This window comes from Chiloscyllium punctatum, chromosome 48 (assembly GCF_047496795.1).
Source record: "Chiloscyllium punctatum isolate Juve2018m chromosome 48, sChiPun1.3, whole genome shotgun sequence".
Taxonomy (NCBI): domain Eukaryota; kingdom Metazoa; phylum Chordata; class Chondrichthyes; order Orectolobiformes; family Hemiscylliidae; genus Chiloscyllium; species Chiloscyllium punctatum.
The window spans coordinates 55981543-56125721 of NC_092786.1; the positions used below are offsets into that span (position 1 = coordinate 55981543).

General features: G+C 42.5%; 1 protein-coding gene across 8 annotated transcripts; it reads left to right on the forward strand.

The window, feature by feature from the left end:
• The first annotated feature begins 31103 nt into the window (after positions 1-31103).
• Positions 31104-78592, forward strand: kif23 (kinesin family member 23). 8 transcript variants are annotated; one of them, XM_072565286.1, is made up of 24 exons: positions 31104-31241; positions 40215-40278; positions 41530-41658; positions 41752-41857; positions 42291-42427; positions 48626-48741; positions 50654-50824; positions 53607-53642; positions 56454-56566; positions 57577-57698; positions 58287-58389; positions 59475-59554; positions 59765-59884; positions 60306-60465; positions 61663-61824; positions 61943-62109; positions 62592-62765; positions 68501-68701; positions 70557-70868; positions 75163-75396; positions 75702-75790; positions 76735-76813; positions 76974-77044; positions 77748-78592. In XM_072565286.1, the coding sequence occupies exons 1-24, from the start codon at positions 31231-31233 to the stop codon at positions 77761-77763; spliced, it is 2973 nt and encodes a 990-aa protein (XP_072421387.1). In that variant the 5' UTR covers positions 31104-31230; the 3' UTR covers positions 77764-78592. The 8 variants fall into 8 exon arrangements, with proteins under 8 accessions (XP_072421387.1, XP_072421389.1, XP_072421388.1 ...); XM_072565288.1 differs by having other exon boundaries at positions 68501-68692; XM_072565287.1 differs by having other exon boundaries at positions 61666-61824.
• The last annotated feature ends 65587 nt before the right edge of the window (positions 78593-144179 follow it).

Consider the following 144179-nt stretch of genomic DNA (forward strand, 5'->3'; position numbering starts at 1 on the left):
GGAGCTCAATAAAATTCTTGAATTATTAAAAATGTTTGAATTAATTGTTAATAAAATCCAATCTGGTTCTGGAATATCAATTGGAAAATGTGCTGTCCTTACCTCGCCTGGCCTATGGCAATGTGATAGACTCTTAGCTGCTCGGTAAAATTAAGGATGGACAATATCCTGGTCAGCCAACCCACATTCCGTGAACAAATAGTTTCTCTCCTGGAGGAAGAGAATGTTCTTCCTGCATTCCTCTTTGCCCTTGTCTGATCCTCTTAATATCTCAAAGATTACATTCAATCACGTCATCTTATCCTGAAAGAATTTGGAAGATTCAATCTCATTTTGTATAAACTCTCCTCATAAATTAACTCTTGAGTCATGGTTATTATTTTGTTAAACCTACTCTGCACCGCCCAGGGAGATCAGTGTGTCTTCCGTAAGGTATGGTGCCGAGTGCCCGACAAACCAGGGCAAGTTAGTAGCAAACAGGATCATAAGCAGTTGGAGAGGAAGTCTATGTTTAAATTGAAATTACATTCTTTGTAAGTAAATGCTCTGAATGAATAGGGGAGCTGCAAGTTGTTTCAACACAGAATTGTTATGGTGTAAACGGAGACTGTTCAGCCCATTGTCTCTCACTAGCTCTCCCAATGAGCATGACCACTTAGTGCCATTCTCCTGCCCATTTCCCCATAACCCTGTTTCTGTTTATAAAATCATCCAATACCCTCTTGAATTAAGTTGTACCTCCACACACTTCCTGGCAATGCATACCAGACCCTAACCTCTTGTTATGTTCAAAAGCTTACTCTCATATCTTCTTACACTTTAAACCTCAGCCTCTCTCATTCTTGATCCTTTTATGAGTGGGAACAGTTTCTCCATCTCTACTGTATCCAGTCCACTCAGGTTGGATATCCTCCGTCAGATCTCGTATTGGTCTACTTTCCAAGGAGAACAGACCCAACTTCTTCAATCCATTCTTGTAACGCGCTTCTGCACTCTCTCCAGTGTATTCACATCCTTCCTATAATGTGGTGCCCAGAACTATACACACTACTCCATCAGTGATCTAACAGGTGTCTTGTACAAGTTCAACATCACCTCGTTTCTCTTGTACACTGTGCCCCTCTTAATGAAGCCAAAGGAAGGAGTAAAATCAGGAGATCAGAGAGGAAAGGTATATTACTCAACACCTGTATCGTGAGCAGGGTGCTTCAACAGAAGCCTCTTAACAATCATACGATCCAAGGTGGAAGCTAATCAGGTGTGAGATAGGCTATATTGTAAAAATAAACTCTGCAATCATTTGATTGCAATGACTCCTGGCCTCCTACAGCAACCACCCAGTTTCAGCATGATGACCTCCCAGTTTCAGTGTGGTGACCTCCCATTGTTAGTGTGGTGACCTCCTGGTGTTTGTGTGGTAACCTCCCAGCATTAGCGTAGTGACCTCCCATCGTTAGTGTGGTGACTTCCTGTCGTTAGTGTGGTAACCTCCTGGTGTTAGTGTGGTGACCTCCCATCGTTTGTGTGGTGACCTCCCATCGTTAGTGTGGTGACCTCCTGGTGTTAGTGTGGTGACCTCCCATCGTTAGTGTGGTGACCTCCTGTCATTAGTGTGGTAACCTCCCATTGTTAGAGTGGTGATCTGCCATTGTTAGTGTGGTGACCTCCTGTCGTTAGTGTAGTGACCTCCCGTCGGTAGTGTGGTGACCTCCTAGTGTTAGTGTGGTGACCTCCCATCATTAATGTGGTGACATCCTGTCGTTAGTGTGGTGACCTCCCGTTGTTAGCGTAGTGACCTCCCGTTGTTAGTGTGGTGACCTCCCAATGTTAGTGTGGTGACCTCCTATCGTTAGTGTGGTGACCTCCTGGTGTTAGTGTGGTAACTTCCCGTCGTTAGTATGGTGACCTCCCGGCATTAGTGTGGTGACCTCCCAGCATTAGTGTGGTGACCTCCCATCATTAGCGTAGTGACCTCCCATCGTTAGTGTGGTGACCTCCCAGTGTTAATGTGGTGATTTTCTAATGTCAGTGTGGTGACCTCCCGGCATTAGTGTGGTGACCCCTCAGCGTTAGTGTGGTAACCTCCCAATGTTGGCGTGGTGACCTCCCAGTATTAATGTGGTGACTTCCTAGTGTCAGTGTGATGACCTCCTGCCATTAGCATGGTGACCTCCTACCATTAGTGTGATGACCTCCCGGTGCTAGTGCAGTGGCCTGTCGGTGTTATGTGGAGACCTTCTATCGTTAGTGTGATGACGTCCTAGCATTAGCATGATGACCCCCAGTGTTAACATGGTGACCTCCCGTCATTAGTGTGGTGACCTCCCACCATAAGCATGGTGACCTCCCGTCATTAGTGTGGTAATCTCCTGTCAGTAGTGTGGTGACCTCCCGTCATTAGTGTGGTAATCTCCTGTCATTAGTGTGGTGACCTCCCGTCATTAGCGTACTAACCACCTGTCATTAGTGTGGTGGCCTCCCGTCATTAGTGTGGTAACCTCCTGGCGTTAGTGTGATAAACTTTCAGCATTAGTGTGGTGACCTTCCAGTGTCAGTGTGGTGACTTCCCAGTCATTAGTGTGGTGACCTCCCAGTGTTAGCTGGTGACCTCCCAGCATTAGTGTGGTGACCTCCCAGTGCTAGTGTGGTGACCTCCTGTTGTTAGTGTGGTGACCTCCAGGTGTTAGCGTGGTGACCTTCTGGCATTAGTGTGGTGGCCTCCCATTGTTAGTGTGGTGACTTCCTAATGTTAATGCGATGACTCCTGCCATTAGCACAGTGACCTTCCAGTGTTAGTGTGGTGACCTCCCAGTGTCAGTGTGATGACCTCCTGTCGTTAGCATGGTGACCTCCCAGTATTAGTACGGTGACCTCCTGGCATTAATGTGGTGACCTCCCAGCGTTAGTGTAGTGACCTGACGGTGTTAGTGTGGTGACCTCCGGGTGTTAGTGTGGTGACCTCCTAGCGTTAGCATGGTGACCTCCTAGCATTAGCACGGTGACCTCCCAGTGTTAGTGTGGTGACCTCCCAGCGTTAGCATGGTGACCTCCTGGTGTTAGCGTGGTGACCTCCTGGTGTTAGTGTGTTGACCTCCTCGCGTTAGCATGGGGACCTCCCAGTATTAGTGTGGTAGCCTCCTGGTGTCAGTGTGGTGACCTCCCAGCAGTAGTTTGGCGATCTCCTGGCATCAGTGTAATGACCTCCCGGCATCAGCTTGGCGACCTCCCATTGAAAGCATGGTGACCTCCCAGTGTTAGCGCGGTGACCTCCTGGCCTCTTGCAGTGGTCTCCAAGCCTGGCACAAAGACCTCCTCCAATACGGGCCTCCCAGCATTGCCATTGGGATCTTCTGGCTTCCTGCAGTGGCATCCCGGTGCAGTGTGGAGACAGGGTCCGGTGCAGACTGAAGCTAGCTGTACTGAACGTCGATTCAGTAAGGCTGGACATTTTATTTCTGTATTATCTAAAATCTTGTAACTAAAGTAGCCGTGCCTAGGTACTTTTGTACTGGCACTCCAATTGTCAATGTGAAAGTTTTCACTATACTCATTGAGTACCTGGACCAATAAAGGCTATGCTATTTGATTTACTATTGTTACATCTTTGATGATGTTGGCTGCCTTCCCAAGAAGTGTAGAGTCAATGGATGGAAGGTTGGCATGTGTGATGGACTGGCCTGCGTTCACAATCTTCAGGAACTAGCAGCAATTTTAAGGAAGGTTGAGAACTGTTGGCCTATCGCACGAGGAGAGCTTGCTTCAACTGAGTCTGTATTCATGGGGGTTTGGAGGAGTGAGGGGGACCTTGTCAAAATAGATACATTTTTGAGGGGGCTGGTCAGACTGGACACGCGGATGATGTTTGCCCTGAAGTGGATGGGTGCAGGAGGGGCGGGGGAATGTGGGGGGGATTGTCAGAGCAAAGGGGATCATGGACTGAGGATCCATAGGAGGCCATTGCAGACTGAAATGTGGAGAAATGTCTTCATTTGGAGGGTGGTGAATCTGTGGAACTGTCTTCCATGCAAAAGGCTGAGCAGGCTCCATCTGTCAATGTATTAAAGAAAAAAATAGATAGCATTCCAGGGAGTAGAGGTGCCAAGGGGCATGGGGAGGGAGCAGGGATATGGCACTGAGATAAACGATCAGTCTTGATCATGTGGAACGGTGGAGCAGGTTTGATGGGCTGAATGGCCTACTCCTGCTCCTATTTCCTACGTTCCAAATAAATAAATTCAGAAACAATGGCCACTCAAAAGCAACTTAAGATTAGCCCTTCCAACTTAAGGTGTCGTTCAGTCCATTCAGTTAATCTTTTTCTTCCTCAGCTACTTCTAGGAGTATGAACAGCAAATTTAATCCCATAATATCTGTCCCATCCATCTGTCATTAACCTGAAGGCAGTACAGAGTCAGGCACATTGTGTGGAACTGGGGTGACATGTAAACCAGATTGAATAGGTTTAGCTAGCACATTGGCCTTGGCACTGAGGCAGCATTTACCAAGAATAAGCCGAATAAAAATTAGAGGAAGGATGGGATATAAAGCCAGTTGTCTCGTTATTTTCTGAGGCCAGCTGTAAATTTTCCTCGTTATTGATTATAATTTCCAACTAATAAATAACAAAGGAACTGGGTGGGTAATGAGAATCCTTTCATGCAGCAAGCTGTGAAGAGCTAGAGCTCACTGCTGAATGTTGGCAAAAGTAGATATCAGTTCAGCCTGCTTGACACACATGGTGGCCATGTTCCCTAAAACCATCTGATATTGTTCCGGTAGGTTCACTGCTGTCAATCCTTCTGTTGGTATTAGTCTGAGTTACTGCTATAGCTCGGCGAAGGATGACCACTCAAAGTCTTCAGCAGAATGAAGGTTGCGTTTTGTTGAATGGAGTAGGTTTATTACCCAGTACTCAATAGCTAGCTACATTATATATAAGTTACCTGAATGTCTCTAGTAGAACATCAAACTAGACATAACAATAAGTACATATTACTGCAAACAAATTAAAACTAGCAAAACCCTACAATTGAACTTGATAACTCCTACACTGACTGCATGATACAACAGTTAACAGTAACAAGACAACTCAAGGGTTACAGAATTCAGGAAGAAGTTGCCAGACTTGAGTTCTGAAGAAGGGTCACTGGACTCAACATGTTATCATAGTTTTGTTCTCCACAGATGCAACCAGACCTGCTGAGTTTCTCCAGCAATTTCTGTGTTTTTGCTTTGTGTCAGATGTTCAGTGCCCACTGTTCTTTGACTTATTTAAGTTGCCAGACTTAATTGGTTCATGGAACAAATTAATACTGTCAGTTTGATAGGATGTTTGAAATTGGTAGTGATAGTGAGATCAGACGATAGGCCTATACAGTTCATTGGCAAAGAGTTAAGTTGTTGGAAGGATGTGATATGTCTCACAAAAGCACAATAAAGATTATTTTACTAGTGGCAAAATATGGGCGATCAATTATCAATATCCATTATTGGATTTCAATACCTGGGCCTTTCATGAACGGAAATTGTTTTACAGGGGCAGTGATTGGAACCAGGTTGACCTGGTTGATTACACTGATTGAGGTTGTTAGCCTGGGCCAATCAGGAAAGCCCTGGCTAACCAATACAAACAAAGAATTTAGAATCTCTTCAGTTGAGGATTGACTCTGAGTTGCTGGTCCCAGCCAGTGTACTGTGCACAAGGAAATGAAGGGTGACTTGGTGATGGGATACCAACCTCTGTGCAGTTACTTCAACAACGCAATACACCAACTTCAAAATAGCCACAATGACTATAAATTCGCTGAGTTCCAGGAAACCAATGTGGCATAAATAAAATATTCTGAACTGAATTTAATGCTTTATCAAAAGATACTAAAAAAAATTCATATCCTAGATTTATTTACACCTGTGTGATAAGTTTCAGACATTGGAGATAAAAGATTCATCTAAAATTGTCTTACTTTGAAACAACGACCTCAGGCACGGAATACTGTAGTTTAAACAAATTCCCATTGGAGATAAAGTTGTAACAGCTAAATTGGAAGAAGTTTTCTCTCTGTGTTTTTGCTCAGAAAGATCAAAGTAACACCTGGAAACTCAAATTGGAGTGATTTCCAAACAATGGGACCTCAAATATATCTTCAATCCTCCCAGCTGCTGCTGATCCAGGACACTGCTAACTGACCATGGTCTCCGGTTAATATCTTACACCTCCAGACCAACTAAAACTGCATATTGTTCATGAGGAACATGAAGAACATAAGAACTAGGAGCAGACTCTGCCATTCAATAAGATCATGGCTGATCTTTTCATGGACTCGGCTCCACTTACCCACCCTTTGATCGTATCCCTTAATTCTTTTATTTTTTTAAAAATCTACCTGAGCTTTAAAAACATTTACTGAAGTAGCATCAATTACATTACTGGGCAGGGAATTCCACAGATTTACAACCCTCTGGGTGAAGAAGTTCCTTCTCAATTCAGTCCTAAATCTGCTCCCCCAAATTTTAAGGCTATGCCCTCTTGACCTAGTTTCACCTGCCAGTGCAAACATCCTTCCTGCTTCCATCTTATCTATTCCCTTCATAATTTTATATGTATGGATGACATCCCCCCTTTATTGTTCTAAATTCCAATGACTATAATCCCAGTCCACTCAGTCTCTCCTCATAAGCCAACCCCATCAACTCCGGAATAAATCTGGTGAACCTCCTCTTCACCCCCTCCAGGGAAAGTACATCATTTCTCAAGTAAGGAGACCAAAACTGCACGCAGTACTCCAGGTCTGACCCCACCAGCACCCTGTGCAGCTGCAACATAACCTCCCTGCTTTTAAACTCAATCTTTTAAGCAACGAAGGACAAAATTCCATTTGCCTTCCAAATTACCTGTTGTACCTGCAGACCAACCTTCTGTGATTCATGTACAAGGACCCCAGGTTCCTCTGCATTGCACCATGCTGCAACTTTATATAATTCAAGTAATAATCCTTTTTACTGTTACTCCTAGCAAAATGGATTATTTCACATTTATTAATATTGTATTCCATCTGCCAGACCTTTACCCACTCACTTAACGTATCTATGTCCCTCTGCAGAGTTTCACAGTGCTCTACATACTTTGCTCTGCCACTCATCTTAGTGTCATCCGCAAACATTGACACACTACACGTGGTCCCCAACTCCAAATCATCTTCATAAATCGTGAATAATTACGGACCCAATACTGATCCCTGAGGCAAACCACCAGTTGCTGATTGCCAGCCAGAATAGCATTCAGTTCTCCCCACTCTTTGCTTCCTGTTCGTTAACCAAAACTCTATCCATGCTAATACTTTACCCCAATGCCATGCATCTTTATCATATGCAGCAGCCTCTTGTGCAGCACCTTATCAAAGGCCTTTTGGAAATCTAGGTACACCACATCCACTGGGTCTCCATTGTCCAACTTGCTCGTAATGTCTGGGACTTTGACGTTGTGGCCATTTTGGAGACATGGAATGGTTATTGCAGGTTCCGGGGTTTAGATGTTTCCGTAAGAACATGGAAGATGGTAAAAGAGGGGGAGGTGTGGCATAGTTGGTCAGGGACAGTATTACAGTTGCAGAAAGGATGTTTGAGGACTCATCTACTGAGGTAGTATGGGCTGAGGTTAGAAACAGGAAAGGAGAGGTTACCCTGTTGGGAGTTTTGTATAGGCCTCCGAATACTTCCAGAGATGTAGTGAAAAGGATAGCAAAGATGATTCTGGATCGGAGCGAGAGTTACAGGGTAATTGTTATGGGGGACTTTAACTTTCCAAATATTGACTGGAAATAGTGTATTTTGAGTAATTTAGATGAGTCAATTTTTGTCCAATGTGTACAGTGTTCAGACCATTAGTTGAATTAGACCAATTATGATGTGATTAGGCAAGATTTAGGATGCATAGGATGGGGAAGGAAACTGCAGGGGATGGGCACAATTGAAATCTAGAGTTTATTCAAGGAACAGTTTGACTCTCTTGTCAAGAGGAAGAAGAAGGCTTATGTAAGGATGAGATGTGAAGGCTCAGTTAAGGCACATGAGAGTTATAAGTTAGTCAGGAAGACCTAAGAGAGAGCTAAGAAGAGCCAGGAGTGGACATGAGAAATTGTTGCAGGTAGGATCAAGGAAAGCCCTAAAGCTTTCTTTCGGTCTGTCAGGATTAAAAGAATGACTAGAGTAAGACTAGGGCCAATCAAGGACAGTAATGGGAACTTGTGTGTGGAGTCTGAGGAGATGGGGAAGTTCTACATGAATATTTTTCATCAGTATTCACACTGGAAAAAGACAATGTTGATGAGAAGAATACTGAGATACTGGCTACTATACAAGATGGGATTGAGGTATACAAAGAGGAGAAGTTAGCAATTGTGGAAAGTGTGAGAACAGATAAGTCCCCTGGGCTGGATAGAATTTATTCTAGGATTCTCTGGGAAGCCAGGGGAGAGATTGCAGAGCCTTTGACTTTGATCTTTATGTCGTCGTAGTCTACAGCAATAGTGCCAGAAGACCGGAGGACAGCAAATGTTCCCTTGATCAAGGAGGGGAGTAGGGACAACCCTGAGAGGTGGCAAATGGAGTTTAATGCAGAAAAGTGTGAGATGATTCACCTTTGAAGGAGCAACAGGAATGCAGAGTACAGGGTTCTGGGCTAATGGTAAAATCCTTGGTAGTGTAGATGAGCAGAGAGATCTCGGTGTCCAGGTACACAGATCCCTGAAAGTTGCCACCCAGGTTGATAGGGTTGTGAAGAAGGCTTATGGTGTGTTAGCTTTTATTGGTAGAGGGATTCCGTTTCAGAACCATGAGGTCATGTTGGAGTTGTGCGCAAAACTCTGGTGCAGCCACGCTTGGAAGTTTGTATCGAGTTCAGGTGACCATATTATGGGAAGGATGTGGAAACTTTGGAAAGGGTTCAGAATCCCTACAGTGCGGAAACACGCCCCTTCAGCCCAACAAGTCCACACTGTCTCTCCAAAGAGTAACCCACTAAGACCCATTCCCCTACCCTATATTTATCCCTAACCTGTACGCTATGGACAATTTAGTACAGCCAATTCACCTAACCTGCACATGTTTGGATTGTGGGAGGAAACTGGAGCACCCAGAGGAAACTCATACAGACACAGAGAGAATGTGAAAACTCCACACAGACAGTCACCCAAGGCTGAAGTTGAACCCAGGTCCCTGGCGCTATGAGGCAACAGTGCTAACCATTGAGCCACTGAGTTGCCCATGCCACTGTGACTAGAGATTATAACCAAAGATGGCTATCCCAATATGTACCATCACACATTCCAATTCATTTTAATAGAATTAAGTGTGTTTGCAAAACCCACCAAAAGTCAATTGGTGAGTGTGAAGGGCCCACCCAAGGCTGAGATCGAACCCAGGCCCCTGGGATTATGAGGCAGCAGTGCTAACCACTGAGCCACCATGCTAACCCTACTAGGGTACTGCCTGATATGGAGGGAAGGTCTTATGAGGAAAGGCTGAGGGACTTGAGGCTGTTTTCGTTAGAGAGAAGAAAGTTGAGCGGTGACTTAATGGAGACATATAAGATAATCAGAGGGTTAGATAGGGTGGACAGTGAGAGCCTTTTTCCTCAGATAGTGATGGCTAGCATGAGGTGACATAGCTTCAAATTGAGGGGTGATAGATATAGGACAAATGTCAGAGGAAGTTTCTTTACTCAGAGAGTAGTCGGGGCGTGGAATGCACTGTCAGCAACAGTAGTAGACTCGCCAACTTTAAGGTCATTTAAATGGTCATTGGCTAAACATACGGATGATAATGGATCAGTGTGGGTTAGATGGGCTTCAGATTGGTTTCACAGGTCAGTGCAACATTGAGGGCCGAAGGGCCTGTACTGCGTTGTAATGCTCCATGTTCTATGTCTTCATGGTATTCCAAAGATTTGTTAAACATGACCTGCCCTTGATGAACCCATGCTGTATCTGCCCAACGGGACAATTTCTATCTGGATGCCTTGCTATTTCTTCTTTGATAATAGACTCAAGCATCTTCCCCAGTACAGAAGTTAAGCTAACCAGTCTATTGTCCCTTTGTATTTGACATGATGCCTTTTTGAACTTTGTATTTGTGCTTGTTAGTGTGTGTATGTGCATGAGTGATTGATGTCACATTTTTACTAATATTCTTGGGATTAAGAAGTAATAACATTTCTCTCTCTTTTACTCAAGAAAACCTTGTATTATTTCTGTTGACCTGGTTAGCTACATGTTAATTGTACTGAGGTAAAGCTGGGAGCTAAAATGATGGTTAAATCTTTGTTATAGATTGCCAAGGTGGTTGAAAAGTGAGGAACTGACTCATCCCCCTTGACTTGGTCATAACAATAGTGAGAGTGTGAAGGCCTAAAGGAACTTAAAGGTCCAAATGTACAAACATTAACAATTGGTGTGTAACTACATAAAATAATCAAAAAGGTGGCCTTGATCTTATGAGGGTTGGAGTATAGAAGGAGGATATATCGCCTCATTTGTAGAATCTTAGTCAGAACCCATCAGAGTTGAGCACCACACCTTAGGAAGCGTATATAGAGAACTTGGACAAGGCACAGCAAAGATTCACACACTGCCAGCAGGGCTTAAATAATTAAATGATGCGGATGGATTCCATAAATGTTGTGGTCATTGCTTTGAGTTTCAGAAAATGAGGTGTGATCCAACTTTGCAGAATGATGAAATCATTTATTAATAAAGAGAAATAGTTTCTCCTGGCGGAACCTTGCAAGTTAGAGCGAGGCCTTTCGGGATTAAATCAGAAAGCACATTCTTTTACGCAGACCATAGTGGAAAACTGAAATTCTTTCCTACAATCAAGGGCAGCACAGTAGCTCAGTGAGTACCATTGCTGTCTTACAGTACCAAGGACGTGTGTTTAATTCCAGTCTTGGGTTTCATATTCTCCCCATATCTGCATTGGTTTCCTCCCATAGTCTGAACATTATGTGGATTGTCCATTAGCAGTGCAGAGTTACAGGGTGAAATACTCCTCAGAGGGGTGGTGTAGACTTGATGGACCAAATATCTGCTTCTACACTGTAGGGATTCTGATAGATTATATATTTCAATGTCAATTGAAAATTTTAACACTAAAGTCAATAGATTTTTGTTAAAGGTATGGTAGGATATGGAACAAAGGTGGTGAATGGAGTTGAGGTACTGTACACCTATGATTTAACTGAATTATTGAACAGTCTTGATGGGCTGAATGGCCTCTTCCTGACTGTAAAACTTCTCCTGCTTCTAATTTATTTATTTACAGACTACTATGTGGTCAGATGATGCCAGTAGCTTTGGCTGATGATTCCTCTGTGGAAATGTAATTATTTCTTCAACCTTGCATCTGCCAGACCACACATGCCTTGTAATAAAATAAAACAAAGGGGTCTCTAATGCACACACATCAAAGTCTTATTAATTTTTCTAGCTTAGTCTGCTTTGCTCCAAAAGCACCAACTGAAGAACACTTCCTGTTAATGACTAACAGAAGTTGCCCTGTGAATTATTGCAGCTTCCATTATATGTGCGGGGTCAACAACGTAAACTCCTGAGTGATTTTATAACAAGCTAATGTGGGAGGCAGAGGACAATTAACCATGGCATCGGAAACAGATAAAGCGCACACAGTGACACCAATTGGGATTTGAGTACCATTGAGTTTTAATAATTAGCAGGTTTAAAAAGAATCCTTTATTATCATAAAATCATACTGAACACCAATATGCGATGTGACCCATTGTTGCCCTTGTTTGAAAAAGCTCTCTAATTAGTCCTGCTCCTTTCTTCTATCTTCCAGAAAACATCAATTTTACTTTTCACGTGGAAACTTCCACCCACTTCACGCTGAGGGAGCTGAGCCTGGCTGAAAGGCTGCTTTGGATTTCCTCCACTTGCTGATCTGTCTCCACCATGTCTCGAGATCAGAAACCACTCTTGAGTAATTGCAACCAGCTCTGATCACCAAGACACAAGGGAGATATTTAATCACCGGACACAGTGCTGAGAGGGACCATGAAGCTGATCCCTATTGTTGGGGATCCGAGTAGTGAGAGAAGATCTGAGGCTATTTGGGTTCGTTGATCTGAGTAAGGGCACACCTGAGAGATGATGTAACAGAGATACAGCAAACACATAAGGCTTTGGAGAGGTTAGACTTTGCAATATTAGGTGAATGTAGTTGCCTGTACTAATATGTACTTCTCAACACTCATCAGAAAAAACAGGTTGCTCAAGCTTGGCGAGATTACAGTGTAATGGCAGTGATACTGGGCTAGTAATCCATAGGCCCTTCCTAATACTCTGGGGAATCCAATCCATGTTTACCCCTCACTTTTATTCTGGTGTCAGAAATAAGTTGTACATTTATTGTATTACATGTTACTGTTCTCGTAGGTCATAGTCATATAGTCATAGAGGTATACAGCACTGAAGAAGGCCATTTGGCCCATTGCATCTATATCAATCAAACGTAACTATCTGACCATTCTAGTGCATAATGAGATCTTGCTATTTGTTCAAAATCATGCAATCTTGTGGATTTATTCTCTCAGTGAGGCCTCTGGATCTCACCTTTGCCCACTGTAAAAATAAAAGTTACTAACCCAGGCCAAGTCATGACAAAATTTGGTGACTTCTTTCAGAATCATAACAGTAAATTTGATACGTTAGTCTGGGACCATCACAGCTCTCACTCAGAACCTCAGCTTCAGGCCATTGTTGATTCTTGTCTGAAGTATATGAGAAAATGGGATTCGTTAAATGCCCAGCAAAGTGAGATCATCTTCCAACCAGTTCACACAGTGCACTACCTTCCACTGATGATTACGATCAGAGCAAAATCCAGGAAAACTTGGGTCATTTTCCTCATCTTGGGAGTCACCAGTGAATTAAGGCAGGCAGAGATGGTGAAATCCATCATCATCACCCATGTGGGGTTGGTAGTGTGGCTGAATGGTCTAAGGCGCTGGACTCAAGTTCTAGCCTCAGTTGAGGCGTGTGTTCGCCTATCAGTGATCACATCGTTCTGGCAACCCATCCCTTCGCTGCTTTGGATTTTCCTTGCTGCCTGAACCATGCGCTGCTATGCAAAGAAGATGTTTCTAAATTTCTGTTTATGGGCAGCACGGTGGCTCAGTGATTAGCACTGCTACCTCACAGCACCAAGGTCCCAGGTTCAATTCCGGCCTCGGGTGACTGCCTGTGTGGAGTTTGCACGTTCTCCCCGTGTCTGCGTCAGTTTCCTCCCACAGTCCAAAGATGTGCAGGTCAGGTGAAATTGGCCATGCTAAATTGCCCAGAGTGTTAGGTGCATCAGTCAGAGCGAAATGGGTCTGGGTGGGTTACTCTTCGGAGGGTCGGTGAGGACTTGTTGGGCCGAAGGGCCTGTTTCCACACTGTAGGGAATCTAATCTGATGTGCTCCAGTCCACTAAAGATCAGAATCATGAAGCCAAGACTAAGGATGAGGTTTAACAGGCAGTGCTTTGGTAGGCATCGCAGTACACCGAAGTAATACCACTTAGTGCTGCTTTCACAAGATCTTCAAATCTAGTGGAAAGAAAGGACACCCAACAGCAGTGTACACGCACAAACCAGCTCAACATGTACGGTGGCACTAACCAGCTCTACTGGCTGGCAGGTATTGTTCCTGTGCCTGCCACTACATTCCCAAAACAATTGCTCTCATCAGAACTCAATTGTGGTAGGGGGACATGGAAGTGCTTGAGGGGTCTTCACCAAGTATCCCTGAGGAGATCAAATACCCCACCAACTAATGGGAATTCCTGGCTTGTGACCAACCAAGATAGTGAAGGTTTATTGGGAAACGCCAGGAGACTTCACTCAGAGTGTACAAAGGTGAAATTGAGGCATCAGAGTGGGATGCAAGAAACTCCAAACAACTAACCTACCAGTGGGGTTGCATGTTTAGAAAATGCTAACTCAGGAACCTTGGTGAGTTGCTGGAGTACATCTTGTTGATGGTATACACTGCTGCGACTAGACATCAGTGCTGAAGGGAATATGAGTTAAGGTTGGAGGAGACGGGTGTTGAGCATAAACCCTGGCAAATTATTAGTTGTTTGCAGTAGATTACAAGGCTGCAGAGAAGATTTACAAAGATATTGCCAAGGTTGGAGGGTTTGAGCTATAGGGAGAGGCTGAATAGGCTGGGGCTGTTTTCCCTGTAGCGTCGGAGGCTGAGGGGTGACCCTATAGAGGTTTACAAAATCATGAGGGGCATGGACAGGGTAAATAGACAAAGTCTTTTTCCCAGGGTAAGGGAGTCCAAACCTGAAGGGCATAGGTTTAAGATGAGAGGGGAAAGATTTAAACAGGACCTGAGGGGTAACTTTTTCACACACAGGGTGGTTCATGTATGGAATGTGCTGCCAGAGGATGTGGTGGAGGCTGGTACAATTACAACATTTAAAAAGTGTCTTGATGGGTATATGAATAGGAAGGGATATGGGCCAATTGTTGGCAAATGGGACTGGGTCAGATTGGGATGTCTGGTCGGCATGGACTTGTTGGACTGAGGGGATTGTTTCCGTGCTGCATGAGTCTACGAGTACAACTGTGGTAGCAGAGCCCTATGAGTCACTGGAGCAGAGTTTTGAATGGCCAGGCTTTAGATGGTAGAATCTCACAGACCACCAAGGAATGCAGTGGAATGATCAATTACAAATGTAATAAAAGCAAGAAAGAGGGTTTCAGCAGTGGGCGAAATAAGACAGGGGTGAGGTCAGGCAATGTTACTGGAAATTGGCTGTCTTTGTGATGCGATAAATGAGGTTGAACACTCACTTCAGGATGAAATATGACACCAAAGTTTGAACAGGCGGATTCAATCTCAGACTGCTGCCAGGGAGAAGGGTGGACTCAGTAGTTAGGAAATGGCATTTGGAGAGGGGACAGAAAACAGTACCTACATTAAACCAACAAGTTCCTCAGAAATTCCATTTTTTACTCCACTTGGTATTCACAGAGACACTCAGATCTGGTGTAAGGAAAAGAATTGGCATAGTCCAGTTTTCAGTGGCCAATTTTTAAAAAATTTTCAGGTCCTTGAAGGACAGGATGTTGGCCCTATTCGGATCTGTGAAGGGACTCAGACCACCCTTACTCTTCCCCTCTGAGGAATGCCTACGAAATTCCAGTAAATTGTTTAGCCATTTACTTTTCGGATTTGTTTGCTGTTAAATTGTTTTTCCAAAACCTCACAGGGGAAATAAATGCTCATCATAGGAAAATATTTTGCATCTGTGGAGCTTCACTGAGCACAGATTTTGTTTTGGGTTTGCGTTAAGAGTCGAACCTTTCACAAAAGAACCATTGGGGAAGCATGAAAGCAAAGTGATCACAGGAGACTGTAAACCGTCCAGGGCAAAGGTAAAACTTTACTCCCATGACCTACCACCTAATGTTCCCAGCGAGCACAAAGTACTTACCTCTTCATTGAGGTTGAGGGGTCACACCCAGAAAATGAGGATAACCAAGAAGTAGTGCTAAATTATATCAAATTTGGATTTTTAAAATTTACAAATGAAGCATTTCACAGTTTGAAGATTCTAGAATAATTCACCGAGGGTCCTTTGACAGCACCTTCCAAATCCACAACCAATACCATCTAGAAGGACAAGGGTAGCAGATACATGGTAACACCACCCCTTGCAAGTTCACCTCCAAACCACTGACCATCCTGGCTTGGAAAAAAAATTATTTTTTATTCCTATTGTTTACTTACAAGATGTTGGGCCAGCATTTAACAGCAATCTCTAACCACCCTTTGAGAAGGTGGTGGTGAGCTGCCTTCTTGAACTATTGCAGTCCATTTGGTATGTGAACACCCACAGTGTCCTTTCTTTAACTTACTCTTTCATGGGACATGGGTGTCGCTGGCTGGCCAATATTTATTGCCCGTCCCTAGTTGCCCCTTGAGAAGACGGAGGTGGTGAGCTGCCTTCCTGAACCACTGCAGTGCATGTACTGTGAGTTGACCCTTCAAAAGGGAATTCTGGGATTTTGACCCAGTGATACTGGAGGGACTGTGACATATTTCCAAGTCAGGGTGGCGAGTGCCTTGGACGGGTATTCACAGGGCGTGGTGATATCATGTGTGTGCTGCCCTTGTCCTTCTAGATGGAAGTGGTTGTGGGTTTGGAAGGTGCTGTCAAAGGAGCCTCAGTGAATTGTTCCAATACACCCTGTAGATATCACACCCTGCTATAACTGAGCATTGGTGGTGGAGCGAGTGGAAGCTTGCGGATATGGTGCCAATCGATGGCCTGGATGGTGTCAAGCTTTTTGAGTGTTGTTGGAGCTGCACACATCCAGGCATGTGGGGAGTTTTCCGTCACACTCCTGACCTGTGCCCTGTAGATGGTGGACAGGCTTTGGGGAGTCAGGAGGTGAGAGTTATTTATCACAGTCTCTGACCTGCTTTTATAGCCATTGTGTTTATCTAGCAAGTCCAGCTGAGTTTTGGGTCAATGGTAACTCCAAGGACATTGATAGTAGAGGTAGGCTAGTTCATAACATGAAAGTAACAAGAAAGGAAGAAATATGACAGATACAGAGAGATTGAAAATTAGAAGGATGAAAATTTGATGGATGTCAAGCTAATTCTAACATTAGGAATCAGCCAGGTAGTTCAGAAAATACACCCAGATAAGGAAGCAGGAAGCAGCAACGCATTACCATGAACAGAATAGGCTGATACCCCAAAAGGTATCAGGATCAGCTGCTCACCAATCAGAAACATCTCCCACATAGTTCTAGAAACAACTTTGATGCATCATTTCAATGCAGGGTTTCTGTTGATCAAACTGACTGATGTTATTTTCATTTTATTAGCCTCAATTATTGGCATGTTCTGCACAGTTCCGTTCTTCCTGAGACTTAATCCAAATATTTCACTCCTCCATCAAAACTTAACTCATTCAAAATAAGCTCCTCCCCTACTCTTAACACTAGAAATAGAAGCAATGGAAGGCCATTCAGCCCTTCAAGTCAACTCCAGTCTTCAGAAAGATCATGACTGATCTCCACCTTTCACCTAATTTCTATATTGCTCGATTTGGTTGGTGATCAATCAATTAACTTGTCATTGATAATCAATTAATTATTGAATCAAGAGCAGTCTCATATTTTGAGGTTCATAATCAAAGAACTCTTCCCTTCATTCGAGATTATTAAGTGGGCCTCAGGCAATCTTTCGTGGAGGAGGTTTTCTACGTTAGTTGAGATTGTTGACTCATGTTGAGCCAAAATCGAGATTCTTCATCCAAGAACTTTTTACTCTACTTAGAACTCTCCACCTACTGCAAAGCTTATTGGATTAGGATCCTTTGACATGGAATATAAATGCTTCAGATCCTCAGTCCATCTCAGCTGCAGGGTTCAACTAAGACCTTGTAGATATTTTCCTTGATCTCCTCAGATCTTTGAGATCTCTCCTTGGTGCAAACATGGGCAACACAGCTGAATTCCTGCAGATGAGGTGTGTGTATGTGTGTGACTGCTATTGAGAAGAAGGAAACATTTGACTGAGTATGGCACCAAGGAGCCCGGGCAAAACTGGAGCGGGCGGGAATCTTGGAAAATTCTCCACTGGTTGACCATAATAAATACAAAGAGAGATGACTGCTGTTGTTGGAATCCAATCATTGCAGACCCAGGGCATCACTGCAGGAGTTCCTCAGCACACCATCTTACGGTTATCCTGTTGCAATTATAGCCCATTTTTAAGGTGACAGGTGAAAGATTTAAAAAGGACATGTGGGGTAACATTTTTTTTTAAACGGAGTGGCTTGTATGTGGAATGAACTGCCAGAGGAAGTGTAGATGCAGATACAGTTACAACATTTAAAAAATATTTGGACAGGTACCTGAATAGGAAAGATTTGGAGGGATAGGGACCAAACACAGGCAATGGGACTAATTTAGTTTGGGAACATGGTCGGTGTGGTCTAGTTGGACTGAAGGGTCTGTTACTGTGCTGTATGGCTCTTATGACTATAAAGTCAAAAGTTGGGATGTTCACTGATGATTGCAGAGCGTCAAGTTCCATACACAGCTATCCTTAGGTTACAAAGCAATCCATGTCCACGTGGAGCCAGACCAGGACAACATTCAGGCTTGGGTTAATAGATGGTGAGTTATGTTTGTGCCATTTTTTCCAGGATAATTAAAGAAGGGTAATAACTTTTGGTCTTGCCAATGATTTCTACATTCCGTGAATGACTTTTGAAAAAAAAACTCACTTTCTCTGCCATAGTAGCCAGCTGATTAAGTCCTTTTACTTTAATATTTTGATGTGGTACAGGGACTGTAATTGGAGAGCCCATCCATAATAAAAAGGATTTGAATTTTCCTGCTGATAGTTTAAGGGTTAACATTTTTTTACACAAGAGCTCAGCACTTGATCCTATCTTCAAGTCTCTTACCTGTTGTCTGGTTCAAAATATACCTCAAGGTCACCTCTTTGCGGATTTTGTTTTAAAATTTATAATTTACTGTAGCGTCCTGGATAACCATTCTGTGCAGGATGAAGCTTAACATCTGGAAAAAGCAGCCACTGCCCAAGTGATTAATTATACAGAATGGACGGAGCAATTCACCCCTCTGCCTGCCCACACAGTGGGCTCCCACAGGGTCACTCTGACAGGTCACAGAAACAGGCAGACAAGGTTTGGTTTTGTTTCCCTGACCTCCCGCAGCTGCTTCATGGAGTTGAGATGCTCCCTGCAAAATTCAGCCACAGAGCGTTGGTCATTCGATCAGATATGAAACGGTCAACGGAAGGATTGCTCATTGTACTGGGGGAGGGCATTAGGGACACTGACTCGGGCTTCAGTGCTGTGTGGAAGCCTCCAAAGGGTGGGGTCACTCAAGATGAAAATGGTGATGATGCTGATTCCACTGAGATTAATACATGATATCCTGTGACACTAAAACCAAATAGGGTGAGCAGGAGGTTTCCTGAATGACCTGAAGTGATGACCAAGGGCAGTGCTGAACGTAACAGCCCTGAGCTCTGGCTGATGTCCTCTTGCAAGTGTCATCACTGATGTCCCTCTTCCAAATGGCCACCATTGAGCGGCCATCATTGGGTAATTGGATGCCTGCCACGTCTATCCTCGGGGCCCCCTGACTTTTACAATCAATTGGTAATTTAATGGAGCCACCTGATTGGTTCTGGGATTGTCTTTCCTGGCTACCTCCAATACTTCAACAACTAATAAAATAAAGTATCCAAAGAAAGTAAGAAATACAAGTTTTACTAATGCTCCCTGAATATCACTGTAGAATGAGTCATGCTGTCAAAGCTTTTTGTTCTTGCTGACCTCTGATTCGACACAAGAAATGTTCATATTTGTATGTACTGCCTGGGACTGACTCTTACCATATTTTGGCTAAGTATCATTTTCACTGAGTTTCACAGACGTTTCTCTCCATGACGCCCAGTGGGTATTCTGATGTTATTGCCCCAAACTCACCTCATTAATACCTACTGTGCCCCTACAGTGATCCCAGCTCTTGGCTGATTCTAACCCAGTTCTCCCACCTGCTGTCACCAAAAGTACTCACCGCTGCCAGGATGTAGAGTCATTGAGATGTACAGCACAAAAACAGACCCTTTGGTCCAACTCGTCCATGCTGACCAGATATCCTAAATTAATCTAGTCCCATTTGCCAGCACTTGGCCTATATCCCTCTAAACCTTTCCTAGTCATATACCCATCCAGATGCTTTTTAAATGTTGTAATTGTACCAGCCTCCATCACTTCCTCTGATAGCTCATGCCATGCCCACAACACCCTCTGCGTGAAAAAGTTGCCCCCTGGGTCCCATTTAAATCTTTCCCCTCTCACCTTAAAACTATGCCCTCTAGTTTTGGACTCACCTACCCTGGGAAAAAGGCCTTGGCTATTCACACTATCCATGTCCCTCATGATTTTATAAACCTCTATAAGGTCACCCCTCAGCCTCCGAAGCTCCAGGGAAAACAGCCCCAGCCTGTTCAGCCTCTCCCCGTAGCTTAAACCCTCCAAACATGGCAACATCCTTGCTATAGCAGGGAGATCAGCATTGAATGCAGTATTCCAAAATCTTGGAATAGTCAGGTACCGCTGGCTCTGGAACTTGGAATTCTGTGTACTCGATTGAGTGTTGGTGATCTAGAATTGTCCTTCACTGTCATGAGCCAGAGCTTACCAGCACAGAGTTAGCATGGCTAACACAGTCAACTGCACAGTGTTGCTCCTGATTACCAGTCAAGAACCAAACCACACACCTCATGGTCCATAGCTACATCCCATCTCACAATCCACTGCTACTCCATCCACAAAGTTCATTGGAGTCCAGCATCTCATCACTGAGCTCTGTGGGGCTCTCACAGACAGATAAGCCTTCAAATGATATTTATGATTAATTTTTATACAGAAATCAAAATTGCTCAGAAGTTGAACAAAACAGAGGCTGCAATTCCCTACGAGCTAACAAATTGCTGGCATCTTGAGCAACAAGTCTTTTATAGTCAGTGAGTGATCACTATCCCCAGCTCCCTCTGACTGGGCCTGGTATCAATCAGGTTCTGTCCTGCTTGTGAGATCCAAAGTCGCTGGGCTCTGCCTTGCACAAGGTGATGCTCCATAAGAAAAAGAACAGATATAGCTGGAAAAGCTCAGCAGGTCTGGCAGTGGAGAGAAATCAGAGTTAAGGTTTCAGGTCCAGTGATCCTTCCTCAGAACACATGTTCCCCAACAGATGATCCATAAGATGTAGGCCATTCAGCCCCTCTTGTCTGCTCCTCCACTGTTTGAGATCATAGCTAATCTGATAATCCTCAACTCCACTTTCATGCCTTTTCCCCATAACCCTTGATTTCCTCATTGATTCAAAATCTGTCTGTCTCCACCTTGAATATATTGAATGATCGAACCTTGAATGGTTTACTTCGACTCTCCTTCTACCCTGAGCAGTAATTCACCAGCCATTCTCTAGGCCAATAAACGCTGGCCTTCCTACTGATGCCTAGAACCCACAAACCATTTTTTAAAAAAGATGCAACTCCTGAACTCTTTCTCTCTCTCCACTGAATGTCCAAATTTGGATGCTAGTTGGAGACTGCTTCAAGTTGCCTCCAAGTTGGTCCACAGTGGCTTGAACTCTCCCCAGGGTCAGAAGATGATGGCTGTAAATCTCAGGGCAGAAACGCAAGTGAATGTTTCAGGCTGACACTCCCAGTGTAATGCTGAGGGACAGCTGCACTATCAGAGACGCTGACTTTTGGATGAGCCATTGAACCAAAATCTTATCTATGCCTCAGAGGAGATTCAGATAAGGGACCCCGTGGACATGTTTTGAGGAGGAGTAGCGAGTTCTCTTTGGTCTCCTAGTCAATACACATCGCTCAAAACAACATCACCAAAAGAATACTATCACAACATTATCATATTGCTGCCTGAGGATTCTTGCTGTTTGTAAAAGGATGGTTGTGTTTCTTAAGTTTCAACAAAATCCTTCCTTGTCAAGCACTTTTGAATAATAAAGTCATGAAGGATACTGTTTAAATACCAGAATTTAAGAAATTTGATGTTGTAAAGCAATGTAGAGTGTTGGAGGGTAGTTGAATTAAAAATAAGGGGTCAAACATTTAAGGAGAGATATTCTCTCTGAGATGGTAGTAAATCTGTGGAATTGTTTAGCACAGAGGACTGTCAAGACTGGGTTATTAATTATATTCAAGGCTGAGATAGACAGGTTTTTAATCAGCAAAGTAATGGTGAAAAGGTAAGAAAGTGGAGTTGAGAGTGATTATATCAGCCAGGATCTCATTGAATGGCAGGGCAGACCCGACGGGCTGAATGGCCTACTTCTCCTCTGATATCTTATGGTCTCTTTATAAATCAATATCATGGGAATTACGCTGCTATACCAGCAATGTCCATTGGAGGGCAGATGTGAGCAGAGACTACAAGTCCCTGATCACGTCAAAATGCCTGAAATGGTTCATACTAAATACTGGTCTAGTGCAATTGGAACCTTCCCGTGAAGCTAGAAGCCACACAAACCTCATGCAAATTGAAGCATATAGAAACACATAGGCACCTGTGGCTCAACTGATTAGCGAATAGAAATGGTTTATGTTCCTAACCTGCAAGTGCCCAAGTGACAAGTTTCAAATTGAGACAAACTACCTCAAATACAAATTTACCAAGGGTACAGCTATAATGACCCAGCCTCTGGGCTTGAAGATCCAGGTTCAAATCCCACTTGCCCTGGACATTTACAAGAATGATACCTGGTCTTCAGGGGTTAAGCTCTGAAGCGAGATGTTACAAACTAAACAAAATTAGTAATTGCTGGAAAATCTTAGCAGGTCTGGTAGCACTTGTGGAGAGAAATCACAGTTAACGTTTCAGATCCAGCGACCCTTCTTCAGAACTGGGCACTGGACTCAAAACATTAACTCTGATTTCTCTTCAAAGATGCTGCCAGACCTGCTGAGCTTTTCCAGCAATTTTGGTTTTTGTTCCACATTTCCATCATCCACAATTCTTTTGAGTTTTCACACAAATTTAAATCTATTTTCTCTTAAGTTTAGAAGATTAAGGGGTGATTTGATCAAAGATGTTAACATGAAAAGACGAGGTAGATAAAAATGATTCTGGAAGTGGGGGGGGGGGTGGGGGGGGGCATAGTCTGAGAATGAGGGCCAGACTGTTCAGGAGAGATGTTAGGAGGCATTTCGACACACAAAGGGGTAGGAGATGTTTGGAACTTTCTTCCACAAATGGAAATGAATGCTGATCAGTTGTTCATTTTAAGTTAGAGATAGATAAGTTTTTGTTCAGCAAAAATATTTCGGGATATCAGCCAAAGGCAGGAATAAGGGGTGAGGCTACACATCAGCCATGATCTCTTTGAATGATGGAACAGACTTGAGGGGCCAAATGGCCTATTTCTATTTCAACGATCATATGTGTGTCATATCATGTCCAAACAGGTTGATTTTACAAAGTACTTGGTGGCTTTCCTTCGATAGCTCAGCTATAGAGCAGCGTGGATTACAAACCCAACATCCTACAGGGTCTGGTGCTGCCAGAGTAACAGCCTAAGCTGCTCTGGAAGATTGTCATAACAGATTGATTAAAATAACTATAATGCTATTCCCTTCTTATTCCATAGTGAATTCCAGCTCCTGCAGTGTCCAACAATTGAAGAAGCAAGTATTGCAAGCTTTCCATAGTGCCTTGGACAATATTTCACCCTCAGCCAACAACATTGCGAACTACAGTATCTAATCATTACTGCGTTGCAGCCTGAAGGATCTCCCTGTGCATAAACTGGTTGCTCTATTCCCTACTTTACAAGCACTTCAAAAAGCACTTCATTCTTTGAGAATTTGCAGTCATGCAATTCACTCCTATTGATTGCACATCAGCATTTCTTATGAACCTCTGTGATCTCCAATCACACTCTGGTTGGGGAGGGGGGGTTCTAGCTTAGAGCATTGCTGCTTTACTATTAGTCCAGAGACCCACTGAATGATTAGGGTTCAAATCCCACCATGACTAATCCATTGTCGATTGGATAAGCCTATCTTGTTCACTAGGAGAAGGATTTATAATCATCTAGACAGAAATAGAGTTCTTTGAGATGGTGACCGAACAGGTGAATGAGGTTAAAGTGGTTGATGTGGTGTATATGGAATCCAGTACGGCGTTTGATAAGGCTCTCCATGATAGGCTATTGCACAAAGTACAGAGACATGGGATTGAGGGTGATTTAGTGTTTCGATCAGAAATTTGCGAGTTGAAAGAACACAGAGCATGGTGGTCAATGGGAAATGTTCATTCTGGAGTTCAGTTACTAGTGGGGTACCGCAAGGATCTGTTTTGGGGCCACTGTTGTTTGTCATTTTTATAAATGACCTGGATGAGGGTGTAGAAGAATGGTTTAGTAAATTTGCAGATGACACTAAGGTCGGTGGAGTTGTGGATAGTGCTGAAGGATGTTGTGGGTTACAGAGAGACATAAATAAGCTGTAGAGCTGGGCTGAAACGTGGAAATGAAGTTTAATGCAGAAAAGTGTGAGGTGATTCACTTTGGAAGGAGCAACAGGAATACAGAATACTGGGCTAATGGTAAGATTCTTGGTAATGTGGATGAACAGAGAGTTCTTGGTGTCCATCTGCAGAGATCCCTGAAAGTTGCCACCCAGGTTGATAGGGTTGTTAAGAGGGCATACAGTGTGTTAACTTTTATTGGCAGAGGGATTGAGTTTTGGAACCAAGAGGTCATGCTGTAGTTGTACAAAATTCTGGTGCGTCCGCACTTGGAGTATTGCGTACAGTTCTGGTCATCACATTATAGGAAGGATGTGGAAGCTTTGGAAAGAGTTCAGGGATTTACTAGGATGTTGCCTGGTATGGAGGGAAGGTCTAATGAGGAAAAGCTGAGGGACTTGAGGCTGTTTTTTGTTAGACGGAAGAAGGTTGAGAGTTGACTTAATAGAGACATATAAGATAATCAGAGGGTTAAATAAGGTGGACAGTGAGAACCTTTTTCCTCAAATGGTGATGGCTAGCAGGAGGGGGACATAGCTTTAAATTGATGGGTTGTAGACATAGGACAGATGTCAGAGGTAGTTTCTTTACTCAGCTGCAGCCGATGTGGCCTCCTCTACATTGGGGAGACAGGCCGCCTATTTGCGGAACGTTTCAGAGAACACCTCTGGGACACCCGGACTAACCAACCCAACCGCCCCGTAAGCTCAACACTTCAACTCCCCCTCCCACTCCATCAAGAACATGCAGGTCCTTGGACTCCTCCATCGCCAGACCATAGCAACACGACGGTTGGAGGAAGAATTCACAAGGGATGAACTCAGATTTCTCCAGTTTCCTCATTTCCCCTCCCCCCCACCTTGTCTCAGTCAAATCCCTCAAACTCAACACCGCCTTCCTAACCTGCAATCTTCTTCCTGACCTCTCCGCCCCCACCCCACTCCGGCCTATCACCCTCACCTTGACCTCCTTCCACCTATCGCATTTCCACCGCCCCTCCCCCAAGTCCCTCCTCCCTACCTTTTATCTTAGCCTGCTGGACACACTTTCCTCATTCCTGAAGAAGGGCTCATGCCTGAAACGTCGATTCTCCTGCTCCTTGGATGCTGCCTGACCTGCTGCGCTTTTCCAGCAACACATTTTCAGCTGCCATTTATCAACCCAAGTAGAGACATAGCAACTGCGGATGCTGGAATCCAAAGTAGACAGGCAGGAGGCTGGAAGAACTCAGCAAGCCAGGCAGCATCAGGAGGTGGAGAGGTCATTGTTTCTGGTGTAACGCTTCTTCAGGACTGGGGGTGGGTGTAACAGGAGCTACAAATAAAGGGGTTGTAGGGATTGGGGTGGTGAGGTGGGGATGGTTGGAGAATGTGACCTGGTTGGTCGATGGGAGGACTTAACATTGAGTTCTCTAATTTCAAATAATCTCCCTACCCTTCCCCTACTCCCTTCCCAGCCCCTCCCCCTCCCTTCCACTCCTCTCAGCCACCAACTGATTCATTTCTCCCATTGACCAACCAGGTCGTACCCTCAACTTGTCTCCACCTATCCCCATCTGACCACTCTGCTCTCCCACATCTCCTTTATCTGTAGCTCCTCCCACACCTACCCCTAGTCCTGAAGAAGGACTACACCAGAAACAATGACCTCTCCACCTCCTGATGCTGCCTGGCTTGCCGTGTTCTTCCAGCCTCCTGCCTGTCTACTTTCCAGTTTCTGCAGTTATTTTGTCTCTAATGCTAAATGGCAAGTGATATTCATGCAACAAAAGTGCCAGAGACCATGTCTGATAAGGAAGAATCCAACCATTGTCTCTGACTTTCAATGGTATTATCGTGATTGCATTCCCCTCTATCAACATACCTGGGTTTCCATTAACCAAGAACTAAACTGACTCACTATATACAGCTATATACAGTGCGGCTACAAGAGCACATCAGAGGCTGGGAATCCTGCAGCGAGTAACTCACCTCCTGACTCCCCAAACCCTTGTGCCAACTACAAGGCACAAATCAGGAGTGTGATGGAATATACCCCACTTGCCCAGATGAGGGCAATTCCAACAACACTGAAAAAGCTCAACAGTATTGTTACGACATAGGGTAAACCCCCCTGCTTAATTTAAACCAGCAACCCAGAAAAGATTTATCTCTTGCAGTAATTTGTGAAAGATTACTATTTAAAGTAAAAATTAACAACTTTATTTCTTAAAGTATGACAGAGAATAATTAACGAACAACTATTTACAACTCCTTCCTCTAACCTATCTTTTACTTTCCCTTCTATAATACTAGTCTGATAAAACCCCCGATTAAGATTTACCAAAAATTCAAATTTCAAGACCAGCCAGCTCTCAAATCTTCTTTTTGTATTTTCCTTTGTCTTCTCAGGGATTATGTTTGACAGGTTACTGATCAATAAAGGTACCTTTAAGAGAGCTAATTTTTGGGTAGTTTCTACATGCTAGTGGCTTGGCATTCTCCCCCAACTGTTCAATTTTCTCTGGTCTTATACCCCCCAAGCACCGGATTGTGTCATTGGCTTTTAATATTGTCAATATACGCAATTCAAACGTGATTGGAGTTTGTTTTTTTTTGGGGGGGGGGGTATAATTTAAACTGATTGGCCTAATTCAAATTTGTTTTTGTCTCTAGGCAACCAGCTACTCTAGCTGCTGGATCAAAAGGTTACATTGTACCTTGTTCAGAACACTTAGTACTGTCAGGTAGTTCTGCTGGCTTTTAACTTTCTTAAAAGTACAGTACACCCATATCTTTATAACACCTCCCCCCTTAAGAAAAAAATAAACCATCATAATGAAAAGATGGCTTCATTTTTTATTCTATTCTTTAATCATATTACTCTTAGCAAGTTTTGAGAAGATTTGTCGCTCAGGTTGAAGTTCTGGATGTAGGTTCGCTTGCTGAGCTGGAAGGTTCATTTCTAGACGTTTCGTCACCCTACTAGGTAACATCTTCAGTGGACCTCCGGGTGAAGCACTGCTTTCTATTTATATGTTTGGGTTTCTTTGGGTTGGTGATGTCATCTCCTCTTTTTTTCTCAGGGGATGGTAGATGGGGTCTAACTCGATGTGTTTGTTGATAGAATTCCGGTTGGAATGCCATGTTTCTAGGAGTTCTCGTGTGTGTCTCTATTTGGCTTCACCTAGGATGGTTGTGTTGTCCCAGTCGAAGTGGTGTCCTTCCTTATCTGTATGTAAGGATACTAGTGAGAGAGGGTCATGTCATTTTGTGGCTAGTTGATGTTCATGTATCCACTGATACATGTCGAATGCCTACTGGCATTGTTCTGTCCACTGAAACTTTGTGATTTCTTCAGCAAATCAGTTGACAGCGCCACTACACTGCTGAAGTTTAGAACAAACATCCAATAGAATCCGCTGAGTCCTAAGAATCGTAGCATCTCTTTCTTCGGGGTTGCTCGTGGAAATTCCTCGATGGCCTTTGTCTCTGCATTCTGTGGGGTCAACCTTCCACGACTGATGTTATGTCCCAAGAACGTCATCTCTGCTTTCGCGAATTCAGTTTTATTTACATTTATCACCAGTTTTGCTTCTCGTAGTCATTCAAAGAGCTCTGCCAACTGTACCATGTGATCTTTCCAGGACTTACTGAAGATCATTACATCATCCAAATAGACTGCACAGTTTGTTAACCCAGCCACAACTCTGTTCATGAGTCTTTGGAATGCAGCGGGTGTGTTCTTCATTCCAAAGGGTATCACTTGAAACTAATATAGCTCATTTGGGGTTACAAATGCAGAACTTGTTTTCACCGTTTCTGATAAAGGTACCTGCCTGTAACCATGCATTAAGTCCAACTTGGTGATGTAACTGTTTTGTCCAACTTTCTCGAAACAGTCCTCCAATCTAGGAATTGGATATGAGTCCGATTTTGTAACGGCGTTGATCTTCTGATAATCCATGCAAAATCGTTGAGTCCTGTCTGGTTTGGAAACTAAGACATCGGTGAACTCCACTCGCTCTGGCTTGGTTCGATGATGTCCTCGTCGAGCAGGGCTTCCTCCTCCATCTGGACCTGTCTGGCTGTGAAAAGATTAAGCCTATAGGGGTGTTGTTTTAGGAGCAGTATTTCCTACATCTACTTCATGTACAATAGCATTAGTCCTCCCCATCTGATTCTTGCATATGTCCTTATACTGCAGTAACAAATCTTTCAACTGCATTCTATGCTCCTGAGACAGATAGCTTACCAACCTAGCCCACTCCTCAAGGACTTCTTCATTTTTTAATCTATTTTGATGCTCATCAAAATCCACATCATCTGGATTTGATTCCTCACTCTGCAGGGCAGTAACTAACTCCTGTTTCTCTATTTCTTTCTTTCTAGTATAATATGGTTTCAACATGTTCACATGACATACCCGATACCTTTTTATTTCTATCTGACATCTTTACTAGATAGTTCACATGAATCAACATTTTCTTAGTTTGACAGGGACAACTAAACATGGCTTTGAAGGGATCTCCTATCACTGGTAACAGTACTAACACTCAATCCCCTCGGGAAAACATCCGGTCTCAGGGATTTTATCTGCCACCTGCTTCATTCTATGCTGTGTCCTCTTTAAGTGATGTTTAGCTAATTCACCTACTCGATTTCATCTCTCCCTCATCTCAAATATGTAATCTAAATGTGAGATCTCTGACTTTAGTCCTGTCAATTTTTCTTTAATTAATTTCAAAGGACCTTTCACTTCAAGGAAATGAATTGAGTAGATTTGTTTGGGGCACCTCTAATGGCAAACAATACAAATGGGACACCTTTATCCCAATTATTTGGGTAATTTTGACAGCATGGTCTCAACATGGTCTTCAAGGTCTGATGCCATGTTTCTAAAGCTCCCTGGGATTCAGGATGATACGCACTGGATTTAAAGTGCTGTATACCTAAGCTATCCATAACCTCCTTAAACAGCCTAGCTATAAAATTTGACCCTTGGTTCTCCTGAATCTCTTTGGGTAGCCCATATCGTGTGAAGAAAGCTACTAACCCCTCTACTACACTTTTTGCCATGATACTCCGTAATGGAATTGCCTCTGGAAATCTCTGCCTCCTTTTCGAAGTACGCATCCACATATATGTCTTGCATCGTGTTGTCTTGCTGTTGCAAGTCTCTTAGCCTTTCAGGACTAAGTACATTTGTCTGACCGTCTGCCTGTTCAGGCTTTTCCTGCACCATTACATCAAACAGGGTATCTGCTAACTGAACCTCAACTCCTTCATCTTTCTCTTTACTTTTCACTTCCTGCTGTGACTTATGATAGTGGGATCTGGTTACCACACAGTCTGGGAAAATACCAAGACATTTTTATTTTAACTCCTCAGTTTCTTGGTCTTCCTTGAGCTTCTCCACAACAAGGGGTGTCAATCCCACCTTGGATCCTGCCAAATCATTCCTAAGAACAAACTGAATTCCTGGAACTGATACTCGATCAATCCCTCCCACTGTTACTTCCCAAGTCTTAAGTTGGCACCAAGCATCTATTCCTTCCACCATCAACACTCAGTACTAGCAGAATATATGATCTACAGATGCACTGCAGAAATTCAAAGCTCCTGTGGCAGCACCTTCCAAACCCACAAACACTACCATCTTGAAGAACTGGTGCAGCAGGTACATAGGAACAATACATCCTGCAAGTTTCCCTTCAAGCCATACACCATCCTGACTTGGAAATATATCACCATTTCTTCAGTGTCACTTGGTCAAAATCCTGGAATTCAGTCCTTAACAGCATTATGGGTCTACCTCCAGCACATGGACTACAGTAGTTCAAGAAGTTAGTTCACCACCACCTTCTGAAGGGTAACTAGGGACTGGTCAATCACCCAGCTAGTGATGCCATTGTCCTGTGGATGAATACAGTTTTCAGTAAGCAGAAATATTAAGGGATATGGTCTAAAGGCAGATATATGGTGTTAAGGCACAGATCAGTCCACAATCTCATATGGTGGAACAGGTTCAAGCGGCTGAATGGCCTACTCATGTGTCCAACAAAAAATAAGTTTTTGATTTTGCAACATACAGCAGAAGGAGAGGATGACATGTGAGCCATAGAATGTACAGCCCGGAAACAGACCCTTCATTCCAACTCATCCATGCCGACCAGCTTTCCTAAATAAATCTAGTCCAATTTGCCAGCATTTTGTCCATATTCCTTGAAACCCTTCCTATTCATATAACCATCCTGGCATCATTTAAATGTAATTGTACGAGCCTCCATCATGTCATCAGGCAGCTCACTCCATACATGCATCACACTCTGCATGGAAATGCTGCCCCCTAGGTCTCTTTTAAATCTTTCCCCTCTCTGAGGTAACCTTCTTTGCTGTCCACTACACCTCCAATTTTGGTTACATCTGCAAACTTACTAACCATATCCAAATCATTTATATAAATGATGAAAAGTAGTGGACCCTGCACTGATTCTTTTGGCACACCACTGGTCACAGGCCTCCAATCTTACTGCTTATAACTATAGTTTAGTAATGTTAAGAGCAGTAGAGAAATCAAACAAGTTCCAGGTTAATGATAAACCTGGACACCACTGACATTGACCCAGTGACCCAGCTGGAACATCATGAACTCTCATCCTCTATATTATATATAGAGTCTGTACAGCCTGCCTTGCAGCGGCAGTGCGCGTGCGCTAACTTCCCACGCTGCGGCGGTGCGCGTGCGCGAACCTCAAATCGCAGCGAGGGCTCCTGCCCCGACGCTGCGGCGGTGCGCGTGCGCGAACCTCAAATCGCAGCGAGGGCTCCTGCCCCGACGCTGCGGCGGTGGCGCATGCGTCTGGTTTCCCACCCTGCCACGGCGTGAATGGGCGCGCGTGCGCACTGTTCCCAGGTCGCGGGTCCCGGCGCCGCAATGTGACTGACAGGAGGATGGGCCTGTCCAATGGGAGGCGGGCAGGGCCCCAGCCCGGGCCAATGGGGTAGGCGCGAGATTTGAATTGACGGCGGTTGGTGTCGGCGGGGAGGTATTGCGGCCGTTGTAGTGGCCGCGGGTAGGAGCACGGCCTCGTTGTCCGTTATCATTAAAAAAATAACTGCAACCATGAAAACAACGTGAGTATAGTCTGCCAGATTAAACTCCTCTCTGAGATCACGCAATCCAAAGTAGCCCTCGGCTCCTTCTACTTTATTTTTTTTTGTCAGTCTCTCTGACTGGGCTCCTTAAAGTTTGAAATGATTTGTCTTCCCCAGCCCTAGGGCTGCCTCTTCCAAACAAAAAGTCTATTGATTTATGAAAATGTTTTAAGCTTGTGGCTTTCAATTTGGTTTCAAAGAGTACCTTCTTAACCTCGTTATTATTATTGATGTGTAATGTTTGAATGTTGTATTGATTTTTAATTAGTTTTGTCCACCCGGTAAATATTTTTATTTTTTTTTAAAAAAAGGAACTGTTTTCTTCTCTTCTATTGTCACAACTGGCATCTTGGGGAGCTGCAACAACAGCCTGCATTTATATAGCAGCTTCTTCATGTGCTGATCTGTCCCAGGGTGCATCAGGGTGTGTCATCCTGGTGTCCTGTGTCTTGAATCGTAGCTGAGTGTTTCACTTCCACACCCCACTGTAGAGAAAAAAAAAATTCTGCTGGTCCCCTTTGCTTTAAAAGCATGGAAAACCTTGGCTAGTTTCTGGCACAATAGCTTTCATTTGTGTAGTGCCATTCATGTAGTGACATTCCAAGATGATTCACAGAAATGTTATGAAGGGCTTTTGCCCGAAACGTCGATTTCGCTGCTCCTCGGGTGCTGCCTGAACTTCTGTGCTCTTCCAGCACCACTAATCCAGAATCTGGCTTCCAGCATCTGCAGTCATTGTTTCTACACACCTGAAAATAAGGCACTATCGACCTCGAGGCAAATGAGTTTGGGTGACTACTTGATCACAGAAGTAGCTTTAAGCAAAGAATGCTTTAAAAGTGGTGAGAGAGTGAGGTTGAGGGAGGGATTTCCAAACCTTAGATTATAAAATGCAAAGTGTGAACTAACTCATGTAAAAGCAACTGGGATTTTTTTTTTCATTCTGGAAAATCTCAGCAAGTCTGGCATCATCTGTGAAGAGAAATCAGAGTTAATGTTTCTGGTCCGGTGACCCTTCCTCAGAACGGACCTGAAATGTTAACTCTGATTTCTCTGCACAAATGCTACAAGAGCTGCTGAGCTTTTCTGCCAACTGCTGTTTTTATTTCTGATTTACAGTATCTGCAGTTCTTTCGGTTTTTATTTTTCATTCTGGGTGCCTTACTTTAGGTAAGATGTTAGGTTTAGGTGAAAAATACCTGGGAAAGCATGATTTGGGATGTTTTGAAAGATTTAAAGACAGATTTTTTTTAGGACACATCTAAGGTAGCTGGCATAGGAGGTAGAAGTGAAATGAGAGTCTGTATTTTCAATCAGATTTTAAGACAGTAGTTCTGGAGGTTAAATTGAGCTCCACACAATCTAGTGATGATCTGGGTGAAGACAGTTGAATGCTGCCTGCATAACTCTTGAGATTCCTCCGCTACATTGATAACTGCATTGGCGCCACCTCCCATGAGGAGGTTGAGCAATTCATCAACTTCACCAACACATTCCACCCTGACCTGGACCATCTCTGACACCTCCCTCCCCTTCCTGGACCTCTCCATCTCCATTAATAACGACCGACTTGACACCGACATTTTTTACACACCCACTGACTCCCACAGCTACTTGGATTACACCTCTTCCCACCCTACCTCTTGCAAAAATGCCATCCCGTATTCCCAATTCTTTTGCCGTATCTGCTCCCAGGAGGACCAGTCCCACCACAGAACACACCAGATGGCCTCCTCCTTTAGAGACCGCAATTTCCCTTCCTACGTGGTTAAAGATACCCTCCAACGCATCTCGTCCACATCCCGCACCTCCGCCTCAGACCCCACCCCTCCAACCGTAACAAGGACAGAACACCCCTGGTGCTCGCCTTCCACCCTACCAACCTTTGCATAAACCAAATCATCCGCCGACATTTCTGCCACCTCCAAACAGACCCCACCACCAGGGATATATTTCCCTCCCCACCCCTTTCCGCCTTCTGCAAAGACCGTTCCCTCCGTGACTATCTGGTCAGGTCCACATCCCCCTACAACCCATCATTCCATCCTGGCACCTTCCCCTGCCACCGCAGGAATTGCAAAACCTGCACCCACACCTCCTCCCTCACCTCCATCCAAGGCCCTAAAGGAGCCTTCCACATCCATCAAAGTTTTACTTGCACATCCACCAATATCATTTATTGTATCCGTCGCTCCTGATGCGGTCTCCTCTACACTGGGGAGACTGGGCGTCTCCTAGCAGAGTGCTTTAGGGAACATCTCCGGGTCACCTGCACCAATCAGCCACACCGCCCTGTGGCCCAACATTTCAACTCCCCCTCCCACTCTGCCGAGGACATGGATGTCCTGGGCCTCCTTCACCGCCGCTCCCTCACCACCAGACGCCTGGAGGAAGAACGCCTCATCTTCCGCCTCGGAACACTTCAATCCCAGGGCATCAATGTGGACTTCAACAGCTTCCTCATTTCCCCTTCCCCCACCTCACCCCAGTTCCACAGTTCCACACTTCCAGCTCAGCACTGTCCCCATGACTTGTCCTACCTGCCTATCTTCTTTTCCACCTATCCACTCCACCCTCCCCCTCCCCCCCCACTCACCTATTGTACTGTCTTCTACCTTCTCCCCACCCTCCTCTCACTTATCTCTCCACCCTTCAGGCTCTCTGCCTGTATTCCTGATGAAGGGCTTTTGCCCGAAACGTCGATTTTACTGCTCCTCGGATGCTGCCTGAACTGCTGTGCTCTTCCAGCACCACTAATCCAGAATCTGGTTTTCAGCATCTGCAGTCATTGCTTTTACCCAGTAACTATACCTGACTAGTCGGATAAACTGTACATATTGCCATCATGCAATAAACTACTACTAAAGAAAGAAAAGTGCCCCTTCTATTGTCCATCTTCCACTGATAAATAGAGGCCCTGGACTACGTGGCATTTGAAAATACAACATGGTGCTGACCTTCTAAAGGGCAACTAGGCTGAAAAAAAAATCGTGGTCCTGGAAGTGATGCCTGCCTCCAATGAATGAGGGGAAAAAATAAACTTGTCTTGCAAAGAAAGCTAGAGTCCCATGATAGATCAGACTTATTGGCATGTTATTTTATTTCTAGTAACTTGGCTTTTGTTGGCAGCACTCCATACCTAAGGGGAGTTGATCTTATCCAAAAAAAAAGAGTGGCACTTCTGGCAGTGAAAACTGCACTGGAGTGTCAGGCTGGATTTTTGTACTCAAGTCCTGGAAATAGGAACTTGAACCTGGAGCCTTGTGATTCAGAAGTGAATGCTTCTAATTGAGCCAGAAATAACAACAAAAGTTGAAACTGCCTTTCTGGACTGTACCTCTGGTTGTTCTGCAACTTAATGTTGTGTTCCAAATGTCCTTTTTACTCTATGATGCTGTTATTGCATTCCACTGACTTCTGTAGCAGAATTAAAATTTTAAAGCTGGTTCTGAGATTCAGTCAATAGTAAATTTTGTCACTGGAGCCCTGAGTACAATGAATGCTCTCTCTCTTCCCTTCTCTGGAGGAAGTAGCTGTTGGTACTCAGCTATTTCCCATTCCATTGCTCAGTAATGTTCAAATTGCTGGGACCCCAGTCATACCAGCAGTAAATTTGTGAATATGACTTGTTTGACACATTTGTTGCTTTGGAATCCCTATCATGGCAAAAAGTGGTAAATTCAGCTGTGTAAACAACTCAGGGTGTTGATGAATATTGCTAAAAATTGAGCTTTCTTTAGGTTTCACAGAATTTGATTTCTGTGACAAGTTTTTCCTCATTCTCCATTTTGTCGTCTCTTCCAGCCCCCCACAGCTCCCAATATATTTCATTAGGAAAATTAGTGAATGGCTTTCTTTTAAAGAAGCACATTCAACTTGTGCAAATTAGGGGCAGAATTGTCACTTGTAATGAGTGCAAAGTGAGAATTAATGCTTTAACACACGCTCCCATTTTCTACACGAAGACCAGCATAACCCTTATTGTTGAGTTATGCAAGTTCAATAGAATATGGAAGCAGATGTGTTGATGTGTTATTAATAGCCTGAAAACTGCAGTCTGAAATTGAATAGTTATGCTTGTTTGTTGTCTAAAGTCAATTCCAAACTCGTGCTGATTTCCTATAAGCTGCTGAGGGATGTGAAATTTATTTCTATAACTATATGGTGCCTCTACAAGCAAACATCTAGAAACAATATGCTATTGAGACCTGTATGTTATGAATGTTGCTGAATTTGAATTGTTCGTTAGTGCACAATAAGTCATAGGATTTTTGCTAATGTGGGGAGCATGCTAAAAAAGGCTTAGTCTGACAATTCGATATGTCTTCTGAATCTATTTATCTGCCTTGCAATAAATGCTTACTTTTAGAATATTCTTCTAAATCTTCTGCAATGACAAATAATTGAAGTTCTGCAATTCTGTTGCATTTTGTTCAACCTCCAGCTAAATAAATATTTTATTTAGGTAGCTTACTAATTCTTACAATGTATGAACTTAACTGTATTTTCCCTCTTTGTAGTTTGATCCTACTTTTAAATGTTTACTTTCATAAAATGTAATAGATTTTATTCACAAAAAGAAACAAATAAAAGCTCTTGATCGTTACATCCTGTTATTAAGAAAATGGTAGAGCCTGTTATGATGAATGTAATAACAGAGCATTTAGAAATACATAATGTAATTAGAGTCCACATGGATTCATGAAGGGGAAATCATGCCTGATAAATTTGATATATTTATTAGAATTTGGGCCCTCTTGTGGTGCAATGGTACTGTCTCTACCCCAGGTCGAGGACGCCCAGGTTCAAATCCACCTGCTCCAAATGTATACTAACATCTCTGAGCAGGTTGATTAGAAATGTAGACTAAATAATAATTTTTAAAAAGGCTTCATTTGAGGATGTAACGTGCAAGTTAAGTAAAAGCGAAACAGTGGATGTAATACATCTGGATTTTCAGAAGATGTTTGATAAGGTAGCTTAATGTATGGTACTTCAGATAAGACCCCATTGTATTGGAGGTAAAATATTAGCATGAGTAGAGGATTGTCTAACTAATAGAAGACAAAGATATTGGAGGCATTTTCAGGATGCTGGGGCCACAATTATTTACCACGTTATATTAACAACTTTGAGGAAAGAGAGTGTACAGTAACCAAGTATGTGGATGGCACAAAAATAGGTAGGAAGGCAAGCAGTGAGGATGACAGATTGCAGAAGTATATACAAAACCAAGTGGACAAAAACATGGCAGATAGAATGTTATATAGGGAAATGTGAAGTTGTGCACTTTGACAAGAAGAATAGAGGAGCTGAATATCATATTTTTTAAATGGAGAAAGACTGCAGAAAGCCATACACAGGAATTTGGGATTCTTCTTCCATAAATCATAAAGTTCAACAGGTCATGGAGGAAGGCAAATGTAATGCTGGCCTTCCATTCTAAAGGAATGGCATATTAAAATAGGAAAGTTTTGCTGAAACTATACGAGGCACTAGTTAGATTACACCTGTGAACGGTTTGGGCCCCTTATCCAAGGAAAGATATAGAGGAATTGGAGACAGTCCAGATAAGGTTCATGAGGCAGATCCAAGGTATGAAGGAAATGTCTTTTGAGGAGAGGTTGATAAGATGGGTTTGTACTCAGTGGAATTTAGAACAAATAGAAGCTGAAGATATGTCTGCCGGTGGCAGGGTGTTCAAGTTGGGGTGAATGAGAGGCTAGGATTGTTGAGAGGAGAGCTTATGAAAGTACACAAGGTGGTTGCAAGCAAATGATGTTGAGCTTGTATAAGACACTTGTTAAACCTTAGCTGGAGAGTTGTATACATTTCTGGGTGCCATATTTAGAGAGAATGGGAGTGCACTGGAGAGTGCAGAAGGTTTTACAAGAATGGTTCCAGGAATAAGGAACTTTAGTTATGAGGATAGATTTGAAGAAATTGGGACACTTCTCCTTGAAGAAAGGACTAAGAGGAGATCTAATAGATGTGTTCAAAGTCATGAGAGGACACTGAGCAAAATAGATGAGGTGAAACTGTTTCCACTCATAAAAGGAACATTAATGAGAGGGTGTAATTTGAAAGTGATCTGCAAAAGAAGCAAGAGTGAAGTGCGGAAAAATCTTTTCACTCAACAAGTAGTCAGGCTTTGGAAGTGTGGTAGAGCCAGGTTAATTTGCACTCAGGACATCATTGATTGATTATTTAGATAAAATAATGTTCAAGAGTATGGTGAAAAGCAGGGCATTTGCACTCTAATAATGCATACTTAACGAGCCAGTACAGGCACGACGGGCTGAATGGCCTCCTGCATTGTAAAGTTTTCACGATTCTGAGATTTGTTTTAACTTGTGGGAATGTCTAGGATGAGAGGGCATAATCTTAGTTAAGGGGCTGTCCAGTTAGCTGAGGAGGGAATTTTTTTCTGAGAATAGTGAATCTGTGGAATTTTGTTATAACTGAAATCTGTCTAGGCTGTCATTAAGCATATTTAAGGTTGAAGTTTTTAATCAGCAAGGAAATCAAGGGTTAAGAGGAAAAGGTGGGAAAGTGAAATTGAGAATTGTCAGATCAGCTGTGATCCAATTGAATGGTGGAGCAGACATGATGGGCTGAATAGCCTACTTCTATTTTTATGTCCTATGGTAGTGATGTCTAATATTGTGGTTGTAGGTATGTTTACGCAAACCTTGATGTGTAATATCATTGATGGCTGTTTCTTGATTTGAGGATGATGTCCCCCAGGATTGTGAGTTTCTGACATCGGTTTTCATGTGACTGTGCAAACTAATTCTTGACCTGTACGTTATTTTTGGCATATTGAGCAGGACATTCACGAGGTAGTGAGATTTGGAGTGCAGGATTTGCTTTCTTTTCTCTCTTTCTCTACCTCAATATTAAGTCATTTGGAGTGAAAGTGTGTTGCAGCTTAGTGGACAGTTGTTGCAATTTTGAGCTATTGGCAATTCCTCCCAGTCATTAATGTCAATGTTACTACACAGTACTTTCAAAAAAGGATTGTGCGGTGTTGTACTTTTTAGCCATTCAGGTGCACTGCCCAGTCCATTGCAAATGGTTTTGCTGAAGTTTTGTCTGAATGCTTGTTAAACTGGCTTCTCAAAGTACTATACCTTTTATGTGATGATCCTCTTATTGAATGTGCGAATATGGTGGAAGCATTTCAGGCAGAATTTCTTGTCACTGATACAGTTGCTGCAGTACAAGTGTGGTGATATCACCTGCCATGTACATCAGGGCATTTTGTGACTTTGAGATCTTTGTCTCATTCAACTACAATAGTTGAAGAAGATTGAGCTGATCTGGTGCTGAATCTATTTATTAGTGATGGCCTTTTGAGAAAAGTGACTCTCAAAGAATAGGAAGTAATCAATTTGCTCCACAGTCTCCCCTTCAGCAGATGGGATTTTGAATATTTGTTTTGATCAGGTCTAGTTGATATGGAATTTTGCTTTGGCAACATTCAAGGACAAATTGAAAAGATTGTGAGTAGCTTGCACATTGGTTATCAAGTGAGCAAAGGATTTTGATAAAGTTTCTTGGCCATCCAAATCTCTGTAGAACAATCTGCAAGAATTTCAAAACTAACTGAAACAAATACTTTGATCTGCCTAATTAATGAAATGCAAAATTCCTGCATTTTTCTTGAGCTTGCCTGGCTGCAAAGACCTTGTCAACCATTCCTCTGGAAGGTCGACTACTATAGTCACCTGGGAGAATTCTCTCAGCCACAGGAAGCAAGTGATTCAGGAGGATTCTTGTTGGGATCGTCCTTGCTATAGCCAAGAAGGAGATACTTCAATCGTTTTCTTGGCATTAATTATCTCTCTTGTAGTTAGAATTGTCTCATTCTTGAAGTTGTTTTCTTTCCAATTATGAAAGGTCAGTGCATTGAAGTCTTGGCGAGCAAAAGCTCACCAGCTTTGAAGACCTTAGCTATAATACCATCGGGGCTGCAGGCTTTGATTTTCAACTGTTTGATTGCTTTCTGTAGCTCACCCATGAATGGAGATCCACTACGTACACTGCCATAGCCGCCTTGGGGATAGCCTGGAGAATGTCAGCTGTCGCTGGATTCCTGATTGAGGAGTTATCCACTTTGTTGAAGGATGATCTTATCATTTGTTCAAATTGCAATCATTGATTTTGTTAAGGGCATTGTATAACATATCCTTGTCTCAGGTGAAGATGTTAAGGAACAAGGCATAACTTTTGATGTCTCTAGCACATTTATCACAGAGTTGAGTTGTAAGTGTAGGGTCATGAGCCTTTCATTTTTATAATTGGAGAGTTCTGGACCTCTATTAAAGATCCAAAGTGTACAGCAAAAATATATTCCATGGATGTGAGTGTCATTGTTGATTTCTTCTGCCCAGAAGAAAGTGTAACCTGTGTGTTCCTTAAGTTCCTCCCCAGAAAGGTGGATCTGACTGAGAATAACAATGTTAATTTCGTCTAATGCCCTCCAGTTCTTTAACAATTCTGAGAGTCTCGATAGTTGATATCCTGTATTTGCTGTTCTTTTCAGATGATCATTCTCTCTGGATTATTTATGAATGTCTAGCATTTCAAATTGCAAAACCTTAGTATTTTCTCTCTTTGTGAAGGTGTTAACCCTAAAGATGAGGCGACCCAGCCAGAAGAAAGTCGGAACGTTTTTTTTTCAAGAAGATCTTTTCTAGCCTTGTACCCTCTGCTCACTCCAGTGGGGTCTTGAAATAGACTGGTCGGTCACAGATCCAGCTGCCCAAAGGCACTACCATCCCAACACTGCTGTCCAACCACCTACATTAGTTTTCAACCAGGGATTCTTAAGTTCACCACCCTGATGCAATTAACATTTCACCTTAGTTAGTCCTTGATATAAAATAATTTGTAGTCAACTGCTTAATGTGATCCCAATTTTAATTTAGAATTTTCTAATACGTACAGGAGGCTCCAGACTCCCAGAAGACCAGTAAAGAAACCATCAAACAACCTCAAAGACCCAGTTGGTGTAAGTGTCAACAAACCCTTTTTCTGTATTTTCTTTGTTGTAATATTTGATGTGTCTATCGAAGTCATGTTTTATTTAATGTAATTGGAAGTGAATGCCAGCTGCACTGACGAGAGTTTAAGAAATTAACTATTTCACAAGTCTCCTTTGGTTCAATACATTTTTCATTGTGGCATTTCAAGGCCCACTACTTTGCTGTGAATGACAATAATTATGGCGAGTTTTAAGAAGCTTTGTAGCTCAGGTTGAGGTTCTGGATGTAGGTTTGTTTGCTGAGCTGGAAGGTTCATTTTCAGATGTTTCGTCACCATATGAAGTAACATAATCACTGAGCCTCTGGTGAAGAGCTGGTGGTATGGCCCGTTTACCATTATTTAAACCAGCCACCACATACTGCAGCACAGAGGAACTGCGAAGAGCATAGGAAAATCACCTATACAGAGTATTCAATAAGAACAGGAACCCAATGAACATAGTCCACCAATTTCTCAGCAACAAACCCAAACAAGCAGGCAAAGCGTGTCCAGAAACCCCAGCCACTCTCCCCCACATCAAAGACATCTTGGAAATGGCTGCAGACTACGCCGACCTCTTGGCATCATGGTAGGCCATCAACACATTAAAACAGCAGCTAATGAACTTGAAAGACCCTATACAGACAACAAGCAAAACTAATGTCGTTTACAAAATACTGTGCAAGAACTGTAACAAACACTGCATTGGACAAACAGACAGAAAACTAGCCACCAGGATATATGAACATTAACTCGTCACAGAAAGACACAACCCACTCTCTCGATTATCTTTATGTACAGATGAGGAGGGACAACATGTCCATCCAGGACAATCCAAACCGAGACATACGCGAGAATTCCTAGAAGCATGGCATTCCAAAAGGCAATCTATCAACAAACAGATTGACTTGGACTCTACCCCTCCCCCAACAGCAAAAAAGAACCACCAGCCCAAGGCAACCCAAATGCATAAATAAATAAATACTACCGATGCTTCACTAGAGGCTCACTGATAATGTTACCTAGTATGGTGACAAAACATCTGAAAATGAACCTACCAGCTCAACGAGCAAACAATAATTAATATTTGGAATTCTGAATTACTACAGCTGTTTGGGAGGTGGGGTCACATTTCATTTTTTAATCCCCTTGATTCTGTGGCAGCAACTTCAATTTTGAGTCTATTTTGACAATTTTGTTTAAAAGGACTGATCCTAAGCATTGATGATTTTATCAGGTTTATTGCCGGATCAGACCACTGACCTCTGAAGATACTGAATGTTGTGTTGAACTTATCAGTAATACTACAATACAGCTTCATCCTCCTGATGGGATTAAAGTCAACAGGAATGGTGAATTCAAAGAGGTAACTTGAAATATGAGACCCTTTTGATAATAGCCTTTTTCTCATTGGTAAAATTACTGTGTGATGTTGAATGCACTAATTTTGGATTTTTAGATGCAGTATTCTTTTAAAGAAGTGTTTGGAACCTTTACAACCCAGAAGGAGCTATTTGATGTTGTCGCACGACCCCTTGTGGAAGATCTGATTCATGGCAAAAATGGTATGCTAAAACTTAATTAGGCGAATGAAAAATAATTAGGACTGCTTTCCAACTCTAGGATAAAAAATTCTTGGTCATTTGTATTAAGAATTACTCCACTGTTATATATCTGATTCAGCATTTCTGAACCTCTAAGTGATTTAACTCAGCACCCAACATGATCTATCTGATGCTAATGAATCAGAGTTCAAGTTATTAGGTTCCAATGGAAAAGGGTACATGAGGGCATGACTGTTGTGACTTAATTTGGTTCTATCCTTATCTGGCTTTATAACATAATACAGCAGGGCTGTAAACTAGCAACAAATAGCTGGCACAGCAAGTTCTATTACTAGTACCATAATGTGAGGTAATTACCTTTCCAATGTAATTGTATTTGGGCAAGGAGGCAAGAATGTTACTGCACCTGAAATGCATGTCTGCTGTCTGTCAGGTTTGCTGTTTACTTATGGTGTTACTGGAAGTGGGAAAACGCACACAATGACTGGATCTCCTGGAGACGGAGGCCTTCTGCCTCGTTGTTTGGACATGATCTTTTGTAGTATTGGACCATTTCAAGCAAAGCGATTTGTAAGTATTATGAAGGTAATTCACAATGTTAGAACATAGAACACTGAAAAGTGCAGCACAGAACAGGCCCTTCGGCCCACGACATTGTGCCAAGGATTAATCCAAATGTAAAATAAAATAACCTAACCTACGCACCCCTCAATTCACTGCTGTCCACGTGCATGTCCAGCAGTCGCTTAAATGTCCCTAATGACTGCTTCCACCACGACCGTTGGCAACGCATTCCATGCATTCACAAACTCTCTAAGTTTCTTACCAAACTTCTAAGTTGCTCATTAACTCAAGAGTTAAATCGAAGACTGTCTTAAAAGTGAAGTCCCTAGTTATTTTAATTATCTGTTTTGCTTTTGATAGATTTTTGATTTTTTTTTGAGTGGTTCCCTTCTAATTGAAAATGTCTAACTTTTGGGATTAAAATTCTGGTCATTTGGTATCAGTTGGAAGCCATCTTTACTTTCTTACAAGATGCTAATTTGTAGCATGAACTTTCCACTTCTATTCCAATAGTTTGCCTTAATTGTGAACAAATGACTACCAGATTGTTCTTGCAGTTTTCAGCCTTTCTTACAGTTTGAGTGATATTTGATGATTTTCACTAACACCTGCTAGGAATTTAAAGAGTTTGCAAAAGCTCGTTTCAGACTTGGATTAATAAAATGTATAAAAGGGGAGAAAGTTCTTAAGTGAATTGTATATGAAACAAATAAGTGGCCATTGATTTATAATTAAGCATTCGAAGAATATTTTTGTCAGGTGGGGATTGAACATGAAAGTGAGATTAGAACAGATATATCTGATGTAGAGCTAGACATGAATATTGACTGAAAACTCTGTCCTGAAATTTAACATTGATAAATCAGTGCTAAATCTAAGCACAACCAACTATGTAAATATAGTGACAACAAGATTATATCAGAGATTTGGAACTATGAGGTCTGTAATTTGTCTCCTACCACTCTGAAGGGAAATCTAGAGGGCGTACTCTAAACCACCTTTACGGGTACGCATGAGAGCATATGTCTTACCCTGAAGATCTGCAAGGTGAAGGTCCACTGTCAACTTGGGGTCTGACATTATGAGGCAAATCCCAGATGATCGAGCTCCATGGGGAAACCTTGGAGAACGTTGACCGCTTCCAATACCTCTGAAGTGTCCTGTCGGCCAAAGCAGCTATTGAGGAAGAGATCCAGCATTGCCTTTAGTGTGCTAGCGCAGCCTTCAAGTGCCGGAGGAAAAGGGTCTTCGAGAACCACAACATTAGATCTGACACCAAGATTATGGTTCATACCTGTGGTGGTTCATGCCCTCCTATATTTGGTGAGACGTGGACTGTCTACGGCAGACACCTCAAGGCACTAGAGCAGTAACACCAGCACTGTCTCTGCAAGATGCTGTGAATTTGTTGGGAAGAAAGGTGCATCTGCACCAGTGTCCTCGACTAGGCCAGTATCCCTAACACGAGGCACTGACCACCCTTGATTAGATGTGACGCTCTGGCCATATCGTCCACATGTCTGATACGAGATTCCCCAAGCAGGTACTGAACTTTTAAGCTTTGAAATGGCACGTGAGATACAGTTGGATAGAGGAAGCTCTTCAGACCATCAAGGCATCTCTTTGGAAGTGCAGCAATCCCACAGACACCTGGGGAATCACTAGTCCAAGACCATCCAAAGTGAAGGAGCAGCATCCGGGATGGCGTTGAGCACCTTGAGACTTTTTTGAAGGGAAAAAAATGGAAACCAGGAGAAAACAGTGAAAGGAATGCACCGCTGTATTAATATCCCAACCACCCTTCCTGTGACTACTACCTGCTCAAGTGTAACAGAGCTTGCAGTAATCACATTGGTCTGTACAGCCACCTACAGACTCATCCTGAGTGGAACAGTCATCTTCGATTGCAAGGCACTGCTGATAATGATCCCCCCAAAGTCTGTCCATGATCTACAAGGCAGAACTCGGGAATTTGATTGAATATACTCCACTTTCCTGAATGAATGCAGTTCCGATCACACTCAATATGACACCATCCAGGGCAAAACTGCTTGTTTGATGTGTTGTATAATGCCTTCAATCTTTGCTCCCTTCACAAGTGACACATTGACAACAGTGTGCATCATCCACAAGGTGCTCTGCATCATGCACGCACGATGGCACTTTTCAAATCCATAACCTCTATTAGATAGAAGGGCTAGGGCAACAGGTACTGGGAGCACTGCCACTTGCAAGTTCCTTTCCAAGGTGTACACTATTCTGAATATTAACACTCAGTTCCTTCTGTGACTGATTCAAAACCCTGACACTTTCTTCCTCACAATATTGAGTGTCCATACAGCTCCAGGACAGTAGTGGTTCAACAAGACAAATACCACTACCTTCTCCAGAATGACTGGCAATTGTCAGTTCCCAGTAGTGAGGAGTTTGGTGTAGTCTGAGGAGGTAGGAGATGTGCTAAATATGTATTTTGTCTTTTTTTCCAGCGTGAATACTGACAGTGTTAATGAGAACACTGAGGTACACGCTATTAGACTAGACAGGATTGAGGTTCATAAGGAGGTGGTGTCAGCAATTCTGGAAAGTCTGAAAATAGTTAAATGGGATTTATCCGAGGATTCTTTGGGAAGCTAGGATGGAGATTGCAGAATCTTTGGCTTTTATCTTTGCTGTCATTGTCTATAGCAATAGTGCCAGAAGACTGTAGGATAGCACATGTTGTCCTCTTGTTCAAGAAGGGGAGTAGGTACAATGCTGGTAATCATCGACCAGTGAACCTTACTTTGGTTGTGGGTAAAGTGTGGGAAAGAATTATAAGAGAGGATTTATAATCATCTAGAAAGGAATAAGTTGATTAGGTTTTGTGAAGGACAGTTCATGCTTCACAAACCTTATTGAGTTCTTTGAGATGGTGACCAAACAGGTGGATGAGGGTAAAGCAGTTGATGTAAATGGATTTCAGTAAAGCATTTGATAAGGTTCTCCACAATAAGCTACTGCAGAAAATATGGAGGCATGGGATTGAGGGTGATTTAGCTGTTTGGATCAGAAATTGGCTAGCTGAAAGGTGGTTGTTGATGGGAAATGTTCATCCTGAAGTTCAGTTGCTAGTGGTGTACTGCAAGGATCTGTTTTGGGGCCACTGCTGTTTGTCATTTTTCTAAATGACCTGGATGAGGGTGTAGAAGGGTTAGTAAATTTGTGAATACAACTCAGGTCAGTGGAGTTGTGGACAGTGCAGAGGTACATAGAAAAGCTGAGAGGTGGCAAATGGAGTTTAATGTGGAAAAGTGTGAGGTGATTCACTTTGGAAGGAGTAACAGGAATACAGAATCTGGGCTGATGGTAAGATTCTTGGTGGTGTGGGTGAGCAGAGAGATCTGTGTCCATGTAAGGAGGAACCCCAGCATTCAATTATCTGAGTAGTGGATTATCTGGCAAGATCACAAGGTCCCAATGCTTGGCTAAACTATGTTATCTGGTATTTGATTATCCGGAATTCGATTAACTGAATGAAATATCCCCCGCCCGTGTCCTTCGGATAATCAAGATTCCTCTGTATGTAGTTCCCTGAAAGTTGCCACCCAGGTTGATAAGGTTGTTAAGAAGGCATATCGTGTGTTAGGTTTATTAGTAGAGGGATTGAGTTTCGGAGCCACGAGGTCAATGTTGCAACTGTACCAAACTCTGGTGTGGCTGCACTTGGAGTATTGCCCACAGTTCTGGTCGCCACATTACAGGAAGGATGTGGAAGCACCAGAAAGGGTGCAGAGGAGATTTACCAGGCTGTCAAGCAACAATTTGATTTCAGATAGTCAACATGGTTTCGTCAAGGGCAGGTCGTGTCTCACAAACCTCATTGAGTTTTTTGAGAAGGTGACCAAGCATGTAGATGAGGTAGGGCAGTTGTCGTGATATACTTGGACTTCAGTAAAGCTTTTGATAAGGTAGGCTGATGGAGAAAATGCAGAGGTATGGAATTGAGGGTGATTTAGCAGTTTGGATTAGAAACTGGCTTTCTGGAAGAAGGCTGTGAGTGGTGCTTGATGGAAAATATTCAGTCTGGAGTCCAGTTACTAGTGGTGTTCCACAGGGATCTGTTTTGGGACCCCTGCTGTTTGTCATTTTTATAAATGACTTAGACCCAGGCATAGGTGGATGGATTAATAAATTTGCAGATGACGCTAAAGTTGATGGAGTAGTCGATAATCTGGAAGAATGTTACAGGTTGCAGGGGGATTTGGATAAACTGCAGAATTGAGCTGAGGGGTGGCAAATGGAGTTCAATGTAGCTAAATGTAAGGTGATGCACTTTGGGAAGAATAACAGGATGGCAGAGTACTTGGTCAATGGAAAGATTCTTGTAGTGTGGATGTGCAGAGGGATCTTGGAGTCCATGTGCATAAGAAGGCATACGGTATGTCAGGTTTTAGTGGTAGAGGGATTGAGTTCCAGAACCGCAATATCATGCTGCAACTGCACAAAACACCGGTGCGGCCACACTTGAAATATTGTGTACAGTTCTGGTCACCCCATTACAAAAAGGATGTGGAAGCATTGGAAAAGGTGCAGAGGAGATTTACCAGGATGTTGCCTGGTCTGGAGGGAAGATCTTATGAGGAAAGGCTGAGAGACTTGCGTCTTTTCTTGTTGGAAAGAAGGCGGCTAAGGGGGAATTTGATAGAGACATATGAGATGATCAGAGGACCAGATAGGGTAGACAGAGAAAGACTTTTTCCTAAGATGATGATATCAGCTTGTATGAAAGAGCATAACTACAAATTGAGGGGTGATAGATTTAAGACAGATGTCAGAGGCAAGTTCTTTATGCAGAGAGTGGTAAGGGCTTGGAATGCCCTACCTGTTAAGGTAGTCAACTCAGCCACACTAGGGAGACTTAAACAATCCTTAGATGAGCACATGGATGATGATGATGATGGGATAGTGTAGGGGGACGAGCTGAGAAAAGTCCACAGGTCGGCGCAACATCGAGGGCCGAAGGGCCTGTTCTGCCCTGTATTGTTCTATGTTGTATGTTGCCTCATATGGAGGGAAGGTGTTATGAGGAAAGGCAGAGGGACTTGAGGCTGTTTTCTTTAGAAAGCAGAAGGTTGAGAGGTGACTTAATAGAAACCTACAAGATGATCAGAGGGTTAGATAAAGTGGACAGTGAGAGCCTTTTTCCTCGGATGGTGATGGCTAGCACGAGGGGACTTAGACTTAAATTGAGGAGTGATAGATCTAGGACAGGTGTCAGAGGTAGTTTTCTTTACTCAGAGTTGTAAGGGTGTGGAATGTCCTGCATGCAACAGTAGTAGACTCACCAACTTTAAGGGCATTTAAAAGGTAATTGGATAAATATATGAATGATGATGGAATAGTGGAGGTTAAATGGGCTTCATATGGGTTTCATAGGTCAGCGCAACATCGAGAGCCAAAGGGCCTATACTGTAGTGTAATGTTCTCTGTTCTGTTCCTTTGAACAAATTTAATTCCTGTAGCCAATGGGCTCTGTACTAGTTCACCGGTCTGAAGTTCCTTTCTTCTGAAAGAATTGCTGTACTGTGAGCATGGGTTTGTGTTGGAATTCAGTTCCTCCCTGTCAGTTCTAAGAAGCAAATAGATGTGTGTGTAATATCCCTGTTTTAGGTCAGAAGTCACAGACCACCAAGTTATAGTACAACAAGTTTATTTGAAATTACAAGCTTTCGGAGCACTACTCCTTTGTCAGGTGAAGTGCTCTGCGTGCTCAGGTAAAGGAGCAGTGTTCCGAAAGCTTGTGATTTTAAATAGATCCTTTGGACTATAACCTGGTGTCGTGTGACTTCTGACTTTGCCCGCCGCAATCCAATACCAGCATCTCCACATCATCCCTGTTTCATTTTCACACCATCACAGTTTGCTCTGGAGATCATCTGTTCTGTGATGGCAGTGAGGTCAGATGTCAGTTATCAACCTAGAACTCTGTTCTGCACAAGGTCTGTCTGTTGATATTGTTAAATAGAGCTACAACCTGCCGGATCTTGGTAATTCTGGTGCCACTTAAATTTTGCAACCCATATTCTGATGATAAATACAGCTTGTTGGATGCTCATACTTGAGTAACTCACTTCAAGTATGCTACCATGCACAATCTTGGCTCTGTCAAAGGTTTAGAAAGCTGTGCAACTTTTAATGATTTTGAATTGTTTGTGTCATCCACAGGTTTTCAAGCCAGATGATAAGAATACAATGGAGGTGCAGGGTGATGTTGATGCTCTGTTGGAACGTCAGAAAAGGGATGCCCAGTCTTCCACAATCCCAAAGAGCCTTTCCTCCAAGTGGGTACATAACAAAGAGGCAATGTGATGAACTCTGGGTGTGATTTTTGTTTTTCAGTCTAGGAATAGAGTTTTCAATTTATCATCTTGAAGTTTAGATTTTATTGAGCGCAGTTTTTTGCACTTAAAACCCTTTTGCAAAATTTTAAGTCTGTTAAACTCATTTACAGAGGAACCTCGATTATCCGAATATCAATTATTCAAATATTAGATTATCCGAAGGGGACCTCTAGGTCTCGATGGAAACAGCTCTTTGAAGTAATGTTTCTAACAGTCATCGCGTCTTTTGTTTACAGTGATTAAAAGTGAATTCAACTTACTGAAATGCTGCTGAGAACAGTCCTGGACTGATGGGAGCCCAGGCATCATCTCCAAATGATTGAATTCCTGCTCCCTCTCTCTCCCCACACACTTTCCCTGGAGGTCTACACAGGCATGTACCCTAAACCCCACTTCCCCCAGATAATCTCTCCAACATTGTCCAGTACAGGACAAAGGTGGAATACGTCAAAAAGTTGCAATAAAAACGTGTCTGTGTGTGTATGCGCGCATGCTATTTGGAGACTCACTGGTGTTGGGTGGAGTTGAGGGGCGGGTGGGGGCTCTCGTGTGGTGTGCTGCTACCTAATCTCCTGAACATGGAGTGGAATTAGCAGAAAACCCCGAGCCCCAGCGGAAAGGCATCGAATCAATTAACCGAAAAATCAATTATCTGATCGATATAGTGCCTGCCCATCTCGTTTGGATAATCAAGGTTCCTCTATATGTTTGTGTGAAGTAGTGCTTTGAATGAAATCTTAATTTTATTAGACTGGGGAATGATCTTGATTATTTCATCATGTTAACCTCCAGACTCAGGGAAAGGTTCTTAAAGATCAAGGGTTACAGTGGGAAAGTGGGAGAATCAGGTTGAAAAACTTATCAGCCATGATTGAATGCCTAATTTCTGGTTGAATGACCTAATTTCTTCTCCTACATCTTAAACCTTTAAAGTGACTTTCTCTTATTTCTTCCTCGCTTCTGAAATCATGATCACCTCCAGACGTCCCTGTCCCAATCACCCTGACGTGCCTGGAGAGCATTCTCTGTGGTGTCCTCTTGCTGCCAGAAATTGTACTCTTATATAATGGGCATACACAAATCCCTACTGGGTTCAGACTGAAACTTGCTTTGGATCACAACTGAGAATGCATGTTAACTTCAGTTACACACTGTGGTTGTTTGTTGCTTGCCTTGTCCGAATGCCAAATTTGTGCCTTTAGTAATGCAGGCTTTACTGCAAGTGCTTACTGTTAACACTTTCTTTTTTTTTAACAAATTGAGAGTTACTATTTCTACTGTAGCGGATATGATGCAAGTGGGAAGGAGTTCATCTGATGCCTTCACCTTTATAGTGTTGTGAGCTTAATTTTGCTTACCTTCTATTGTGCACTCCATTTGTATTCCAATAATTAACCATAAACACTTGTTACTTTACCTCAACCATTCCTACGTGTTTGTCGAACTGAAAACAGCTTCCTGATGTAATAGAAATGTCCATAATATTTATTGAGTTAGCTGATCTCTGTTGGAATAGCATTATGGTTTTCGTAGTGTCACTGCCTCTCAAACTCTTGCTGCATTTGATTAAGATAAAATTAGGTTTATGTGTAAATGTCAAACAGCAATTTTTATGGACTTGTGAAGAATGTTTGCTGTTTTGCTTTGAGATACAGGAATGCAGTTGAATGGAATCCACATCTCTAGAAATATAGTCACATTTATTAAAGGCTCTCTCTAGTTTTGAAAGAACATGTAAATCTTGCTGAATGAATGCTAAAACCAAGGATTATTTTTAAGGTGATGTCTCTTTCTGATCACAGTAGCAGTACTAAATATGTGGTACATTTGTTGGAAAATTTTCTTTTCACAGGCATAAAATGGATCCAGAGTTTGCAGATATGATTACTGTGCCTGAGCACTGCAAAGCTGAGAGAGTTGATGAGGACAGTGTTTATAGTCTATTTGTTTCTTACATTGAAATCTACAATAACTATCTTTATGATCTTCTTGAAGAGATACCACAAGATCCAATCAAACCAAAGTAAGTTGCATTAAAACTTTTACAGTTGCTATTGTGATGGTGTGCCACTTCAGTGTCTGCCTGCCTGCTCACTAAATCCATGATGGATTTGATAAAATCAAGTAATATGCTACCAGATCAATATAGCACTGGAGGAATGACTAAACGCTAGCTATTTCTCCAAAGAAAGAGAAGGAAAGGTGTTTCACCCGAGGTTGTTAGATCTGCAACAGATTTCTGTAATGTTCCCAGAAGGAATGAGCTGCAATCTGCTTGCTCTGCAGGATGCAAACATTGCCGAGAGATTCAAAAAATTGTAGAAGATGTTTTGTTTTCAATTCAATATTGAAATATAAGCATTAAAATCAGTAACCTAAGTAGAATTGTTGTCTCAAATTTGAAATGGTCCACATATTAATCCATTTAATTTCAAAGTGTGTGCAACTGGACAGACTTGCAACTGTGACCTTGTGGAGAAGTGTCAGTGTCTTGAGACTTAAATCATATGCTATCAAATCAACTGTTAGCTCAATTTTAAAATGTTTTGTCAGCACTTTTGTTCTGTAATTTGAAACTTGACATCCAGAACATCTGAGTCTGGTCCCTCCTTACATCAATGCCTTAGTCACTCCATGATTATTAACCAAACTACTGATTTAGTTTTCAGAGTGCCAGTTAAGGGCAGAGTACAGAGGCAGGAGGCCAACCATCACTGAAAAGTTCATTCTGGGGGCTTATGTATGTTACAGGGTGTTATGTTCTATCTGGTGCTAAGAGGCTGCCTTGAGTTAAAGGCCAGGATTTGGCCTCAGCAAAGATGCTGACAACCATATAGTGCCGATACTAAGTGGAGTACTCTCTGTAAATTATATGTCCTAGGCGTTTTAACTGACTCTGCACTGCTTGCAAGCAGATAGCCGCCAACTATGCCACCTCCAACCCCAGCTGCGACTATCCACTACTAAAATAGCCCATAGATACTTTCACACAGGTTTGTGACAAGAAATTGTGCCAAATATGCCTCTAATTGTGCCACTGCAGTAATTGTCTTTTTTTAAAAAAAAACTTGGTTCAATATATTGCTTTCAAACAATTTGAAGATCATAGTGTGATTTTGATTCCATTTTAACATAGTGTAAGACCTCCTTAAACGATTAAATTGCTCATAATGTCAAGTATTTTTACAGAACTTTTTGTTTGTTTAAAGCAAAGTAAACTGTGCAATTTCTTGTTGGTACTTATGCTGTGATTGAATACAAGAAATTCAGCTAGGGTTTAAATATTTAGCAATGGCTTCTAAACTTACTGCATAGGAGAATTGCATTAATGTGTTGTCACAAATTTCATATGTGCTTTCGCTTGAATGTCAACTTGTCCTAAAATGGGTTTTATATTTAAGTTTTGCTTAGACAAAGTTGGGATGAGCATGTTTGTACAGGGACAGTGGTTCGGTGGTGTATGGTACAGCCTGTTAGTTTGCCTTATTTTGCAATTCCTATCACCAGATACAAATCCAGCCCGCCTTGGAATTGTTCTGTAAGTTTTGGAGGTTTTCCTATAAGACTTTCTTTAAACCTCATTGGGATATGGACTCAGAATCATAGAATCCCTATCGTGCAGAAAGAGGCTATTTGGCCCATCAAGTCCACACCGACCCTCCAAAGAGCATCTGGCCCTGTAACTTCTTATTTGCCATGGCTAAATCCACCTAACCTGTACATCTTTGGACTGGGAAGAAACCAGAACACCTGGAGGGAACCCATGCAGACATGAGGAGAATGTGCAAATTCCAAACTTGATATTTGTTAATTCCCTAACTCATCACAACTTCAAGGATGCTGCATTTAACATTTTTCTCAGGCGCCATGGACCAGAAGAAGCTTTCTGTTTGTGCAGTTAACTGATTGGAGGTTGGGGGAAGTGGGGGGGGGGGGGGGGGTGGAGGTGAAATTAGGGAATGGGGTAATGTTCAGGCTAATAAATTGGTGCCACAATTTGCGCACACAAATATGTAAATTCACTCACGGTTCCTGTTCCTGATTGACATTCAAACTTACATCTTGGGGCAGACGTTGATAGTGCATTTCCCATCAGCAGTATCAAAGTGACTATTGATGGGTGCTAATTTATATATTGAATAAACCAGAGTCTGCTTCAAAAAATTAATGCTCCTATTGAAGTTTTAAAGTAATTAAGTGTGCCCGTCAGTTTAGATCTTAGTGGTGTGCGAAAACATTGAATTGCTTTGAATTAACTTGCTGTGTGTGTTCTGTGACTTTTCTTTTCAGGTTCCTTTTGGAAATAGCTAAATATTTCCCACTCCTTAACCTCACCCACCCAAAAAGAAAAAATCTTACATCATTGTGCTTGCAAGACCAGGAAGAGAGAAGAAGGGGTGATAGTTTGTATATATTGCAAGCAGTTCCGGGTCACTTCTTTCACCCGCTACCCCTACAGCCAAATTGGCTCCTTGTAAATTTGTGTTATCTGAATGTACACAGATCCCAATCAATATTGTTGCTATTGATTTGGACACTGCAGATGTCAGTACACTATAAAAAAAAATTTTGAACATCCCGTCTACAATCTATTAAACTACCATTTAATTTCAAGCCCCAACTTTTTCAAGGTGAATTGAAATCTCCCTTTTTTTCCTTATAATGTAACAAATTTTAAGATTTGAAAATTGAGCACATTTCAGTATGTGTTCACTCATCTTTGTCAGGGTCCACATAACTGAACAGCTTTTTTTGACATGACTTAATGGTTTTCTTTGTAACAATTTGCCATGTTTCTTTATTAGGTGGAACAGCACTCCTGTGCGGAACGCTGAGTTCATGTACGTCTCTAATGTACAAGCTGCCAGTGGTAATCTGAGTAATTGGTAGACTAGTTGGCTAAAATCTACCGGGTCAATGTTTTATCCTAGCTAATATTGCCCTTTCCTAGCTAACAGATCAGTACCATCAATCTATCCCATTGCTTATTAGTTCTGGTGACCAGTAGTGGCCCGAAGCATGTATAAAGCCTCTCACTGCTTGTGCTTAGCCTGTAGCAGGGAACCACACAATGCTATCCCAATAAATGCCTAATTTTTTAACTTGCTTGGTTGCAAAAGTGTGCATTCCAGAGGATTAGTATTTGGTTTTGATTCATTGTTTAGTAAATACACCTGATGGCAAATATAGGTGTATTTTGTGAGGTCTCTTTCCCTCCTTTCTTGGTAATGCATTTCGCTTAAACAATGCAAATATCTATTTAGTTAGGGTGGAATTTTGTGGTTGACAGATACTCAGCTTGCATTCATCCTCAGGGGTAGAAGAGCTGTTCTCTAACATTTGTATGTCAAGGGTATTTCTATCAACTTTACAGGTGTTCTTGGAGGTTTGAAGGCTGGGTAGAGCAATTATTTTAAATAGTACATTGCACAACCAAGCATAACCTGAAATGCTGAGCTGGGGCAGAACTTGGGCAGTTTAGTCATTTTTATTAATGTTGTTAATATAAAGCTTGTGCTTACAGTACAACTTTCATGGCTTCAGGATGTCTTAGAAGCATCTACAGCTTCTTCAGTGAAAGTAATTGCTTGTAACGTAGGGAAGTCCAGTAGTTCATTTACATATGCTAAGATCTCTCTAGTAGTAATGCAGATAAGCTGGTTATGGGATCAATATTAGCCAAGATACAAGGGGAGGAACATTTAAAATTACCTTAATGAAACATAGAACAGTACAGCACAGGAACAGGCACCTTGGCCCACCATGTCTGTACTGACAATATGCTAATTTGATCTGCCTGCATGTGTTCCATGTCCCTCTATTCCCTGCCTGTTCATGTCTGTCTAAATGCCTCTTAAATGTTGTTATTGTATTGGCTTTCACCATCTCCCCTGGCAGTGCATTCCAAACTCTGTTTTAAAAAAAACTGCACACATCTCCTTTTAAACAACCTCTTCTCACGTTAAACCTATTTCCCTAATATTTGATATTTTCACCCTGGGAAAACAATTCTATCCACTGTATCATAGAGTCATAGAGATGCACAGCAGAAACAGACCCTTCGGTCCAATTCGTCCATGCCAACCAGATATCCTAAAGTAATCTCGTCCCCTTTGCCCACATTTAGCCCATATCATGCTAAACCCTTCTTTTTCATATACCCACTATCCTTGCCTTTTATAATTTTACATGCTTCTATCAGGTCACCCTCAGTTTTCGATGCTCCAGCGGAAACAATTCAAGTTTCTTCAATCTCTCCATATATCTAATACTGTTCATTCAGGTACCATCTTGGTAACCCTGATTGGCACCATCACCAACGCCTCTACATCCTGTATTGTGGCAATGAGAACTGCATACCATATTCCAAATGTAGCCCCGCTAAAGTTCTACAAAGCTGAAGCATGAAGAAAAAATTAGGATGCGAAATGATTTTGGAAAAATCCACACTGGTTTCTTCATCAGCTATTCCTGATGAAGGGCCTTGGCTCAAAGTCGATTTTCCTGCTCCTCAGATGCTGCTTGACCTGCTGTGCTTTTCCAGCACCACTCTAATCTACACACTTGTAATATGCCTGAACATTTTTCTTCTCAGAGTAACTTACTGCATATAAGTTTTCTACTTTTTAAGCACTTCACATATTTGCAAAATACTACATTCAAAATGAAGTATTAGTGGAGAGTTAGTTTCTGGGTGCACAGAGGGCACCCTATATTTTCCCACTTGCTTTAAATTGTTGAAGCTTTGGTTGTAAATGCCACTTTAGGATACTGATTATTATACACTCAATTCAAATTGTTTTCAAGATAAAGTGCATGACGGACAATATCTGCCCTATTTGGAAACAGTAGTGAATTTGAAATACCCAGCTATTACAAATTTTTAAAGCTGTAAGTTTTTTTATATGGATGACTTCTACAGTTGTTTGCAGTTCTGCTTCACTGCTTAAGATGACTCCTGGTTTATTTCTCATGAACCAGGATCACTTTCCTAGATTAAACAAGAAAAATGGTGCTGTTATGAAACCTGCTTAAATTTATTGTCCTGCATGCATTTGCAATAATCTAAAATTGATATGGCAATCCACTTGAAGCTGGCTTCCTTGGAACAATCTAGAAATGTCCTATGCAATTTATAGGCAATCAAATTTCAGTTTCTTGATAGTTACATGAATTGTATTTTAAAGTTCAGCAAAGTTAAACTGTAATGTTTGAGTTAAGCTAAAAAATTATCAGGTAGGTAGAACAAGAAATTAATCCATTCTTAAGAAATACATTAATATAAAAGTCTGTGCTCTACTATAAAGAGAAACGTATTTAGACTGTTCTTTGTATTTTCCATGTGGATACATTTAACATTTAGTTAAAATGTTTTTTCAATTTGTTGTCTGTCATTCACGTCAGTGAAACTAAGGTTTTAGACTAGTCAGTCTCTTCACTGCTGCCCAAGCCTAAAATGCATATGCAATTTATTTTTATGCTAAAATTTTGACTAGAATTTATGTAGTTGTCCTAACCTTTTTTAAAAAAAGAGCTCCTTAGATGTATTTTGGCACAGTGTGTGGATTTCTGGTATATTGAGTACATTGTCATTGTTGGACCTTTCCTTTTAATATCACTTTGAGATTTAAGTAGTCAATGTTTGGTTATAGACCTCCACAATCGAAAATTCTTCGAGAAGATTCTAATCATAACATGTATGTGGCTGGTTGCACGGAGGTAGAGGTGAAGTCTACGGAAGAAGCTTTTGAAGTATTTTGGAAAGGTGAGATTTGCACTTTAGTTGTCGAGATTTTTTTGTCTTGGTATTCACATTGTTTTTTATATCTTCGATGAAGTTAGAATGAAACTGCATCACATCCAAATGTATTTCAGCTTACATGTGGTTCTAGGATAATGCGCATTTTGGCAGCATGATTTTACTGTAACTTCGCTGAACAATTGGGGAACGGCATTTTGGACATTGCTTACCTCCGTTGGCAATAGTGAGAATTCAGTGGGTACTGGTTCGCATACTTTGTCCTGCACATGCATCAATGTGTGCGCTGAAATCTCTGTTCTGCATATGTGCAATGTTATTGTCGGCCTTCGTGCTGTTCTGCACATGTGCCAATGTGTAGGGTGAAATCTGCCGTTCTGCACAGGCGCCAATGTCAGCTACCAACAGAGCAGTTTTCTGTGACAGGTACTGTACAGAGCTCATCTCTGTTACATTTTTTAAATGTGTTGTGTTAAATTTACTTTTGATAGTAAATATGATTTATACCTTCATACTTTGCATTAGACGTTTGAGTGATTATGAGTGGTTTTTTTGTGCTGGTCTGCCCCTAACCCCACTTTTTCCATAGGCTCCATTATTCCTATAAAGCGAGTTGTTGCTGGAACATAACTATATGGTGTTTTAGGCGAACTACCTGTAGTCGAAGATAGTTTAGATTCCAAAAAAAATGACTCTGGTATTTCAATTTCTACTTAAACTGGATAAAATTGTTGTTAGAAATTGGGTGATTATGGTTCATCTTAAAAATATTATATTTAAATAATTAACTATTTGGCATTTGTGAGAATATTCTGAAGCTCAACCTATATACAGAATGTTTTGTTACATTTGGTATTTGAAAGCAATGTAGGAACCTGGGAATGCAAAGAACCGGGCTGTTGATTTGCAGACAACATTGTGTTTATAATCATGATTGCCGGATGGAAATCCAATCCTTGCTCTTCTTACCTGCCTTGCTATTTATAAACCAGGTTCTTGGCACTCTTTCTCTGCAGGCCAGAAGAAACGACGTATAGCTAACACGACATTAAATCGAGAGTCGAGCCGTTCACATAGTGTTTTCATTATCAAGTTGGCTCAGGCTCCATTAGATGCTGATGGGGACAATGTCCTTCAGGTAAGTGGCTCCATGGAAGATGTTTTATTTATTGCCTTTGTTTGCCAGTTATTGAGATTCTAGGATATCAACATTACAAATGACTGGAATATTGGGTAGCATTGCCCTACAGGTTTATGTCATTTATGTCCAGCTCCATAAAGTCAATCTGAAAATTTTATTCTGTGTAATGTATATTCTGAGGAAGACTTTGTTTGTTTTCTTTTTAAATCCTTTTTGAAAGCTTAGTACAGTTACAATATTTAAAATACAGCTGAATGAGAATATGATTAGGAGGGATATGGGCCAAGTGCTAGCAAATGCAACTAGATTAGGTTAGGATATTCGGTCGGCATGGACAAGTTGAACCGAAGGATCTGTTTCTGTACTGTACATCTCTATGACTCTCTCTCTCATCTTTTTTTCCATCCATGAACCTCCACCCCTTAACCTTGTTTGTTGAGCTTTCTGCTCTCTTTGACCTTGCTGTATGAAACTTTTCCACTAAAAATCCATTACCTCTACTTTTTCCTCCAGTTAACGGTGTATTTTTTTTGTGCGTGTATGTATAGATATATATAAGTTGCTTGGGTTTTCCTTTCATCTTAGGCTAAGGATCAGACAATAGTGAGCCAACTGTCCCTGGTGGACTTGGCAGGAAGTGAGAGAACTAACAGGACAAAAGCTGAAGGCAGTAGATTGCGAGAGGCAGGTAAGGAATTTTGGAAAGCAAAAGATTGCTTGTGAATATGTTTGTAGTCCAAATATTTTTTGACTTGATAACTTTGTTTTGTCTCTGTATTGCATATTTGTTGTTTTTAACATTGTTGATATTAGTTTTATTTCAATTTTATTTCAATTTTCTGTGTGGGCTGGAAGGTGTCGTTGCCTGAAGCTGATGCTGCGTAAGGAGCTCTGAATATGTTTTACAGTTGGGAAATTCTGTGTTTTTTAACCCAAGTGACTCAAATATCGACACTTGAGCAAGGATGTTCATGCAGCAGCATAGCGAGTACTTAAGATGGGTTGAGACAAGATTCCAAGGCTTTGCTTTTGAACACAATCCATAGTTGTTTTCTTGCTGGCTTCTAGGATATAAAAGTCCAAACTCCTAAAAATGGACATCCTTTCAAAGCTGCACTGGTCTTTGGCAATTTTCTTTAGGTTTTGACCTCACTTGCAGTCCCAAGTGAAATGTTCTTTTTAAAGATAGGCATTGAAGTATAACTTGCTTTACAACCTACTGACTAACATTTTCCATCTTGCTACAAAACTAATCTTCACATGGTTTTACGTACAAATTGACTTTCACTTTTAATTTTTAAACTGGCTACTTATTTGAATTTTTGAAAATTTGTCCAAACATGCCACAGGTCTGTTTGATTCCGAACTTTGTGAAATAGCCTCGTTTTACTTCTCTAAAAATTAAAGTGATGACCATTATTGGCTTTTCACATGTATTTGTATACTTTCATGATATGCATTTGCGTGATTTTATTATTTCTCATGTGTCTGAAGTTGCAGCATGCAATTATTGGATCAAGAATCAATCTGTAATTACCTCCTGGTAAATTATGTTCTGAGATTATACATCCAGAATGCTTTTAATGTCGATGTAAAACTTGGAGAGTGTAGTGATTTTTGTATCCTCTGTCTTATCCCTCTAATTCTTATGGTTAGGTTTTCACGAGAAATGGCAACATTTAGCAAAAAAAATCTTCATAGTAATGAGCAGAAATACTGTTGTGCACTAGAATCAATTAAAATAAATTAACTTCTCAAAATTCTCTTATGCAGGGAACATTAATCAGTCATTGATGACATTAAGAACATGTATTGAAGTACTAAGAGAAAACCAAATGTATGGAACAAATAAGGTAATGTTTCTCTGTTTGAATTTCATTAGTGAGTTGGATCCAAGCAATTTAAAAGACTCTTAAGGTATTAACACAATGAGATCCATAATGCTTTGAGACTGAAACTTCAGTGCAATATTCTTAGCTCTTGGTTTTGCACAGGTTACTTGTAAAGGATATCAATAAATAATTTCGGTGCAAGGTGTCATGTGGGAGCTTTTCTCTTTACAGATGGTTCCGTACAGAGACTCAAAGCTCACTCATCTTTTTAAAAATTACTTTGATGGTGAGGGGAAGGTTCGGATGATTGTATGTGTCAATCCCAAAGCTGATGACTATGAAGAAACCTTGGTGAGTGTTGCCAAAAGAATGTGGGAGATTGTCATATCTATCAGCGCCTCTGAACATCCTTAGTCTTTGGGCAATTCCTGATGAAGGGCTTTTGTCTGAAATGTTGATTTTCCTGCTCCTTGGATGCTGCCTGATCTGTGCTTTTCCATCACTACTCTAATCCATTAGCGTATTATTGCTGAATATGTGTTCCTTGAGGCAAGATGTAGTGCATCTGGGCTATATCCCAACTTCTTGACACTTTTTAAATTTGTCTTTTTTTTATGAGGAGGCTGTACCTCTAAAGCATGCTTTGAGGTTTGTAAAGAGCTTTTGTTTCTTGGTTTCTTAAAACAAAGTTGGCATCTTTTTCAGTCAAGATCCTAATGACGTTTTGAATTTACGGTTGGGACATTCTAATTTGAATGTTTTTACATTGCAGCTGGTTATGAGGTTTGCTGAAATGACTCAAGAAGTTGAAGTGGCTAGACCTGTAGATAAACCAATCTGTGGTCTCACTCCAGGCCGTCGATACAGGAATCAGGCTTTCAAAGAAGAATTGACAAGGAAGCTAGAACTACGAGGAGGTCCCATGTATGGAGGTACCGTACAGTGTAAAGAGCAAAATGTTGATATTGGGATTGATTTTAGTTTAAAATGGGCATCAACCTGTTTGAAATGAATTCCCAAAGTTTCAATAAGAGTCTGTATGTGGTGTCCTCCTTTCTAGATGATTCAAAGTCAACCTTGCTCTCCTCATCCAAAATCCAACAAGTTGGTCATGTCTGCAAATTTGATGCTCGATACGCAGTTCATGCATATTTTAATTAAAGTTTTGCTCCTTTTTATTCTTTGGAATTGGCATTTCAGGAGATGCACCCTAAAATATTTGAGAAAAAGAAACTGGGATTTACATAACACCTTAACACCTTTCATGAACTGGGAACATCCCAAGATGTATTGTGTTCAAGTGTAGTCATTATTATAACAGAGAAAACAGAAGCCAATATGCTCTCATCAACCTCCCAGAAACAGTTATGTTCAAAATCTGTTTTGGTGATGTTGATTTGAGGGATAATTATTAGCTCAGAACACTAGGGATAACTTTCCTCCTCTTTGTTGTAGCCCTATGGGATGTTTGTATCTTTCACGTTCACCTGAGAAGGTAGATAAAGCCTTGGGGTAATGTCTTATTTTTAAAGCGTAGCACATCCTCAGAACTGTGGTGGAATTTTGTTCAAGTCACTGAAGTGGCAGTTGAGTGGGGGGGGGGGCAGTGGTACTCATGGTTTGCTGACTGTTGCCAACTGAGTCAATGGTTGGGAAGTCAAAACCTGCACATTGTACACAATCTGAAGAATGTATTTGCTTTTAGAATTAGAATCAAGTTTTTTTTTTTCCCAGCAATAGATCTTTTTGCTTGAACAGAACTTTATCTTTGCCCCGCTCTGTGTTTTTTTTAGATTAAAAATCTGGCCTGGCCACGATTATTCTTTGCATTTTGATGTAGTGTATTCTATTTGCTCACTAAACTCCAGAATACAAATATTGGTTTCACAAACTGAAGAAAAACTTTTGCCATTTCTAAATTTTCTTAGACAAAAATATTTTAAAATTTGCTTTCTGTTGTCATGCTAATTTTTTTTGCAATGGGGAAGAAAGAGCACCTTTTCAAAGGTTAAAATCTTCAATAAAAAACAATCAATGAAGAGTCAAAGGGCTTTGAGGACAATAATATTTGCTTTACAATCCCAAATGAGTTTTTTTTCTTTTTTTTTCTTGCATGTCTGCCATCTCAGAAGACTCGTCTACTGCAGAAGCTCTGCTGCAAAGTTTTGCATCATTGCCTTCAGTTGAGATAACTGATCCCAATGACGAGCAAACTTTACCACGTTTAATAGAGTGTTTGGAGCAAAGGTATAAAATACGCCAAATGGCAGCTGAGGAGATGAAGAAAACTGGTATGTAGCGAGCACAGTAAAAGTTTCCTACTTTGTTGAATAGTGTAATCCCTTAACACCCCTTCAATTTTGGCTTTAAGAAAACTCTAGAAATTTCTTTTGCTCTAATGTTGCTCAGTAAACGCTATCAGAGGGATGATTCACGATTGGGACAGTAAGTTCGCAGCAAAGGACAACTACATACAGGATCAGCAAGAAAAACTGCTTGAAAAGGACCGGTTTCTTAATGGACAAAAAGCAGAGACTGAGCGACTGGAGAAGAAAGTTAAAACCTTGGAGTACAAGGTGATTTTCTTTTTTCTGCTTTTTTATTTGCTCTGGACACCAGGGCGTGAGTAAGTATGTGTATGTGATTTGTGGCTATGAATATCTGTACGTTATATTTTTAGTTGATCAGCACATTCTCAACATTTCAAAGCATGCAATTTGATGTACCTGTAGCTAGCTTGTGACCGCTCTCTTCTATTCCAGTGCAGCTTTTCTTAGGCTTATTAACCATCTCTGTGAGTCGAATGACGACTTCTACCTACAATCAGAATTAAAACTGTTGTAATTCTGAACAATTGGTACTCTAGAAACTAATTTTGCCTTGGTGATGTTGAATCCCTTAAGTGGTAGGTGTGAATAGGTCATGATGCTCATTCTAGTAGCACCTTTTTATGGGTAAAGGCAGCTTTGTTTTCACAGTACCCAACGGGAGAAAGTAATGCAAAATCCTACTGTTATTATTTTATAGCCAAGTCTAATTTTATGTTTCTCTTTCTAAGATTGAGATATTGCAAAAAACAGCAAATATTTATGAAGAGGACAAGCGTGCCTTGCAACAGGAGCTGGAGGAGAGAGACCAAAAGCTGCATCGAGAGTTATCAGATAAACGGCGCTTGGAGCAGAGAATGCAAGGAGTGATGACAGATACAAAGATGAAATGGGAGAAAGAATGTGTGAGTAATTTGGATTCTGAATTCCATGATCTACACAGGGTTACCGTTTTAATACTTCCAGTTTTGTGTTCAATAAAGCTCTTTTTAAAATGAAAATACAGATGTTCAGAAATTAAAAACAACTCATCATGCAATGTGTGAATTAAGTGGAACAGCTGTGTTTGAAAATGTGGCAATTCAGTGTGAAGACTTCCAGAACAGTATACATCTTGCATATTATTGCCATAAAAAGGAATATTTTGTACAAACAAGACATTAGGATATTTTGTTAACAATCAGTATTTACAAAATAATTTGAACATTTATATTAAGGCTCTTGAGACTTTTTTTTTTCTTGAAGGGTATATCTTTTGCAGTATGTGATTTTTTTTTGTCTGCTTCCATTGTTTTGTAATGTGAAGTCTCCAAGCTGACTTGCATAAAATAACATTCTAACTCATCGTCAATTTGTGTATTCTGCCATAGGTAAGTTGTGAGTTATAATCTTCTCTCTCTCTCTCTCTCTCTTCCCTGTACCATTCTTTTCATTTTCCAATATCTTCTGCAATTTTCAACCCATTCAACAATTTTTTTATGGTGGTCTTTCTCCTTTGTTTTATCTCTGCAAGTCAATTTGCTCTTAAAATGCCCTACCCAGGCTCTCTGCCTTCCTACTTATATTTTAACAAATTTCCTTGTTCATTTACTCTCCTCAGCATTTTGTCATATACAATTTCAATAAACAAACCCTCTCCTTTGTTTTCTAACAATACACATTTCAAAATTATTTAGCAGATTAGTCTCTACATTGCTCCATTTGATCCCATTATTGTGAATACCTTTCTTTGCCTTTGACCTCCCCAAGTGCATCACATTGTACATGTCTAAGCAGAATTCATTTGCCGATTTTCTGCCCATCTGATCAGTCCAACTCCTTTTCAGTTTCACTTGGTTCTAACTGACAGCTAGCTGTGCTCTCTGCCTTTTGTCTCATTTGCAGATTTCTTACAAGTCATATATCTCACCAGTCTGCTCCAATGTCTTTGAGCACTATTGAGTTTAATTGTTCAAATGCTTTTAGAAAATCTACAAAAATATAATTCCTGTCTAAACTCCAGACTCTGCATCCTTCTCTTGTCCCTTTTCCTACCACGCATCCAGACCTGTCATTTCAAAAGTAGTTCTGCACCTTCCTAGCCATTAACTTTGTTATAACACTCAAAGCAACCTTCAATGCGTGGGTGATTAGACTTAATTGTATGATAGTCGGAACAGCATTCTTTTAGCTGCTTTCTTTGGGTGATCATTATAGTTTGCATTAAGTCCTCGGGCATTCTCCAGATAAGTAAATATCTTTGTAGGGCTTAGTAAACATTTGATGTTCAGTTCAATCCCATGTTTTTAATCAACTCTGTAGGTATTCCATCGATTTCCAGCAGCTTTTTGGTTTTTTTATCGCCTTGCTGCTTTTATCTCACTCCAGTATTTCTAGTCTAATTAAATCTGATGTCAACATTACTCTTTCTCCTATCAGTTCAGTTTGGGTGTCTCATTGTTCTCATATACGTGTATTTTAACTTATCTTCAATATTCTTCCGATTTTCATTTTTTTGACTTTTGCGACATTACCAACCTAAAACAAGTTTTTTTTAATCCTTCCTCTTAGCCATATGTACTTTGTGGCTCATTCTTTGGCATGTTCTTCAATTGATTTACATTGCTCTTTTGAGTTGGTGGTATCCTTGAATTTTCTAAATAATGCTTTGTTTATATCTTTCAGATAGAGTTGTAGAGTCATAAAGATGTACAGCATGGAAACAGACCCTTCGGTCCAACCCGTCCATGCCGACCAGATATCCCAACCCAATCTAGTCCCACCTGCAAGCACCCGGCCTGTATCCCTCCAAACCCTTCCTATTCATATACCCATCCAAATGCCTCTTAAATGTTGCAATTGTACCAGCCTCCACCACTTCCTCTGCCAGCTCATTCCATACACGTAGCACCCTCTCTGTAAAAAAGTTGCCTCTTAGGTCTCTTTTATATCTTTCCCCTCTCACCCTAAACCTATGCCCTCTAGTTCTGGACTCCCCGACCCCAGGGAAAAGATTTTGTCTATTTACCCTATCCATGCCCCTCATAATTTTGTAAACCTCTATAAGGTCACCCCTCAACTTCCGCTCCAGGGGAAACTGTCCCAGCCTGTTCAGCCTCTCCCTATAACTCAACTCCTCCAACCCTGGCAACATCTTTTCTGAACCCTTTCAAGTTTCACAACATCTTTCTGATAGGAAGGAGTCTAGAATTGCATGCAATATTCCAACAGTGGCCTAACCAATATCCTGTACAGCCGCAACATGACCTCCCAACTCCTGTACTCCATACTCTTACCAATAAAGGAAAGCATACCAAACGCCTTCTTCACTATCCTACCTACCTGCGACTCCACTTTCAAGGAGCTATGAACCTGCACTCCAAGGTCTCTTTGTCCAGCAACACTCTAGGACCTTACCATTAAGTGTATAAGTTCTGCTAAGATTTGCTTTCCCAAAATACAGCACCTCGCATTTATCTGTATTAAACTTCACCTGCACTTCTCAGCCCATTGGTCCATCTGGTCAAGATCCGGTTGAAATCTGAGGTACCCCTCTTCGCTGTCCACTACACCTCCAATTTTGGTGTCATCTCCAAACTTACTAACTGTACCTTTTATGCTCACATCCAAATCATTTATGTAAATGACAAAAAGTAGAAGACCCAGCACCGATCCTTGTGGCACTCCACTGGTCACAGGCCTCCAGTCTGAAAAGCAACCCTCCACCACCACCCTCTGTCTTCTATATTTGAGTAGTTCTGTATCCAAATGGCTAGTTCTCCCTGTATTCTGTGAGATTTAACCTTGCTAATCAGTCTCCCATGGGGAACCTTGTCGAACACCTTACTAAAGTCCGTATAGATCACGTCTACCGCTCAGCCCTCGTCAATCCTCTTTGTTACTTCTTCAAAAAACTCAATCAACTTTGTGAGACATGATTTCCCACACACAAAGCCATGTTGACTATCCCTAATTAGTCCTTGCCTTTCCAAATACATGGACATCCTGTCCCTCGGGATTCCCTCCAACAACTTGCCCACCACTGAGGTTAGGCTCACTGGTCTGTAGATCCCTGCCTTGTCTTTACCACCCTTCTTAAACAGTGGCACCATGTTAACCAACCTCCCAGTCTTCCGGCACCTCACCTGTGACTATCATTGATACAAATATCTCAGTAAGAGGCCCAGCAATCACTCCCCTAGCTTCCCACCGAGTTCTCGGGTACACCTGATCTAGGTCCTGGGGATTTATCCACCTTTAAGCATTCCAGGACATCCAGCACTTCCTCCTCTGTAATTTGGACATTTTGCAAGGTGTCAGCATCTATTTCCCTCCAGTCTATATCTTCCATATCCTTTTCCACAGTAAATACTGATGCAAAATACTCGTTTGGTATCTCTCCCATTTTCTACAGCTCCACACAAAGGCTGCCTTGCTGATCTTTGAGGGGCCCTATTCTCCCCCTAGTTATCCTTTTGTCCTTAATGTGTTTGTAAAAACTCTTTGGATTCTCCTTAATTCTATTTGCCAAAGCTATCTCCTGTCCTGTTTTTGCCCTCCTGATTTCCCTCTCAAGTATACTCCTACTGCCTTTATACTCTTCTAAGGATTCACTCCATCTATCCTGACTATACCTTACATATGATTCCTTCTTTTTCTTAACCAAACACTTAATTTCTTTAGTCATCCAGCATTCCCGATACCTACCAGCCTTTCCTTTCACTGTAACAGGAATATCTGGATTCTCGTTATCTCATTTCTGAAGGCTTCCCATTTTCCAGCTGTCCATTTACCTGCAAACATCTGCCCCCAATTAGCTTTTGAAAGTTCTTGCCTAATACCGTCAAAATTTGCCTTTCTCCAATTTAGAACTTCAACTTTTAGATCTGGTCTATCCTTTTCCATCACTATTTTAAATCTAATAGAATTACAGTCGCTGGCCCAAAAGTGCTCCCCCACTGAACCCTCAGTCACCTGCCCTGCCTTATTTCCCAAGAGTAGGTCAAGTTTTGTATCTTCTCTAATAGGTACATTCACATGATCAAGCTTCTTTTTTTTTGTATATTCCATTCTGGGTCTTCAGCGAAGAGTATAGTTTTCATTTTCGCAAACTTATGAATGGACTTTTTTTTTTCCCAGCTGAACCTTTTGAGTTCTTAGCATTATACCTGTATCTTTTGTCTTAACTGTTTATGTTGTCCAGTTGAAATCTTCTTTTATCACCAGTCTCCATGTTTATAATCTTTCATGGTGCATGAATCATGTATTTGTTATTATAAGCCCTCTTCTTTGAGATTTTGGCTGTACTCATTTCTTTTTCCAAGACCGTATATCTCCTTCTGCATCAACGCTTTCCGCAGTCATGCTGCGCTAATCTCCCATATCAAACATGTAGCTCTTCCCACTCTCCTGTTTAATCTAATTTTTTAACTTTATCATTTAATTACCCGCCCTGTCAGGATGTTTGCTTATGAAATTGTTTGGCCTTGAAAAGGAAGTGGTATTTGAGGTCTGACAAATGACCTTGCCAGTGCTGGGGGAGGGGAACAGCTTCTCTTGGTTCTTACATTGAGAGAGGTGTAGGGCTGCTATAGCCTGGGAGAACATGTGAAAAGTGTTGCAACTTAAGCATTGGCCAGGGTATCAGGTAATCTATATGACTGCATACGCCTGACAAGAGGATGTAGGATTTTACATCTTTATACCTTTTTTTGAGAGGTGGAATGGAAATGAGAAAATATTTTGTGTATGAACTGTTACCTTGTAACAGAGTGGTATTGGTATCATTTGTAACCCAGCATTAGCTATCACAACGGTTGAATTATTAGCAACTAACACAATGGCAAGCGATCATTGAAAATTAGCCAAGACGATGGGCCAGAATGACGTCAGCACATGTAAGCACCAATTGTGTGGACAGGAGCCCCAGTCAAGGGGTAATCAAGGTTTTGCTTGCTAAGGGAGGAAATGAGGACTCAAGCTGCCATCCAGCAGTATCTATATATACATTTGCACAAGGTTCGTAAAAGAATTGGAATGTAGAATTAACAAATACGGATAGGCAAGGAAAGCCAGAGAAACTAAAGCAAGGAATAGAAAAAGAGAAATTGGACATCCTAAGATTTGATGTACTGTGGACAGCAAGTGACAACTTTACAAGAAACAAAGTGAGACCAATATTCAGAAGAAGAAATGGAAGAGAGAGCAACTATAATGGTAGACAAGGAAGTTCTAAACCATGAGTCAAGGAAATATAATGCAATAGATTGCTAATGAAACTAAAAGGATAACCCATTGATGGTACCATGTTCTAACTAACTCACATATAAAAGTGTCTTTGCTAAATTGCCTTAACCTGAGTTTAGGCACCAGTTTGGCAAGAGTTTGCTTCAAGCACACAGGCTTGCAAAATTTGAAATAGAGCAATCCAGTAAAGTAAACTTAAAAAGAATTTTGTGGTTTGGATAGGTACGGCCCATGGGTTGATTTGTCTCTTCCTGAAATATTCCTGTAACAATAAAGTTAATATACAAGTTCACTAAATTCCGTAAAGTTATTGCGAAGGAAAATTAATCTTTTTCTCCTTCTTCCCTTGTCTTTCTCCGCAACCTTCCCCAAACCTTTTTGGGGGAAATACAAATTTGGCCAAATTAACCTGCAGGAACGTCGTGTTCAAGCTAAGCAGCTCGAGATGCAAAATAAGCTTTGGGTGAAAGATGAAAAGCTCAAGCAACTCAAAGCAATTGTTGCAGAGGCAAGGACAGACAGGGCTGAGAAACCAGAGAGGACACCAAGGGAAAACGACAAGAAAGTACATGTACATGTGCGATCGGCATCTCCACCTTCAGTTCCTGTATGTACAGTAAGATGCTTAAGTTGCTTAACACAATACTAAATCTTTGTGTATATTTAATTTTTAGGATAATATTTAGTGTTTGTCAATTTGGAAAAAAAAGCATTACATAATGCTTTTTAGTGGAATGTATTTTCAACATCTTTGATCAAGTTACTGCTTTGTCTTGTCATTTGAATTCCTATATATAATTCTGCAGGCCATGAGTTTATTTTAAAATGGTATATTTGGTAAAATATTATGTGTTGTGACTTTGTTGTTTCATGAGGTTAGATGAAGGTTGAGATGCCATCTAGCAATGGGCCTTTTTGTACATTGCTGCATTATTCCACGTTATAAATTATTTTTCATTTTGCAAACTTGATCTGGTGACTAATTGTGATATCAGATTAAGTCTATTTGGGGCATGTATTTTGCACCTAGAAAGTCAATTTCTGAAATTTTGTATCTTTTGTTAAAAACGGTTATTTTTCTCTTTTGAAGTGACAGATTGTTGCCCCATGGTGAACTGAGGCTGTGTTTGATTTCTCTATATAGTTAAACCTTCCTCTCTTTCCACAAGGTTTATAGAACCATTTTGCTTTCACAATGACCTAAATTGCTGCAAGCATTTTGGTAGTTTAGTGGAAATACAACTAAATTAAAGCTGTCTTTCACATGTCTTCAATGTTGCACTAACTCCATACCTAAGAGAAATGTGCATTGCTTGAGAGATTTAGCATGGGGTACACTAGCATGGAGTACTTGCATTTGATGTTGGCATAGAGGATTTATCCAGATTATTTCTGAATGAGATGTGGATGTGTCAATTAGCTGCTCCTTTCATGATCTATCCTATGCATCTGCACCCGATTTACTTTTTTGATTGTTCACATAGGTGATAGGGAAGGGAAAAGAGCTCAGGAACACACTTATTCGTTATTTCTTGGATTTGCTTAACATTTTAGCATTGCATTGATATAAAGTGATTATCAATTTTTGTACGTTGCACTTTGTAATGGCAGAGACATTTTGTGACTCTATGGGATAAATTCTTATCCTATTTACTTGTAAATGTTCTGTATTAAGGACCTTCACTGCCATGTTATATTGACTTTTAATAATTGGTTATCTTCCACATCTTTATATTCAATGAAATTTTAAATGAATCAAAACCAAAGTTTAGTGTTGCAATAATTACCACTCTGTGTCTATTCTGCAGCTCATTGTTAGTAATCCTGGTAGCTATGTTTATACATATCTTTGCAGCACTCAACCTTTATTCTGCTCGAGGTCTCTAGGGGCGCATGAATTCTTTAGGACGCCTGTGCTCTTTATTTTTTTACGCAGAAAATATGATGCAAGAAAAATTGTGCATAAAAACTAGGAAGGTAAACTGGTAAGGTAAATTGTGCGGTTTTAGAAAAATCTATCATTGTACTTGTTGATATCAGCACATAAGGAAAAATGCAAGTGGACTATTTCCATATTCATTTGCAAGTTTCCTAACCTGGATCATATCTGCAAAATCGGTATGTTTGAAAAAGCATATCTGGTTTTTAAGTGGTGAAGAGGAACTCCAATGGATACTCCAGTGGTTCTCGCTGGTTAAGGCTAGGGTTTGGCAATGATATTTTCAACAGTCAAATAGCCTGACACCTTCCGCCTCACACACATAATGGTACTCTGAGGTACCAGACGATGGCTGATATGACTATTCTAACCATATCTCAGCAAGTTTTGCTACTTTTCTAATAGATGGATCAGAACTGCAGTACAAAATAGAACTATTTATTGTTAATAACTATTACATATTGAAAAAATCTGATCACTGTATATATTTTTAAGTGTATGTCTTTTCTAATTTTTCATCCTATTTCTGTAGTTTCCTGGTAACAGTTTAGCATCCCAACCCATTAGCCAGAACTGCCCAGTATCTAGGCCACAGCTGCATAGGCGCTCTAACTCCTGCAGCACCATCTCTGTGGCCTCCTGCATCTCCGAATGGGAGCAGAAAACTCCAGAATGGAACAGAAATGGTAGTGCACTGCCCAAGAATAAACGTAGACTGCTGGAGACTCCACAAGTTAGGGACTCCAATTTCCAAGAGAGAAGGCAGGGAGTGAACAAGCTGGGCAGCGGCAAAGTCAACGGCCATAGAAGAGAAGGCGGAGTAGACCAGGATGGACCCCAGCGGGTTAGTGAGCACTAAAGATTGTAAAGGGTAAAATTGTACAATTAAGGCACTAAAGAAAGCACTGCACACAGCACACACTTCCTCTAAGAAGAAGTCAACTTAATTACTCGTCAGTATCATCCGTGCAGTCTTTATATTCTGTTGCAATGTCTAACTGCTGCTGTATTACTCCTTGCTGGTTGCTTGTTATGCTCACCAATCAAGAGATTTTTAAAAATTCATTCATGGGCTGTTGCCACTACTTGTTAGGCCAACATTTATTGCCTGTCTCCATTTTCCCTTGTGGACCTAGTGATGAGCTGCTGGCTTTGAACCACTGCTGTCCATTTGAAAATAATTGACAGGATTTAATGATACTTAATGAGCACTTTCTAGGGGAATGACTTGTTCTTGTGTCCTTTAATTCTTAACGTATGTATAGGTAACTGATACTCCTGTTGGGTCGTTCACTTTGTGAATTGTATAATGTTGAATGGTCAAGCCCAACTTGCTGTACTGAATCAAAGGACAGACTTTGAAATATAATTGAGCTAGTTTTGTAATTGCGGTAATTAGGTTTTGTCAGTTGTATTATTTCTAACATTTGATCATATGCAGGAGAACATTCATTAGAACTGCACCGAAAGCCAAATTAGTGCAGATGTTAGAAATCCGAATGAAATGTTGCCAGAGAAATTTAACAGATGTGGCAGCATCTGTGAATAAAGAAATAGTGAATGATTTGAGTGCCATATGTTTATTCTTCAGATCATACCAGACTCAAGAGTTACTCTCTCAGCTCTCGGTCTGTTAGCCCAATTGACTGGATGGCTGGTTTGCAATGCAGTGACATCAACAGTGTGGGTTCAATTTTCACACCAACTGAGGTCACCTTTGAAGGTCCTGCCTTCTTAGCATTGCTTCTAGTCTGTGAGAAGGTGACCCTCAGTTAAACTCTCCACCAGTTATCTCTCTGCAACAGGAGAGCAGCCCTGTGTCCTCTGGGATTATGGTGACTTTATTATAGCAAACTTGCAAATTTTAATGTTGCTTTAAGATGGCTGTTAAAATAATCCTGCTAAGTAATATCACTGTGCAACCTGAGAGTGAGTCCTTGGCCTTGTGGCCTCTTACCTCTTCATTGTGCACTTGTGATAATCAAACAACCTTGTTATTTTAGATTTTCCTGTATACCTTTGACAGTTGTATATGTGAGATCCAAATTTAGAATTATCAGTTTAAAATCTAATCCTTGTTACATTATTTCAATGCAAATTTTCTGATGTCAAGATACTGCACGGAGTCTGAGAATGGACTGTTCCATTTGTCGCAGCTTCAACCTTGTGGAAAATGTCTCGCGAGAAAGAGATACATTATAGGTTTAATACACACTTACAGTATAGTCTGTATGGACAAGTTAGAATGTTTGAAGTTACTGATTGTTTGGCAAGCGCTGAATGTTAATTTCTAAGCTATTGATGCAGACAACAAGCAATGTGTGCTGCTGCTTATTGTTGTAACTGCTTTTTTTTTACTTGCTTTAATTGCAAAATTGTCTAATTCTCAGTTCACCACTTCATCTGTATATTTGGATGAAAGGTCCAAGGCTCAAATAACTGTCAAAAAGCCACAACAATCTCTAATATATGTCTGAATTGTTGTGCTTGGATTTAAATTTGCCTTTTTCAGTTTTTGAGTTTTGACATGCCAAAAAAAGGGTGAGCCTGCACATTCCAATATCTATGTGTACCTATCAAGTTTGTTTTCTCAGTACTAAGTAGAACCTTTTGTGGAAAACATTTTTCTCTTTGTTATTTTTATACACCCTAACATTTTTATAATTGCAATTTTTCACACTAACATTTAATGTTTTTGGTATGTATCTGGTAATTTGGGAGTATTCTCTGCAAGCTCTGGGTTCAGGTTTGCTCTGGGTCATGATAGGTCGTATTATGATCATTATCATAGCTATCAACCTGCAAATCCTTCCAGTGCTCCATTCATTCCTCCAAGGGAAGGAAAGGAATCGACAAAGCTGGCATCATTCCGCTGAAGCTCTGGTATTTGGGTAATTCTTATGTGATGCAACAGTTAGTTATCGGAAAGTAGCACATAAGCTCCCATTGTTCGGAACTGGCATATAGGTGTAAAGATGAAACCTCCAAAGGTTCTTTAGAGGACAGATTCTGATGATTAGTTGATCTTGTAGCACTGAGTAAGATTTTTGCATTTGCTTTCATTTTAAGACCTAAGTGAATTTACAGTTAAAGATATTTTTAATCACCCTGTTCAGGCAGATTCTTACACATGTCTGGAATAGGTGGGACTTGAACCCAAGCTTTCAAGCCCAGAGGTAGTGGTACTGCCACTATTCCACAAGTGCCAATTCGTTTGTTGTTATAGGTACTTCCAATCAACTTGTTCAGATGTGTTATGACCAAGTAGGGCTTGAACCTGTATCAGAGGTAGGGTCACTACCAGTGCACCACACAAACCTTCAGTGCATAATTATAGATTGAATTGAGTGACCCATCTAAAGGTTTACTATTCCTGAATAGTTCCAAGATCATTCCAAATATGGGTATGTTTTCACAAGTTTCTCAATATGTACAGCTTGTCAAAACCAGTACAAATGATATAAAGGACTCTGTCAATTTACAATGGAATGCTGTTTCCTGTTAAATTGTGTTGACTGAAGTTCTTCTCTTGTCTTCTGACATTTTACACACTATCACTAAGACCCAGACCTGAATAAGTATTGATAACTACTAAGCCTGTGTCTGATCTGAGACATCCTGAGACTTTAATTGCCTTGCTATGTACTTGAACAGTTCAGATTGGCTAAACAATGTATGATTCCTGATTTGTTTCTTCAAAAGTAAAAGCCGTTTTAGTGGCATCACTTCCTACTGTCTCCTGATTGGTTTTCTAAGGTGTCACTTATAAGATCGTGCTCACTCTTCATCATGGTTTGTTTCTGTTTTTGATTTCTCACTAAGAGAATAAGTGATTTTCCAATATTTATATTTTGCATATACAGTATTTATCTTGAGGTATAAAGTTCAACATGAAAATTTCCAATTACTGTCTGGTTAGTTACACATCTAGATTTAAAAATAACTATTCTTAGTTTGCAAGTGATATTTGAAATGAATGATCTGGCTAACTCTCAACGTGTAACTTTTCAATTTTTGGCCAACAACCCAATAAAATGCAGTAGTGCACAGTTTCCTACCCAAGTACTAGTGTTGAGAGAGAGCTCCTAAACAATGGAGAGACTTTCATACTGATAACAATCATTTTGCAAAACCAGCTGTTTGTCCATTGTCAAAATGTTACTAATTTGAATAAATACATGCATGTCATAATAAGTGTTTAAAAAAAATTAAAATATACCTCATTTGTGAGATAATCTATTTCCTTGCTCTCCTGTGCATGTATCTACCCTTCTGTTATTTGATGGCTCATCCAAAAGGAGGAGAATTCAATGTCTGCTGTACCACCTTTTTATTTCTGCCATGCAGAAGCACACACTTGTAGTCCAGATATAAGACAAAGGGGGTTGGGAGTTTCATTGTGAGCTGACTGTGATTCTAGGCATGCACTAATAATTTTAATTAGCTTTCATTTTGATTGTTGCTTGGCTTTCAGTTCTGTTCTAACCATCAGAAATGTGCATGTTTTGGTTTTTCCTAAATATGTGCTTCAGCACAAATACAATTGGAAATGTAAAATTAGATAATGGATGTTGTCTGTGCATGTGAAGCTACTAAATGTCTTAAGGTCTTGAAGCATGGTTCCTCTTGCCTCGCCTGAGAAATGCTCTTGTATGTGGTAGCGTTACTAGTCTTGAAAACCTCGTTCTTGTTTTTTTTGGTGCATGGTGGCTTGCTTTACATAATCATGAAGGATCCTTTTCCTAACTTACAGTTGGCTATTAACATAACCTAGCTGAAGTCTTCTCTGGCTAGTTAACCAAATCAATTTGTATATTCTAAATTCAGTAACTCATTTAGGTTGAAAACTTACTATGCTATTTGCAATTCCAAATTAAATCAGAAAATAATGCAAAAAATCTGCTTCGTCTAATCTATTATAATGCAGCTTTGCATTTCTGGTCTTGCCAGGTTATTTTCTAGCAAAGCATAGGTTTAAAATTCAAATAAAAGTTGAATTTGTTCTTCCTATTAACAAGACCAATGTGTTTTTCTTTTCGCATTACTTTTGCCAATCAAATCTGTATTTTTTTTAAGGGATCCTCTAATTAGGAATCTCTGATTACAATTTCTGTTGATTACTGTTTCAATCTGCTTAGAATGCACCACCTGTTCGCCTACGCCACAGACGGTCACGCTCAGCGGGTGGGGAACGATGGGTAGACCATAAGCCAGTTGGTAGCGTGGAAACAGACACTGTCCTACAGCCACACATTCCCAATGCCATCACAGTGGCTGTGCCAAATGAAAAAGCTCTGGCTAAGTGTGACAAGTACATTTTGACACACCAGGAGCTTGCATCGGATGGGGAGATTGAGACCAAGCTCATCAAGGTAATGAACAGAATTGCAGCAAAATTCAAGTAAATAAAGCTTAAGCGATCATAATTCTTGATTTAGAGCATTTATCTATCAGATTTCATGTTTCTAGTTTTTACTTCAAATAACATTTTTCAAATACGTTTGCAGGTAGCATTGATCATTTCAGTTTTGGGATTGGCAATTTGTTTTTGATTCAGTTTCACTTTTTAAAAAAATGTTATAAACCACCTTTTCTAAAAAAAAACTTGTAAACAATATTTAAAGTTCCACTGTGTTGTCATGATAGTGATTAGTGTGAATTTTATTGTAATTTGAAGGGAGAAGTTTACAAAACCAGGGGTGGTGGGCAGGCCGTGCAATTCACAGATATTGAAAAACTAAAACAAGAGGCACCCGGCAGCACGAGGTACGTATTGTGGCACAGTGTGTGAATTTCAATTAATGATAATGGTCAGTTTTGGAAGATTAGCTTGAATTTGCATGCATTGGTTTAATGATGGGAAGAATAGTAGAATCAGTGTAATATCCAGTGATGTCTTATTAAAATATATCTCTCCTCTTTAATACAGTACATTGTTTTAACTTCAATATGCTTTGGAATTTCCAAGCAGTGTATACCCATTTGTAATTTGAGTAGGAACTGCACGTTGTAAACTGAACATTATATGCTTGTCTTTTACACACTTCAGACCGTTTTTCAAAAAGCATTATAATTTAGAATTTTAAACAATGAAGCTCCTTGATTCTTTAGTGTTTTGAAAATTAAACAGGTGAGTAATTTCACTGAAGAAATTAGTTGGCAGAGCAGCAATAGTTGAAGAATGAATTTATTGTTATTGGTTAAATTGGCTTCTTGTACTGTTGAGAATCTGACCCTTTGTATTGAAGCTTTAAGAAAATGCATTTTCTTTCACAAATCTGTTCATTCTTATTAGCTCAATCAGTGCAAATGATTTCAGTCCACTCATTTTAAAATAAATATTTTTGCTATTGAGTTATTTTTTTCAAATTTCTTAGTTTTGTTACAATATAATATGTTTGCCCATTTTTTTTGTTGGTCTTAAATACCTACCCTTTTGGTTAGTCATATAAAGACTTGATTATCTCATACACCAAAATAAGCGAATATAATCAACTAGATAGTTGATTCATGAACGCAGGAATAGTTATGCCACTTTATAACCTTTCCTGATGGTAATACGTAAGCATGTTGAAATTGGAAACTTCAACCTTTTTGAGCCTGGGAAGCTATAAGCTGTAAACGGTATAGTATATCCCTAGCTGTGCAATGATCTTGGAGAAACTGTAAATAATGTGTTTGCCTTTTTTAATTTTGTCTCCACTTACTAGAAAACGTAGATCTTCACAATCAGCACCCCCTCAACAAGAAGAGACTACAGAATCAGAATGGACTGATGTGGAGACCAGGGTAATGACCTGTATTTTTGGTATTTTTGAAGATTAAAGCCAAGCACTGGGGAGCTTCCTCAAACATCTCTTTCTCAATTCCTCTGCTTATGCCTGTTATCAACTCTAATATTAAAGATCACTAATACTGCTTTTTCAGCTTGTGATATTCTGTTTTTCAGTGTTCAGTTGCTGTAGAAATGAAAGCAGGAAGCAACTTTGGACCTGGGTATCAGCATCATGCTCAACCCAAGTATGTCGTCTTACCTGCTTTAGGTTTATTTCACATGGTCTTTATTTGTCTGAGAACAGTCAGCAATTCTGAATTGTGTTTTGGTTTGAGCTGGCCAGTAAATTATCCCAGTGCCTGGAAATCTACATATCTCTGCAAAATGTCCCACAGAGTATTGTAACTTGAGTTTGGATCTCTGGAAGGAAGGTCTAACTGCAGAGGTTTTGACTTAATTTGACAATAGTTACTGCATGTAGTCAACTTGGCTAGCAATGTAAATTTAACTAAATGGGTGGGCTAAAGATTTGCACGTGTGGTGTGAGGGAGAGAAGAACAAACGGGGCACTTTTAAACACAAATATAAAGAAGCTGCTGATATAAGGACAAGAGGGCTAAGGGTTGGGCAAGAGATATGGGGTTGGGGACAGAGAGAGAATGAGGAAATTTATTTTGAGCAATGTATGCCGATGACCTGGAATTTGCAATCTACATGGGTGGGGAAAGCTGAGGCTATTATTGATTTCAAAACAAAATTGCATGGGCACTTGAAAAATGAATCTACAGGGATTGAAGGGGGCCAGGGAAATTGACTGGATTGTTCTTCAGAAAGCTAGCATGGATTTGATGGGCCAGATGGTTTCCTCTTGTGACATAATCATTGATTTTGTTTTGACTGATTACTGAAATAGCTTCTTAATATATTTCTCTCCCTTTTTGTTTCTAGGCGCAGAAAACCATAAATGCCAGATACTATAAACAAACTTCCTTCAGCAGAATAATCTTGGGCAAATAGTGGGCAATTGTTAAGCGTTGGCAGGGTAGATGATACTATGCAAAATTAGGGGGAATGTGATATCAATGCTGTAAACATTTTTGAACTGAGACAATAGTAAACGTAGCTGGCTTGTTTTGTATATATTTGATATTCAGGTGCCGTTTCATTGCACATCACAGATTATGTATTTTACAGTATGAGCATTGTGCTTATTTTTACATGTGGATACAAATTTTATACCTTTCCCATGTAGATTAATCATGATCTTTTGTTTTGCGATTTTGTTTTTCCAAACAAATAGCCAGTATCATTGAAAGAAAAAACTTTTGTGTTTACAGATTGTCTGTGGTTTTCATAAGACCATTTGGGAAATTCTGTTTGTAAATTGCAGCATCCTATATGTGGACTTTTTTTTTGTTATCTTTTTAAAGAAAAGAAAATACGATTATGCTTGCCACATGTATTTCTTTTTAAAAAGCAATCAACATTTGATCACCAAACCCTGGCTTCACGTGTTCTGAGCTGCTGCTATTGTTCAGTTGACACAATGCACTTTAGAATGAACCCATTGTTTTATGTGTATATGCATGTCAGCTTCAAGGTAACATCTTTTGTCTCTCGTACCATAAGCTTTTCAATAGGCAATAATTTCATTATTACTTCAACTGTACATTATAAACCATTAAACCTAATAGATTTTTGTTTAACATGGTTTTGTTGGAAATCTGAATATTTTATTTGCAATGTCTGAACTATAAATAGTCAATTTTGATTAAATTGTTCATACAACATTACATGATGTTTTGTGGGTCTCTTTTTTACCAATATGGGAAGAATAGAAAATATCTGCTGTTGAATTCAGCGTTTGAAGATCTATTTTAAAGGTTTTTCTTTTGCTTTGTGAAAATATTAAAAGTGCACGTGCTACACTATGTTCTTCCTAGTCTGGATACATGAAAATACAAATGTGGTTAAAGCCACAATTTCCAGAGCAGCAGGTTTAAGAAGCCTATGTTTTATTTCATAAATTTGTTCATGTAATATGTAACTGCATCAGTTCCAAAAGAATGCAAACCTATCCAATTTCCTTCAGCTAAAGTAGCATTGGGTATTTCAATATCTAATGTTTAATGCATGTTTTACATAATTATTTATTTGACGACTTGAAATGAGTTGGGCTGATGTCTGCTCTTTGCCAGCTCCATGTTGTTTAATAACTCCCCTCATCCTGTTTATGATGTTCATATTCCTGAGCTGTTGTTACCTTTTATGGTATTTTTAACTAACTACAGATTACTGCACTGGCTGTTCCAGGTGCCACCAGTTATTTCCCTTTAAGTAGTGGAAGGGAAGTTGTCAAGAGCAGCTTGTTATTGTTTGGTCAGAAAGTGGCTAAGATGGGTCACAAAATAGTTGTGGAGCTGCAGTCAGTACCCTTTATTGGAAAGAGGAGGAAAGGTCAAGCACACCTGTAGCATTGGCAGAACTTGTCTGGCATACCACATGACCTGGAAGGTCCTCCGATGTGGTGAGAATAAAATGAAATTTTGATACTGCACTAAACATGCAGTCAATAAACTGCTGCTTTCAAATCATACGAGCTAAGGTCAGGTGAGTGTGACAGCCCTTGACATGAAGGACTCACTGGACTGTGTGTGTGTGCGCACGCGTGTCAGGGGCCCTTGCAAAACTAGAATCAGTGGATATCTGGGGACAAACTCTGCTAATTGGAGTCATACTTGGCACATAGGAAGATGGCTGTGGTTGTTGGTGGTCAGTCATCTGAGCTCCAGGATATCTCTGCAATAGTTGCTATGGGTAGTATCCTAAGCCAAACCAACTTCAGCTGCTTCATCAATTACTTTCCCTCCATCAGGTCAGAAGTGGGATTCTTTACCAATGTTCAGCACCATTCACAACTCCTCCAATGCTGAAACAGTCCATGTTCAAATGCAACAAGATCTGGACAGTATCCAAACTTGGGCTGATAAGTGACAAGTAACATTTATGCCACACAAATGCCAGGGAATGACCATCTCCGATAAGAGTCAATCTAATCTCTGCCCTTGGCATTCAATATTGTTACCATCACTTAAAAAGCCCACTGTCAACATCCTGAAGGTTACCATTAATCAGAAACTCAACTGGAGGTGTCACAAACAGTGATTATGAGAGCAGGTCAGACTCCTTCCTGACTTCCCAAAGCCTGTCCATCATTTATAAGTCACAATTCAGGAGTGAAATGGAACACTTGCTACTTGATTGGCACCATATCCACTCCCTCCACCATCAATGCTCAGTCGCCGCAGCGTGTATTGTCTATAAGATGCCCTGCAGAAATTCACCAATGATCTTAAACAGCATCTTCCAAATCCATGACCACTTCCATCTAAAAGGACATAGGTAGCAAATACATGGGAACACTACCTCCTGCAAATTCACCTCCCAGCCACTCACCATCCTGACTGGAGAATATATCCCTTTATCTAGGTCAAAGTTATAGAATTGCCTTCCGAAGGGCATTGTGGATCAACGTACAGTATGTTGGCTGCTGTGGTTCAATAAGTCAGCTCAACTTTTCAAGGGCAACTAGAAATGCTGGATAGTCAGCAATGTCCATGTTCCATGAGTAAATTAAATAAACTTCCTTCAGTAGCCAGTAACTCTCGACCAAGGAGGTATTCAAGCTTTCCTTTGTTGGAGAGGAACTTAAAAAAGACTGACCGTATGTGATGTTCAAGTTCTACCTTCTGACCTTCTGTACTGTACAAAGAAAGTATTGTATGTGAAATAAAATGAATACTACCAGAAAAATTGTGGACCCAGGATATATTCATCTGTTGAAGAATAAAAAAATGACCTTTTCTCTTTCACATCTCCCCACTAAAGCATTTGAGAATTTAAAACTGTGTAAAGTCTTGTGGTTTATCTTCCTCTTCCCATTCCAGGATCATACAGATTCATGAATGGTCTATCAGTTCCGAGTGTGAAAGAAACCCTCATTTCTTTTGGTTTGATTTGCTGCCAGCCAAGCAAGTTTAAACTTTCTATTTTGGGGCACTTTAACCTCACTACACTCAATTCTTACACTCTTCTTTATTTTGCTCTTGTTTATTTTATCACAAAAGTTTGCTGTTTGCTCAAAAAAGGATCGTTTAAGATTTTTGAGTACAAAGTTTGTTCAAGCAGTGTCACTTGGCACTTTTGTAGGTAGAATCACCATTTAAGGTGTTTATTTTATTTAAATACCTTTTTGCCGTTAACAGGAAATGTTAACACATTGCTATGTCAAACAGAAACACATTCACATTCTGCTCTTACTGCCAAAGGGTATACATCAAACCTCAGCACCTTTTTCATTTGGTTTTTATTGGATTCTAAAACTTTTTGATTGGATTTCTTATTGTTACATGTACCTAGGTACAGTGAAAAGTTTTGTTTTGAGTGCAGTACAGGCAGATCAAACCATACAAACTGTATAAGGGCCATAGAACAGAGTGAAGGATACATTGTTCTGGCTGCAGAAACTAAATTTAACTTTAAATGAGCTGTTCTTGAACCTGTTGGTATGTGTGTTTTCAGCATTTGTCCCTTTCCGATGGAACAGATTATAACTGAGATGGAAGGGTTCTCTGATTATGTTAGCTGGCTCGAGTGATATATTGGGCTATGTTCACAACTCTAGTTACTAATGGTCCTGGGCAAAGCAGTTGCCATACAAAGCAGTGATTCATCCAGATAGAATGCTGTTTGTGTTGCATCTATAAAAATTGGGAAGAGTCTTTATGGACATGCTGAATTTCCTTCACCTCCTGAAAAAGTAGAGGCATTGTTGTGCTTTCTTGAACATAGCTTCAACATGGGTGGCCCTGGATAGATTGACGATCCTCCCTGGTCCTGTGTTTTACAGGTGATTAACTGAGCATTAGTTATAGCCATTTCTTCTCATTAGGAACATTGCCAGTGTTGCTGAGAAAGTGGTGCTGATTTCCATCTGGTGGCTTGACTTGCAAGGTTGAATTAGAGGAAGAAGTGACTTCAATTTACCAAGCACCTTTCACAATCTTGAAAAGCACTTTAATCACTGCCCTAAAGCAGGGACATACAATTAGTGCAGTGCAGAATCTCACGAGCAGTAACAGGCAGACTGTTGTAGGGGTCCCAGCAACATGGAGTATTGTAGGATTTGAGCTAGAACCTGATTAAAAGTCTGGTAAGGCCCATCCTGAGTGGGAGAATCTCACTCCATCTCTTATGCTTTTCACAGCACGGTGAGTTTCTCACTAGCAGCACTGAGTTATCAACAAGGAACAAATAAACTTGAACATCCTATTTCTGTTTGGAATGGAAGTGTCAAATTTTGGACAGATTCAAAATTTTTTAAAGGCATAGAAAAGGTAACCCTAGAATATTTGAGCTAAAGACACAGTTTCTAACTTTAAAAAAACACAAACTTAAGCTTGATTTTATTCATTCATGAGATATTATTTCCGCTGGTTAAGCTATTTTTCTTGTCCAGAGGGTACAATGAGTCAGTCACATTGCTGCAGGTCTAGGGGAAGGACAGCAGATTTCCTTGCCTAAACAGCCAGATGGATTTTCACTGTAACTGGAATACATGGTCACCATTGCACCAGCTCTTTTATTTTTCCAGAATTTTTATTGAATTCAAGTTTTACCATCTGCCACAGTGGAATTCAAATGCATGTCTCAAGAACGTTAGTCAGAGGTTCTGCATTAATAGTCCACCGACATAAACACGACTCCAGCATCTCCCCCTCAAATGTTTTGATGTTACTTATATATAATTTGTTTTTATTTATTGTCTCAGTCTTTGTTCCAAACTTAGTTAGCAGTGATGGAGTCCCAAGACAAGAGTTTAGGATTAACTCAGTCTGTTCCTACTCTTGGTGTCATATTTAACCCTGAGTTTGAACTTCTGACCTTGTATTTCTGCCTATTTCCATCTCCGTAACATTGTGCGTTTTTTTTAGTAGATTTCTAGCTCAGCTTGATGTTCTGGTTGTAAGTTTGCTCACTGAGCTGGAAGGTATGTTTTCAGACGTTTCGTCATCATACTAAGTTAAATCATCTGTGACCCTCCGGTGAAGTGCTAGTGTTATGTCCTGCTTTCCATTTATGTGTCTTGGTTTCTCAAGTTGGGCGATATCATTTCCTGTTCGTTTTTTCCTCATAGGATGGTAGATGGGGTCCAAATCGATGTGTTTATTAACTGAGTTCTGGTTAGAATGCCAAGCCTCCAGGAATTCTTGTGCATGTCTCTGTTTAGCTTGTCCAAGGATGGATGTGTTGTCCAAGTCACAGTAGAACGAACAGTTAATGGAGAACTTCAAACCAGTGTCTACAGGAAAACAACACATACAGACCAAATACTTAACTACAGCTGTAATCATCCCAACACCCACAAATGGAGCTGCATCAGATCATTATTTCAACAGGCCACAACACACTGCAGCAGCCAGGAATTACGAACAGCAGAAGAAAAATACCTATACAACGAATTCATGAAGATAGGGTACCCGATAAACACAGTCCGCTGATTTCTCGACAACAAACCCAAGCAAGCAGACACAACATGCCCAGAAACTCTAGCCACATTGCCATACATCAAAGACATCTCTGAAATGACTTCCAGACTACTCAGACTCCTTGGCATCATGGTAGCCCACCAACACACTAAAACAGTGGCTGATGAGCCTAAAGGATCAATACAAACAACTAGCAAAATGAATCCATTTACAAAATATTGTGCAAGGAATGTAACAAACACTACACAAACAAAACTAGCCACTAGGATACATGAACACCAACTGGCCATCAAAAGACATGACCCACTCTCACTAATATCCTTACATGCAGATGAAGAAGGACATCCCTTTGACTAGTGCAATACACACATCTATCCTAGGACAAGCTAAACAGAGACATGTACAGGGATTCCTAGAGTCCTGCATTCTAACTGCAACTCCAATAAACATTTATTTGGACCCCATCTACCATCCTCTGAAAAAACACCGGAAATGATAGCACCCACCTTAACAGCTACTGCAACACAGATGCGTTTAAACTAAATAGCGGGGGGACAACTGGAAGTTTAAGAAAGAAATTGAAAGGAAAGGTAGAAAAGGGAAGTCAAGAAAGACAACGGTATCAATGAAGCAGAAAACTCAAAAAGGGATCATGCTGTAAGGTTGAGTGAAATAGGGGTTGATAGGAAGGGTGAGGGCAGTAACAAATTAAAAATACTATATATGAATGCACGAAATATTAGAAATAAGATCGATGAGCTTGAGGCTCTTTTGGAAATTGGCAGCTACGATACTGTGGGGATAACTGAGACGTGGCTTCAAGTGGACAGGTCCTAGGAAATGAGGCTATACTTGCTATCGTAAGGACAGACTGACAGGCAGAGGAGGTGGGGTGGCCATGTTGGTAAGGGATGATATTCAGTCCCTTGCGTTGGGGGGACCGAGAATCAGGGGATGTAGAGTCAGTATGGATAGAGCTTAGAAACTCTAAGGGTAGAAAGACCCTCTTGGGAATTATCTACAGGCCCCCAAACAGTAGTATGGATGTAGGGTGTAAGTTGAATAAGGAGCTGAAATTGGCCTGTCGCAAAGATGTTACTACAGTTGTCATGGGGGATTTCAACATGCAGGTAGACTGGGAGAATCAGGATGGTATTGGACCTCAAGAAAGATACTTTGTGGAGTGCCTCCGAGATGGATTCTTAGAACAGCTGGTGCTGGAGCCTACCAGGAAGAAGGCAATTCTGGATCTGGTATTGTGCAACGGACCAGAATTGATCAGGGACCTCGAAGTGAAGGAGCCATTAGGAGGTAGTGACCATAATACAATAAGCTTCAATCTGCAATTTGAGAGGGGGAGGGTACAATCGGAAGTGAAATTATCTCTGTTAAATAAAGGGAACTATGGAGCTATGAGGGAGAAGCTGACCAAAGTTCAATGGTGCAATACCTTAACAGGGATGACAGTGGAGGAACAATGGCGGATATTTCTGTGTATAATGCAGAAGATGCAGGATCAGTTCATTCCAAAAAGGAAGAAAGATCCTAGGAGGAGGCATGGGTGGCCGTGGCTGATGAGGGAAGTTAAGAAACATATAAAGTCAAAAGAGAAAAAGTATAACATAGCAAAGATGAGTGGGAAAACGGAGGACTGGGGAGCTTTTAAAGAACAACAGAAGATTACTAAGAAGGAAATACGCAGAGAAAAAAATGAGGTACGAAGGTAAACTGGCCAAAAATATAAAGGAGGATAGTAAAAGCTTTTTTAGGTATGTGAAAGGCAAAAAAAATGGTTAAGACTAAAATTGGGCCCTTAAAGACAGAAACAGGGGAATATATTACGGGGAACAAAGAAATGGCAGAAGAATTGAATTGGTACTTCAGATCTGTGTTCACTGGGGAAGACACAAGCAATCTCCCTGAGGAAACAGTGGCTGAAGGACCTGAACTGAAGGGAATTTATATTTGCCAGGATTTGGTGTTGGAGAGACTGTTAGGTCTGAAGGTTGATAAGTCCCCGGGGCCTGATGGCCTACATCTCAGGGTACTGAAGGAGGTGGCTCGGGAAATCGTGGATGCATTGGTGATTATTTTCCAGAGTTCGATAGATTCGGGATCAGTTCCTGCGGATTGGAGGGTGGCTAATGTTGTACCACTTTTTAAGCAAGTTGGGAGAGAGAAAGCAGGAAATTATAGACCAGTTAGTCTGACCTCAGTGGTGGGAAAGATGCTGGAGTCTATTATAAAGGATGAAATTATGACACATCTGGATAGTAGTAACAGGATAGGTCAGAGTCAACACGGATTTATGAAGGGGCAATCATGCTTGACTAATCTTCTGGAATTTTTTGAGGATGTAACTCTGAAGATGGACAAGGGAGATCCAGTGGTTGTAGTGTACCTGGACTTTCAGAAAGCCTTTGATAAAGTCCCACATAGGAGGTTAGTGAGCAAAATTAGGACACATGGTATTGGGGGCAAAGTACTGACTTGGATTGAAAATTGGTTGGCTGACAGGAAACCACGAGTAATGATAAATGGCTCCCTTTCAGAATGGCAGGTGGTGATCAGTGGAGTACCGCAGGGATCAGTACTGGGACCGCAGCTTTATATAATATATATTAATGAGAAAGAAGATGGTATTAATAATAACATTAGCAAATTTGCTGATGATACAATGCTGGGTGGCAGGGTGAAATGTGAGGAGGATGTTAGGAGATTACAGGGTGACCTGGACAGGTTAGGTGAGTGGACAGATGCATGGCAGGTGCAGTTTAATGTGGAAAAATGTATGGTTATCCACTTTGGTGGCAAGAACAGGAAGGCAGATTACTACCTAAATGGAGTCAAGTTAGGTAAAGGGGCAGTACAAAGAGATCTGGGTGTTCTTGTACACCAGTCAATGAAGGTAAGCATGCAGGTACAGCAGGTAGTGAAGAACGCTAATAGCATGCTGGCCTTCATAACAAGAGGGTTTGAGTATAGAAGCAAAGAGGTTCTTCTGCAGCTGTACAGGGCCCTGATGAGACCGCACCTGGAATATTCTGTGCAGTTTTGGTCTCCAAATTTGAGGAAAGACATTCTGGCTATTGAGGGAATGCAGCGTAGGTTCACGAGGTCAATTCCTGGAATGGCGGGACTATCTAATGTTGAAAGATTTGAGCGACTGGGCTTGTATACCCTTGAGTTTAGAAGGATGAGAAGGGACCTGATTGAGACGTATAAGATTATTAAAGGATTGGACACTCTGGAGGCAGGAAACATGTTTCCACTGATGGCTGAGTCCCGAACCAGAGGACACAGCTTAAAAATACGGGGTAGGCCATTTAGGACAGAGATGAGGAGAAATGTCTTCACCCAGTTTCTGGGTGGGTGTGTGGAATGCTCTGCCCCAGAGGGCAGTGGAGGCCCAGTCTCTGGATTCATTTAAGAAAGAGTTGGATAAGCTCTCAAGGATAGTGGAATCAAGGGTTATGGAGATAAGGCAGGAACAGGATACTGATTAAGGATGATCAGCCATGATCATAATGCATGGCGGTGCAGCCTCGAAGGGCAGAATGGCCTACTCCAGCACCTATTGTCTATTGTCTATTAACAGACCAAGACACATGAATAGAAAGCAGGACAGAACACCAGCGCTTCACCGGAGGTTCACTGATGATGACGAAGCATCTGAAAACAAACCTTCCAGCTCAGCGAGCTAACTTGCATCCAACATTATCTGTCTTTGTCCCTAGCTCAGCTTGTCTGGTGAACACCTTTGTTCATGCCGTTGTCACTTCAAGTCTCTTTTTTTTAAAAATCTCAAGTCTTTATTGTTTTGAATTCTTGGCAGCTCTGACATTGTCCCTCCGTTAACACTGAATGCTTCCTGTGTCTAGTCACATTGTAACCGTTTCCCCTATGCTCCTGGTCAAGTATCATCTTTACTTTGAAATGCTTGTCCTTGTTCTCAAGTCTCCCCCCCCCACCCCTGTAATTTCTGTTTTTCCACCCCTCTCCTACCTCTGTAATTTGTCTTTCCCCCCCTCTCCTACCCCTGTAATGTCTCTCTTCCACCCCTGTAATTTCTGTCTTTCCACCCCTCTCTTATTCCTGTAATTTCTGACTTCCCCCCCCCCCAGTAATTTTTGTGTTTTCCCCTCCCCACACCCGTAATTTCTGTCTTTCCACCCCTCTCCTACTCCTGTAATTTCTGACTCCCCCCCCCCCTCGTAATTTCTGTCTTCCCCCTCCTACCCCTGTAATTTCCTCCATCTCTACAGCTCTAGACTTTCTGCCCCTTTATGTCTCCTGATTTAATTGCTACCTTGAATTCAGCTGCTGGAGTGCCAAGTCTGGAAGTCACATTGCTCTCTCCTTTTTAAGATGCTCCTTAAACTCTATCTCTCTGAGCAAACTTTTGGTCATTTGTCCTAATCTAGTTTGGTGATGCATTTTATTTGAGAAAGCATGTATTTTATTATATCGAAGAGGCTGTACATGAGATGCACAGACCACACAGCTTTTTCTATACAGATGTGATTGTGAAAAGAAGTGAAGGAATAATTCACGTGACTGGTTAGTTGGTGTTTTTTTTAAACCTTGTCCATTGCCAACTTTATGTACCTTTTATAAACTCACTAGCCCAAGAAATGTTAGTTGCTGCTCTGATGCCTTAAGTAAAGCAGCAAATCTGCAGCAGGTGGCACTGTTGCACTGTGGTAATATTTTGAAGCAGTTTTGGAAAATGTTAAGGTGCGACTGGAGTTCGGGATTCACTTGTGCTAAGGACCTTCCTTTCTCAAAAATGGAATGAGGAAAAATAATCCAAGTGCTGCTGAGCTGCATGTTAACTCTTTGTTTCTAGCCATTGCCTTGATCAAGCAGCAAAACATTGTATAGAAAGATTTAATGCTTGGGAAAACCTTAAATTGCTCCAACTAAGCAAACATTAATATGACAACTTTATGTTAAATGATGGTTTCAGGGGGATGCATTTTCAGCTTAAGAACCTGGAGATGCACAACTCCTTCAGGCTGATAGGAAAGCAGGTAAAAGGTAAAATTGTCAACGTCCAGCAGGGGTGTTTGTTAGAGAGAAGTGACTGCTTAGTGGGTTGAACTTGGGGTCACTCTCCCTCAGGCGAGGGAGGGGAGGTTGAGAAGGCAGAACCTTTGCGGTGACCTCAGCCACTGTGGGAATTGAACCCTTGCTATTGGCCTCACTCTGCAAACCAGCCGTCGTGCTACCTGACCGAAAGCTCAAGCTTGTGGATACTGCAGATCTCCACACCTGACTCAATCATTCCCAATTTTTCTTCTGTGTGCTGTCTGCAAGGGCCTGAATAGAAGTCAGTGTTGTTCCCCTGCCCTTTCACCACTTCCAGGTTCATGACTAGAATTTGTCCCTAATCAACATAACTTGGCACTCTCCTGCAGAGAGAAAAGGAGTTTGTATTTAGATGGCATCTCAGTCAAAGCACTTTGCAGCCACTCTTTGATAGTCACTGCTGTAGTGGGAGATATTTAACAGTTTGCATAACTGGGATCTTGCTATGTGATAGCACATAGGAATTCCTGATGAAGAGCTTATGCTTGAAACGTCGATTCTCCTGTTCCTCGGATACTGCCTGACCGGCTGTGCTTTTCCAGTGCCACAGATTTTGACTCTGATCTCTAGAATCTGCAGTCCTCGCTTGCTCCTTCTTGCTATGTGATGGTCAGTTCTGAAGAAGGGTCACTGGACCCGAAACATTAATCCTGCTTTCTCTCCACAAACGCTGCCAGAGCTGAGTTTCTCCAGTAATTTCTACTTTTGTTTCAGATTTCCAGCACCAGCAATTATTTGGTGGGTTTTTTTTTGTTAATGATTAGTTTTGTTTTGTGATGTTGGGGGGTAAGGACCAAAACACTGCATTTGAAATTATTTGAAAATATTTGAAATTTATCAAGCACAACATGTTAAGAGCCCCTGAGGGATCATTCACCCCTGTATAGTTTGTTTTTAAGTTCTTCTGATGTGTCAGATCTAAATTTATTCTGGAGTCAATCAGAAATATGAGCTAGGGGAACAAAAACAAACATTACTGGAACAACTTAGCAGGTCTGGCAGTACCTATGTAGAGAAAGCAGAATTAATGGTTTGGGTCCAGTGACCCTTCTTCAGAACTGAAAGAGGCCATTCAGCCCCTTGATCCTGTTCTGCCATTCAATGAGATCATAACCAACCGACCTATGTTACCGTTTTACTGCACTATCCCTGCAGCTCTTGATGTTTGTAGTATGTGGGAATTTATTTATCTCTGTCTTTAATATACTGTACTGAGCTACCACAGGTCTATGGTGGAAAATTCCAATCATTCACTAACCTCCAAGTCTACCATCATTACAGTCTTGGACCAAACATAGACAGAGGAGCTGAATCCCAGGGGTGAGTGAGAGTGATTACCCCTTTTGCTATCAAGGCAGCAGTTGCGAATGGCAGCGAGGAGCTGCAGCAAAGCAGGAATCAATGGGAATTGGGTCAGGGATTGGAAATGACTTCCCCCACTGCTTGGAATTGCATCCAGCACAGTGGAAGACAGTTGTGGTTGTTGGAGGTCAGTAATCTTTGGCACAAGCAGTTCCTTAAGCTAGTGTTCTCGGCCTAACCATCTTCTGCAGCTTCATTGATGATCTTGCCTCCATCCCCATTACTGACCAGGAGAGAGATCAAGCCCAAAGTGAAAGGGAAGAGAGAGATTGAGCCTTCATGGGGAAAGTCCAGCATGGACTCTGCAGGCCCGTGAATAATGAAGGACAGTAATTTGGAACATCGAACCTATTTCTTTACTTTTCTATTTTTTACCTGTGTCACTTGCACTTGAGATGGTGACGTTGTACACTTTTTCACTTTACTCCTCTTTCCCTGTACTTGAGTACATGTGACAGTAAAGCCTAGTTCTAACTTTAAATTGGCTGTGACATTTCCCACATTACAGCAGCATCTGTGATGTGTAAAGGTGCTACGTAAATGTAAATTACTTTCTACAGGGCTATCAGTGACCTATTAAGAAGGTAAATATGGGAGTGTGACTGAGTTTACATCAATCTCTGGATCACCAACCCCCACCATGTGAACAGCAGCTAAAACTTCACAGACTGAATATATTGACTCACCATTTGCTGACCCTACTTCCTGAATGCACAACATTGTATAACATAAATAGAAAATGTGAAAAGCCTGTGGTGATGTGTGATGTGGAAAATCATAAGACATAAGGAGGAAAGATAAGCTTTGTGTTTTTAGCACTAGAATAGTTTTGATCATATGCAAGATGACCTCTGAAAAACACACAATGGTCTTATCTGTGTTCCTTCGAGAATATCAATATACAGTACCTGAGTTTTTAAAGAAGCCTTTTGTTCTTAGCAAACATTGTAGATAGCTGCAGTCCTCCTGTGTAACTACAGTTGCACTAGTAACTCAGTTAATGTAAATCTCAAGGGGAGAAGACCCATCCAATAAAGGCTGGAGAGAGGGCAAACCTGAAGAAAATGGATCACCCAAAAAGTGCACATCTACACTTGCCTATTCTCACCGGATTCTTGAAGGTTTCCTTGCATGTCACGCAGTGTCCAGGGACACATCCTTGCAGTCCTGCCGATGGTCAGTTCTTGAGTAGGTCCTGCCTCTCAGTTGGAAAAAAATTGCATTGGGTGATACTCTCTTGACTGAGAGTCAGCTGTCTACGAAAAACGAAGCAACAAGAATGTTCAAAGGACGCAAATATTCTTGACTCTGTCATTCCCTCCCTACATCTCATTGCCTCTCTCTCCTCCATTCCAATGTTCTTATCGTGAGACTCATTAACTCTATCCTCAATCACTCACACTCTTTGATCCCAGTGATTGGATTTAAAATCCAAGGATTTCATTTGAAATTCCCTTCATAATCTTCTCCCACTCATCTCGAGAATGTTAACACACTGTTCCTTGAGCTCTGAACTCTTATTTGTCCTCCCTTTTACTTTGACTAACAACCATCATCTAACCTGGTCCAGTCTTAAAGGCTGTCTCCTTCAAATGTCTCTCTCACTTGTTTTTGTATCCTCCCTAAATCTATTGACACTCCACCAGGAAATAATGAACAGGGTGGAACTCTTCATGAAATGAGAGGCTGGGAGGGTATTTAAGATTATGAAAGGATTTTGATACACTAGCTACACAAATCATATTTCCCCTTGGGGGATGGGGGAGGCCTGAACCAGTGACCTTTAACATAACTAAGTCATGAATAAATCCAGTACAGAGTTCAAGGGAGATTTCATCACTGAGGAAATTAAGATAGTGTGGAACTCGCCAATAGACTGAGGTGAATAACATCAATGCATCTAAGACAGCGAGTGAGAGAAGACTCATATGGAAGATAAACACTGCAATGGGCCGAATGGCTTGTTTCCGTGTGTTAAATTCGTTAAATTGTCACCCTCAATCCTCTTCCTTCTTTCGTGGAACATGGTGACTTCTAACAGTACAAACCTTTCTCACAACCTCTTTCTTTAGTTGTTATGAGAGCCTTCCCAACTCCCCTGAAAAGGCCCCAGGCCTGTATTTTTCCATCTTTTGTGAGGTTATGATACAGGTGCTTCATCAATGCTGGAGAGATGGAATTGACTCCTGATGAGGATCATCATTCCCAGGACAGGAGCTAACATGAAGAGATGGTGAGCTGGTCAGTGACAGGAGGCTGGGAAAGATGTGAATGAGATTTTGTACTGAACTCTGAAATTTCCAGAGTGCCTCTGAAAAGTGCTAATACAAACAACGAGGATTTTAACAGGTGCTTCTGAGCTGTTCACTGGGCTGTGAGAATGAGCCGAGAATTTAATCAGCGATTAATTTTATCATATTGACTTTGCAGTTTGCGACAAAATGTCAACATTAGCTCTGTCAACAATGAAAGAGTTGCTATTTGTACAGCCAACAGTGAGATGGCAATGACACAAAGAACATTGGAGGTCACAGGGAAGGGAAGAGGGACTTTATTACAGTTTTCTGGACAAGTGTAAATGGCACAGTATGTGCAGTGGGTATTCCCATTATTCACATTGTCCAGTTATTGCTCATGGCTGGTGCATGTGAGATGGAGGAATTACCTTGGGTGGTACTTGGTAATCCAGTTCTCGTTGTGTTTGTCTCATGGGTGGATTCACCTGTAATCCCTATGAAAATATTGACCCTGAGCACCTACACTTTGTTCTCCAGTGAGCATAACAACTGTCAAGTGTTTGTAGGGACAAATATCACATGGTCATGCAGCCTTGCCAATGGAAAACTCAACTTAATGAGCGATTAACTGCTTCCTAATCAGCTTGTCTTTCGTCCTTGCTGAAGGAGACTGTTTTCCCAGCTCCTTTGTTGTTTTACTGAGTCCCAGTGATGGAAGTGTTCCAGAGTTCACTGTTCCTCAGGCATGTGTTTATTGCTCCTGCCAACTGCTTTGGTGACACAGGCGGGAGCTGCCTCCTTTCTTTGTGCTTCTTGTTCAGAAGATCACAGGCTCCAGTCCAAGAACCTGGCCTGGCTCTCCCACTGAGGGAGTGCTGCACTGTCAGGGCTGCATCCATTACCATCAAATGCTAAACTAGCGTTCCCTCTGGTGAATGCACACGGCCCCATGTAATATTTTAAGAAGGAGCAGTAGACGTTCCTTCCCGTTCATTATTTAGCCCGGTCATTTATCACGTTACTATTTAGAGAGGTCGACAGCATAGTAAAAGGCCCCTTGGAACATTGGGTCTGCACTGGTCAGAAACAAGCACCTGTCTATTCTAATCCCATTGCCCAGTATAACCTGATATGCCTTGGTATCATAAATGCACATTGAAATATTGATGAGATTATGAGGGTTTGTGCCCCTATCACCCAGACAAGCAGTGAGCTCTGGATGCCAACATGAATAAGGAACCAGAAGACTGAAGTTCTCAAGAAGAGACTAGACTCAAAAGGTTAACTGTTTTTCTCTCTCCACAACTGCTACCTGACCTGCTGAGTTTCTCCAGTACTGGCTGTTTTCAGCATTCTGCATTTCTTTATCTGTTAACGATCCCTATCCCATTGATAACAATTAATCGCTCCAATTCTAACCCCGTGCACATCCACGATTTTAATCGACCCACCATTGGCGACGCTGCCTCCAATTACAGTTAGTTCTTGATTCATGTGGTTGCATTGGAATCCATGACTTTACTCACCTGTCATTTCATCAACACTCCTGGTTTGTGACAACATGATTACTATTAATCACTGATATGTGGACAGAGGTGTAAACAATGCTAGAGGTGGTCTTTATTGGATATTTGGCACTGATTCCTTCCTCTCAGAGGTCAGTGTTTCATTACTAAGTCCCTTACTCACTGTTTCAGCCGATATCCAGCTCTGCCTGGGGCTATTCCATAACTGGTGTCAAATCTCACTTGTAATCAGCATGAGCCTTATTTCAAATATCCAATAAAGGATGGCAATAAGAATTGTCCATGATTCACAGTGGTCAATGCCCGTCTCTGGCAGTGGAAATGGAGACACTGCATTGTGAAATATAGCACAAAGAGCTAGTCTCTGTTAAATAAATGTCAAATTGGTCTTGATGGGACACCTGCACCAACCAACCCCACCGCACCGTGGCTGAACACTTCAACTCCCCCTCCCTGGGGGTTCTGGGACACTTCCATCGCCAAACCCTAACCACCCAACACCCGGATGAAGAACGCCTCATACTCTGCCTTGGAACCCTGCAACCACACAGGATAAATGTGGATTGCAACAGTTTCCTCATTCCCCTCCCCCCACATTATCCCAGTTCCAAGCCTCCAACTCGGCACAGACCTCTTGACCTGTCCATCGTCTTTCCCATCTATTCGCTCCACCCTCCTCTCTGACCTATCACCTTCTCCCCCAGCTTCATCTACCAATCACATTCTCAGCTACCTTCCCCCCAACCCCACCCCCCTCCACCCCTCCATTTATCTCCCAGCCCTTCCAGCCCACAAGCCTCATTCCCAATGAAGGGCTTATGCCTGAAACATCGATTCTCCTGCTCCTCGGATGCCGCCTGACCTGCTGTGTTTTTCCAGCAGCACACTCTTGACCTTGATCATTTCTCGGAAGGTAACCTGACTCTGAGAGGAGTTGGCTGGGTACATGTGCAAAGGATGTCTCCTCTTGCAGAAGAATCTAGAACAAGGAACCATGGCTTAAAATAAAAGATCACCCATTTAAGACAGAGATGAGGGAAAAAAAGTTCCTGAAGGATGTGAAGCTTTGGAATTCCCGTCCTCAAGAGGCACTGCAGGATCTTTAAATATTTTAAAGGCAGAGGGAGATGAATCTCAATGGCCAATGGGGTGAAAGATTACTGGGGGTGTGTAGGAATATGGAGTTGAGAGATCAGCCACAATCTTACTGAATGGGGGAGAGGTTTGAAGGGCTGAATGGCCCACTTTTGTTTCTTTAGTAAAACCAAAATACTGCAGATGTTGGGAATCTGACACAAACACAGCAGGAGAAACTCAGCAGGTCTGGCAGTGTCTGCAGAGCGAGAAACACAGAGTTAATGTGTCAGTCAATGACCGTTTATCAGTCTTAGTATTGAGAATGTTAACAGGGTTGTTGTTGGGAAAGGGTTTTATTGATGACAAGAAACAATGTTTAGTTGTAAATGTTCACAAGCCAAGTGGGTTCTATGTTGCTGTAAAACTTTATTGGCCCAGTAGCTGTCTTGGCTAGACAGTAGCTGTCTTGGCTAGATTGTTGATTAAATCCCTTGAGGAATGAGCAATTCCTATAGTTTCTTGTGTCCACAGTCTGATTGGAGAAAAAATGAACTCACTTCTGCTTTTTCCTCCCTGACTGCTTCCTCCCCTCTCTTTATCTTCTCCCTGCTAAAGGGGACTTGTCTCCAGTCTATTTCACACATATATCTTTGTCAGAGAGCGTGAGCATAGCTGTGTACATTTCCCAGCCTGAATCCCACTAAGAAGTGTTAGCTTATTCATTCCCCTAATGCCGATACAATAAAGTCAGTATAATATCCTCACAAGTAATGATGCAGCCAAACAATGGAACCCAAAACCCTCTTTTCTGAAGATCACAGTGGGTCAGACAGCATCCATGGAGAGAGAGGAAGGTAATGTTTCAAGTCTAGATGACTCCTCATCAGAGCTTCTTCAGAGTCAATTAAGCTCAAAATATCAGCTTGCTGTCTCTCCATGGATGCTGCCTGACCCGCTGCGATCTCTAGCATTTGTTGTGTTCACTAGATTCCAGCACCTGCAGTAATTTACTGTCATCCTCTTCTTTGAATTACAAAATGCATCAACCTGCATTTGTATATTATCTTAAATATCATAAAAAAACAGCCACAGGCTCTTAGAGTCATAGAGATGTACAGCATGGAAACAGACCCTTCAGTCCAACCAGTCCATGCCGACCAGATATCCCAACCCAATCTAGTCCCACCTGCCAGCACCCAGCCCATATACCGACAAATCCTTCCTATTCATATACCCATCCAAATGCCTCTTAAATGTTGCAATTCTACCAGCCTCTACCACTTCCTCTGGCAGCTCATTCCATACACGTACCACCCTCTGCCTGAAAAGGTTGCCCCTTAGGTGTCTTTTATATCTTTCCCCTCTCACCCTAAACCTATGCCCCTCTCTAGTTCTGGACTCCCCGACCCCAGGGAAACGACTTTGTCTATTTACCCTATCCATGCCCCTCATAATTTTGTAAACCTCTATCAGGTCACCCCTCAGCCTCCGACGCTCCAGGGAAAACAGCCCCAGCCTGTTCAGCCTCTCCCTATAGCTCAACTCCTTCATCCCTGGCAACATCCTTGTAAATCTTTTCTGAACCCTTTCAAGTTTCACATCTTTCCGATGACCTCCCAACTCCTGTACTCAATACTCTGACCAATAAAGCAAAGCATACCAAACGCCTTCTTCGCTATCATATCTACCTGTGACTCCACTTTCAAGGAGCTATGAACCTGCACTCCAAGGTCTCTTTGTTCAGCAACACTCCCTAGGATCTTACCATTAAATGTATAAGTCCTGCTAAGATTTGCTTTCCCAAAATGCAGCACCTCGCATTTATCTGAATTAAAGTCCATCTGCCACTTCTCAGCCCATTGGCCCATCTGGTCAAGATCCTGTTGTAATCTGAGGTAACCCTCTTCACTGTCCACTACACCTCCAATTTTGGTGTCATCTCCAAACTTACTAACTGTACCTCTTATGCTCGCATCCAAATCATTTATGTAAATGACAAAAAGTAGAGGACCCAGCACCGATCTTTATGGCACTTCACTGGTCACAGGCCTCCAGTCTGAAAAACAACCCTCCACCACCACCCTCTGCCTTTTACATTTGAGCCAGTTCTGTATCCAAATGGCTAGTTGTCCCTGTATTCCATGAGATCTAACCTTGCTAATCAGTCTCCCATAGGGAGCCTTGTCGAACACCTTACTGAAGTCCATTTAGATCATATCACTGCTCTGCCTTCATCAATCTTCTTTGTTACTTCATCAAAAAACTCAATCAAGTTTGTGAGACATGATTTCCCATGCACAAAGCCATGTTGACTATCCCGAATCAGTCCTTGCCTTTCCAAATACATGTACATCCTGTCCCTCAGGATTCCCTCCAACAACTTGTCCACCACCGAGGTCAGGCTCACTGGTCTATAGTTCCCTGGCTTGTCTTTACCACCCTTCTTAAACAGTGGCACCACGTTAACCAACCTTCAGTCTTCTGGCACCTTACCTGTGACTATCGATGACACAAATATCTCAGCAAAAGGCCCAGCAATCACTTCTCTAGCTTCCCACAGAGTTCTAGGGTACACCTGATCAGGTCCTGGGGATTTATCCACTTTTAACCATTTAAAGACATCCAGCACTTCCTCCTCTGAAATCTGGACATTTTGCAAGATGTTACCATCTATTTCCCTACAGTCTATATCTTCCATATTCTTTTCCACAGTAAATACTGATGCAAAATTTCATTTAATATCTCCCCCATTTTCTGTGGCTCCACACAAAGGTCACCTTACTGCTCTTTGAGGAACCCTATTCTCTCCGTAGTTACCCTTTTGTCCTTAATATATTTGTAAAAACCCTTTAGATTCTCTTTAATTCTATTTGCCAAAGCTATCTCATGTCCCCATTTTGCCCTCCTGATTTCCCTCTTAAGTACACTCCTACTTTCTTTATACTCTTCTAAGGATTCACTCAATCTATCCTGTCCTGACATATGCTTCCTTCTTTTTCTTAACCAAGCCCTCAATTTCTTTAGTCATCCAGCATTCCCTATACCTACCAGCCTTCCCTTTCACCCTGACAGGAATATACTTTCTCTGGATTCTTGTTATCTCATTTCTGAAGGCTTCCCATTTTCCAGCCGTCCCTTTACCTGCGAACATCTGCCTCCAATCAGCTTTCGAAAGTTCTTGCCTAATACCGTCAAAATTGGCCTTTCTCCAATTTTGAACTTCAACTTTTAGATCTGGTCTATCCTTTTCCATCACTATTTTAAAACAAATAGAATTATGGTCGCTGGCTCCAAAGTGCTCCCCCACTGAACCCTCAGTCACCTGCCCTGCCTTATTTCCCAAGAGTAGGTCTAGATTTGCAGCTTCTCTAGTAGATACATCCACATACTGAATCAGAAAATTGTCTTGTACATACTTAAGAAATTCCTCTCCATCTAAACCTTTAACACTATGGCAGTCCCAGTCGATGTTTGGAAAGTTAAAATCCCCTGCCATAACTACTCTATTATTCTTACAGATAGCTGAGATCTCCTAACAAATTTGTTTCTCAATTTCCCTCTGACTATTGGGGGGTCTATAATACCATCCCAATAAGGTGATCATCCCTTTCTTATTTCTCAGTTCCACATTCTGAGGAGTGTGATCAAATACATTTCAACACAGAGTGTAACCCTTGGAGGAAATGGTTATATGATGGGAATATCATGAGACCAATTACTGAGAGGCTCAAGTTGATGCTGTGGGAATATGGTCAACTCCCACATTGACATTGATAACATTTAAATTTAATTTAAAAATCTGGAATATAAAATTACTCTTAGTGTTAGTGACCACAGCTCAGTCATTGGTTCTTGTCGTGCCATCTGGGTCACTAAGGTCTTTCAGGGAAGGACATCTGTCATCCTTAGCTGGTCTGGCCTACACGTGACTCCAGACCCACAGCAACATGGTTGATTCTCTTCTGTATTGGGGGAGTAAAACACAGACTGGGTCACATTCATGTTCTGCCTGCAAAAAAGACCCTTGAGTGTTGACTTCAACACTCCACCGTGTTCCCTGGCCAGTGCTCCAGTGAAGGTCAGCGCGAGCTGGAAGAACAGAACTTCATTTTCCGCTTGGGGACCCTGCAGCCCTCCGGACTCAATATCAAGTTCGATAACTTTCGGGCCTGAACTCCCCCATGTCAGACCCCCTTGCCATGTTACCACATAGTCTGCCATTACACACTACCTATTGTAAGCCACTAACAGTCTCCATTCACAGCTATTCACAGCCAGATCATTATTGACTCCTTCGTCTGGCCAACTGTTCTTAGAACATAGAATATAGAACATTACAGCACAGTGCAGGCCCTTCGGCCCTTGAATTGTGCCAATCTGTGGAACCAATCTGAAGCCCATCTAACCTACACTATTCCATTCTCATCCATATGCCTATCCAATGACCATTTAAATGACTGTAAAGTTGGCGAGTCTACTCCTGTTGCAGGCAGTGTGTTCCACGCCCCGACTACTCTCTGAGTAAAGAAACTACCTCTAACATCTGTCCTATATCTATCACCTCTCAATTTAAAACTATGTCACCTCATGCTAGCTATCTCTGAGGAAAAAGACTCTCACTGTCCACCCTGTCTAACCCTCTGATTATCTTACGCATCTGAAACAAGTCACCTCTCAACCTTCTTCTCTCTAATGAAAACAGCCTCAAGTCCCTCAGCCTTTCCTTGTAAGACCTTCCCTCCATACCAGGCAACATCCTGGTAAATCTCCTCTGAACCCTTTCCAAAGCTTCCACATCCTTCCTATAAGGTGAGTGACCAGAACTGTACACAATACTCCAAGTGTGGCTGCACCAGAGTTTTGTACAGCTGCAGCATGACCTCGTGGCTCCGAAACTCAATCCCTCTAGCCCTCAGCCACCAGTTCCCCATACAGTCACTCCATATGTACAGCCAAAATGCCATGAAATTCAGAGCAGGACCTAATTTTACCAAATCCACGGACCAAGCCAGGCTTGCACTAAAATCTGAAACAAAAAGAGAAATGGCTGAAAAATCTCAGCAGGTCTGGCAGCATCTGTGCAGAGAAACCAGAGTCAATGTTTCAGGTCCATTGACCCTTCAGAACCTGAAAGATTACTGGTCCCAATACATTAACTCTGACCTCTCTCCACAGATACTGCCAAACCTGAGATTTTCCGGCAATTGATTTTTAAGACTTCCATCATCTGTAGTTCTTATGGTTTTTACACCATAAAATCTATTTTCAAGTGTTTATACTCCACTCCGAGCATTCTGCAACATCAATAAATCACTCAAAAACTCTCTGGTTGGGCTCTATCCTTACCTATCATTTACTCCTTACCCCCCCCCCCCCCCCCCCCCCCCCCCCTCCCTCCACCCTATCTCCTGCATATGGATTGATATTGTCCCAGCTACCATCAGTTCTGAAGAAGGGTCACTGAACCCGAAACATTAACACTGATTTCTCTCCACAGATGCTGCCAGACCTGCTGAGCTTTCCCAACAACTTCGGTTTTTGTTTGTGGTTGATTCGTAACTACCCTCTGAAATCACCTCGAGAGCCAATCAGCTCAAGGGCATTTGGAAAAGACAACAACGTTTCTTCAAGAAGGTGACAAAACAGGTGGATGAAGATAAATCCGTTGACGTGGTGTGTATGAACTTCAGTAAGGCATTTGATAAGGTTCCCCACCGTAGGCTATTACACAAAACAAGGAGTTTCGGGATTGAGGGTGATTTAGCGGTTTGGATCAGAAATTGGCTAGCTAAAAGTAAACAGAGAGTGGTGGTTGATGGGAAATGTTCATCCTGGAGCTCAGTTACCAGTGGTGTGCCGCAAGGATCTGTTTTGGGGCCACTGCTGTTTGTCATTTTTATAAATGATCTGGATGTGGGTGTGGAAGGGTGGGTTAGTAAATTTGCGGATGACACTAAGGTAGGCAGAGTTCTGGATAGTGCCAAAGGATGTTGTGGGTTACAGAGGGACATAGATAAGATGGAGAACTGGGCTGAGAAGTGGCAAATGGAGTTTAATGCGGGAATGTGTGAGGTGATTCACTTTGCAAGAAGTAACAGGAATGCAGAGTACTGGGCTAATGGTAAAATTCTTGACAGTGTAGATGAACAGAGAAATCTCAATGTCCAGGTGCATAAATCCCTGAAAGTTGCCACCAGGTTAATAGGGTTGTTAAGAAGGCATATGGCATGTTATCTTTTATTGGTAGAGGATTGAGTTTCGAAACCATGAGGTCATGCTGCAGCTGTACAAAACTCTGGTGTGGCCTGACTTGGCTTATTGCGTACAGTTCTGGTCACCACATTATAGGAAAGATGTGGAAGCTTTGGAAAGGGCTCAGAGGAGATTTACTAGGATGTTGTCTGGAATGGAGGGGAAGTCTTATGAGGAAAGGCTGAGGAAATTGAGGCTGTTTTCCTTGGAGAGAAGAAAGGTGAGAGGTGACTTAATCGAGATGTATGAGAAAATCAGAGGGTTAGATAGGATGGAGAGTGAGAGACTTTTACCTCGGATGGTGAAAGCTAACACGGGGGAACATAGCTTTCAATTGAGGGGTGATAGATTTAGGACAGATATTAGGGGTAGTTTCTTTACTCAGAGAGTAGTAGGGACATGGAACGGGCTGCCTGCAACAGTCGTGGACTTGCCGATGTTAAGGTAAAAACAAGGACTGCAGATGCTGGAAATCAGAGTCTAGATCAGAGTGGTGCTGGAAAAGCACAGCAGGTCAGACAGCATCCGAGGAGCAGGAAAATAGATGTTTCGGGCAAAAGTCATTCATCAGGAATATTCCGGATGCTGCCTGACCTGCTGTGTTTTTCCAGCGCCACTCTAATCTAGCCCCTTGCTGATGTTAAGGACATTTAAACAGGCACTGGACATATATATGGATAATAATGGAATGGTGTGGGTTAGATGGGCATCAGGTTATTTTAACGAGTCAGCGCAGCATCGAGGGGCTGAAGGGCCTGTATTGCGCCGTATCGTTCTATGCTCTATGTTCTTTGTTCTATGTTCTGTATTCTTTGTAAATGCTGGCATTAGATTGTCAGTGATGCTTGGAAAATAAAGTTAGGGCAGGTAACCAAAAGCTTGATCAAAGAACATTTTAAAGCAAGAAGGAGGGAGGGGTTTGGGGAGGGAGCTGGTGAGTTTAGAGCCTAAACAGCTGGAGGCATCTTTGCCAATGGTGGAACGATGAAATAATGCCCTGACCAAGTGAGCCAAAGTACAGGAGGCTGAAGATCTATTACAGTGTGGTATCAATTAGAGTAAGATTACTAACAGCACTCAAACCAAACACGATTTAAATTCTCAGAGCCAAATAGTTTAAGATTACAGTAGAGTTTCACTTGGCCCATATGTTGTTAAGCGCATTGGCCACATTGTTCACCTCATCAATCAGCAACGCTGCAAGATCCACCTCAAGACAACAAAATGGATCAAATGGACTTTCCATGTACATTAAGATTCTTTGATATGTAATCTCTGAGTGCTTGCTCTATGCACCAATGGTTCTCAGATTACAACCACTATCCTCAGCAACCCCCTTCGGTTCTTTTTCATGATTCATTGACCTTTACAACAGGATGTTAAGCAACTAATTTACTGATCGGTAATGTGGAGAAAGAAGCCGAAAATATATAAATAAACCTGCAATTCTACTTTATAGTTTCCTCATGACTTCTAAAAGTTTCTGCCGTTGTCAGGTCTGAACCAGACAAGGAGGTGACATGAAATGAACCCGGTTATGGCTTTGAGTTTGATAATTTGTTTATGAGGAAACGAGAGGAAATGAAACAGGGCAGGGTGTGGCTGGTCCCAAAAGGCTCAATGTACTCTCTGTGGAGATCAAATGATGTGTGAATAAAGATAAGAACTTGCATTTATATAGTGCCTCGCACATTAACAGGCCTTCTTCAAAGTGTTTTGCAACCAATAAAATGCACATAGAAGTGTAATCATTATCATAATGTTGGAGACAATTTGTACACAGCAATATCCCACGAACAGCACAATGATAATGATTTGTTTTAATGGTGTTGATTTGGGGAGAGGTATTGACCAGGACATTAGGGAGAGCTCGCTTGTTCTTCTTCAGAATATTCCCATTGGATTGTTCACCCCATTTGAGAGGGTAGACAAAGCCTTCAACTAGAGTCTCATTTTGAAGATGGCACCTCCAATGGGGGCTGAGGGGTTGGTTAGCTCAGGTGTCTAGATGGCTGGTTTCGCAGCTGAGTGATGCCAACAGTTTGGGTTCAATTCCCACCCTGGCTGAGGTTACCATCAAGGTGCCTCTTTCACAACCACTCCCCACACCTGAGGCATAGTGACCCTCAGGTTAAATCACCACCAATAGTCTCTCTCTAATTTGAGAGCAGCTCTATGGTAAGACTACAGGGACCTTTGCTCCCTCAGTACCACACTGGGAGGATGCACAGCCTGGATTCTGGAATGTGATATAAACCAGCAACCACCTGACTCAGAGGCAAGGTCACAATGAATGGAGCATTATCAACGACAAATTGACAATGGTGGGGAGATGGCTATTTGGACAACCACTGAGAATTGCTCAATGGGGTGAAAGTATTCACTTGTTTTCCCATTAGCTGTAGGAATGTAAGGCTTCATGTGAATGGACAGACTGGGCTACCAATGGCAGGACTGTGTACGGAGCCAGAGTGGACAGCCCTTCTCCCTGAAAAGGCCCAAAGGGTGATTCTGGAGCTGATATAACTAAGACAGAGAGGTTGGAGTTTCAGCTCAGTCCATGGGCCAGGCCTAGAGCTGGTGAATGGTCAAGGCAGAAGGTCTGGTCTCCCAGAATCCCCTCCTCTGAGATTTAATTTACGTTAATCTGAGAATTAACCGTAACCATGCAAGAATGCACCACAAGCTTTCTATCAGTGCTGTTTACCGAAAGTAATTACCTCAGACTCAACAATCAAAAGGCATTTATAGCAAATTGTTTGCTTTGTAGTGAATTTCCCTCCTGTCTGCCAAGCCGTTCTATACCAGTTGTTAATTACTGTTTTGCTTTTATAGCTAAAAGCCTGTGTAGTGATATGGATGATAGCAGGGCCATAAGTTACAAATGATGTACACAACGCCAGGTCTGAACTCCACAGTAACTCTATTAAACCATGGTAATAGGGAGCAACAGAAAATAAATGACAGCTTTGTTGGCCCAATTGTGCTGTGTGTATTTGTCCAGTCTCTATTGTGTGTGAGTACACAGTAGTCTACCTGTTGAAGTGACTTGCTTCCTAAATCACCCAGCTCTTGCCTGAAAGGAGTGGTTTTCTTCCTCTGAGGCTGACTGAACCCTTTTGAAAACTTCCTCAAAGTTCCAGTATATATTGTAGCAAAAAAGTCGATATCCTCAATTAGTCCAAACATTGCTGCTCCTACTTTCCATCCCAAACTGTTTTGCAATATTCACGCGCAAACAATCATGGACACTGCCCAGTGATGGGAGGGCCAATAATCAGGGAACACTGCTTTAGAAAGCACCAGAAGGAGGAATATAAGGCATTTTGTTTTCAGCTACACCAACAACCAAGTTAAGTCAAGCGATCGGGGTCCTTACCTGGTTCAGTTAGCTTTTCCTGTGTGGTATAAATTGTTGTGGTTGTTTGAAATTTGGCATTCTTGCATGTGTCCTGATGGCTGCAAGGCAATAAACATGTCTCTCTTGTCAGCAATTTGTTGATAGCAAAGTGAATTGTTACGATCAATCTGTTAAGGTTTCAGGTTCAACATTAACTTTCAAAGATGGAATTGGCCAACTGATCAAGAGGAACGGTTTGCAAGGCCTTGAGGAAATACCAGGAAGAGTGCAACTCATTGGGACGTTCTTCTGGGGCATTGGCACAGCCTGCCCATACCTAATTGTCAAACAATGGAATGTGCAAATGATGACAGTGTAACCGATGAAGAGATTAACTGGAGCGATGTGCAGGAGACTGTAAAGGGAGGGGTGTCAGTGCAGGACAGAGCTACATTCAGGAACCTGTAATCTATAGAAGTAACTGCAGAGAGTTACAATACTGAGAGAATGGGAAGCCTTACTGCAATATAACGATAAATAAATCGTTAAAGACGAAGAAGAGGGGAATCCTAGAAAAAGCCAACAGTCTGTCACAGGTTACAGAGGAACCTCAATTATCCAAATGACATGAGTGGGCATATTTTGTTCAGATAATCGAATGTTCGGATAAGTGAATGCCGGATAACACAGTTTAGCCAAACACAGGGACCTTGCGATCTTGTTCGGATAATCTGAAATTCAGATAATCAAAGTTCGGATAATTGACGTTCCTCTGTATATGTACAGAGGAACATTGATAATCCAAATGGGATGGGTGGGTACTATTTCATTCGGATAATTGATTATTCGGATAATCGATGTTACCTTAAACAAGAGAAGCCATGCTGATCTAATGCTGTGCTCTACCGAGAATTTGTTTAAATCTATAATTTTAAGGTATTGGGTGCAAGAGGACACGGATTTCACATGATGAACAAACTGAAGCAATGATAACACGAGAAAACTTTTTAAAAATGCGGCAGTAGTTAGCATTTGGCAAGGAGTGGTGAAGACCATTAAACAAGGTCTTGAACAGCTTCAATGATCGCAAGAGCATTTGTCAGTTTTCGGGAACTCAGTGTCACGATAGAAAGACAGAAGCATCACCTCCCATATGCGTTTACGTTTGCAGCTATTTTTTACATGAACAGCCTGGTAAAGTGACGGGAATACTGTAAAACACTGATGTTTGCAAAGGACTGTGTAACAACCCTTACCTAAAAAGTATCCAGTCGCTGATGCTTGAGCTGCTTGTGTTTCTTTGTATCTGCCAGTGTTTTCACATCTTCGTCAGTACAGGTAATCCAAATACACTTACCTCTTTGATGTGGGACCTTGAAATCTTCCTCAGATAATCCAAAATTTGGATAATCGATATTCGGATAATCGAGGTTCCACTGGAAACACCTATAGCCTAAAGATACTAAAGAGAGATATCTTAACAATACGAGCAACACGGCTAACATAAGCAGAAAAAAGTCTTGTGTTTCCAAAGGAAACTTCAAGGTCTAAGATTTGAAGTCAAATCACCAAATTTTTAAAAATTATTCTCTTGTAGGATGTGGGCATCACTGGCTAGTCCAGCATTTATTTCCCAGTCCCTAGTTACCCCTTGACAAGGTGGGGGTGAGCTGCCTTCTTGAACCGCTGCAGTCCATGTGCTGTAGGTAGACCCATATCGCACTTAGGAAGGGAAATCCAGGATTTTGACCCAGCAACACTGAAGGAACAGAATAGATTTCAAAGTCAGATGGTGAAATCTCAATTAATTTTTTAAAAATCCTGCAATTGGAAAAAGGGAGTCTAACAGTGACTGTGGGTCAATTGTTTTGTGTGGGGGCGAGAGAGACGTTTGGTATGTTTGGTATGTTGCCTCCCAGGTACAAGGGTACATGACGTCTCTGATCGTGTTTTCCGGGTCCTTAAGGGGGAGAGGGAGCAGCCCGAAGTCGTGGTCCATATTGGCACCAACGACATAGGTAGGAGGAGGGATGAGAATGTTAGGCAGGCTTTCAGGGAGCTAGGTTGGAAGCTCAGAGTTAGAACAAACAGAGTTGTTGTCTCTGGTTTGTTACCCATGCCACATGATAGAGAGTCGAGGAATAGGGAGAGAGAACAGTTAAATGCGTGGCTACAGGGATGGTGCAGGAGGGAGGGATTTCGGTACTTGGATAACTGGGGTTCTTTCTGGGGAAGGTGGGACCTCTATAAACAGGATGGTCTACACCTGAACCTGAGGGACACCAGTATCCTTGGGGGGAGGTTTTCTAGTGCTCTTTGGGGGGGTTTAAACTAACTCTGCAGGGGCATGGGAACCTAGACTGTAGCTTTAGGGTGCAGGACCTGGAGTATAGGGAGGTTAGGAACATGGCATCAATCTCAAAGGAGGGTGCCTGTAAATAGGAAAGTGGCTTGAAGTGTGTATACTTCAATACGAGAAGTATACGAAATAAGGTAGGTGAACTTGCAGCGTGGGTTGGTACCTGGGATTTTGATGTTGTGGCTATTACGGAGACATGGGTAGAACAGGGACAGGATTGGCTGTTGCAGGTTCCAGGGTTTAAATGTTTTAGTGGGGTCAGAGGTGGAGGTAATAGAGGGGGAGGTGTGACATTGCTTGTCAAAGATAGTATTACAAGCGGTGGAAAGGACGATGGATGAAGACTCACCATCTGAGGTAGTTTGGGCTGAGGTTAGGAATAGGAAAGGTGAGGTCACCCTGTTAGGAGTTTTCTACAGGCCTCCTAATAGTCCGAGAGACATAGAAGAAAGGATTGCGAGGATGATTCAGGAGAAGAGTGAAAGTAATAGGGTGGTTGTTATGGGGGTCTTTAACTTTCCAGATATTGACTGGGAAAGCTATAGCTCAAGTTCGTTAGATGGGTCGGTGTTTGTCCAATGTGTGCAGGAGGGTTTCCTGACACAATATGTAGACAGGCCAACAAGAGGTGAGGCTATACTGGATTTGGTTCTAGGTAATGAACCAGGCCAGGTGTTAGAATTGGAGGTAGGTGAGCACTTTGGGGATAGTGACCACAATTCGGTGACTTTTACTCTAGTGATGGAGAGGGATAAGTGTGCACTGCAGGGCAAGAGTTATAGCTGGGGGCAGGGAAATTATGATGCGGTGAGGCATGACTTAGAATGCGTGGCTTGGAAAAGTAGGCTTCAAGGGAAGGGCGCAATCGATATGTGGAGCTTGTTCAAGGAGCAACTATTGAGTGTCCTTGATAAGTATGTACCTGTCAGGCAGGGAGGAAAGGGTCGTGTGAGGGAGTCGTGGTTTAATAAGGAATTGGAATCCCTTGTTAAAGGGAAGAGGGCGGCCTATATAAAGATGAGGCGTGAAGGTTCAATTGGGGCGATTGAGAGTTATAAGGTAGCCAGGAAGGATCTGAAGAGAGAGCTAAGAGCAGCAAGGAGGGGACATGAAAAGTCCTTAGTTGGTAGGATTAGGGAAAACCCAAAGGCTTTCTATAGGTATGTCAGGAATAAAAGAATGACCAGGGTAGGAATGGGTCCAGTCAAGAATAGTAGTGAGAAGTTGCGTGTGGAGGCTGAAGAGATTGGGGAGACACTGAATGAATACTTTTTGTCAGTATTCACTCAGGAGCAGGACATTGTTGCCGATGTGAATATTGAGTCACAATTAACTAGAATGGACGGCTTTGAGGTATGTAGGGAAGAGGTGTTGGAAATTCTGGAAAGGGTGAAAATAGATAAGTCCCCTGGACCTGATGGCATTTATCCTAGGATTCTCTGGGAAGCAAGGGAAGAGATTGCAGAGCCATTGGCCTTGATTTTTATGTCCTCGTTATCTACAGGAATAGTGCCAGAAGACTGGAGGATAGCAAATGTGGTTCCCTTGTTCAAGAAGGGGAGTAGGGATAACCCTAGTAACTATAGGCCAGTGAGTCTCACTTCTGTTTTGGGCAAAGTCTTGGAGAGAATTGTAAGGGATAGGATTTATGAACATCTGGATAGGAATAATGTGATCAAGGATAGTCAGCATGGTTTTGTGAAGGGCAGGTTGTGCCTCACAAACCTTATTGAATTCTTTGAGAAGGTGACTAAGGAGGTGGACGAGGGTAAAGCGGTAGATGTGGTGTATATGGATTTTAGTAAGGCATTTGGTAAGGTTCCCCATGGTAGGCTACTGCAAAAAATACGGAGGTATGGCATTGAGAGTGCGTTGGAGGTTTGGATTAGGAATTTGCTGGCTGGAAGAAGACAGAGGGTAGTAGTTGATGATAAAGGTTCATCTTGGAGTGCAGTTACTAGCGGTGTTCCGCAAGGATCTGTTTTGGGACCATTGCTGTTTGTCATTTTTATAAATGACCTGGAGAAGGGGCTAGAAGGTTGGGTGAGCAAGTTTGCGGATGATACGAAAGTCGGTGGAGTTGTTGACAGTGAGGAAGGATGTGGCAGGTTACAGCGGGATATAGATAAGCTGCAGAGCTTGGCAGAAAGGTGGCAAATGGAGTTCAATATAGGTAAGTGTGAAGTGATTCACTTTGGTAAGAGTAACAAGAAGATGGAGTACTGGGCTAATGGTCAGATACTTGGTAGTGTGGATGAGCAGAGGGATCTTTGGTGTCCATGTACACAGATCTTTGAAAGTTGCCACCCAGGTAAATAGTGCGGTGAAGAAGGCATATGGTGTACTGGCTTTTATTGGTAGAGGAATTGAGTTCCGGAGTCCTGAGGTCATGTTGCAGTTGTATAAGACTCTGGTGCGGCCGCATCATGAAGTATTGTGTGCAGTTTTGGTCGCCATACTATAGGAAGGATGCGGAGGCACTGGAACGGGTGCAGAGGAGGTTTACCAGGATGTTGCCTGGTATGGTAGGAAGATCGTATAAGGAAAGGCTGAGGCACTTGGAGCTGTTTTCATTGGAGAAAAGAAGGTTTAGGGGTGACTTGATAGAGGTGTACAAGATGATTAGGGGTTTAGATAGGGTTGACCATGAGAACCTTTTTCCATGTATGGAGTCAGCTATTATGAGGGGGCATAGCTTTAAATTAAGGGGTGGTAGGTATAGGACAGACGTTAGGGGTAGATTCTTTACTCAGTGAGTCGTGAGTTCATGGAATGCCCTGCCAGTAGCAGTGGTGAACTCTCCCTCTTTATGGGCATTTAAACAGGCATTGGATAGGCATATGGAGGATAGTGGGCTAGTGTAGTGGGCTTGGATCGGCGCAACATCGAGGGCCAAAGGGCCTGTACTGCGCTGTATTTTTCTATGTTCTATGTTCTATGTTCTATTTCATCTGGCTCACTAATGGCCTTTATGGAAGGAAATCTGTCAACCTTCCTGCTCTTTATTTTATTCATGTGTGGGACTTGGGCATCGCTGACTGGCCAGCATTGATAACCCATCCCTATTTGCCTCTTGAGAAGCTGGGGGTGAGCTGCGTTCTTGAATCGCTGCAGTCCACTTCCTGGTGGGGAGGGAATTCCAGGATCTTGACTCAACAACTGTGAAGGAAAAGCAGCATAATTCCAAGTCAGGATAGTGAGTGGTTTGGTGAGGAACTTGCAGGTGGTGGTGTTTCCAAGTACCTACTACCCTTGTCCTTCTAGCTGGATGTGGTTGTGGGTTTGGAAGGTGGTGTCTAAGGATCCTAGGTCTGGCCAACATGTGACTCCAGATCACACAGCAATGTGGTTGTCTCTTAACTGCCCTCTGGGCAATTTAGACTGGCACTAATTACTGGCCCAGCCAGTGATATCAACATCCCGTGTATGAATATAAGGGATTTACAACATAGCAGTCTCCAGGAGTGACTGACTGAGAAGTTAAACAATTCATTAACCAACCTATTTCAATTGGACTTTGTGGTATCATTCAATATAGTTTGAGGAGGCAATAAAAACAAAAACTGCTGGAGAAACTCAGCAGCTCTGGCAGCATCTACAGAGAGAGAATTAACATTTTGAGTTGGATTTGACTTCTCCAGAACTAAATTCATCAACAGGAGAGCCACCTCTTCTTCAGCCCATGGCCTTCCAAACTCTATCAGCTCACCACTTCTGAACAGGCTTGTCCAAATTTAATTGTTTGGCTAAGCTTTTGGTCACCTCTTCAAAGTCTTCAACAATTTCCCTTCACATCTGTTGCGAGGCCCTGAGGCAGATTTATTACGTTGAGGCAACTGTGCAAACACAGAACCTGAAGCCCTTATCTCACAGTACACAGGATTCAAAAAAAATCATCACATTAAACGTCTGCAAACTAAGTTACAGATGTTATTGAACGGTGAATGCAGAATACACATTAGTATGCAGAGCTGGGAATCAATAATGAAGATGTAATTTAGTTGGGAGCTCTGGATGAGCTTTCATCTTGGTGTATTGGATTGAACTGCTGATGGAAACCATACAAACCCTGAGATTAAATTACAACCTCCCATTACCTTTCGAAATAAAATTGGCATTAGTGCTAATGATAGGTGAAAGCAGAAGTTGCCAAGACTTGAATTAAAATCGGAAGGGTTACTCTGGCTGCAGCCATTTCACTCACAGAAGGTGCAAAACAGAAATGTTCATCCCTCTGAAGAAGGTGTTTCCTTGAAAACCAAACCTGTTCAGTGACTCAATATCTTCTCTCAAACCGAAACAGGAAGGTGACCAGTTTAGTCTTTAGACAGCTATGGGATATCTCTTAGTCCCTGTGTATTTGTTACCTAGGTTGTCAACATCTGTGTGTACACACTGAATTTCAGAAATGGTGCAAAAATGGGTGGAGGCCAATCAGCCCTTCAATTGGGCAGCACAGTGGCTCCTCGGTGGTTAGTTCTGCTGCATCACAGCGTCGGGGACCCAGGTTCGATTCCAGCCTCGGGTGACTGTGTGGAATCTTCACATTCTCCCCACGTCTACGTGAGTTCCCCCCCCACCCCCCCCCCGGGTTGTCCGGTTTCCTCCCACAATCCAAAGATGTGCAGGGTAATGGTGGATTAGCCATGGGAAATGGAGGGTTACAGGGATAGGGGGCGTCTGGGAAGAATGCTATTCGGAGGGTTGGTGTGGACTCAGTGGGTCAAATGGCTTCCTTCCACGCTGTAAAGATTCTATTCTATGATAACTCTGTGCCACCAATCAATAAGATCATGGCTGGTTTTCTGCCTCTGCTCAACTTTCGTCCGGTTCCCAATATCCCTAATTCCCTTAAAATCTACTGACTAATGCAACGTCCACTGCTATCTAAGGTAGGCAGTTCTGAAGATTCGTAATCCCCAGCCTCAAATGGACTGACCCCTTATCCTGAGTTTGTGAACTCTCCTGTCCCAAGGAAACTGTCTCTGGTTGTAAATGCTCAGTGGACTCCAACCAGAGAGCTGTGGACACTGTCTAGTTCTGGGCTGAAACATTAAGCTGGGGCCCCCTGGCGAATATACAACAGCCCTCAGCAACTTTGCAGAGAAGAGCAAGGTGTGTTTGACCTGTTGGCCTGGTTACCCCTCCACCAACAACCCTCAAACACATTCACTGGCCATTAATGCACAGGTGTTTGTGAGAATTCACTCTGTGTCCATTAACTGCTGCCTGCCTTACATTGCAGCAGTGACTCACTTACAAAAGACTCCATTGTTTCTCACACAATTTGGGATCACTTGATGACATGAAAGGTGCTATATAAATGCAAGTTTTTTTTATTTGTTTTTGAGTGATTATGCAGGCCATTGCCTGTTTGCTCACGACATAGTGAGAAAATAAACTGAGCGTGTGTGTACTGTTTGAATGTTCAGGCTGTTTTGCTTCCTTGGTTACTGCATAGTGGTTCTGTTTAACAAGTAAATATTCACATTTATGACATACACTTACTAGCCTCATGTTTCAGGCATTTTCTATTTAAGTTAATGCCAGTGGTAAGATGCTGTTGCCATGGAAGTGTCACTGACGAGTCAATGAGGTCTATTTGGGGCACAGTGTATAGGTGACAGAGCACAACAACAGAGTGCATTTGTATAGCACTTTAATTGTAGTAAAAGACTCTTCACAGGAACACTCAGTAAACAAAATTGACACCAATCCTTATAGAGTCATACAACATGGAAATAGACCCTTTGGTCCAACCAGTCCGTGCCAAGCATAATCCCAAACTAACCTCGTCTTCCCTGCCTGTTCTTTGTTAGGATATATTTGGGAGATTGTGGTTGGTAATAAGGGGCCTCTTAAATGAGCACACAAAGTGGTGTTTTTCACAACATTGGGACATCCCAAAACAGGTCACAGCCAATGAAATACTTTCAGAGGGTAGCCACTGCTGTAATGTTGGGAGTACAGCAGCTAATTTACATACAGCAAAATACCACAAACAGGGAGGTGATCATGACCAAATGTTTTGTGTTTGCTGAGGTTAGCTGAGGGATAATTATTGGCCAGGCGACAGGAGGAACTGTATTTCCTCAGTGAAATTGTGCCAAGTGCTCTCCTACCTCCACACAAGGCTTCAGTTGAACAGTGATGTCTGAAAGTCTGAAAGACAGTTACCTGATGAAGGAGTGGCGCTCTGAAAGCTAGTGCTTCCAAATAAACCTGTTGGACTATAACCTGGTGTTGTGTGATTTTTGTCCACCTTATTCCAACACTGGCTCCTCCACATCGTGTCCAAAAGACAGCACACCTGACAGCCCAGCTGCCTCTTACTGCGGTTAGTTAGGCAATGGCAATACTGATAATTCAGAAAGCCCCAGGCTAATATTCTGGGAGTATAGTTCAAACCACAACAATGCAGATGGTGAAATTTGAATTCAATTAAAAGCTGGTCCAATGGTGACTGTGTAGGCACTGTTCAATGTTTTGCAAGAAACCCACCTGCCTCACTACTGTCCTTTAAGGAAGGAAACGGTGGCACAGTGGTTAGCACTGCCGCCTCACAGTACTGGAGACCTGGGTTCAATTCCTGCCTCAGGCGACTGACTGTGTGGAGTTTGCACGTTCTCCCCGTGTCTGTGTGGGTTTCCTCCCACAGTCCAAGGATGTGCAGACCAGGTGAATTGGCCATGCTAAATTGCCCGTAGTGTTAGGATAGGGGTATGGGTGGGTTGTGCTTCAGCAGGTCGGTGTGGACTTGTTGGGCCAAAGGGCCTGTTTCCACACTGTAATGTAACTAAAAATCTACCATCCTTACCTGGTCTGGCCTACATGTGACTCCAGGCCCACAGCAATGTGGTTGACTTTTAACATTTGACTGGGTAATTAGGGATGGGCAATAAATGCTGACCCAGCCATTAACTCTCAGATCCCATGATCCCATGAATGGAAGAAAAATGTAGCCTAGACATGGTCCAAAGTCTGGAATGGGATATAATTCGACAAAGCATTGGACAAGGTTCCACCTGATAGACTGGTTAGTAAGGTTAGATCATATTGGATCCAGGGGTACCTAGCCAGTTGAATACAAAATTGACTTGAAAGTGGGAGACAGAGGGTGTTGGTGGAGGGTTGCTTTTCAGACTGGAGGCCTGTGACCAGTGGTGTGCCACAAGGATTGGTGCTGGGTCCTCTGCTTTTTGTCCTTTATATAAGTAATTTGGATGTGAATATAGGAGGAATAGTTACTAAGTTTGCAGATGACATCAAAATTGGAGGTGTAGTGGACAGTGAAGAAGGTTACCTCAGATTACAAAAGGACCTTGATCAGATGGGCAATACGCTGAGGAATGGCAGGTGGAGTTTAATTTAGCTAAATGCGAGGTGCTGCAGGACTTACACACTTAGTGGTAGGACTCTGGGGAGTGTTGCCAAACAAAGAGACTTTGGGGTGCTGGAAAAGAGTCACAAGTAAACATTGTGAAGAGAAATCAGAGTTAATGTTTTGGGTCCGGAGACCTGAAATGTTAACTCTCATTTTTCTTCACAGATGCTGCCAGACCTGCTGATCTTTTCCAACAACATCTGTTTTTGTGAAGGGTTTAGAGGGATGTGGGCCAAATGCTGGCAGTTCGTGTATCAGCTGTTGGGCTGCACTGTGTCAGAATGTGTCAGTTGTAGAGTCATAGAGTCATATGGCATGGAAACAGACCCTTCGGTCCAACTCATCCTTGCCAACCAGTTATCCCTATCTAACAAAGTCCCACTTGCCAGCATTTGCTATATATCCCTATGTCACTGTTTATGGAATCTTGCTGTGCATAAATTGTCTGCTGTGTTTCCTAAATCATAGCAGCAATTAAACTTCGAATGTACCTTTTTTGGCTGTGATATTCTTTGGGATGGTGTGAGAAGGTGAAACTCCCTACAGAAAGTGATTTATTCTAATGACTCTGCTCGAGTCATAGAGTCGTACAGCTCCCTCACTTTGGAAGACAGACCTTGGCTATTCACCCTATCCATGCCCCTCATGATTTTATAGACATCTACAAAATCACTCCTCAGCCTCCCACGTTCCAGGGAAAAAAGGCACAGCCTATTCAACCTTTCCCTATTGCTCGAACCCTCCAGTCCCGTACTGAAATAAAATTTTACAGAATGCAACTTTCTCAGGATGTGTCCATCAGTCTCTTGGACAAGTTGCAAGTGTTCACAGATACGTCGCTGAGTCTCTGTACTGAATTCTCGGACAGTAGTCTTTCTCATTTGACACTCATGTTTGGTTGTGTAAACAGTTTCCTCAGCTGAGTGGCAATTTCTTTGATGCGCAGCTAGATGGCAGTGTTCTACCATGGAGGGCTTTGTCCTGTCGATATTACTCAATCAGAGATGTTACTACACACCCTCTGGAACAGGTGGGACTTGTACCCAAACGTCCTGGCTCACAGGTGGGGACACTACCACTGTGCTCTCAAAACCCTTGTGCTCTGGTTCCCCATGATTATATTTCTAGCTGGGTTAAATGGGAAGTGGTTAGGCACAATAATCTTTCATTCCCTTTGCTCATCTCAGTTTCTCTCTCACTCACCATTGATTGAACCTGCTGCTCTCGGGAAGGAACTTTCAATTGAGAAGCAGCAAGCGATTTGGAAGGCAACTGGCCCAGCAGTGAAAGAATGTGACTGAAGAGTGGCGACTTTTGCGTTGGTTGGGTCTGGTGTTGATGTCTGTGAGTTGCTGGAGGAGGGATGGTGATGCAGGCCATGCTGATGATGAACTGGATCAGGACCAATTGATTCTCTCTAAGCTGCATCTTTCTATTTTTTTCTTATTCCTGAGACTATTCAAAACAGTATCGGATTGTGGCGACAGTGGAAAAGCTTTGCGCTGTATTTTACAGTCGGCTCTGATATATTGCAAAAATTCTGTTCTCGTGTGATCTCGCCTGATAAGAAAATCACATAATAGCAGCACCATTTAAACCAATTTTCAGTTCAGGAAAGTTCGCATTCTCCAGATAATGGTCTAAATTCTTCAATCGCATTAAAGCCAGTTCGCATTGAAGAAGCACACGTTATAGCAGAACCGACTGTGCTGTTTTTTTCTGACTGGAAAACACAAGTAAAAACGCCATCCCATATTCCCAATTCCTTCGTCTCCACCGCATCTGCTCCCAGGAGGACCAGTTCCAATACCACACAACCCAGATGGCCTCCTTCTTCAAAGACCGCAATTTCCCCCCAGACGTGATCGATGATGCTCTCCACCGCATCTCCTCCACTTCCCGCTCCTCCGCCCTTGAGCCCCGCCCCTCCAACCGCCACCAGGACAGAACCCCACTGGTCCTCACCTACCACCCCACCAATCTCCATGTACAGCGTATCATCCGCCGTCATTTCCGCCACCTCCAAACGGATCCCACCACCAGGGATATATTTCCCTTCCCTCCCCTATCAGCATTCCGAAAAGACCACTCCCTCCGTGACTCCCTCATCAGGTCCACACCCCCCACCAACCCAACCTCCACTCCCGGCACCTTCCCCTGCAACTGCAAGAAATGCAAAACTTGTGCCCACACCTCCCCCCTTACCTCCCTCCAAGGCCCCAAGGGATACTTCCATATCCGCCACAAATTCACCTGCACCTCCACACACATCATTTACTGCATCCGCTGCATCCGATGTGGCCTCCTCTATACTGGGGAGACAGGCCGCCTACTTGCGGAACGTTTCAGAGAACACCCCTGGGACACCCGCACCAACCAACCCAACCACCCTGTGGCTCAACACTTCAACCCCCCCTCCCACTCCACCAAGGACATGCAGGTCCTTGGACTCCTCCATCGCCAGACCATAGCAACACGATGGTTGGAGGAAGACAGCCTCATCTTCTGCCTAGGAACCCTCCAACCACAAGGGATGAACTCAGATTTCTCCACTTTCCTCATTTCCCCTCCCCCCACCTTGTCTCAATCAAATCCCTCGAACTCAGCCTGCAATCTTCCTAACCTTCCTAACCTGCAATCTTCTTCCTGACCTCTCCGCCCCCCACCCCACTCCGGCCTATCACCCTCACCTTGACCTCCTTCCACCTATCGCATTCCCAACACCCCTCCCCAAGTCCCTCCTCCCTACCTTTTATCTTAGCCTGCTGGACACACTTTCCTCATTCCTGAAGAAGGGCTCATGCCCGAAACATTGATTCTCCTGTTCTTTGGATGCTGCCTGACCTGCTGCGCTTTTCCAGCAACCCATTTTCAGCTGTAAAACACAAGTGCCAATAAAATCATTCAAATTCAAGCAGAGTGTTGGGCTCTAGTACAAGGAATGTAAAAGTGGGGAAATCTTGCAGGGCTGGTGAGACCACAGCCCGAGAACTGTGTGAGTGTTTGGTCACGATGCGAATGTATGAACATCTTTAAATCAGCTGCAGGAGGAGACCACTCGGCCCCTCAAACCTGCTCTCCCCATTCAATTAGATCATCACTGATCAGAATGTTCCACAATCTGACCTACCTGGATTACCTTCTGCCCCTTCCCTTACCAAGAACCTATCTGCTGTGGCCTTGAAAACATTCAAAGACCCTGCCCCAACTGCCTTTTGACAAACAGCGTTCCAAACCTTCACTGCCCCTCGTGAATGAAAACGCCTCCTTGTCGCTGTCCTCTTTGGGTGACCCTCCTGCTTTTCAGCAGTGACCTCTCGTTCGAGATGATCCCAGGAAAAGGTCACACTTGCGTTGGAAACACTTCCACAAAGATTCCCTTGACTTGTGGGGGGTTTGTTGTTTGAGAGGGATTGTCTCATTCTTTTAGTAGAATGTGTGGGACATTTTGTTGAATCATCAGTTTCTGAGGGGGGGGGGTGCTGGGCAGGGTATGTTCTGGGATTGTGGTTCTTTGTATCAGAAAGTTTAGAACAGGATGGGTGGCACAGTTTCAAAATAAGGCATCTCCCATTTATCTCCTTTATAAAACTGATTTATGATGTGGGAGTCACAGGGACACTGCCCCCTCTCTTGTGGCAAATGGCAAGAAAGATGAGAAATTAAGGCAGGAATGAAAAGATTTCAGCAGCTTAACACACTTCATGGTTTTCCCTTTAACCTTTAAGCAATGACTTCAGAATCTTATGACGAAGTGGCAATAATCTCATTTCCATCTCATTAGAACCACAACGTGGCTTATTTCTTGCAGTTCTCTCCCACTGTGAGGTGCTAGATCAGACAATTGCCAGCATGTCGTTCACAGCAGGTACCTACTGGCTGCCTTTCATCATACTCTCTTCCCAGCTGTTGTCCAGCCATGTCTTCATCCCAATAATATAAAACAAAAACTGCGGAAGCTGGGAATCCAAAACTAAACCAGAGAGTGCAGGAAAAGCTCATCATGACCGGCAGCATCTGTGGAGACAGAAACAGAGTCAATGTTTTCAGTCTGGTCCCAATTCTTTCAATCTGATGGATGCCTTCAGTATGTTGGTGGCTCAGTGGTTAGCACTGCTGCCTCACAGCGCCAGGGACCCGGGTTCAATTCCAGCCTCGGGCGACTGTCTGTGTGGAGTTTGCACATTCTCCCCGTGTCTGCATGGGTTTCCTCCGGGTGCACCGGTTTCCTCCCACAGTCCAAAGATGTGCAGGTTAGGGTGGATTGGCCACGCTGAATTGCCCATAGTGTCCAGGGATGTGCACGTTAAGTGAGTTAGCCATGGGAAATACAGGGTTAGGGTAGATGCTCTTCAGATGGTCCGTGCAGACCCGATGGGCCAAATGGCCTCTATCTATATTACCAATGTTCTCTAGACACACACACACACATAACACACACAGACACACAGACACACACACGCACATAACACACACAGACACACACACACAGACACACACAGACACACACACACATAACACATACGCACATAACACACACATACACACATATACACACACAGATACACACATAGACACACACACACACATAACACACACAGACACACACACGCACATACACACATAGACACACACACACACACAGACACACACACGCACATAACACACACAGACACACACACACAGACACACACACACACACACAGACACACACACACAGACACACACACACACACACAGACACACACACACACATGCACACACACACACAGACACACACCCACACTGACACACACCCACACACACAGACACACACACACACACACGCAGACACACACACACAGACACACCCACACACACACACACACACACAGACACACAGACACACCCACACACACACCCACACAGACACACACACATACACACACAGACACACACACACAGACACACCCGCACACACCCACACACACAGACACACACACACACACACACACACACACACACACACACACATATATCCTCCACACAGGAGCTGAGCTCTTATTTTGTTTTCTTCAGGCTCACTCACTTGGTGTTAGTTTGGAGGTTGCCAGTCTCTGAGGCAGGTCACTGTATCTTACAGAGAAGGAGAGGCAGGCACCGCGGTGCCATGGGGATTACTGTAAGTGACGTGGTACTGTCCTGCACTAGGTTACAACATTGTTTCTTCGAGAGCACGTACCAGCAGCTTACAAGGCAAACACCCTGCATCTGCTTCAAGCCAATGGCCAAGACTGAAACTCAAAGGGGAGCTGTCCTTAGTGAGGTCAAGGTGGATCATATTAGATCATAAGAACTAGCAGCAATAGGCCATTCAGCCCCTTGAGCCTCCTCCATTTGATACAATCATGGCTGATCTCATCCCAAAACCAACTCGCCTTCCCTGCCCACCCTCTATTACTCTTCAAACTGTTACTAATTAAAACTCTGCCTACCTCCTCCTTAAAATTACTCAATGTCCCAGTATCCACCGCACTCTGGGGGAGTAAATTCCACAGATTCATAACCCAATTCCTCCTGATCTCTGTTTTAAATCAGTTACCCCTTATCCTAAAACTGTGACCTCTCGTTCTGGAAACATGAAATGGAATCAGGAGTTGGCCATTCAGCCCCTCAAACCTACCCTGACATTTGACAAGATCTTGGCTCATCTGCCCAAGCCTCCTCAACTCCTCTTTTGTGTTACTTCCTCACAACTCTCAAGCTCCCTTCCCCCTCCTCCAATATTTCACAATTCTCTCCACCTCCAAATGCTTTTAGCATTGCTGTTAGACTGAGGTGATTTACTTCCTGCATTACCTAGCCTGACAGTGATAACAGTCAGCAGAAAAATAATTTCAGCAGCTACCATAAGACCATAAGACCATTACAGCAGAAATTAGGCCATTCAACCCATCGATTCTGGTCTGCCATTCAATCATAGCTGATAAGTTTCTCATCCCCATTCTCCTGCTTTCTCCCCGTAACTCTTGATCCCCTTGATACTCAAGAACCTATCTATCTCAGCCCTAAATATACTCAATGGCCTGGCCTACACAGCCTTCTATGACAGTGAATTCCATAGACTCACCACTCTGTGGCTGAAGAAGTCTCTCCTTATCTCTGTTCTAAAAGGTCTTTCCTTTACTCTAAGGCTGTACCCTCAGGTCCCAGTCTCTCCAACCAATGGAAACATCTTTCCAACATCCACTCTGTCCAGGCCGTTCAGTATTCTGTAAGTTTCAATTAGATCCCCACACAGGCCGGTATTCCATCACCAAGTCACCCTTTATTTACAAGTGGAGGTCCCTTGTCATTGATTCAGCTCCCTCAGCGCCAGCTCGCAGAGTGAACAGAACCTCTGACATGCCTGTTTCTATCTGTCAGCCAGGGCTCCCTGATTGGATCAGGTTAACAGCCCCAATCAGGGAACTTATATTGTATAAGGCCCACTTGGCTGATCTCCATAACAATCCCTGTAGTGTTGCTGATTGGTATTGAGATAATGTCAGAAACACCTCACAGCCCCAGGAAGTAGCTTTGGAACTGATCTATGGCTGTGTTTCAGTTTTTCTCTCAGTCTACTATTTCTCATTACAGGAGCTTGCTTTGAAGTGAAGAATCACAGTAACACAATTGCCAAATGTTCTCGAACATGGGTTGGTTCTCTCTGTTTATAATGAAACAAAAAGTTTGATTTGTCGTTGAAACAATTGAGTTGTCGATTGCTCTCCTTGCTGAAAACTGTGGCAGAGTTTGGATTTAGATTTGTGTTGTGAGTCCGGGAGATGAGGCGGTCTGTTTTTACACTTCTGCATGGTGTCCTGCTGTTTTTGCTTCTGCTAATAATTGGGTTATTATAGAATGGTGGCAGGAGGGAAAGCAGCCTTTCATCCCCTCATGGCTATGCTAGCTCTTAGCAAGGCCAATCTGGCTGCTTTTCTTTCAATAATAATCTAATTCACATTTGAAAACCCTGATCGATTTTGCAAACACTATATGCCCATGCAATATGTCCTGGACCTTGGTTGCAAACAAAAAAGATTTTCTCATGTCACTTTTTTCCAGATATCTTAAACCTGTGACCGCCGGGTCTCAAACCTTCCACCAATGGAAGCATCTTCTCCCAATGTGCTCTGTCCCAACTCTTCCCAATTGCTACGACCTCCATCAAATTTCCTCTCATTGTTCTCCACAGCGTGGAGAGCAGACCCCCCCTTCTCCAACTCAAGCATGGGCCCTGAATTATTCTTGGAAATCGTTTCTGCAGCCTCTCTAAGGCTTTCACATACCTGCTGAGGTCAAGCTCACAGAGTTGATGGTAATCATCGAGTTGACGGTTTTATGAAAGTTCACCGTAACTTAGACCATCGACTGTGAGAGGCAGTAGGAGGAGAAAGCCCATTGACTCCACTCCAGCATTCAATACATACATGGCTGATCTGATAATCCTCAACTCCATCTTCCTGCCTTTTCCCTACAGCCCTTAATCACCTTCCTGATTAAAGTTCTATCTCCGTCAGCCTTGAAAATAATTACTGACCCAGTATCGACAACCCTCCAGAGTAAAGAGAAAAACATATGTTCACACCTTCCTTGCTTTTGTACTGTCTGTCTCTATTCAGAGTCAAAAGGTGTGCTGCTGGAAAAGCACAGCAGGTCAGGCAGTGTCCGAGGAGCAGGAGAATCGACATTTCGGGCATAAGCCCTTCATCAGGGATGGCAGGGGGAGGGAGGGGAGTGTTCTGAGAGATAAATGGGAGGTGGCGGGGCTAGGATATGAACTTGTCTGCTTCTCTTTGATGGTCTGCACATGTACAAGATGCCCCCCCACTTGCTCCCCACCTGGACAGAGTTGCCATTCTGTCCTCATTCTCCTGGGGCCAATAAATCTGTTGCAAGAACTGAGGTTTGCAGCTCGGAACAGTGTCCCAGGTGGAAGGTGAACAGCGATAGTCACTGGTTGGGGTGAAATCCTGTCACCCCCTTTACCCGCCAACCCATCTCTGTCCCACCCCCCAATCACCAACCCCCACCCTTCCCACTCACTAGCCCCACCACCCCACCCTAACATCCCTCACCACAATCCTCTCCAACCCTTCACTGGCTTTACCCTTGAATGGACAGAAGCACTGCCATGGGTGAGCTCCTCTGAGCTTTTTTTTGCCTTTACTCTTGCCTTCTAGAGTCAAAAAATGAAAGAATTATTCAGGACAGAGCAGGCCCTTCAGCCCATCGAGTCCTGTGCCAATGCGTTTCTCTCAAAGATCTCAGACACACTGCTGAACCTGGTAGGGTCCTGGTCTCTGTCGGGATAGGAGTGTAGTTTCTGAGTGTGGGATTGAGGGGGCGCTTTCCAGGTTTGGGGACACTCTCAGTCAGCTCTGAAGCTTCTGAGCAGTGTCTCAGTCCCACCATCAACGACGCTGCCGTTCTCTTGGCTGCTACAGTCTCCAGGTTGAGCTTGTTCAGAGACCAGCGTCTCAGTCGGACTGACAGAGCCAATCTGAGCTGCTATAACTCAGCACCATCGACCAGGGAAGCTGCCTCTCAGCTCACTTCCTGTGAGTTAGCAAGATTTAAATTTAACACACGTTGCCCTGAAATACACAGCCTGCTCCATCACTGTCACTTTGATTAATGATGCTCAAACAGATGTCTCCAAAGATTGAAAAAAAAGGAGCAGGAGTAGGCCATTCAGTCCATCGAGCCTGCTCCACCATTCAATGGCCGATCCTCCATCCTAGTGCCCACTCTCTGTCCATCTCCTTTACTACCCTTAGTCCCGAGAGGTGACTGTCAGTTTCTTTCTTAAATAATATCAGTGACCCAGCCCCCACAGCCTGTTGTGGTTGAGAAATCCAAACGATCACTGTCTTCTGAGTGAAGACCTTTCTCCTCACCTCAATCTGAAATGATCTATCCCAGGTACAGAGACTGTTGTCCCCTTGTTCTGGAACCTCCCGCCAGGGGGATACCTCCTCCGTGTATTCTGTCTGTCCATCCCTATTGAAATGCAATCCCCTCTCATAAAACCCCAGTGAGTTGACCCAATCTCTCTTCCTATGACAGTCCTACCATTCCAGGAATCAGTCTGGTGAACCTTTGCTACACTCCCTCAATAGCAAGTGTATCTTCTCTTGGGTGGGGAGATCAAAACTACACTGAATACTGTAATGTGTTCTCATCAAGGTCGCGTACAGCTGCAGCCATTGTTATAACTGTCTGACTGGAGCATGTGTATGTTACAAAAGCAAGCCCTTCTGCTTTTGTACTGACCCAGTGACTCACTCGGAGCTCTGCTGCTAGACACAGAGTGGTACATCCTGCTATTTTACAGAAACCCTGAAATAAACTGAGCAAAACTGCAGAGAGTGGTGCTCATAAGGAATAAAGTGGAGGAGGCTGGTACAATTACAGCATTTAAAAGGCATCTGGATGGATATATGAATAGGAAGGGTTTAGAGGGATATGGGCCAAGTGCTGGCAAATGGGACCAGACTAGGTCCAGAACGTTACCTGAGTTTCTGGATTCAGTGTTGAGCGATAGTACCATGTGGCCATTACCTCCCAGTAGAGCAGTGATATTACCATTACATCACCATCTCCTTCCCTAGATGTCTAACTGGAACCTGTGTGATATTTCTGAAAACACTTTTGTGTGAGGGGAGTGTGTATGTGTAAGGTATGTGAGTGTGTGAGGTGTATATGTGCGTGTGAGTTCGTGTGTGTGTGTGAGTGTGTGTGTGATTGTGTAAGGTGTGTTTATATGTGGGAGTGTGAGTGTGTAAGGTGTGTGTGCATGTGAGTGTGTGCGTATTTGAGTGTGAATGTGTAAGGTGTGAGAATGATTGGGAATGTGTGTGTGGGAGTGTAAGTGTGTGAGATGTGAGTATGTGTGTGTGAGGTACGTGTGTGCGTGTGTGTGTATGCAAGTGTGTGTGTGTGCGTGTGCGTGTGCATCCCTCTCACTCTGCAGCTTTTGGTCTTTCTTTTCCTCTTGCAGTCACTAAACAGCCATCTCGCTAAATTAACCCTTGCCACAGTGAGACATTTGGTGTTGACTGCTCCCTAGAGATGCTCCAATTCTGGGAGGGATGCTATTGTAACTGCAGTAAATAATGCCTCCTGGCTTGAAATGGGAGTAATGGCTAAAAACAAACTGTCCTTCTATCAGCTCTGCAAGTGGCAGCAGTTTGCATTGGGATGGATCCCAGTCTGAGGAAGGTCATACTGGTGGAGACTGCTCTTCTGCTGCCCACACACTCCGAATGAACAGCTCCAAGCTGTTAATTGACCTCTTGGGCCCAATTAATATTTGCGAGATTGAAGTCTTTGCTGTAGCTGGCACTGTACATTCTGATTTATAACACATACACCCCTCTCTTATTCTAACCTTAATTTTGCAGAAGCATTTTGCAACACTTTTATTTTGATCTTTTTGTGTCTGATTCTGAGAAGCTAAGGCCCTGGATTTAGAGTGAGAACGCGATATTCACAGTGCGTTAAGGCAGAGAGCTTCATCAACTATCTCCTCACCCCTTCCACCCCCCCTCACCTGATCACACAGCTGCCTCAACAGCATCCTGCAGTTATGTTGTGCCTCATGTCTCCCAAGGTGTTTGCTGGGAGTATTATCAGTGAAGTTGGATAACAGTGCGACATAAGGAGGTATGAGGACAGGTAATGACAGCTTGGTCAAAGAGGTAGATTTTAAGATGCATCCTAATTGCCCCGAATGTGGAATATAGCAGGGTCTCAACTAAACCCTTGATCTGATGTGTGAACTGACAAAGGAATGATCAATGAAATGCAACACTGATTAGTACAGTATTGAATAGCAATTTATTGTTACTTGTGTTTAATAAAATACTGTGAGATGTGTACAAGTCACTTTAATCCAGGACCATTACAGAAATTATAAAAACAAATAATTGAGACAACTTTGGTTCCTCCGTGGCTCTGGGTTTCTGGAGTGGTTACGGGACACTGTTACTGAAGCTGCCAAAACAAGGATTTCCAGATTGGACCCACTTCGTTGCCAAATCCAAAACCTACATCAAAGTCATTACTTGGCCCCATCACCAGGAAGGACAGACTGGACCCACTGAGTCCCTGACGCTGACATTATCATTATTTCAGCCTCTACCTGAAGCTGTCACATTGCCATCATAACCATGAGGAACTACCATGCCGCCAAACCTATAGCCCTCGCCGAAACGGCCACCAGGGGGAATGGACAAGACCTACCTTTGATGAAGCCTTCACTATGGCCACGAGGAATGGACACCCAGAGCCACCACACTGCCACCACCACAGACCCTCATAACCTCCTTCATCCGCTGCAGCCGCAGCAAAGGTGAACAAAAGAGAAATGAAGAGAAAACAAAAACTAAAGAACAAGGAAGAACCTAGCCAGCCAGCTGTGTAGGAGGAAGTGGACACAGGATCCTGAACACTTCCACCCTGACACCACTGCCGCCATCTTGAATGGCTGAATTCCTGCAGAGTCATCGATAATGATGGAGTTTTTTTTAGATTAGATTAGATTCCATAGAGTATGCAAACAGGCCCTTCAGCCCAACCAGTCCACACCGACCCTCCGAAGAGTAACCCACCCAGACCCATTTCCCCTCTGACCAATGCACCTAACACTATGGGCAATTTAGCATGGCCAATTCACCTAACCTGCATATCTTTGGACTGTGGGAGGAAACCGGAGCACCCGGAGGAAACCCACGCAGACACAGGGAGAATGTGCAAACTCCACACAGACAGTTGCCTGAGGCTGGAATCAAACCTGGGACTCTGGTGCTGTGAGGCAACAGTGCTAACCACTGTACCACCGTGCCACCTGTTTGTTAATGGAATGTGGGCATCATTGTTTGGGCAAGAATTGATTCCTCATCCCTAATTTCCCTTGAACTAAGTGATTTGCTCAGCCATTTCAGAGGGCAGTTATGAATTTCTGAGGGTCCAGAGTCATATGGAGGCCAGACCATGTAAGGACGGCAGATTTCCTTCCCTTAAGGACATTAATAATCCCATTGGGTTTATGTGACAATTACCAGTGAATTTCAAGTTGAATTGCCTCTGGTAACTCCTCAGGCAATGCTGTAGTCCCCTGGTACTGCACTGTGTGACATCAAGTCTCTAGAGTGTGGGACTTGACCACTCAACCTCCTGACTCACAGGTGAGAGTTCTACCCAGTGAGGCACCATGAGGAAGGAGCAAGGTGCATAACCTGGGGAGATGGCAAAATCTCAGCCAACTTGTTTTTGCAGTGATTCCCATGGGGCCACACTGAGAGGCGAGAAAAGGGAGAAGGGCGCGGAGGGGTGGGGTCCAACAATAACAACAACTTATATTTCTATAAAAACTTAGAAACTCTCTAAGGGACGTTCCAGATTATTGGGAATTGGTGGTGGAAGGAGAGGAGGGTGGTTCCAGAATGTGGCAGTGAGGGGGAGAGAGCCAGGATTGTGTAGGGGTAAGAGAGTTGGTAGGGTGAGTTGAGTATGATTGAGCAAGGCTCTTAAAGGCTGGAATTAAATGATAATCAGAGAATATTTGTGAGGGTGCCCATGACTGGGGGTGTGGTGGGGTGGCGTGATGGAAATGATTCTCCTCGTCTTGGCCAACAGGCAGTGCTGGGAAGACAGTTAACAGCTGGATACAGTATCTCTCACTCCTTCCAAACCCCCAACCTCCTTCAGCTTTTGGGTTTCCTGAGAGCTGTTAAATATCATCAACACCACAAACAACACCCAACATATAAGCTGTGCTGACTCACTTTAATACTAATACCACTGATGCATCTCTCCTGATGGTTGGGAGAGGGAGTTATTCATCTGCTTACAAAACCCAAAGAAGGAGTTGGATTCCATATTTTCTCCAACAATTGCTTGTTACTGGAGAATTTAAATGTTGCTAGCAGGAGAGACAAAGTCAAGACCTTTTGTCTTGCATTCATGAAGCCTAGAATGCAAGAGACCAAAACAATGCCACTCTGGAGAGGAACAAATTGGTGTCCACTTTCCAAGTTTGGTTCCTTGTGTTCCACTCCCAATGAATACAAGGCAAAAAAAACTTTGACTTTGTGTTTGTTCTTGGCAACATTTTATCTTTCTAAACCCCTCCACCTTCAACTTATACCACCTGCGCTTCACCAGAGACTCTCACTGATGATGTTACATAGCATGGTGACAAAACATCTGAAAACAAACCTTCAAGCTCAGTGAGCTAACTTACATATTTATCATCAACCTGAGCTACAAATCTCCTCAAAAATCACAAATAAAGTAAACAGCTTGTGAGGCCTTGTGTTTTTTAAAAAGGTTGGAACAATAGAAACAGCCTGAGTGAGTGGGATCAAGCTCCCACAAAACCAGGCTTTTAGTTTAGTTTTGTAGTAACTGTTGGCATTGTGAAAGCTGTCACATCTCTCTCTCTGTTACAGCTAAATGCTAAGATTGTCTTCCTACTGCTAGAGTTGCATGTGAGACAATCTATCTTACTGAATTTACTTTTGCCAAGGGTGTGTTTATGGGGGTGTCACTATATTAGAATAGTTAATGAGTAATTTATTATTTTGTTAAGTATTTCAACAGAGTTACAGTGAAGTCAATTTTTTTTAATTTTAATTTTACATATATTTTAACTATAGTGAATGAATGAAGTATGTTTTGTTTCAAGCCTGATAGTTTTACCAAATGAATTTTGTGAAAAAGTGAAGGTCTAGGCTATGTCCTTGACAGGTTTTGAGGGGGTTGGTCTGGTCCATAACAACATTAATAGAAATAAGGTGTTGAGGACAATGTGTGGCTCGAACTGTGGCACAGAAGGATGAGGGGAACTGAGGACGATTGAGGGAAATGCTGAACATTGTTAATTCAAAGTGTCAACAGTGAGAGATGGCAGGAGGGAATGGGGTGGCATTGTCTGTGAGACACAACTCACTGCTCAACTTAAAACAAAACGTTAGAGCAGCTTCATTCTGCAGAGCAGACGGTCAGTCTCAAAGTGCAAAATAGAATATGACTCCAATGCAGAGGGAGGAATTTACACTTGAGATCTGACAGTCCTAAGGCTGTGAACGGATTCCATTTGTTTATGTTGGCACAAGTTGGCATTCAAAGCGGATGGCTTGAAATCGGAGGGCGGCTCCCAACTCCTGTGTATGAGAGAAAGGAGAAGTAACTCCAACAGGAACACAGATGGTTCAAGATATTATTACTGCTTTTTACCGGTTTTGTTCCTTTCATAGATGTTGGACATCAGTTAGCCATTTTAGATCTCAGAGGTTATTTTTAAATCATTTATGTTCACTTTAAATCAATCAATCTCTGATGGCACAATTTCTATTATATTCTGCAGCTGATCTCCTGCTTCCAAACTTTTCAGGTTTGAAACATGAGAATAAGCTTCAAAGCAGAGCCAAGTTCCCAGTTCTCAAGGTATGCCACCAATTTGGAGCTGTTTAACCAGAGGAACATGGAATTGCACTGCCAACTCTCCCCAGTCATTCATAATGACCTAGTGGTTAGCACACTCCCTTGGTGCCCAAAGTCCCACACTAGAGACCAGGGTGCACAAACCAAGACTGAAACTATGGTTGACCAGAGGCTGTCTTTCAGATAAGACATTAAAGTGAGTCCTGTCAGCTGAAAGAATCCTGTGACATGATTTTGAAGAACAGGGAAATTCATTCCAGTATGTTCGCCGATATTTATTTCTCAACAAATACCAGCAAACGCCTATTGTCTGACCATTATTGTTGTTTATTGGAGGTTGCTGAGCCCAAATTGGCTGCTTTATTTCCTACAGTACAGCATTGCCTTCATTTCAGAAAGTATCCCATTAGCTGTAACACACTTCAGATCAAAACTGAAAGCACTGTGCATTTTGTGAATCAGAAACAAAAACACAAATGGCTGGAAAAGCTCAGCGGGGCTGGCAGCATCTGTGGAGAGAAATCAGAATTAATGTTTCAGGTCAAATCGTAAACTCTGATCTCTTTCCACCGAGGCTGCCAGACCCGCTGAGCTTTTCCAGCCATTTGTGTTTTTGTTGTGATGTTCTGGGTTGGTGCAAGATGCTATTTGGATACAAATCTTTCTTTCTTGCATTGGTCCTGCTCTCTCCCCTTTGTATCTCAGCAAATGCTAACTGGAGGTTTTGGACTCATTCTGTAAACATACAGAACATTGCCTTTTGATTTCAGCACTAAATCATGGCTTATCAGTAATTTCTAATACCTCTTTCTAAACAGAAGCCTTCCTTGTGTGGGGACATACTATCTGTGGGCATAGTTTACTCGAGATAGCAACTGCTGAATAATTTTTTAAATTAGACTAACTGTACAAACTTCCTGATGGGGACAATAACTACTGAATAGTAAGATCTATGGTCACTTTGATGCATTTCTTCAAACAAGAATATCATTTTGGTTGGTTTTAATTGATTGGTAATAAAATTTAATCTGCAGGGTTTTTTTGCCAGCTTGGCATTGCCCACTCATTAACTGCAAATTTACTCTTTCTTAAAGGGCACTTATTATAGTAGCTCTTTAAGCAGATGCAAGATTATAAACTAATGTGGTGATAACAAATGAATAGAAGTTCTCTGCTACTCCTCAGATCCAACGCCTTTAAAGGGAATGAGTTAACATTTCTGTTCACTTATATTGGCTCTTCCTAGAATACTCCAAAACACTGGGCAGCTGATGAAATACTTTGGAAGTGGAGAAACTTTTGTGCACAGCAAGATCCCATAAACAGCAATGCAATCATTGTTGTGTTGCGCAGTTGCTCCTAACTTTTACTGTAACACGGCATGCTTCAATGAGATAATTTCCCTGCAGACCCACATTTTTTGGCTGAATTGATTGCTCATAAACACCTCATCGACTTGCATTTACTATGGTTACAGTCTTACAAGAGAGATTTATTACATAGTCCATTCAACAAGCTAAAGATGGATCAAATGCATTAATCTTTCAAATCCATTGGAAAAGTATACACCATCCTTACCTGCAAGCAACAATACATGCTCAAAATCTGCTCAGCTAAACTATGTCTAACTATTCATAGCCCTCAATCTAGTCACATTACTTTTTGGAGAGGTGATGGCCTGGTGATATTATCACTAAACTATTGATCCAGGGCCAGGTAATGTTCTGGGGACCTGGATTCAAATCCTGCCTTGGCAGATGGTGGAATTTGGATTCAGCAGAAATTTGGAATTTATAGTCTAGTGATGATCGTGAAATCATTGGAAGGGGAAACACCAATCTGGTTCACTCATATACTTTAGGGAAGGAAATCTGCCAGCGTGGTCAGGCCTACATGTGACTTTAGGCCCAAAGCAATGTGGTTGACTCTTAACTGCCCTCTGGGCAATTCAGGATGGACAGTAAGTGCTGGCCTAGCCAGTGATGTCCACACCTCAGAAATGAATGAAAATATTGATTTTCCTTACCTCTGGACAACATTTCATACACATGTTCAGTTTTCACAGCTCCAGCTGAAAGACACTGGTACAATGCCATGGTTCTGAAAGGGTTAATGCTGAAGACTGCATGAAACTCCACCCATTATGATGACATTATAAGGATTTGGATAAGGAAAGGCAGAACTTCTCTGAATCCCAACAGGGATGTCTTTCATACATCTTCTAAAGTTATTAGTAACAAAGTCTACTTAATTAAGTCATTGTGCAAAGAAACTAAATATATACTGTTTTAAGACAAGAATCATTTCTCTTTCAACTATTGAGCTGTTTTCCTCAATCACTTTAAATCCAGTAGGACATGTAAAGGAGGATGGGGGAGGAAGGATCCATAAACATATGCTGGCATTGCACAGTTATATGGCACTCAGGACCAGGTCATTTCATTTAGAGATAAATATTGGCCAAGACTCCAGGGACAACTCTTTTGTTCTTTCTCAAAATCATGTTGTAGGATCTTTTATATCTATCTTAGGAGACAGACAGCACCTCCAGCAGTGCAGCACTCACTCAATATTGCAATTGAGTATCAGCCTAGATACCTGTGTTTAAGTCTCTCAGTTAAGACTTAGAACAGAACAACACATTACAGGCTCTTCGGCCCTTGATTTTGTGCCGGCCTTTTATCTTTCTGTAAGATCAGACTAACCGACATACCCTTCATTGCACCATCTTCCATGTGCCTATCCAAGAGTCACTTAAATGTCCCTAATGTATCTGACTCTACTACCACAGATTCAGATACATTAGGGATGTTTAAGTGACTCAGATAGGCGCCTGTCAATGCCTACCTTTGAGAGATCTACCGCTTGATAGGTGGGTGTTGTTGAGTTAGGTAAAACAATTATATCTTGAACCCAGACCATTAAGGGTTAATCATTTAGGGTGAATTGGATATGCCAATGAGCAATTAAAGTAAAGTGGAAAAGTATATGAAAAACAGGCCTAATACAAAAGCAGCCTGTTTTGACTTGGAAGGGGGAGACATGACCTTGAAGGGCAGTGCAAACAGTTCTCTTGTGTGGTTTACATAGGACCACCTACACTTGTTTTTTCAGCTATTATCGAGAGTTGGAAGAGTTCTGAAGTTATCACAAAATGAGAATCGGCTCATAACCAGAATAGTATTAATATCAGGGAGTCTATCCCACCTGTGGGACTTTCCCTATCGGACTGGAGTCCACGAGACCGAGCCATTCTCATCGGATTGGGATCCATGAGACTGCAAATTTTTCCCAACGAAGTGGGGTACCCCGTGGCAATGTCAGCAGGATATGAGCAAAACATTCAGGAAGGAAAAGGAGAGGGGGGGGGGGGGGGGGGAAACCGAGTGATGAGTTCCCTAGCACCTTGGCTGGAGAGTAGCAGGCTGCCCCCTCCACTTTAACAGGACTGAAGCATTCTGCAGCAACAGCCTGGTTGTCATCTTGGTATGAGTGAACCAGCCCCTATTGTCATTATCTAACTAACTAATGTATCACAGCACTAATGGTTTAATTGACTTTAAGTCTGATAAGCTGTGTGAAGTAACAGTCTTTAATTGAAGTCATCACATTTGAAAATGTGACCGAGAAATAGGTTAATAGAAAATTTAGGATCCATTGGCAGTTTGGCTGTATGGAAATTGTAGAAATCTGTGATGGTAATTATGAGTGTGACTATTGAAAGAGGTTATGAAAGATACAACTGAGTTAGAAACTATGATGACTAAGTTAGCTCAGTTTGTGTGCTTTATAGTTGGATAAAGAAAATGAAAAGCTGTAGGAATTATTAGTAAAAGTGCTGTAGGTTAAAAATGATTCTAAACAGGAAAGCACTGTACCTGGGACATGCAATAAAGGAAAAGGCGGCAGGCAGACCCAACATTGCCAAGGGACAAACTGGATATTGATGCTGAAATGGATTTCTCCCTTTGGCTTAGCAAAACCCCAAGCACACCAGACAGAAATCTGTGAACAGGCAGCAGCTGGGACTATTATCTTGCAAGACAAGGCAGGTAATCTTGGGAACATAACTAACAGCATTTTCCCAATTGTTTCATCCCTGTGTAAAGTGACAAAGCTGGTGTGTAATCTCACCCATGCACCGGAAGGACTAGGACCATGGCATAATTAGGGAAAAATCCACAAGCCCCTTTTTCCCCCAGTGAAGTTAAAGAAGCCTTCTGTGAAAATTGGATCGCCTTTACAGAGCATTCTGAGACAGAGACAGTTAGGGGAGCATTTCTTATATTTGACTGAAATCTGTACTAAAACAAGGAGTAGCCTGAAAACATCGTACTTTCAAATCTTGTTTCATTGAAAAGTTTAAGAAATGTTTTGAAACATGTGAAATAAAAATGCTACTGAAATCAGAGATAAACCTTTTTGGAAGATACCAATTTGAACACCGAATTTGGAATAAGAAATGTTTTGTCTGCATACTCGTTTCTTTTTGAAGGTAGCCTTGAAATAAAATACTAAAGGAGTACTAAATTAATAAAGTAATAAAGAAAGGTCTTCTTTAAGACAACAGAAATTCAAAATGCCTGTTTGAAGTTATCAGAAGATGTTGATAGTTTTGAGCTGAACATGTGAAAAATGACATGATATCACTCAGTGACTTGGTCTCTAGCCCTTCTCAGACCAGCAGAGTTAACACTGCTGACTGTTTTGCATCTCCTTCTCACACACCTTCTGTGTGGTGGGATGTGGGTTCTGGACATTATTAACCCACTAGGCATCTTCCTGAACCACAGTGGATTTTGTTTATTTTTTTGTTTTTGAACATGTTTCAAGAAGGCAGTGAAGGAGCTGTTAGTCTCATGAGGACAAAGTCTTTGAAAACAGGAGAATTGACTACAGTCACTGGAACCTCTAACATAAGAGCTCTGTTTAAAATCACCAAGCATGGACATAATTGTTTCTGAAATTGGGAAGGATAAAGTTACTTGATACAAGTTGGTTAGTTCAAGCACGCGATGGGAAATTCAATTGAATTTTAAAGGGAAAATAAATCTAAATCTTTAAATTTTAATTTAAAACACAACTGAATGGAAATGGTCTAGGTGGTTTTAATTAGTACCAGGAAAAAAAATGGGGATGAATTGTTGGGAAGTATTTAATTGACGACTAATGAAACCTGTCAGCCTGACAACGCTGGAGGGGATGTGCATGAAAGAAACCTTCGAGTCTATTGTCAATTTTGAATTTGGAATAATTTTAAAAGAATAGAAGTCAAGTATAATTTAACAAGTTACATTTGAGAAGATTGTATGAACAAAATGGTATGAAAAACCAAACAAGCAACATTTGATAATGAAGAGTCATCTAGACTTGAAATGTTAACTTGGGCCCTCTCTCCATGGATGCTGCCTGACCCACTGTGATCTCCAGCATTTGTTGTTTTCAGTACAGATTCCAGCATCTGCAGGAATTTTCTCTGACAAAATTTGGTAATGCTTGAAAGCACACACTAATAATGTTTGTTTGTCTTGTTTAAAGCTATTATGAATACATGTTTTCTATCCCCTCTGACTGTAAGGTTTCTCTGGAGTTCCTGAATCAGTTATAATGGTAAATAACAGGAACACACTTCGAACAAAAGAATACTAGCAGGGACACCACAACAAATGGAGATGGGAATGACTCGTTTAGGTCATAGAGTCATAGAGATGTACAGCATGGAAACAGACCCTTCCGTCAAACCCGTCCATGCCGACCAGATATCCCAACCCAATCTAGTCCCACCTGCCAACACCCGGCCAATATCCCTCCAAACCCTTCCTATTCACATACTTATCCAGATGCCTTTTAAATGTTGCAATTGTACCAGCCTCCACCACTTCCTCTTGCAGCTCATTCCATACACGTACCACCCTCTGTGTGAAAATGTTGCCCCGTAGGTCTCTTTTATATCTTTCCCCTCTCACCCTAAACCTATGCCCTCTAGTTCTGGACCTCAGGGAAAAGACTTTGCCTATTTACCCTATCCATGCCCCTCATAATTTTGTAAACCTCTATAAGGTCAGCCCTCAGCCTCCAACGCTCCAGGGAAAACAGCCCCAGCCTGTTCAGCATCTCCCTATAGCTCAAACCCTCCAACCCTGGCAACATCCTTGTAAATCTTTTCTGAACCCTTTCAAGTTTCACAACATCTTTCCAATAGGAAGGAGACCAGAATTGCACGCAATATTCCAACAGTTTTCTCTTGGAGAAATGTCAGCCTTTGGCCATATGATATTTTAAAAGGGAACAGAGTCTGGCCGTGACGTGGAACATTGGATCCAGCTGAGGACCATACAAGGGCAGCCACGACCAACTTTTAATCTTTGGAAATATCGCCTGAAAATCAAGAATTCAGGCATGATCTTGGGATATCCCTGTACGTGTGCAGATAGTTACATCTGAAGTCACTAGCAAGCAGGAAGTGCAATGAAGAACAGGTCTCAGATACGTACACCTACATAACAAAGACTTGTTGAATACATCAAGCTAATAAATTTGCTCTGTATGGAAGTGCACGTGTCTTCTCATATTCATTTTGATCAGAGCATAAACAGCCTGCTAGGCACTTTCGACCAAACAGCACGGGTATCAAAGTGTTTCAGTCGGCCTCCCACTGACCCACGATTAAAAGATGGCCTAGTGGTGTTATTGCTGCTCTGTTAATCCAGAGCTGAAAATGTGTTGCTGGAAAAGCGCAGCAGGTCAGACAGCATCCAAGGAACAGGAGGATCGACGTTTTGGGCATACGCCCTTATTCAGGAATGAGGAAAGTGTGTCCAGCAGGTTAAGATAAAAGGTAGGGAGGAGGGACTTCGGGGAGGGGCGTTGGAAATGCGATAGGTGGAAGGAGGTCAAGGTGAGGGTGATAGGCCGGAGTGGAGGTGGGGGCGGAGAGGTCAGGAAGAAGATTGCAGGTTAGGAAGGCGGTGCTGAGTTCAAGGATTGGGACTGAGACAAGGTGGGGGGAGGGGAAATGAGGAAAGTGGAGAAATCTGAGTTCATCCCTTGTGGTTGGAGGGTTCCTAGGCGGAAGATGAGGCTCTCTTCCTCCAACTGTTGTGTTGCTATGGTCTGGCGATGGAGGAGTCCAAGGACCTGCATGTCCTTGGTGGAGTGGGAGGGGGAGTTGAAGTGTTGAGCCACAGGGTGGTTGGGTTAGTTGGTCCGGGTGTCCCAGAGGTGTTCTCTGAAACATTCCGCAAGTAGGCGGCCTGTCTCCCCAATATAGAGGAGGCCACATTGGGTGCAGCGGATGCAATAGATGATGTGTGTGGAAGTGCAGGTGAATTTGTGGCGGATATGGAAGTATCCCTCGGGGCCTTGGAGGGAAGAAAGGGGGGAGGTGTGGGAGCAAGTTTTGCATTTCTTGCAGTTGCAAGGGAAGGTGCCGAGAGTGGAGGTTGGGTTGGTGGGGGGTGTGGACTGGACAAGGGAGTCACGGAGGGAGTGGTCTTTTCGGAATGCTGATAGGGGAGGGGAAGGAAATATATCCCTGGTGGTGGGGTCCGTTTGGAGGTGGCGGAAATGACGGCGGATGATACGCTGTACATGGAGGTTGGTGGGGTGATAGGTGAGGACCAGTGGGGTTCTGTCCTGGTGGCGGTTGGAGGGGCGGGGCTCAAGGGCGGAGGAGCGGGAAGTGGAAAAGATGCGGTGGAGAGCATCGTTGATCACGTCTGGGGGGAAATTGCTGTCCTTGAAGAAGGAGGCCATCTGGGTTGTATGGTTTTGGAACTGGTCCTCCTGGGAGCAGATGCAGCGGAGACGAAGGAATTGGGAATATGGGATGGCATTTTTACAGGGGGCAGGGTGGGAGGAGTGTAGTCTAGGTAGCTATGGGAGTCGGTCGGTTTATAGTAAATGTCCGTGTTGATTCGTTCGCCCGAGATAGAAATGGAGGGGTCTAGGAAGGGGAGGGAGGAGTCTGAGACGGTCCAGGTGAATTTGAGGTCGGGGTGGAAAGTGTTGGTAAGGTGGATGAACTGTTCAACCTCCTCGTGGGAGCACGAGGCAGTGCCGATACAGTCATCGATGTAGCGGAGGAAAAGGTGGGGGGTGGTGCCAGTGTAGCTGCGGAAGATGGACTGTTCCACATATCCTACGAAGAGGCAGGCATAGCTGACTCCTCCCTCCCCTTCCTAGAAATCAGACTCCTCCCTCCCCTTCCTCGACCGTCTCAGACTCCTCCCTCCCCTTCCTAGACCTTTCCATTTCTATCTCGGGCGAACGAATCAACACGGACATTTACTATAAACCGACCGACTCCCACAGCTACCTAGACTACACCTCCTCCCACCCTGCCCCCTGTAAAAATGCCATCCCATATTCCCAATTCCTTCGTCTCCGCCGCATCTGCTCCCAGGAGGACCAGTTCCAAAACCGTGCAACCCAGATGGTCTCCTTCTTCAAAGACCGCAATTTCCCCCCAGACGTGGTCGACGATGTCCTCCACCGCATCTTTTCCACCTCCCGCTCCTCCGCCCTTGACCCCTGCCCCTCCAACCGCCACCAGGACAGAACCCCACTGGTCCTCACCTACCACCCCACCAACCTCCATGTACAGCGTATCATCCGCCGTCATTTCCGCCACCTCCAAACGGACCCCACCACCAGGGATATATTTCCCTCCCCTCCCCTATCAGCATTCCGAAAAGACCACTCCCTCTGTGACTCCTTTGTCAGGTCCACACCCCCCACCAACCCAACCTCCACTCCCGGCACCTTCCACTGCAACTGCAAGAAATGCAAAACTTGCGCCCACACCTCCCCCCTTACTTCCCTCCAAGGCCCCAAGGGACACTTCCATATCCGCCACAAATTCACCTGCACCTCCACACACATCATCTATTGCATCCGCTGCACCCGATGTGGCCTCCTCTATATTGGGGAGACAGGCCGCCTACTTGCGGGACGTTTCAGAGAACACCTCTGGGACACCTGGACCAATCAACCCAACCACCCTGTGGCTCAACACTTCAACTCCCACTCCCACTCCACCAAGGACATGCAGGTCCTTGGACTCCTCCATCGCCAGACCATAGCAACGTGACTGTTGGACGAAGAGCGCCTCATCTTCTGCCTAGGAACCCTCCAACCACAAGGGATGAACTCAGATTTCTCCAGTTTCCTCATTTCCCCTCCCCCCACCTTGTTTCAGTCCCAACCCTTGAACTCAGCATCACCTTCCTAAACTGCAATCTTCTTCCTGACCTCTCCGCCCTCACCCCCACTCCAGCCTATCACCCTCACCTTGACCTCCTTCCACCTATCGCATTTCCAATGCCCCTCCCCCAAGTCCCTCCTCCCTACCTTTTATCTTAGCCTGCTGGACACACTTTCCTCATTCCTGAAGAAGGGCTTATGCCTGAAACGTTGACTCTCCTGCTCCTTGGATGCTGCTTGACCTGCTGCACTTTTCCAGCAACACATTTTCACCTCTGATCTCCAGCATCTGCAGTCCTCACTTTCTCCTGTTAATCCAGAGATCCAGGTAATGTCCTGGGGACCCAGGTTCAAATCCTGCCATGGCTGATGGTGGAATTTGAATTCGATAAAACCATTCTAGAATTAAAAGTATGGTGAAGATCATTACTCCATAGTCAATTGTCAGGAAAAACTCACCTGATTCACTAATATCCTTAAGGGAATGAAACTGCTGTCCTTACCTCTTCTGGAGATTATGTCCACAGGAGTTGTGTCTGGAAGTGTCATATATCAGACTGTTTGGATCAGCTGGAGAGGCAGTGGGGAGACACTGGCACAGATTATAATGGTCAGGAGCTTTAGAGAGTTGGTCACATCGCAGGTACAGTCAGGAGGCTGGGTGACTGTCAGGAGAGGCGGAAAGGTAGTGCAAGAGTCTCCTGTGGTTATCTCCCTCTCAAACAAGTTTTCTGTTTCAGATATTCTTGAGGGGGATAGTACATCAGAGGAAAGTAGCAGAGGCAGCCAGATCTTGGGCGTCATGAATGGATCTGCTGTTATTTGGAGTTTGTCAATATTGAAATGAGCAATGTTGTGTCGGGGACGCAACATGAGATTCTGCGGCCGTGAGCGAGAATTCAGGATGATGTGTTACCTCCCTGGTGCCAGGGTCAAGGACATCTCGAGAGTGAACAGCTGGAGGTTATTGTACACATTTGTACAAATGACATAGCTAGAGAAAGGGATAAGGTAATGCAGAGAGAAGGCAGGACGTTAGATAGGATGGTAAAAAGAAGATCTCAAATGTAGCAATCTCCAGATTATTTCCGGCGCCATGTGTTAGTCAGAGTAGGAATAGAAAGGTAGGACAGATTAATCAGTGACAGAGGAGCTGGAGCAGGGACAAAGATTCACATTTTTGGATCAAAGGGATCTCTTTGCCCTGTTATAGGAAGGATATTATTAAGTTGGAGAGGGTTCAGAAAAGATTTACCCGGATTTTTACTAGGAATGGAGGGTTTGAGTTATAAGGAGAGGCTGGATAGGCTGGGACTTTGTTCACTGCTGCGTAGGAGGTTGAGGGGTGACCTCAAAGGAGGTTTTCAAAATCATGAGGGGCAAAGATAAGGTGAATGGCAGGTGTCTTTTCCCTTGGGTGGGGGAGTTCAAAACTAGGGGGGCATATTTTTAAAGTGAGAAGAGAAAGATTTAAAAAGGGCATGAGGGGCAACATTTTTACACAGAGAGTGGTTCCCGTGTGGAATGAACTTCCAGAGGAAGTGGTGGTGGATGCAGGTACAGTTTCAATGTTTAAAAGACATTTGGATAAGTTCATGAATAAGAAATACTTAGAGGGATATGAGCCAAGGGCCGGAAGGTGGGACTAGTTCAGTTTGGGATTAAGGTCGGCATGGACTGGTTGGACCCAAGAGCCTGTTTCTGTGGTGTATGACTCTATGACTCCAGATCTGTCAAAAGAGATGGGTTTCACCTGAACTGGAGGGGGCCCAATATCCAGAGAAGGTGGGGTGGGAGGCGGGGAAGGGGGATGGGCCAGAGCTACTTGGGAGCATTCAATCTAACATGGTGTGTGACGGAGAGAGAGAGAGAGAGAGAGACAGAGATACAGAGAGAGAGAGAGAAAAACAGAGAGACAGAGAGAGGGTGTGTGACAGAGAGAGGCAGAGAGAGAGAGAGAGAGAGACTGTATGTGTGTATGATCCTGAGCGGTAGTGAGACTAGAGAGAAGGCTGGGGTTGGTTTCCAAGGTAAAGAAAGGAAGTTAGTTAGTCAAGGCAGGCAAAAATAAGGCAAAGAATGAGGTAACTCGGAAGAATTAAACTACACTTATTTCAATCCAAAGGGGTTTGACAGGTAAAATGGATGAATTTAGGGGATATATGGGAACATGGTACTGAGACATCATAGCTACTAAAGAAACATAAGGAAGGGACGGGATTGGCAGCTCAATGTTCTGGGATTTAGGAAGGATAGGCTGTACTTAGAGAGGATGTTCCTGGGGAATCGTCCAGTGAAGCTACAAAGGTGTAACGCAGAAATAAGAAAGAGATGATCACCTTGTTAGGGATTGTACCATTGGCCTCCATTAGTCAGTAGGAAGCTGAGGAGCAAATACGTAAAGAGATCTCAGATATGCGGAAGAATAATAGGGTGTAATAGTGGGGGTGGGGGTTTAACTTTCGAAACATAGATTTGAACTCCAACCACAGTGTTAAGGGCTTGAATGGGGAGGAATTTGTCAAATATTCAGATGAGAGTACGGAATGTTCCCGGGGAGAACCAGGATATTTTAATTCCTGCCCAATTTAGTAAATGATCTGCTATAGTGAAATTCCGAGAGAGATTGGCCTTTGACAGACAGCAATGTTTGACTGTGCCATTCGATGTTGCTGTTACCTTCTTACTGCAGCAGAGTCACATTACTCTGGTGACCTGATATGACACTGGGAGCCAGATGGGTAACTGTCCTCTCTGTTTTCACTTGAGTCTGTAACACATTTTCAGTACTCTGCCTGTAATTGGAGAAGTTTATTTTCATAATCCATAGACTGAAATTGGCTTCTGGAAAGCATAAACTGGCAGTGAAAGTTCTGGCTGCCCTCAGTGCTAATCTCGGCATGTAATTTCAGTAATGATTACAATATTCCACACTTTACTGTCAAACCACACTGAGGTATGTCACATGGCTTAGGGATTATAACCGAGTAAAAAAGCTTTTCAGGAATTTATTTTTAACCATTTCTAAAACAGCTGCCTTGTAACTGGCCCTCAGCCATTTCTGGAACTTTCTAGAAATGATTTGAGCATCATTCATTGCTGGAATGTGTGAAAGGAAAATGCAGCAGTCACAGAAAGAACAGCAGGAATAGTTTAGAAGCAACAGAGCACCAATGAAGATTGGCACTCTCAGTTCAGTCCTGATGGGATGCTATGCTAACAGAGGCACCGTGTTTCAAATGAGATGTTAAACTTATGATCACCCACACTCTCCCTGAATATAAAAGATCCAGAAGGGTTATCTCAAAGAAGAACAATGGAGTTCTCTCCCGCGTTCTGCCAAGACCAACACTTCAACCAACATGACAAAGGAGCAGACTACCTTCTCATTACCACATTACTGCATGTAGCATCTTGTAAGCACAGACCCAACATGACAACAGTGTCGATGCTTCATTGGCTGGGAAATGCTCTGTGACTTCCCCAGGGCCTGACTCACACCCAGTCCACTTGCTCATCCACCCAACATGTGCTCAGTGGCCAACATCAGTTCCCAGCCACCCACTCTGCACCCAACAACCCCCACAGTGCTCACCCCCAACTTCCCCACAATGACCCCAGCCCCATTCCCATTCTGAAGCTCCACTCCCCAATCTCAGTACTGCGCGCATTTAAAATTGCCATCCTTTTGTTTCAAGTTGCTCTGTGTCTTGCAGACCCCAGCACAGACTCTGGCTGACCCTAATCTCCAAAAGAGCAGGACATTAGCATTAACCTGTCCATCTGGGTGCCATGCACTGCAGAATGGGAGTAAGTCCTTTTGAGTAGAGTTGTCAATACTCTGAACTTGGTGTCAATCTGTGAACTTTTTGACCATCTCCCATTCCTCTTCCGAGGGTTCAACTTTGTCCCCTGTTCCATTGTTGAGTTATCAGCTCTTCCCAGATTGACCTAAAGACCCCTGGAATTAAATCTCTGGGACACTTCTGTGAGAAAAATCACAGATATTTCCTTTCATATCTTGACTGTGCTGGACTGCTGAGCAAGGACAAAGTGAATTGGTGCTAATGATCATTGTATCCAGGGTATATGCATCATCCATGAAACTATTGACCAGAAACCTAATTGAAGCAGCCACATAAATATTCTGGCTGTTAGAGCACTCAGAGGTTGGGGATTCTGTAGTTAGTGACTCCCTAAAACTTGTCCATTATCAATAAGGCACAAGTCAGGAGTGTGATGGAATACTCCCCAGTTACCTGGATGGGGTGTAGCTCCAACAACATTCAAGAAGTTTGACACCATACAGGAGAAAGCAGGTTGTATCACATCCACCACCTTCAACATTGGCACCTACCTTTGTAAATGCGCTGTGGACCCTCCTTATGTTACATCATGGAAATTCCTCAAGGCTGTTTCAGCAGCGATGGCCTCCAGGAACCAGCAATTCCATATTTAAGGATTGTCCTGACTTGGAACCATATCAACACCCCTTCACTCACAGTGGCTCCAAATCCTGAAACCTCAGCTCCACTCCCCTGCTGGTAAACTTACAACAAGGAGGCAGTTCAACCCTTCCCTCCTGGTGGTCAGCAGAGCCCTATATCTGAAAAGAGAAATTTTATAAACTACAGCTGACCCAATCGTTTTCTCCCCCAGAGCTCGTGCATTCACTTTGAAGGGCAGAGTATAATTGTTGAGAAACTAACTCAGATCAGAGAAGGGCACAGTTTGGGAACCATCCTAGCAACCATATGCCTCAGTACCACAAATAGCACTGTGCTTCACCAGGCTACAGCTTGGATTGCCAATTCTCAGTCAGTTCCACTCATTCATTCATTCAGCTCCCGTGATTAATTAATTAAATCCTAATACAGTCTCTTGTTGAGGTCTTTTAGAACAGATTTCACTATTGCTTGAACTGTGTATAGCATCTGTCACTTCACAGGAAATGCAAAGCCTTTAAGAGTGCTTCTCTATGTACTTGTATTTAACATTGATGAATTCCTGTTTATCCATCAAAGTAACTATTTAAGACATCACAGATTGTTCTGCCTTTTCTCCAACTCAGTCAATTCCTTGAACGGAGGAAACTGGCAGTTATGGAAAAGGACTAGTGTCTCAGATCTCTCTCCCCCAAGTTGCACAGATAGATTACACGCTGAGATACAAGTGAGGCGCAGACTGGCACTGCTGCAGAATGGTGTTATAACAGTAAAGCAGCCCATCTGTTCCAACTCAGCTCTGTGCAGTAACACACGTTGGATCAAGTCTTTTGGGAGCTTCAAGTAAACGGAGAGAAATTGGAACCGTATTTTTAGGAAAAATTGTTTTTTTAAAAAGGTAATTATAGAGTTCGGGATACAGGGTCAATAGTTCAGCGCAATTTTGCAATAAACAACAGGCTGTTTCCAATTACCTCGCCAAATTCCTTTCTATTTGATCCTTGTCTGATTAAAAACTTTCATTATGTATCAGCCAGCCCATGCATTTATATAAACACTGGTGAATGTAATCTGGCACCCTTCCTGTAACCACTTCAAACAAATTCTTTTTATAACACTGTGGCTTCTATGTATTTTTGCACTATTCTCCTTCACCAAAGCCCCCACCTCCCACCTCCGATGTAAGCACAGTGTCCTCCATAGATGCCCTTGCCCTTTCACGCCATGCGTAGGAGCACACATGGAATCTTTCACAATGGGGAATGCCAGGAACTGGCACGGGCTTACTGGTTTAAGGATGGCTGGGAGGGAGAATTAAAACAAGCTCTCTGGTCAAGGCAATAGGGAACAAGACAAGAGCTGAACACTGCCCCACTCTGTACTTGGTGTTAGCCAAGAAATTGCGTGTTGGCAAACGCTACCAGTGAAACATTTTTCAAAAGTTCCTTTTAAGTAAAACTATTCCAGTTACCTAACATGCTTATTTAATAGATTATTTTCACAAGATAGTATGAATTTTAAAATTTTCCTAAAAATGCTTTGGGGCAAATAAATAATGATTTTAATTGTCAATCTCCTCCTTGAGTTGATTATTAGAAGTTTTTCATTTTCCATTTACTGATATTAGGAGCAAAGAGTAGGAACATCAATCAATGTAAATAATTATTGCCTTGCAGTAAGAATGAGCTCCTAGTAATTCAGCGCAGAGACAGAGACATAGAGAGAGAGAGAGAGAGCACGGTAACGCTGACGAGCAGGGACATGAACATTGCTTGGAGTTGTTTCTCCAAGGCCTCAATGCACACCACTGTTGTGTTGGTAAGAAAAGTCTTCTTTTACCACATAACCTCCAGTATGAGCAATCCCAGTGGGTTTGAATGAAGCCCAAATTCAACTCAGGGCCAGTTTCTGTGCTGTTCTCTTGTGTTTGATAGGATTTCATTCACTTGTACAACACACAGGGAGGCCTATTGTCCCATTGTGGCCTGACCAGCTCTTTGAGAGTGTGAGCCCCAATTGCCTCATAATCATAGAGTCCTACAGCACGGAAAGAGACCCTTCGGTCCAACCAGTCCATGCCGAA

Coding starts and splice junctions, on each gene's coding strand:
- kif23 (XM_072565286.1), top strand. Junction 42,428..48,625: donor CATTTCAAGCAAAGCGATTT/GTAAGTATTATG, acceptor TGTCATCCACAG/GTTTTCAAGCCAGATGATAA. Junction 48,742..50,653: donor CCAAAGAGCCTTTCCTCCAA/GTGGGTACATAA, acceptor TTCTTTTCACAG/GCATAAAATGGATCCAGAGT.